This window comes from Delphinapterus leucas, chromosome 14, assembly GCF_059928025.1.
Source record: "Delphinapterus leucas isolate spDelLeu-1000000601 "Yukka" chromosome 14, BTC_Dleu_Yukka2, whole genome shotgun sequence".
Lineage (NCBI taxonomy): Eukaryota > Metazoa > Chordata > Mammalia > Artiodactyla > Monodontidae > Delphinapterus > Delphinapterus leucas.
The window spans coordinates 17,923,597-18,047,347 of record NC_143142.1 but is presented as its reverse complement, the minus strand read 5'-3'; the positions used below and the strand labels follow the sequence as shown (position 1 = coordinate 18,047,347).

The window sequence follows — 123,751 nt, the reverse complement described above, 5'->3', positions numbered from 1 at the left end:
CTGTTGTCCTGGGAGGAGGTGACCAGTATGGGGATGGAGAGAGGGACATGGAGTAAGATACTAAAAAGGTGGTACTGGCTTGACTTAGTAATAGCTTCAATTTCATTCAAATCCCCTCCCTCCCCTCTGTCGCCCCACGCAGGTTCACAAGCATCCGCAAATTTACTGGTCCAGTCCTGCTCCCATCCGTCTCACTGCCAAACCAGCAACCCAACAGCCTCCTGGATCCCTCCAGCTGCTTCCGCCAGGTCCGGGGGCTGGGACCTCCTGCATATTCCCTCAGCATCATTCATCTCAAAGGTGGTTCTCTATGGGGTTACTATAGCCCCCACTGAGTGTTGTGGGGTTTTTGTTTTTGTTGGTGGTGTTTTGTTTTTTAACTTGTGGGAATATTTTTTAATGTCTTGCAGATGGGGAGAGCTATTGGAGGTTCTGGCGTTTAGAGGGCAGGAGCCAGGAATGCTAAAAACGCTAAAAGTCGTGCAATGCACTGGACAGTGATGCTGCCCCCGCCCAAGGAGAATTGCTTCATTCCCACAAGACACCTGTGTGGTGAAAACACCGTTCATAGTTATCTGAAGCCAGAACCTAATTCCATTTTACATATCAACACAAAGTATTTTTCACTGAATTTTCAGAAATGCAACTATGTTTAAATAGAGGAAAGAATATACTTTGTTTTGTTTGAGAGCTTTGTCCGGAGTTGTTCACCATTTGGGAAAAAGAGTTTATAGAGGGAAACACCACTCCTAATATTGGAGCAGTTGACCCAACAAGCAGACATGTGTAGCTGTGCTCTTGTAGACAGACCGCCATATTTATTTAGCACTTATTTTAAAATGTCGAGTGTAAGACAAAATTATGGGCAATATTCAGTTGACTAGTGACTATCTTACTTCTCAACTCTGAACACATTCATTAAAAACAGACACACTTCAACACAATATTGTAAATTGACGCTACTTCAATAAGAAAAAAAAAGAAAAAACCAGACACACTACTGAGACTTCCCTGTGTCCTCCAGGGGAGTTGTGCCCAAGATTTTACATAATGAAATGGATGTTGTTTCGTCATGATGAATTTTCCTTTTATGTTAGGGCATTATAGATTTTGTTTTTTCACATTACATGTGGAGGTGGGCTTTATCATCTATGAATTTGTTGCCAATGAGAAAGGAATCATCACACACTAGTTGTAAAAGGGGTGTGGGATTTTAGGGTCGAGAACCTTAAGCTGGTGGTTCTCAAATGGGAAGGTTTGAGAATTCCCTGGAGTCAATACAGATTTGGAGGCCCCACCCTCCGGAGTTGGCGATTCACTCAGTTTTTAATAATGCCCTAGTGATGCTGAAGGTCCTGGTATGGGGACCTCGGTTTGAGAACCGCTCCCTGTACAAATGCCAAGGCCTCCTTACTGGTCTTCCCTCCATAACCTTCCTCTCCTACCCATCGAGAAATCCATACCAAGATCTGATCATCAAAACCGCAATGAGGTACCACCTCGCACCGGTCAGAATGGCCATTATCAAAAAGTCTACAAGGACTTCCCTGGTGGTCCAGTGAGTAAGACTCACGTTCCAAACGCAGGGAGCTGGGGTTCGATCCCTGGTCAGGGAACTAGATCCCGCATTGCATGCCGCAACTAAAAAGATCCCACATGCCGCAAAGAAGATCCCATGTGCCGCAACTAAGACCTGGCACAGCCAAAATAAATGAATGAATAAAATAAATATTAAAAAATCTACAAATAACAAATGCTGGAGAGGGTGTGGAGAAAAGGGAACCCTCCTACACTGTTGGTAGGAATGTAAGTTGGTGCAGCCACTGTGCAAAACAGTATGGAGGTTCCTCAGAAAACTAAAAATAGAATTACCATATGATCTAGCAATTCCACTTCTGGGCATATATCCAGACAAAACTCTAATTCAAAAAGATACATGCACCCTTATGTTCATAGCAGCACAATTCATAATAGCCAAGACATGGAAACAACCTAAATGTCCATCGACAGATGAGTGGATAAAGAAGATGTGGTAGACCTAGAGTCTGTCATACAGAGTGAAGTAAGTCAGAAAGAGAAAGACAAATACCGTATGCTAACACATATATATGGAATTTAAGAAAAAAAATGTCATGAAGAACCTAGGGGTAAGACAGGAATAAAGACACAGACCTACTGGAGAACGGACTTGAGGATGTGGGGAGGGGGAAGGGTGAGCTGTGACAAAGCGAGAGAGAGGCATGGACATATATACACTACCAAATGTAAGGTAGATAGCTAGTGGGAAGCAGCCGCATAGCACAGGGAGATCAGCTCCGTGCTTTGTGACCGCCTGGAGGGGTGGGATAGGGAGGGTGGGAGGGAGGGAGAGGCAAGAGGGAAGACATATGAGAACATATGTATATGTATAACTGATTCACTTTGTTATAAAGCAGAAACTAACACACCATTGTAAAGCAATTATACCCCAATAAAGATGTTTTTAAAAATGTAATTATGTAATACATGTAAATAAAAATAATATAGAATAAATTTTAAAAAACAAAGATGTGGTACATATATACACTGGAATACTACTCAGCCATGAAAAAGAATGAAATAATGCCGTTTGCAGCAACATGGATGCAACTGGAGATTATCATACTAAGTGAAGTAAGTCAGAAAGAGAAGGACAAATACCATATGGTATCACTTATGTGTGGAATCTAAAATATGACACAAATGAACCTATCTGCAAACCAGAAACAGAATCACGGACATAGAGAACAGACTGGTGGTTGCCAAGGGGGAGGGAGTTGGGGGAGGGCTGGAGTGGGAGGTTGGGGTTAGCAGATGTAAGCTTTTATATATGGAATGGATAAACAACAAGGCCCTACTGTATAGCACAGGGAACTTTATTCAATAACCTATGATAGGGACTTCCCTGGCGGTCCAGTGGTTAAAACTCTGTGCTTCCATTGCAGGGTGCATGGGTTCAATCTCTGGTTGGGGAACTAAGATCCTGCATGCCGCATGGTGTGGCCAAAAATCCCAATATCCTATGATAAACCATAATGGAAAAGAATATTTTTTTTAAAAAAGAATATATGTATAACTGAATTGCTTTGCTGTACAGCAGAAATTAATACAACATTGTAAATCAACTATACTTCAATTAAAAAAAAAAAGATCTGATCCTGCCACCAAGAAGGCACTAAACCCTAATCCTTCTACCCTGGCCCAGTTTAGCTTTCTACCCACCCCCACTGGTCCAGAGACCATCCCACCCCTTCTCACTTCCTCTTACAGCTGAGGGGCCCTCTTCCTTCCCACACTATCTCTTGCCAGACACCACCTCCAAAAATCTCTCCCTGCCCCCCCCAGACTGGACTCAGTGTCCTTCCGAGGATTTCATAGCTCTCCCCCCACCTACCCCCAGACACACAGCATGTGTCACTCAACATTGTCACAACTATCTCTCTGACTTGTCACATGGTTTCTAAGAAAAACCTCAGGAGCTGGGCTGGGACCAAGATGAGGGCACAAAATATAAGGGGGCAACGAAAACAACAATAAGAAGAAACCTCAGTAACCAAGAGAAAGACTATTTTTTAAAGAATCAAAATTTATGCAAAAAAAAATCTTCGATGAAGGAAATGTCAACATTTTAAATGGGGTTGGGTGAATTCCCTGGTGGTCCAGTGGCTGGGACTCCGTGCTTCCACTGCAGAGGGCACGGGTTCAATCCCTGATTGGGAAACTAAGATCCTGCGAGCCATGCAGCAGCGTGGCCAAAAAAAGAAAAGGGATCAGTACCATATTACTGATCTTCCTAGTGCCACAGGCTCCAGCAAGGCACAGCAAGGCATTTTTACTGATCCTGTCTTTATTTGACCCTGTCTTTATTTAAAATTTTGGTCATTCTAAACCCTTTTGTGAAAACCCTTCTGTGAAAAGGCCTGTGGGCCTGACTTGTGGCCTGTAAGGGGGTGGGGCAGGGAAAAGAGAAGTGAGAGACCCCTGGTCTAGGCTTCAGGAGTGGAGGAAGGGAACCCACTGAAAGAGGCAGCTCCAAAGTTTTCTTGCATCCAGTAGAGCCCTTTCCATTCGGTATCATAATTATTTTTTCATCATGATTTATTTAATTATCTTTGACCTTGTAGTCTCAGCTCAGTTTTGCAAGGACTAAAAACAGCAAGTTATGGAGTTATTTGCTGTCTGCTAGGCTGTAGGCAAAGTGATTTGCCAGTGTGTTGGGGACAGGGGTTTATTAACATGTGAATGTCCCCCAGTCTACCTCCAGGGCTACCTCCTCCAGGAAGCCTTCCCTGACCTGAGGCTGGAAGGTAGGTACCCCTTATCCATGCTCCTGCTGCCCCTCTGCTTGTTCCTGCCTTGAGCCTTTTTATTTATTTCTTGTCACATTGTTGTGGTTCTCATTTCATGGCTGAGGAAGTGGAGGCACAGAGTGGTTTAGTCACACACCCAAGGTCACATAGCTAGGGAGTGGTGAAGCTGGTATTGGGACAGATGTTCTTCTACTTTAGACCTCAAAGACAGAGGTTCTTCCAGGATAGCCTAGGAGGGGAGAAGGGAAGAGAACTCTCCTGATAGTTCCCTTTTTAGAGCAACTAATTTGCAGTTCAGAGGTAGCAAAGTTCTGGTAGACTGAATAATGGTTCCCCAAAGATGTCCATATTCCAATGCCTGGCATGTGTAACTTTGCAGATGTGATTAAATTAAGGGTGTTGAGGTGGGGCGATTATCCTGGGTTATTCACGTGGGCCTGATATAAACCCAAGGGTCTTTATAAGAAGGAGGCAGAAGGAGCAGTGTGAGAAGTAGGAGACGTGATGACACAAGAAAGAGGTTGGAGTGATGGGAGGAAGGCCGTGAGCCAAGGGATGCAGGAGGTCTCTAGAAGCAGAAAAAGGCAAAGGAGTGAATTCCTACCTCATTATCTCCAGAAAGAATGCAGACCTGCCATCACCTTGATTTTAGACTTCTGACCTCTAGAACGATAAGAAAATAAATTCCTATGGTTTTATGCCACTGAGTTTCTGGTAATTGGTTGCAGCAGCCATAGAAAATGAATATAAAACCAACCTACACGTATACTGTGTTAAAAAAGAAACAACAGGCTCAAAATGGAGTCACTTGTGCTAAACCCCACATCAGCAAACCAAGACTTAATACCTAACCTAATTGCAGTTACAACCTCCCCCAGGAATGTAGTCTTAACTGGTCAGTCTGGAATTTTCTGGTCAGCACTAATGAGGTAATCTTCCATGTAGCCCCCTTCTGTCCTCCATAAGTAGGTTACCTAAGCCTGAAACAATCCATTCTTTTCCCCCTTCTGCTATAAAAGCCTTCCATTTTGTACAGCTCCTTGGAGCTCCTTTCTACTTGCTAGATGGGATGCTACCAATTCTTGAATCATTCAACAAAGCCAATTAGATCTTTAAAATTTACTCAGTTAAAGTTTTGTTATTTAACAACTATAAAAAAATTATTATGATGTCATAATCCAATATGTTCCAGGCAATTCTTGGACATTGTATCATTTTCACATTCACTCAGTACATTCAACGAGAATTTATGGAGTGCCTACGCTCTGTTGAGCACCAGTCTAGGATTTGGGGTCCATCAGGGAACACCACAGAGTCACTGTCCTTGGGCGGTGTCCAATCAAGTGGGAGATATAGCCAAACAACTAATAAGTAAATAGATTTACTACAACATAGGCTAAGATATGCATAGAAACACGAATATTTAAATATAACATATTCATATACTATATGAATATTTAAATAAATATATGAATATAATTGGGTGGTGTCCAATCAGGTGGGAGATGTAGCCAAACAAAAAAGTAAATATATTTACTATAACATATGCTAATATATTCATATAATATACGAATATTTAAATGTGTCGTTTTAAAATGAATCCCTGTCAGTAAAGTTCTTAGAACATGACATGCACAGATCAGTGTCAAATAAATGAACTATGACGTCAAGTAGTAAAAATCAGTCTGGGGGAGAGGGTGGTGGAGGGAGCTCTTTAGGCAAGTGGTCAGAGAAGCCTCTGGACAAGGTGACATTTGAGCAGAGGAATCACCATGACAACCCCACCAGGGAGGTGTGGTGGTCCTGGGATCTGCCTGGTTCAAACTGGCCTCCTGACTTTGGAGCTGTCAGGTGCTTCCTTTTTCTGAGGCTCACTTTCTTGCTCTGTAAAATGGGGATAAGAATGGGACCACTTACCTCATGGGTTGGTTTTGAGGCTTGAGTACAATAATGTACATGAAAAGCACATTTTGCTATCCTGCTCATTGACGTTACCTAATGTCATGGGTTGAATTGTGTCCGCCCCAAAGACACTGACGTCCTAACCCCCAGGACCTGTGAATATGACCTTATTTCAAAATAGAGTCTGTGAAGATGATCAAGTTAAGGTGAAATCATTAGGGTGGGCCCTAATCCAAGATGACTGTGTCCTTAGGTAAAGGAGAAATTTAACACAGAGATAGAGACACAGGGAAATCTGTGGCCACAAGCCAAGGAACACCCAAGATGGTCAGTAGATCACAGGAAGCCAGGAGAGAAGCACAGAACAGATTCCCACAGCCCAGAGCGAACCAGCCCTGCCAATAGCTTGGTTTCTGACGTTCTGACCTCCAGAACTGTGAGGCAACAAGTTTCTGTTGTTTAAGCCACTGGGTTTGTGGTGCTCTGTTACAGCAGCCCTACGAAATGAATACACCTAATATTATCATTTCCTTGGTTCTAGAAACTGAGGCCCAGAGCACAGCTAGGATTTGAATCCCAGCTGACCAGCCCCCCGGGGCCCATGTGTAGGTAGTTGGCCTTTCTAGCCTGAGAGGTGAAACTTTGGATGTGCCCCCATGTGCAGGGAATGGTGTTTGGGACTCCAAGCTTTGGCCACTTGGCCCACAGTGTCCAGGGCGGGTCTGGGCAGTTGCTGGGTTCCAGGGCTCCTGATAAGGCATCTCTCTGGGTGGGTTGATAGGTACCAACAGCCAGGCAGCTGCGAGTTCCTCGCTCCTGTGTGGAGTTGGTGAAAGCCTCCTTTCCTCTACTCACCCCTTGATTTAACTTGGGTTCTCCCCAGAGAGCTGGGGAGTCTCTGCCTCCCTCCAGGCCTCCCCTCCCCTCTCCAGTGAGTGTACTCACAGGACTTGGGCTAGCCTGACTCTGCCTCTAACTTGCTGTGTGACCACAGGCAGCACACTGACCCTTGCTGGGCCTTGGAATCTCAGCCTGTAGTTTGGAGTGATTAAACGTCCCATGAGAGGTCACTGGTTAAATAAATTTGGGTACGTGCATCTGATGGCCCTCCTAGCTGGCCCTCAATGATCCCCATCTCCTGGTATTCATGCCATTTTGGAGACCTTTTCACAATGAATAGACCTGTGTAAGCACTAGGATGTTGCAGATGTGGCAGCTTCTGGCTTCTGAGGCTAGGTCATACAAGACACCGTGGCTTCTCTCTTGCTCTCTCTTGGATCACTCCCTCTGGATAATCAAGCCAGCCACTATGTCCTGAGGATGCTCAAGCAGCCCTATGGAGAGAGGTCCTCATGGTGAGGAACTGAGGCCTCCTGCCAACAGCCAGCACCAATCTACCAGCTACGTGAGTGAACCACCTTGCAAGTAAATCTTACAGCCCCGATCAAGCTTTCAGATGGCATTGCAGACACAGCCGACATCCTGATTGCAACCTTACAAGAGACCCTGAGCCAGAAGCACCCAGCAAAGCTGCCCCCAGATTCCAGACCCACAGAAAACATGTGAGATAATAAATGACTACTGTTTTAAGCTGCTAGATTTTGAGATAATGTGTTATGCAGCCATAGATAACTAATATAGCAGCCAGATAAAAATATGTTACAATATAATGCACTACTGGAGAAACAGTTTCATGAAATATTAAGTTTGGGGAAATAAAGTAGGTTACCAATCACTATATGGCAGTAGCATCCCAGTTTTGGAGGAAAACTATGAAGAGTTATAAAACTCTACCAAAGAACGAAAAGAAGACATATATGGACAGATGGAGAGGATTTTTCTTTCTTTCTTTCTTTCTTTCTTTTTTTTTTTTTGCAGGGGAAGACTTTATAGTAGATTTATCAGTCACTCTAAGTTAAATGCAATGCAATTCCCATGAAAATCCCAACCTGATGTTTTTGGGTGTAAGGGATCTTGATAAGAGATAACTGAATGAAATGACAATTGTTAAAGACAAGACAACAAGCCCCAAATGGAGTCATTTATGCTAAGCCCCACATCACCCAACTGCGTCTTAATTACAGTTTTGTTTTTCCCAGAAATGGAATCTTAAATCAGCCAGCCAGGAATCACCTGATCAGCACTAGTTAGGTTATCTGTCTGGTAGATCCCTGCCATCCCCTAAAGGAAAGTAACCTTGCAATATCCAATCTGCTTTTCTGCCCAGTATAACTTCCTTGTTCCTGCTCCCTTCTATTTATACAAGTCTTTCATTTTGTATAGCTCCTGGGAACCCCTTTCTATCTGCTAGATTGGATACTGCCCAATTCATAAATCGTTGACTAAAGCCAACTAGAGCTTTAACATTTTACTCAGTTGAATTTTGTTTTATAACACATTTATTGAACATATACTGTGCATCGTGTCATCTTAAATCACTCTTTCATCTTAATTCCACAATAGGGCAAAGTCCCTTGTTATTTAATTCTTCCAATAGCAAGAAACTGTTATTAGCTTCCCTCCCCCCACCCCCTACCACAAATTCTACATATAAAGCTTCAAGAAGAGACTTGTCTGAGATTCTGGGGACCATGAGGAATGGAGCTCAGGTTGACCTCATGTGTGTTTGACACTAACATGTGCTCTTGGACCTCCTGCCATGTGCCTTCCTGATTGTTCTCTGGTTTCCTTTAGTACCAGCCCAAGACCACACAGGTAGAGAGGGCAAGGTTGGGGTACCAGCTGAGTCTGCCTGCCTGACTCCAGAGTCCCTGGTCTTAATCACTAGTCACCAAAAAGGAAGAATAGAAAGAAGGGATCTGTCCTACCAGATATTAAAACATGTGACAAAGCTGCAGAAATTAAAACAGCATGAGCACTGGTTTAGAAAGCCACAGACAGATCAATGGAGAGTCCAGGAATAGACCCAAACACACAGGAAATTTAGTGAATAATAAAAGCAGGGAAGTATCAGTAGAGAAAATATGAGTGAGTCAACTAACAGTTTTGGTGCCATTATCTAGTAAGTCAAGCTGGATCCTTAACCCCCTTCTTTCTCCAAAATTAATTCCATATGAATCAAATATTTCAGTGTTAAAAAAAACCCTCAAAAGTTCTACAAAGTCTGCATGAGTAATTTATAAAATGGGACAGAGAGGGGAGGGGATGCAAGGTTTCTAACTATGACATTAATGGCAGAAACCATAAAAGGGAAAAACAAAAAGAGGAATAGATTTGACTCCAAAAAGGTTTTTATTTAATTGAAATATAGTTGATTTACAAGGTTGTGTAAATTTCTGCTGTACAGCAAAGTGATTCAGTTATACATATATATACATTCTTTTTTTTAATATTCTTTTCCATTATGGTTTATCACAGAATATTGAATATTGTTTCCTGTGCTAAACAGCAGGACCTTGTTATTTATCCATTCTCTATATAATACTTTGTATCTGCTAACCCCAAATTCCCAATCCTTCCCTCCCCCACCCCTCTCCCCCTTGGCAACCACAAATCTGTTCTCTATGTCTGTGAGTCTGTTTCTTAGATATATTCATTTGTGTCGTATTTTAGATTCCACATATAAGTGATAGCATATGGTATTTGTCTCTCTCTTTCTGACTTACTTCGATTAGTAAGATAATCTTAAAGATTAAGATAAGCCCATCCATGTTGCTGCCCAAAAAGTTCTAAAACCTTTGAATGTCAGACAAATTGAGGGAAATCTTTGCAACAAAAGGATAATACCCATAAATATAAAGGGAGTTCTTATAAATTAATAAGAGAAATAGCCAACACACTTCAAGAGGAAAATGGGCCAAAAAGGGGCCTTTATAAAGAAATACATCTAAAGGTCCATCAATGTATGAAAAGATTTGCAGTCTTATTAGCAGGGCTGGAACTAGGCTGAGGCAAGTGGGGATGTGTGTAAAATTTAAGGAGGCTCTCACTCTCAGGATGGTGCAAGTACAGGGTGGGCACCTGAGGGTGCGTGCCTCCTTAAACTTGTCAGTTAATAGAGTCCTCTTGGAGAGCTGTCTGGCAAAATGGATCAATATTTTAAACGTGCAAACTCTTTGGCAAAATGATTCCATTTTTAGGACCCGACCCCAGGGAAATAGACAGGTGTGCCAAGAAACGCATCTAGGATATTTGTAACATCAAAAAATGACAAGGACAGTCCCCATAGGGACCGACTTTAAAAATTGTTACATCCAAGAATTTTTTAAAAAATTGTTACATCCGCATACAATGGGAACCTGTGTGAAATGGATACCGTTGTTCTACAGTTGTATGGAAAGGTGTTCAGGACATGCCATACTGGTAACAGAACAGAACGGAAGTCAAAACAGCATGTATAACGTGAGCCCATTTTTGTCACCCAGGTGTGTTTATGTTAACGTTTGGAGACATTTGCCCAAAATGTTAACGGCCCCTGTTTCTTGGTGCGGGGGTTGGTGGCAGGTGATTAGTACTTTCTTCTCTCTACCTTCTGTATTTTATACATTTACAAAGGTCATGATGATGTTAATACTTAGAAAGGTTCTAATAAAGCTAATTTCATCTGAGAATGTATGTGTGGGTGTATGGGGTTAACTGGTTATTCTCTAATTTCACCTGGCCCTCCACAGAGTTCTGCCTCCTGCAGAGAATTCTCCCAGCCAAGGATCCTTTTGTCCTGGCCTGAGTGTATTTCAGAGCTGCTAGAAGGCCATGTCATTATCAACCAGCCAGTGGGTCAGAAGAATCTTCAATTCCAACAGCTCCAGCCAAATAAACAGAAATTCCTTCCAAAGGTCCTTTGGGGGCCTTCTGGAACCTCCTATCAGTATGATCAGTGAACTTTGGACTTCAGAGTAGTTTCTCACTGTCCCTGTGATCAACAGACTGAGTAAGCCCTACACCTCTGTGGGACTACGTGCACATCCCCGCCGCTCTTTGGGCCTCACTTTACCCAACTGTAAAATGGGCAGATTCAACCAGCTCAGTGTTTCTCAACATTTTCTTGTTTGTTTGGCCACGCTGCGTGGCATGTGGGATCTTCCCGGACCAGGGATCAAACCTGTGCTCCCTGCAGTGGAAGCACGGAGTCTTAACCACTGGACCACCAGGGAAGTCCTCCTTTTTTCAAAACAAAACGAAACTCATGCTCCCTTCTGATAAAGATAAAAATCTCACATGCCTCCTAGGGAATATCTTCTATTCATTCCAAGAGCCAAGAATATTCTGTGAAACTTTACTTTCTATAGATTGGATCATGGAAACAATGGGTGTCACTCCACTTCACTTTCCCATATTAGATACTGTACTGAATTTGCTTTTTACACACAGCACAGGACTCTGAAGCCAAGGCCCACCTCCGGCTCTGAGGTGTGGGAGTCCTGGGTGCCTGGAACCCTTCTCAACTCTCAGTAAAGCTCTCTAGGATGGTGGCTGAGTGTTCCACCTCTGGACACAGACTGCCGGGGTGAGGGTTGCCAGATATAACACAGGGTGTCCTGTATTTTTATTTGCTAGATCTGGGAACCCTAACCTGGCTTCAATTTTGGGCTTGTGAGCCATATTATTATGGACAAGTTCTCTCTTTTTCTCTTTCTCTCTCTCCTTCCCTCCCCCTCCCCCTTCCTCCCTCCCTCCCTTCCTTCCTTCCTTCCTTCCTTCCCTTCTTCTTTCTTTCCTTCTCCTTTCTCCCCCTCCCCCCCACCACTCTTTCTTTCTAATTTTGTCAATCCATTCATCTTAATCTTAAATATGCAGCTTGATGGCTTTTCACATAGGCATACACTCCTGTTACCACCACCCAGATTAAGGGACATATTTCTAACATCCCAGAAAATGTCCTTGTGCCCCAGAGGTAATCATTCTTCCCATATCCTTTATCACCATCAATTAGTTTCACCTCTCCTTGGATTTCACATCTGTAGAAGCACACAGTATGCGCTCTTCCCTGCCTGGCTTCTTCCACTCAGTGTAGTGATTGTGAGATTCACCCAGTTATTGTGTGTAGCAGTATTTAAGTTTTGCTTTGCTGTATAATATTCCATGGCATGAACTGTCTGAAAACACAGTTTGTTTATGCATTCTGATAGACATTTTGGTTATTTCCACTTTGGGACTATGAATGTTCTTGTACAAGCCTTTTGGTTGGCGGATGTCTTTACTTCTCTTGGGTACGTACATAAAAGTAGGGTTGCTGGGTTATAGGATGGACATATTTTTAGCTATAGTGGATACTGGGAGCAAGTTTTTTAATTCCAACTATGAAGAGAGAGTTAATAATAACGGCACCTACTATTACGGCTGCTGCCAGATTGAATGAGATAATCCAGGTAAGGTATTTAGAACTGGCACACTGAAATTCACAAAACACAAATCATTGCTAGAATGGGAATGGGAATAAAGTTATCTGGCTAACTTTTGTTAACTTTTAAATGCTCCCATAATGAATTAGAGGCACAAGGAATTTCCCTAAGGTTGTGGGATATAAAAGTGACACATGACTATTGTAAAAAAAAAATTCAAATGAAATGGAAGCATATAAGTAAAAGGTGGAGTTCACCCCATTTTTTTATTATTAGAGAAAAGAGTATGCACTAGTATTTTGCATGCATTTTCTTATGTCATCTGCACGTTTTTATTTGATAATGCCGAAGGTAAGGGGTTACAGGCTGGACCTTCAAAGCTGACCCAAAGGATGCTTCACCCGGGGCTGGTTGGTCCCTCTCTCTGGGCCTCAGTCTCCCCATCCATACGGTGAGAAGCCTGATGCTCTCTGAGCTCTAATAATCACTGCTCCATGTCTAGCTCTGGCAGAGGAGGGACCTGGCGTCCAGCCATTCGTGTCTCTGGGATACAGGAGCAAAGAACGACACATCTTTACAGCCCAAACAGGCATCGCCTTGAATCTCTCCTTGGCCTCATCCACCCAGGATCCCAGAATGGCATTAGGCTGGCTGGCTGGCCCTAGGAGTCCCTGTCCTATACCTCTGTCCTCACCTCAGGGGCTGCCAGGCTGACCACCCCCACTGTGCAGACTCCCCTCCCCCAGGGTGGCAGCAAGAAGAGGGAAGAAAGAGGATCGTCTCCAGCTGGCCCGGGAGACAAACCTCCTTGTGCCCATCAGCCCTCCAAGAACCCCCATCCATCCTCCCTCCCTCCCCAAAGGCCTGTCCACGGGGACTTAGGATCAGCCAGAAAAGTCAGGCAACTTTTCAGGGACCGGAGCGAGGGGAGGTGAGGTCTCCCAGCCTGGCCCAGGTCCAGCCCCTGAGAGCAGCGTGGTGCCCAGCCCCACCCCTTGCTGTGCCCTGTCTGTAACTTCAGACTTTGACCCTGAGCTCCAGTCCCAGCTGAGGACAGGACGCCCCAGCCTCGGGAGCCTCCCTTTAGGAGATAGGACCCTGCACCCGTAGCAGCTGCCTCTTTTCTCCAGAAATTTGGCACGCCAGGTGAGTGGGGGCAGGGGTGGTGGCGCAGCAGATCTGAGTGTCCTCCCAGTGTCGGCAGAGAAGGTCCATGTTAGAGCCTGACGCAAGTGACAACCTTGCAGGGACCACAGGTAAGTGCCTTCACCTCTCCAAGCCTCAGTTGCCTCATCTGGAAGATAAGGGTCATAACTCACCTCTTCCAGGGTTAATCTGAGTATGAAAAGAGGTGAGGACTATAGGGGCTTAGCACAGAACTGGCACATAGCAAGTACTCAATAAATGGTCATTGTTACTGTCTGGGGGGCTGGGAGCTGGTAGCCTGGTTTTCCATTTTAAAGATAAACTCTGAAGCTTCATAGGGGTTAGCCACACGGAGCTGATTACGTTCATTCAAATACCTCACCCGTGACTTGTTCATTTTTTTTAAAAAAGCAAGTCTTTCCTATTTTTTGCACATGTAGCCATCAAAGGCATGAGCTGCTTCAAGGTTCGCTCTCGGGACAAGGGAAGTTATAAGCAAACAAATACAAGACTGAAAAGTAAGCGGAAGGTGTCAGCCGCCAATTTCTTGCCGGCCGCCTAAAGAGCTCTATGGCGCAGCACGGAAAAGCTCAGATAGAACTGGGTCCAGATCCGAACGCTGTCCCACACTGGCTGTGTGACTTCGGGGGAGTGACTTCCTCTCCCGGAACCTCAGTCCTGCGTCCCTAGAACTTCTTAGAGCAGTTGAGAGGATAAAGTAAGAGGATGTCTGTACTGCATCTATATGTGTCGGGCAAGTGGCAGGCGGCCAAAATTCCCTTCCTACTCCACAAATACATAGACGTTACAATTACACACACACAAGCACACGTAATAACCCCAGCTGTTTGCATCTTCCTGAATGCACACTCCAAGCACGCTTGTTTGAAGTAATGGCATAAAGCAGAAAAGTGCAACACTAATAAAAACGTCAGCAACAGCAAGAAAATGGTTGAACGATAACAGAGCTGTGTGCAGACGAGTCCAGGAGTTCATTACCCACATGCATGAATGATTTTACCCGAGGCTGGGTCTGTCAGATCCTACAGTGTGACTGCCAATTCTGATAAGAACCTTATGCATTTATATTCCAGTTAAATGCATGCACACACACATGGTTGCTACAATCAGTATCAAATCTGATTCATTTATTTAACTAAGATAATTGACTTAGGACACACATTTTCCCTTTTCAATTCTATGCCTACCACCAACACAATAAAATTCCTGTGCTCGTTGTATTTCGTGTTTTTTTTCAACGCAGGACTCGGAAGCCTTGACTGTTTTTCTTCACCTGCTTGACTTGATGGTTTTTCAAATTGTGGGATTAGCACGGGGTGTAAGCACACAGCCTTGAGAGTCAGCCGGCCTGGGCTCTGCTTCTCACCAGCTGGTGCCTAAGCCTCAGATGCCTCATCTGTAAAATGGGCAGAAGGACAACCCTGAGGGTTGTTAGAAGATTAAAGTAGATAACGCACGTCAATTTCTTTTTATTTATTTATTTATTTATTCTTGGCTGCGTTGGGTCTTCATTGCTGCGCACGGGCTTTCTCTAGTTGCGGCGAGCGGGGGCTACTCTTTGTTGTGGTGCACGGGCTTCCCATTGTGGTGGCTTCTCTTGTTGTGGAGCACGGGCTGGCTCTAGGCGCGAGGGCTTCAGTAGTTGTGGCACACGGGCTCAGTACTTGTGGCTCACGGGCTTAGTTGCTCCTCGGCATGTGGGATCTTCCCGAACCAGGGCTCAAACCCACGTCCCCTGCATTGGCAGACAGATTCCTAACCACTGTGCCACCAGGGAAGTCCCACATGTCAAGTTCTTAGCACAACGAGTAACACATCATTGTGTTACTAGAAGTCGAAAAGCTAGCCGCTGCTATTGTAATCTCCCCATGGCCAGGTCTTTTCTTTCACGGAGACTTTTAAACCCCAAGACTCTACAGAGTTTTTGCAAACATGTGACTTTGACTGAGTGGCTCCCCTTCTGTGAACCTCAGTTTCCCCTTCTGCACGATGCCATCTTGCTTATCTTTAGAATTTTAGACATTGGAGAAACTGAGCCCTATGCTGTTACCCGTCCCTCTTTGTCTTGGCCAGTTGGTTCTAGAAGTTGCTCTGGGTCCCCCCGTCATGATCTTCTCTTGGGCATGTGCCACCATCTCTAACCAGAGGCTTTGCCACAGCCTTGTTATTGGAGACGTGCCATGTGATGGCTTCGGTCTGAAGTCTCTTTCTCCCTGCTCAGAAACCTCTCGCTCAGTCAAGTGAAGTGACTTACCCAGGATCACACAGCTGGTGTGTGCCAGAGCCAGGCTGTCTAACCCCCAGCCTGGGCTGTTACTGCCACCTCTCCAAGCCACACCGCCTCCTGGGTTCATTATGGGGAATTTGGAAAATACAGGAAAACCCTCTATTCCTGCCTTCTTACTGTCAATGTCAAAAGTGGTCAAGGGCTTCCCTGGTGGCGCAGTGGTTGAGAGTCCGCCTGCCGATGCAGGAGACACGGGTTCATGCCCCGGTCCGGGAAGATCCCACATGCCGCGGAGTGGCTGGGCCCGTGAGCCATGGCCGCTGAGCCTGCGCTTCCGGAGCCTGTGCTCCGCAACAGGAGAGGCCACAACAGTGAGAGGCCCGCGTACCACACACACACACACAAAAAAAAGTGGTCAAATTTCCAGAGGATAGGCAGAGACAGAAAGCCCAGAGAAGGGAAGTAACTTGGCCAAGGTCACACAGCAAGCCGGCAGTGAAGCCAGGTCTGACTCTCCCTCCTTCCTCTCCCCTCCTCCACAGCCAGTGTTTTTCCCATTGTTATTTTCAAGGTGCTAGGGGACAGAAGGAGGCCACCACAGATTGAGGCCAGGCCCTGTACCAGGAACTTTGACCAGGCTAGTCATTTAACCTTCAGGCTGACCCCATGAGATGGGGTTAACCCTATTTCACATCTGAGGAGATTGCATCTCCTGAGGCAAAGGATGGGGGAGGAGGCGAGGGGTCTCTGAGAGGGTCCCCCTGCAACTAAGCCCAGGCTCGAGTCTGGAAGCAGAATCACCCAGAGGAACGAGGCTTTTCCGCTTTTTGGTTTTATCTCCAACTTGGCTGCTGAAACCCCAACAGAGTCCAGTTCTTGTGGGCTGGAGCCATTTTCCCCTTTACAAAACTAGGACATATTGAGAATGTCCTGCCGTTCAGGGCCATGGGCCGCAGTTGCCAGGAGGCGAGGTCTGTGGGAGGAGAGCTGTGAGCAGAGAGGAGGGAAAGTTGAATTTGGCTCTTCCGGGCACAAAAAGTCCCCTTGTTCTGCCTTAGCAGGAGCCTGCACAATATTTCCCTGCTGTGCAGTCCCAAGCAGCTTCAAGGTCAAAAGCTGGTAGGTCTTCTAAACTTCTGAGGACCCAGCCAGCCAAGCACCCCAAGGCAGGCCTGGAGGGGATGTGCTGAAGATCTGAGCTCTGAGGCCAGACATTGCATCTGACTTGCTCACAGCTGCATCCACTAGCGGCCAGCTTAGCACACACTAGGTGTGCAGTGTGTATCAAGTTTACCTGAATTAAAATTAAATCCTGGCAGCACCATTTACTGGCTGTGTGACTTCAGGTAAGTTACTCCACCTCTTTGCGCCTTCGTTTCCTCATCTGTAGAATGGGGCCAATAACACCAGCACCTACTTTCTAAGAATGTGAGAGACTTAGACGAAATGACGCTTGGTAAGCGCTTAGTGCAGGGGCTGGCACACAGTAGGTGCTCCGCAAATGTCAGGAAGTCACTTCTTCTGCACTAGACACTGTGTTAAGCTTTTTACGTTTGCCATCTTGTGGAAAACTCCCATCTACTCTCCGGGGCATGAGTTATTTTTCTCATTTTCCAGAAGAAGAATTTGAGGCTTGAGAAGCATCTTGGCCAAAGTCATGGCCAGCAGGGAGCAGAGCTGAGATCTGAGATTTGAAGCCCATTGTCCTAACCATTAGACTAACCAGACTACAGCTGGCCAGGCACGCTGCTGGGCCCTTTTTTTTCCCCAGCCTGGGGACAGGGTATTCGAGGAGAGTCCCCAGAGAAAGCTGCATCACTTACTGGCTGTGTGACCTTAGGCAAGTTGCTTTGCCTCTCTGTGCCTCAATTTTCCCATGTGTAAGGGCCACTGAGGGAATCAAGTATAAAAAGGGCTGGGCGGTGTCTGGCATCTTCTAAGCCGTCAGTGGATGGTAGCGATGGTGGTGCTGGCATGCCTCAACCCTGACTTCCCCCCGCAGGCTGGCACGATGCGCGTGGTAGTGATCGGAGCGGGCGTCATCGGGCTGTCCACCGCCCTCTGCATCCATGAGCGCTACCACTCGGTCCTGCAGTCGCTGGACGTGAAGGTCTACGCAGAACGTTTCACCCCGCTCACCAACACTGATGTGGCTGCTGGCCTCTGGCAGCCCTACCTCTCCAAGCCCAGCAACCCACAGGAGGCGTGAGTGAGGGTCCCAGAGGGTGGCCTGGGGCCAGAGGGGCTGAGTCTGCAGAGAGGATGTTCCCTCTCAGGGTTCCAATCACCAATTACAACCTTTTGTGGAGGCTCTGGCCTGACATGCTACAAAGACAATACGCATAAATACTGTCCCTGCTGTGGGCCAGACAGATGCTATACTTGATCGTGGCCAAAAGGCTGAGAAGCCATGTGTGCCAGATAGATGGAGACTTTGTCTCCATCCCTCACCTAAACTGGGTGGCTGGGATGCTCAATGCATCTGTCCATCAGGAATGCCTCTAAGTGGGTGGATGGATGTTCAAGTTTAGCAAAGTGGCAGAGGTCATTGTCAGTTTAGAAACCACCAGCTGCTTCAACAAAGGAACCCTCAAATGAGTAACGGCTCAAACAGAAGTTTCATTCTCATGCCCATAAATTCCAAAACCAGTATTCCTGATCAGTAGGTGGCAATTCAGGGGCCCGGGCTCCTTCCATCTCATGGCTCTGCCATCCTCCTTGTGGCTTCCGATGTTGCCACGGGCCAGTGCCTGTAGAAGGAGCACAGCATGAGGACCACCTGGGAGGAGACGTTAGGGTCAGTTGGCAAGAACGCAGCCACATGGTCACACCTATCTTCAAGGGAGTCTAGGAAATGTTGTTGAGCTGTGTGCCCAGGGAGGGGAGAGAAAGTGTTCAGAAGAGTAAGTGATGCCTGCCACTGGCATTTACAGTGGGGGGTGCCCAGAGTGAGCCTGAACCACGGTGTTCACAGTCCCCAAAGCAGTCAAAGCTTTCATTTAAACTCGCAGCTATGTGATCCCAAGCCAGAGGTAGGCTCCAAATAGTTATGATGGAGCATCCTTTTTTTTTGTTTATTTGAAGTATAGTTGATTTACAATGTTAATTTCTGCTGTACAGCGAAGTGATTCAGTTATACATACATCTACATTCTTTTTTCATATTCTTTTCCATTATGGTTTATCATAGGGTATTGAATACAGTTCTCTGTGCTGTACAGTAGGACCTTGCTGTTTATCCATTCTCTATACAATAGCTTACATCTGCTATCCCCAACCTTCCACTCCATCCTTCCCCCAACCAACCCCCTCCCCCTTGGCAACCACAAGACTGTTCTCTATGTTGATGGAGCATTCTTTGTTACCCCTCTCCTCTATCCTATTAACGGGAAAATATTAGAAAGTTTGGGGAGGGGGAAGACCCGTAGCATTTGGGGCACTGCAGAGTGAACGTGGTGGATTTCTAGATCTGGACACATCCCACTAACCTGATCACAGCCCCATGCAAGCCAACCCTTGGAGCTTTCATTAGGTGACTGAGATCTGGGGGATCCTTCTAGGCGCTGGAACCAGCAGACCTTCAACTATCTCCTGAGCCACATTGGTTCTCCCAATGCTGCAGACATGGGCCTGGCCCCAGTCTCAGGCTACAACCTCTTCCGTGAAGCCGTTCCGGTGAGTGAGGAGTCCCTGACCATAAACCATAGGGCAGAGCCTTGATCAGAGACCAGGGGGTGGGGGGTGGTGGTACTTTGAGTCTCTTAGGCAAAGTCTCCTGTGTTCAAAACAGGTTTACTTTAATTTCTATTTTTGCTTTCAAAATCATTTTCATTTTCAACTTTGTTATTAAATTGGCAGAGACCAAAGAATCTTCTGATGAACCAGGGAAACTAGCCCTTCTTGAGTGGTATGGAGTGGGAGGCACTTGACGCTGAAGCCAAAAGGTTTCCTGCTCCCCTGGAGGTTCCAGGACTTTCCATCAAGATGGACTAAAACATTCACCCTGGCACAGACTTCTAAAGTACTTACTATGTGCCAGGCCCTGTCCTAACCACTTTATAACTAATGACTCATTAAATTTTCATCATAACCAGGAATTTAAGTGCTATCATGGTCCTCATTTTGCAGATGAGAAACTAGAGGCTCCAAGAATTGGGGTAACTTACTTGAGCTCACAAAGCTTTAAGTGGCAAAGCTCGAATTTGAACCCAGCTCGAATGAAAGGCAAAGCCATGGGGGATGTTCTCAGGTTGTTTGGAGAGGGTGGTCTGGCTGGGTGCCCAGAATCCCATGCCAGTTCTCCCAGGTTTATTCAATGTCTAGCACTGTGCTAAGGGCATTACTTTCATTAATCTGTTACCTTCCAAGAGTGATTATTAACTCCATTATACAGATAAGAAAACTGAGTCTCAGAGAATTCAAAGTGGTCAGTGGTGAGGCCAAAATCTCCCCCCAGGTTGTCTGGCCCTCCACTCTGCTACCTCCCACTCTCATCCTTTGGTGACCTTCACTGTCGCCCCTTTTTTTCTCCCCTATTTATGACCCTTACCCTATCACTCATCCTCAGCCTTATTCTTACCCTTCATATAGCATCATGGTTAAGAACATGGACTCTGAAGCCAAACTGTGTGGGTTCGAATCTCAGCTCCACCATTTATTAGCTGTGTGACCTTAGACAAGTTACTTAGCCTCTCTGAGCCTCAATGGGCCCATCTGCAAAATGGAACTAAAAATAGTATCTACCTCAATGGGTTATTGTAAAGATTATTGGATTGGTATGAGTAAAATGCTTGGAACAGCGCCTTACACACAGAAAACATTATATAAGATTTTGTTATTATCATTCTTATTGATGTTCATCCATCCCTGTGCCACCTTCTCTTCTTCTAAAGGACCCTTACTGGAAGGATGTAGTTCTGGGATTTCGGAAGCTGACTCCGAGAGAGCTGGACATGTTTCCCGATTACAGGTAAGGTTACTGCCATGGGTGAAGGAGCTGAGGCCCCACAGTTCAGATAGACTTGTCCAAAAGATGGAGGCACCAAATTTCCTGTTCCATCCCTGGTCTACAGCCCCATACTCTGGTCTCCCAGTGCTCTGTCCAGCTCTTTCAGAGAGCCCACCCACCCAAACTGCACCTTAGACTAGGGAGGTAGGGGATACGGAATCATAGATCTCAAGCCCCGAAGTTCCATAACACTATCCTATTTTGTAGATGAGGAAACTGAGCTTCAGAGAGGCCAAGTCACTTCCCCAGGTCACACAGCTAAGTGACCAGAATGGGATTCCAACCCAGTCCAAACCCCTCTATTCTTTTCACTATAGCCTGATGCCTCTCTGGTCCTCTCTTCACCTCACCCCATGTCTAAACCCTCTCTACAGATGCACATTGATCTCCACTTGCACACCCCAATGTCAGGAATGGCTTCGTCTGATAGAAAATATTCCCTTGCTTTGAGCTGAAAACCACTTCCTCCTTGAATGTCACCCAGTGGTCCTTGCTCCACCCTTTGGGGGCCCAAAGAATGTGACAGCTCCCACCTCCATATGATAGCCTTCAAATAGAGCTGTGATTCTGATCTTTTATTCCCACCTTTTGCCTCCTGTGACTCTAGCTATGGCTGGTTCAACACAAGCCTGATTCTGGAGGGAAGGAAGTATCTGCAGTGGCTGACCGAAAGGTGAGATTTTCGGCTTCACTTTGAGGAAAGCACCTCCCAGGGACCAGGGTTGTAGTAGATGATTGTTCGTGGGATTTGCCTTTATATTGACCAACGCCAAATGTTGATGAAAACCTTTAGGTTTAGTGGGAGCTATCCTTGTTCCTGACCGCCTCTGTGCACTAAGACAGTGGCCTCCACACCTTGTTGGAACCACCTGGGAAGCTTTTTACATGTGATACAGTATTTATTATCAGCCTTACTAAAATCTGTGATGGCTGTGTAATAGCTTTAAATAGATTCTCTTAAGTTTTCCAGATATATTTACATCATCTACAAAACATAAGTTGGTTTTTTTTTTTAATTTTTAACATTTTAATTAATTAATTAATTTATTGGCTGCATTGGGTCTTCGTTGCTGCGCGTGGGCTTTCTCTAGCTGCGGTGAGCAGGGACTACTCTTCATTGCATTGCACAGGCTTCTCATTGTGGCTGCTTCTCTTGTTGCAGAGCACGGGCTCTAGGCACGTAGGCTTCAGTAGCTGTGGCACGCAGGCTCAGTAGTTGTGGCTCACGGGCTTAGTTGTTCTGCAGCATGTGGGATCTTCCCAGACCAGGGCTCGAACCCGTGTCCCCTGCATTGGCAGGAGGATTCTTAACCACTGCGCCACCAGGGAAGTCCAGTTTTTATTTTTATACCTCATTTTTTTTTCTTGTCTAATTGCTGTACCTCTAGAATAACACTAACTAATACAGATGATAGAGGATGTCCCTGTCTTGTTCCTTATGTTGATAGGAATCTTGTAGTGTTCTAAGTTAGCAAACATTAGCTTGAGAGATACAATTTGTACTCATATTCACATAGATTCATATTAAGGAAGATTCCATATATTTCCTATATATTAGTATTTTATTAAGATTTTTAAAAAACTGGAATGGATGGTGGCTTTTATCAAATGACTTGGGGAGGTTTTTAAAAATATAGATTTCAGGACCTCACTTTATATCTACTGAATCAGATTCTCTGGAGTGGGGCTCAGAAATCTGTATTGTAAGAAGTTCCCTGAGTGATTGTAATTATCAGCCAGGTTTGGAAACCACTGTATTAAAACATGGTTATGTCTCCTAACCTTGGGACACTTATGACTCTTATCCAGCCCCTTCCAGGAAAGAACGCTCCCAGTTTTTCTATCTTGAGGAAACCACGTGGATAAAATAATCCTGATACTATGCGTTAGCTTGCATGTGGTTTACTTCCTATTCTTTTAATGTTTCTACTATATTTCTAAATAGGGACATACATTTTTTCTCTGTGAAATTTAGGGAGGGGTGGGTGTCCCCAGCCCACCTCCTTCCTCATGCTCTGCTTCAGATAAAGAAGCAATTGGGCTTTGTCCCAACCCTGCCCCTCCTCCACCCTGCATCTCATTCCCTTTGATAATACAAAGCAGGGTGGTGGCAGTAAGAGGCCTGGGTTTGAGTCCTAATCCCATCATAGACTCGCTGTATGACTTTCAGCAAGGCCCTTCTCCCATCTCCATCTGCCCAACGTGGGGCTTGGACCATCTCAGCTTTCCCAAGGGACATTTCGTGGCCCACTAGTCCATCAAGGTGCTCATGAACTGGACTGCACAGCCATATTCTCAAGGAGCATCCCGTGGGACTAACACCCACAAAAGGTTCTTTGGGAAATGTCCCCCACGCCATCCTCTTGCAGGGATGGGACAGAGAACTGAATACTGGATTTTCTTTTATGTGTTTGATCATCCCAGGTTAACTGAGAGAGGAGTGAAATTCCTCCTAAGGAAGGTGGAGTCTTTTGAGGAGGTGAGCTGCCGGGCTGGAAGGGGCTGGATGTGGGAGAGAGGAGAAGAGGGGAGGCCTTTGCTTCCTGTTGCAGGGTTGGGGGGCCCCTTCTCAGGCTCCTAGCATCCCTTTGAGGTCTGTCCCAGATTCTAGGTCTATTTTTAATCCCAGAAGGACTCAGGCATTCTGCCTTGATGTTGGTGTCAGAAGCAAAGGGGCAGTGGGATCATGGTGGCCATTGGGGGCTATATCTATATCTGAGCCTCAGTGAGCTTTAGGGCCAGAGAGCTGGCTGCCTCTTCTCAATAACAGCTGTACCACACCCCCAAGTTCCAGATGCTTGGTTGCTTCTTACCAACATCTGAGATGATGTTCCTACAAAGTCAAGGCCCTCCACTGACTTACCTCCAGAGTGATACCACCATCAATAATAATGGCAGTAGCAGCTGCCATCAGCAGGTACTGGCAACGCACCAGGGGCTTTGCTGTGTGACCTCACTCAACCTCAGTACCCAGAACAGTGCTTGGCACATGGAAGACTCTTGTACTTGCAGCCACTAACGTGTTCGAGCATCTGCTCTAGGTCAAGCCCTGAGGGGCACTTGGAATACATACTTGACTTAGACACAGCTCTCAATCCCAAGGGGCTCACAGCCCAGTGTGGCAAACACTGGTTCATGAAAAACAGCAGTGTGACCCAGGACTGACCTGTGAGGGGAGTCACTGGGGTTGGGCTGGGAGTTTGGGTGCCCATGATGCTACATCCTTGAGCTGTGGAGCTTCCCATACAATGCACGGAGCTGGGGCTTCCAATGTGCCTTCCTCAGATGTCTTGGCAGAGCAGAAGACAAGAGAATGAAATAAAAAGGAGTCAGAAGGAGGGAGAAGACTATCTCTGTGTCCTTTCTGACTTCTTCTAGAAGGTTCCAAGAAGGTTTCCCCGTTCCGTAGTATTCTTTTCCAAACACTTTTATAGGCAGAGTCATACAGCACACTATGAGCAGATGTTACCGGCCCCATTTTATAGTTAAGGAATCTGATCTGAAACTTGAGGAGGTGATGGGACATTTCTGAGGTCACACAGTACGTAAATGGCAGAGCGGAATTTGGAGGCAGGTCCATGGGTTCCTCACTGAGTCCCCTCCTGGCTGTTCCACAGGGAGCAGAGAGTTGCAGGCTGGGAGGATGCAAGGGATACTAAGGTCCTCATCCCCTTCCATCCCACCTGCCCTGTTGGTTGCTACCAGGTGGCAAGAGGAGACGCTGATGTGATTATCAACTGCACTGGGGTATGGGCTGGGGCTTTGCAACCAGATCCCCTGCTGCAGCCAGGCCGGGGGCAGATCATTAAGGTGAGTCTGAAGGTGAGGGATGAGCTTTTGTTGACAGAAAGATTGTTTCTGCCTCTTTATTTCATCTCCAAAGATAGAGGCTGAATCGGGGGACATCTGTTAGAGGAACCCCCCAGTGTTCAGGGAATTTGCATGTTAAAGAAACAAGAAGAACCAACACGACCCTCCCAAACATACTTCTTGGGCGGGGTTCTTCTTAATAGTAAAGTGTGTGTGTGTGTGTGTGTGTGTGTGTGTGTGTGTGTTTGTCTGTCTATATGTGGAAGCTGCATATGCCTGCCATAATAAAAAGAGCAAACATTTATGGAATGCCTACTAAGTGCCAGACACAGACCCAAGTACTTCATTGTGTTAATTAATTTGATCCTCGCTGCAACCCTTTGAGATGGGTTCTATCACATCACCATCGCCATCTTACAGATGGGGAAACTGAGGCACGGAGGAATTAAGTAACTTGCACAAGTTCACATCACAGTAAGTGATGGAACTGGGATTACAACAGGTAACCTGGTTTAAGAGCCCAGGTGTGTAAGCATTGTCCCACACCACCTCTCACTGTGTATGTGTGCATGTGTCTGAGGCATGCCTATTTGTGGGTATGTGTGCATGTGTGTGCCCATGTGAATACTGGAGTGCATTCATAGGTATGTGTGTTCCCGAGGTGGGCTAATGTATACGTGCATTTACACGTGTGTTGGGCTTTTCTGTGGATGAGAATGTGTGATGCTTCAGGGACTGGGGTGGCTCTCAATCAGGGCAGCTCTTCCCACAAAAGCAAGCAGTCTGGTGCAGACTTGGGACAGAGGGGTCATTGAGGGCTAAGGAATGACTTTGCCACTGTTGTCAGAACATCTGGTCATAGAGGGGAGCAGGCGATGGGAGCCCACTGATTTAACTCTTCTGATGAGACTTCTCTGTCTTCAATCAACAGGTGGATGCCCCATGGATGAAGCACTTCATTATCACCCATGACCCAGAGAGAGGCATCTATAAGTCCCCGTACATCATCCCAGGGTAAAAATCTGATATTGTAGGGCAGAAGAGGGAGCACCTTCCTGCTCTTTTTATGCCCCCGCTGCCTGCTCCAGGGCTCTTTCTTCTTTTCAGGTTTCTTCCTCCAATGCTTTTAAGTGAGGTTGAGCCATTAAACCTCTGGGAAGGCAGGTCTCAGCCTTAACCGCCACATCGCGCGGCTTGTGGGATCCCCGACCAGGGATCGAACCCAGCGCCTCGGTAGTGAAAGTGCAGGGTCCTAACCACTGGACCACCAGGGAGTTCCCCTGGGCTCCTGGCTTCTATCTTGAACATGATCTGGGATGACAGTAGTGGTGATGCTGGAGACAAAGGTAGTGGACGTGATGGCAGTGACACCAGCAGTGTTGTGAATGGCAATAATGGTGGTGGTGACGGGGTTGATGAGGATAATAATGTGGATAGAGGAATGGTGGTAGTGGAGATAGTATTGTTACAGCAGAGGAGATCAGTGTTGATGGTGGTGGTGAGTGGGAGTTGGGGGTGGCAGCTGGTGCTGATGAAGATGACACTTACCAATGATGACTTTTAATAATATGGCAGAGATGACAGTCTCAAAGGCCATGTTAATGTTGTGACTGTGCTGACTGCCTCAATGGCGATGTTAGTGGTGTGGCGGAGATGACGGTATCAATGGCAATGCTAATGGTGGTGGTGGAAGTAGTGAATGGGATTGATCGTGATGTATTAATGGTAGCAAAGAAGGCAGTAGTGAAGATGATGTTGTTGATGGAGATGACAATGTTTTTCCCAGATTTATTGAGATATAATTGACATAGAACATTGTGTACATTTAAAATGTACAACATGATGATTTGATATATGTATATATTGTGAAATGATTATCACAATAAGGTTAGTTAATGCATCCATCAACTCACATAACTATAGTTTTTTTGTGGGTGTGGTGAGAACATTAAAGATCTACTCTCTTAGCAACTTTCAAGTATATAATACAGTATTGTTAACTATCGTTACTATGCTGTACATTAGAAGGGATAACAATGATGACAGTGATGTTAATGGTGATGGTGGAGGTGGTGAAGTTTGATGGTAATGACAATGGCAATTGCAGTGATTTTTCTTTGAATTTTATTTTTTTTATACAGCAGGTTCTTATTAGTTATCTATTTTATACATATTAGTGTATATATGTCAATCCCAATCTCCCAATTCATCCCCCCCCCACCACCTCCGATTTCCCCCCTTGGTGTCCATAGGTTTGTTCTCTATATCTGTGTCTCTATTTCTGCCTTGCAAACCGGTTCATCTGTAGCATTTTTCTAGATTTCACATGTATGCGTTAATACATGATATTTGTTTTTCTTTCTGACTTACTTCACTCTGTATGACAGTCTCTAGGTCCATCCACGTCTCTACAAATGACCCAATTTTATTCCTTTTTATGGCTGAGTAATATTCCATTGTATATATGTGACACATCTTCTTTATCCATTCGTCTGTCGATGGGCATTTTGGTTGCTTCCATGACCTGGCTATTGTAAATAGTGCTGCAATGAACATTGGGGTGCATGTGTCTTTTTGAATTATGGTTTTCTCTGGGTATATGCCCAGCAGTGGGATTGCTGGGTCATATGGTAATTCTATGTTTAGTTTTTTAAGGAACCTCCATACTGTTCCCCATAGTGGCTGTATCAATTTACATTCCCACCAACAGTCAAGAGGGTTCCCTTTTCTACACACCCTCTCCAGCATTTGTTGTTTGTACATTTTCTGATGATGCCCATTCTAACCAGTGTGAGGTGATACCTCATTGTAGTTTGGATTTGCATTCCTCTAATAATTAGTGATGTTGAGCAGCTTTTCATGTGCCTCTTGGCCATCTGTATGTCTTCTTTGGAGAAATGTCTATTTAGGTCTTCTGCCCATTTTTGGCTTGGGTTGTTTGTTTTTTTAATATTGAGGTGCATGAGCTGTTTATATATTTTGGAGATTAATCCTTTGTCCGTTGATTTGTTTGCAAATATTTTCTCCCATTCTGAGGGTTGTCTTTTCGTCTTGTTTATAGTTTCCTTTGCGGTTTATAGTTTGCTTTTGCTTAAAAGCAAAAGCTTTTAAGTTTCATGAGGTCCCATTTGTTTATTTTTGTTTTTATTTCCATTATTCTAGGAGGTGGGTCAAAAAAGATCTTGCTGTGATTTATGTCAAAGAGTGCTCTTCCTATGTTTTCCTCTAAGAGTTTTACAGTGTCCAGTCTTACATTTAGGTCTTTAATCCATTTTGAGTTTATTTTTGTGTATGGTGTTACGGAGTGTTCTAATTTCATTCTTTTACATGTAGCTGTCCAGTTTTCCCAGCACCACTTACTGAAGAGACTGTCTTTTCTCCATTGTATATCCTTGCCTCCTTTGTCAGAGATTAGTTGACCATAGATGCATGGCTTTATCTCTGGGCTTTCTATCCTGCTCCACTGATCTATATTTCTGTTTTTGTGCCAGTACCATGTTGTCTTGACGACTGTAGCTTTGTAGTATAGTCTGAAGTCAGGGAGTCTGATTCCTCCAGCTCTGTTATTTTCCCTCAAGATTGCTTTGGCTATTCGGGGTCTTTTGTGTCTCCATACAAACTTTACGATTTTTTGTTCTAGTTCTGTAAAAAATGCCATTGTTAATTTGATAGGGATTGCATTGAATCTGTAGATTGCTTTGGGTAGTATAGTCATTTTCACAATATTGATTCTTGCAATCCAAGAACATGGTATATCTCTCCATCTGTTTGTGTCATCTTTGATTTCTTTCATCAGTGTCTTATAGTTTTCTGAATACAGGTCTTTTACCTCCTTACGTAGGTTTATTCCTAGGTATTTTATTCTTTTTGACGGTATTATGAGCAGAGATTATAATGTTTTTTAAGTTTATTTAATATTTTAATTTTTTTGGAGTATAGTTGATTTACAATATTGTGTTAGTTTCAGGTATACAGCAAAGTGATTCAGTTATACATATACATGTTCATTCTTTTTTAGATTCTTTTCTTATACAGGTTATTGCAGACTACTGAGTAGTCTGCAATAACCTATTGCTACACAATAGGTTACACATCCCTGTGCTACACAGTAGGTTCTTGTTAGTTATCTATCTTATATATAGTAGTGTGTGTGTGTTCATCCCAAGCTCCTGACTTATCACTCCCCGCTATGTTTCCCCTTTGGTAACCATAAGTTTGTTTTTGGCACCTGTGGGATGATAATGTTGAAGTTGATTTAGGCAAACATGGTGGTAAGGGTGAGCATGGCAAGGACCCTCCCCCCCCCCCCCCCCGTTATCTCAAAGGCTTTGTTTTCCTTCATCCTTGACCCTGCCCACTTTTACCAAGGATCCAGGCAGTGACTCTTGGAGGCATCTTCCAGCTGGGGAACTGGAGTGAGACAAACAATATCCAGGACCACAACACCATTTGGGAAGGCTGCTGCAGACTGGAGCCCACACTGAAGGTAAGGTGGGGAGAGATATCAGTGCCCTAGACCGGGATCCTAGCAGCTTGATGATCAAAAGGACACTTGAAGATGGGAAGATATCATGACTGGGTAACTGGGCAAAATAATTCCAACACGGGATTCTGGATTATACCAGAATTGGACAATGTACAGGGAAGTCCTGCTTGGGTTGATGAAACCTATCTGGTCATGGCTAAGAGTTGTTCTCTCTTGAGGTGACATTCCTTAAACACCTTAGTCTGTCTTCACAAGGAGCAGATGTATTTGTTGCAGAAATCTCAGTCTTCACAACTGCCTGCTAGTGGTGATAGCCATAGTGATGGCGAAAAAGACAGGATGGAAGTAGTGGCTGGTGTTGATGGCGACGAAAACACTGAGAGTGGTGATAATGATGGTGATGAGGTGATATTATGGTGGTGGCTGGTGGGGACGGTGACTGATAAAGATGGGATAGTTGATAGAACTGGTGGTGAGATGGTAGTAGTATAGTAATGATGTTGGTGGCCGATAAAGGTGGTGATGATCTTATTGGTAATTAACAAAAGTGACTATGATAGTGCTGGTGGTGGTGATGGTAATGAAGTTCCAAAAGTTAACTCTCTATCACCTAAAAATGGCATCAGAAAAAAAAAAAAAATCCAGAGATGAATTACCAACAATTTTCTTTCCAGGATGCAAAAATTGTTAGTGAATGCACTGGCTTCCGGCCAGTACGCCCCCAGGTTCGACTAGAAAGAGAACAGCTTCATGTTGGATCTTCAAACACAGAGGTATGCTCTCCCGGCAAGGAAAGCAATGCCATCCCCCAACTCCTAAGAAGTCTCTGGCATTTTCGGGGGAACAGTCATGCTGACCTGAGGTGGGGGCAGTGGTGGCTAATATCCCCTCCTCTATAAATGGGGAAACTGAGGCTCAGTGATGGTAAAGGGCCTGCTCAAGTTTACATAGAGGGCAGTGCCTCCATTTGCTAGAGCCTGTGGTCGAAGAGAAGGAAAAGGGGACTTCATTGAGCATCTACTTTGTGTCCATGACACGAATGACCTAACTGAATCTCCCCTACAGCTCTTTGGGATAGGGACTGTTCACCCCATGCTTCAGATGAGCAAACTGGGGTTCCCAGAAGTGGAAGTCAACTTGCCTACATCAGACCAGTGGTGAGGGGCAAGGCTGGGATGTGGTTTGAATCTGAGTCCAGGGCCATTTCCCAGATGTACACGTTGTGGCTGCTCCATCATCTCTCTGGGTTCCCCTCTCGTGTCCTGTCTCATGGGGTAGGAATTGGCCTAATTGAAAAGGTAGGGGTTGTCCTGGGCTGAAGGAATCTAGGTCACCCTTCCTCCTTTATTCTGATCCTTTGGAGGTGGGGTGTATAGAAGAGTTTTGTGTATGTGTCATGTGTCCATAGAGGGTTGTGTGTCTGTAGAGAGGCCATATGTGTGTGTGTGTGTGTGTGTGTGTGTGTGTGTGTGTATGGCAGTGGGGTTGGGGGGAGAGTCACAGAGAGAGTTGAACTCCCTGCTGATGGTTTTAGCTTTGAAAACCCCCCCTAGCGTCTTGCCTCTCTCCAGGGTCCATCCATACAGTGCCCCTTCTTTTCTTTGGTGGGGAGAAGAGTCTACCTATTAACATCCTGTCTGGAGCAGGATGGGAACAAGGAAAGCGATTTAGGGAACTTCAAATAATTTGATGTGGTGGGGGGAATCTCAGACCTCAAGTTCCAGGTGATTCTACTTTTTCTGTGTTGAGTGCTTAAAGCAGGTCTGCCTCCTAAACAGAAGAGGAGTCTAGGGTGTTGACCTCCAACTCCCCAAACACTCCCCCTGACTACCCTTCCAGGGGTTCCCACATCCCACCAGGGATGGTACCAAGAGGAGCTCTGGTACCACCAGGCTTACCTAGGATACTTCAGGAAGCTCCTGAATCTTCTAGGGACCTTCTCTCTTGCCTCTCCCAGGTCATCCACAACTATGGCCACGGAGGCTATGGGCTCACCATCCACTGGGGCTGTGCCCTGGAGGTGGCCAAGATCTTTGGGAAAATCCTGGAAGAAAGGAATTTGCTCAGGATGCCAACATCCCACCTCTGAAGATGGCAGTGACCTCCGCCTCCCCCACAAAAACTCCCTGCTCCCCTCAGCCAACTAATCATCGCACCCATCGTTAACCCCCCACTCCACCTGACTCCTTTTTGCAAGAAGCACAAGGTGAGAGGAGACCACGGGGTCAATTCCTGAAGGAGAGTCCTATTATCCCATGAGTCCTCAGAGGAAGGAAAACTCAGAATATCCAAGTGGCGAAGGAACTCTGAGCGAGGGAGAGTGTGAGGGAGCCCCGAGTGAGGGAGATCTGGGTGATTGAGGCTGTTGCAACCTTGGTTCCCTAAGGCCACAGAATGCACTTGACGTAACTGGTATCAGATTTCACTGCAGGAATTGATACATAGAACTGGGGTATAGAGAAGACAGACGAGGAGAGCCATTGAACTAGCAACATGGGATGCCTGTTCCACATCCAGCACTCCTAATGGCTTCAGCTGCCCACTAGCGGCCCCACGGGCACTATGTAACCCTTGAGGAGGACCCCTTGGGGGTCATCCCCAAAGGAACCCCTTTATAGATAACTAAATTCACCAAGCAGATTGAATGTGTCCCTTACCTTCTGGCTAGCACACTCTGGGATAGCAAACAGGCTTCCAGATGTTTTTGAGAGCTTTGAATGAGCCCAGATGGCACCTTAGCATCTTCATCCTTAATTATCTGCCTCAGCCTCTGAGGTGAATTTTTATCTCTCTGGGGCTTTGGTAAAAACCAGAGCCTAGTATTCCTCATGCATCTGGGACCAGTGACACCCTATGTGCTGTGAAGGGGTCTTGATTGGCCCATGCCATCTATATCCATGTCATTTCACCTGATGGGCTCTTCATGGAGCATGTGCCATGAAGATTTTGGCTGGCCCTAAGCTAAGCAGGGTATGAGAGCCAAGATCTTAGAATTCCTGCCCTAATAATAATAACAACAATTATTATTTTTATTATAGTTATAATTTTTTGCATTCTAACGAGCTACCGGTGCTCAACTCTTACAAACATTACGCATTTATTCCTTACAACCTACCCCCACCACTCCCAGGAAGTATCTATTATTCCCATTTCGTAGGTGAGAAGACCAAGGCACAGAGAGGCAATACAAGGCCAGCAGCTGGGAAGGGGTAGAATGGAGATTCAGGGCCAGAAATTATGTGGTTCCAGTGCCTCACTTTCAACCACCATGAAACACTGAATCCCAGGTTGGGGGGAAATATATAGTCACGAAGGAATCGGTTGGCCTCCTCCCCAACTACTGCAAACACACTGTAAAGGAACCAGGTCTCTCCTCCTCACAGCCACATTTGGGCCAAGATCAGGGGACTCTCACCAGATTGGAGTCAGGGACACTTCCTGGTGCTTGGAGTGGAACACCATTTTTGACTAAAGTGATTGCCTATCCTAAAATTCCCCAGGGAAAGTGACCCCTACCGCTCGAGGTTCATTGTCAGCAGGAACACTACAGGGCCCAGAACACAGTGAACTCACAAAAATACATGGCCAGGGCTTCCCTGGTGGCGCAGTGGTTGAGAGTCCACCTGCCGATGCAGGGGACACGGGTTCGTGTCCCGGTCCGGGAAGATCCCATGTGCCGCAGAGCGGCTGGGCCCATGAGCCATGGCCGCAGAGCCTGTGCGTCCGGAGCCTGTGCTCTGCAACGGGAGAGGCCCATCTATCGCAAAAAAAAAAAAAAACATGGCCAGGAAAGTCTCTATTCAGACCCAAAGTGACCCTCCTTTTTGTAAATGGTAAAGACCTCTTTGCAGTGTGGTTTCCTCTTGATTCCATTCCAAAATTCAGAATAGAAGGTGCATGGGGAAAGTCTGCAATCCACATGGCGCTGTAGGACATTTGCCTTGATGTCTTCATTCTTCTTCACTTAACATTCCTGCTCCTTCCCCAGTGGTGATCTACAACCATATTTACAATGAATGCTCGGCCGCTTGCTGAGTTTATAAAAGTTTATCTTTTCTCATTGAATTGTTTTGGAACTTTGGTGAAAAATCAATTGACCATAAATGTATGGGTTTATTTTTAGACTCTCATTTCTATTCTATTCATCTGTATATCTACCCTTATGCCAGAACCACACTGTCTTTTTTTATTTTTAATACATCTTTATTAGAGTATAATTACTTTACAATGTTGTGTTAGTTTCTGCTGTACAAGGACCACACTGTCTTGGTTACTTGTAGCTTTGTAGTTAAGTTTTAAAATCAGGAAGTGTGAGTCCTCCAACTTTAGTCTTCTTTTTCAAGATATTTTTTGGCTACTCTGGGTCCTTTTAGTTCCATATGCATTTTACGATCAGCTTGCCGATTTCTGCCCCAAAAAGCCAGCTGGGAATTCGACAGGGATGTGTTGAATTCATAAGGTTAATTTTGGGAGTACTGATTGACACCTTAACAATTTTAAGTCTTCTGATCCATGGTCATGGAATGTCTCTCCATGTATTCAGATCTCTGATTTCTTTCAGTAATGTTTTGTAGTTTGCAAAAGTCTTGCACTCCTTTTGTTAAATTCATTCCTAAGCGTTTTATCCTTTTTGATGCTATTGCGGGTGGAACTGTGTTCTTACTGATGAATCTGGGAAGCGCTCTGTTCTCTGGCATGGTGGGGGTAGGGGTACTTGAAGTGGTTCATCATCAAAATACTCTTGATTAATTTAGAATGATTATACGTGATGTATCCAGATGTTCCAATGTCAAGGAATCAGAATATAGTAAAGTACCAATGGTGACTAAATCCGGCTGTAATCACCGAATCTTTGAAGAGCTGGAAGGTGCTTCAGGATGTTCTAGAGCTTTGGGATTGGCATCCTGTGTGCCTCCCACAATACTCTGCATCCCTCCATTAGCGCCCATATCAATCTGTGTCCCACCCATCTACGCTCTCCCCACTACGCTGTGAGCACATGAAGATAAGGACCATGTCTCAATTCTTTTTCGCAACCTCTGTGTTAAATATCGTGCCGATACATGGTGGATACTCCGTGTATACTGACCACATGCCATGCCATGACCCAAAATACAGTTATAATGAACAGACTCCAAAGTTTACCTATGTGCTGCTGTGGGTTCTAGGCATACCATTAATTGTCTGTGCCACCACTAGTTGTCATGGCCAAAGCTGCCATGTTCGTGCCTCTTGATCCCACCTCTCCCTGACCCAACTGATTGGACCAGGATTGGAACCAACACTGAACTGGGCCAATCAGCTTTCCCTCCCGAGACTTTAGAAGCGGGACACTGAACAGCTGAGTCAGATGTGTTTGCAGAGCCGAGCCCTGGTGAGCCCGAGCTATATGCATAGTCAGGCAGGCATATGCAGCAGCCATGAGGGGTCAGTAGGAAGCCAGTCTGCGGAGAGGGACAGAAACCAGGGCCACGGACCCAGAGAGAGGGCTGCCTCAGGCCCTGGTGGCTCTCCAGGTCCCCGTTCCATTTATTTCAGCGATCTTTCTAACCTTCCAGAGGCCGCAGACTGGTCGCCCATCAACCAAATCTGGCCTACAGATGAATTTTATTGGAGCCACACATTTAAAAATTTAAACAATCCAACATAATAAAATTAAAAAAAAAATTGATCTAACATACTAAAATTTGGAGATTTCACATAAGAATCCAGATTCTTGTCTTGGAAACCAGGCGATTCTATGGTACAACAAAATCAACCGGAGCTGAGTAGTAACCCCCCCATGTCCCATACTCTGCCACAACCTTCCCCTCTTCCTGTTGTTCCTTACACTTCCGTTTCCCGCGTTTATAGTCCCCAGGAAATTAACCACTGTTCCCAGTCTTATATTAAAGCTGTACTGCTTGATTTGAATTAATCTGAGTACAATTTCTATTCCTTGCAACTAAAACAGCCTTGATGAGAACTCTGTCAAGGTTTCTCTCCACTATCTCCCATCCCACCACTATTGTCTTCCTTCTACCAGAATCTCAATTTTGTGTTCAAGAGGCTGTGGGTATCTCTTGATCCTGTGGGAGATAGGCCGTTCCTTCCCCAGCCCTAGGGGAGGGCTCATGCTGGGATGGGCATGCGACCCAGGTTTGACCAATGCAAAGCAATGGTAAATCTGCTGCGGGATTTCCCTTTCCAACCAAAAACAACAGGCCCTTTAGAAAGAAAACCTTCTGTGACTGCTCCTTCCCCATTCTAACATCTTGGAAAAAAACTTGATGCCTGGCACTTTGACAGCTATTTTGTGACCATGAGGTTTCACACATAGGGTCAATGGGCAAGATGCAGAGGACGGTAGAGAGGAAAGGCAAAAAGAAGCTGGGTCCTTGATGACATTGTTGAGCTGCTGAACCTTCCCTGGAACTCTCTGACTCTGGGCTTGTTGTCAAATGAACAATTAATATTCTAATGGGTTAAACTACTATTGGTAGGTTTTACTGTTGCTTGCAGCTCAAGGTTATCCCAGTCCTTTGATGTTTACTATAACCAAGGAATGATCTTATCCTTCAAGCCTCTCTGTTGCTTAACATTATTTAAAAATAATGCACATCCATATTCATTTCAAAGCCCATCTCTAAGATACTGTTTTATCTCACTGCCAACACATCCCATTTATGTATCCCTGAGCATACTTGAAGGGAAAGAAAGAAACCATATAACCCTGGCTACACTGAACATCTTTTTATCATTTTCTAAAATCTTTCCTAACACTGAGAGAAACAGATGACATTTCCAGTACTGAAAAGGGGAGCTTCTGGACAGTTCAAAATTAGATACAAAGGTCTTCAGCTAAAGGTCTCACGCATTCCAGAGGTTTGGGCAACTTTTGTGGCAGCTCTTGTATCATTCAATAATATCGATTTTATACAAGGGCAGGCAATTTAGAAGGCCAAGAGTTTTCACCTTTCATTTTCTCAACAAGAGAAAACCCACAACTACAAGCCTCTTTACTCCAGCCCCTGGAAAACATCTCTGCCCACCAAGCCCTCCTTCGCCACCGCAGCCCCCAGATCCTCCAGGTTATTTGAGGGTGAAGCAAGTGGACTTGCTCATCCGGCAGTGTCTGGCCAGCTGGAAGGCAAAAAAGACAAGCATAGGCTCTTAGTTACCCAGGAGAGCTCAGCAGACCAGAAATAATTAAAGCTTTAGCCACTCGTGGTCCAGGGAGATGTGGGTGTCAGAGAAAGGAAGCTCTGCCAAGCTGCCCCCTCTGACTGCCTGGGCTTAGAGGGCTGCAGTACATATATTCAGGGATGTGGGATGATTTGCAGTCGATCTAGGACCTGGGCCTGAAGAAGTCACCCACTGCGACCTCCACACCATTAGAAGCAAGTGTTGCTTCCAACAGACTCAAAGTTGGCCGCCAACTGTGCACCTTTTCCCCCTTGCTGGAAAGACTGTCATATTAAAGCAAATGAAAGCATTGAGCTTACCCTACATGGATAAAGTTGGCAACACCGTTAAGCTGAACCATCACTAGGACGTTGTGACAAACGAACAAACTTCAACCCTTGCAACGTCCGTCACCAACATGTTTTAATAAAGGTGAACGTACACATTTGGCTTCCTCGGAATGTTCACTTCAAGCAGATATCTCCAAGCAGACGGTCAGTCTTCTCTGGCCTTTGATGGGATCTGGCATCTTCGTCTCTCCTTCCCTAAGTTCCTGCCTTCATGGCGGGGAAAAGGCTCGTGGAAACCAAATCCTGGAGGTGGATGTTGTCTGCTGAGACACAGCATCAGCCCTTCCTCTGGAGGCCAACCCCCAAATCCAGTTGACCTCCCTTCTCTTTCTTTGAAAATGTACACGTTTCACACATCTGGGCCCGCCCGTTCCTCCCTACCCACGGTATCCATGCCGTGGGGTCCATTGCTGGAACCCCAGGAGCTGCCTCTATGGAAAGACCAAGCCACCCCTTGACAGCAGGGATGGCAGAGAATCCAGGGAGGAAGGATTCCTGGTCCCCTGGCCCGCACAGGAGCAGGTGGCTGGGGGGAGCATCTTTCTGTTTCTCGGTCCATTTGGCCACCCACCGTGCTCAAACTCCAAAGCACTGAAACCTGACTTAACTGTTTTCTTGCCCCAAGAGTCACCAATCAGCCTGACCAACGAGGGGGCCAGAAAAGAAGCCCCCTGGCGCGACTTTTGCTGCTTCCAAAGGGGAGGCCCCTGCTTTGGTCGTGGGCTTGGTTCTCACCTCCCTTTTGCCTCCATCCCCAATTCCTGGGGGTAAAAGCTTTCTGAGGCTGTCATCTAGTGCAAGCCCAGCTGTCCTCGTGGCCACATTTGGATCCCCTGGAGCCAGGGACAGCAACTCCAAGAGGGGGCCAGGTGGAGGCACGCGGCTCAAGTTCAAATGCATGTCCATTGGCCAGAGTCTCCACTACTCAGCCCTGGGAAGGCAAAGCGAGGGGCCCCTTCCCTGGGAGCATTTCTCAGACCCAAGAAAAAGCTGCTCAGGCCACACCCAGGTCACCTGCAATTTCAAAGAAGAAAGCCTGGGGCCGGGGATTGCAGGAGAAACCTAAGAACAGGTCCAGCAGGTGAGTGGCAAGTCTCACAGGGGTCCCGGCCTGGAGTGTATCTACAAAGACCTTTCGGTTGTTGTTCACCGAGGCTGGGACCGGCTGACTCTGGATGGTGTCCAGCTGGCTACCGGCGTCACCAGGCACTGCTGAGGTGGCAGTTTTCCCATGCAGATCCACAGGTTATTAACAAACCCACACACACATATACGGAGAACCCCCCAGAGCAAATGCCTCCCCAGCCCCAGATGGATCTTGATAAATATGAGAAAACAGTCAAGACACAAAACCTCATTGGTCCAGGTGGCACCCTTGGGTGAGTTCTTGATGTGGGCAGTGACGATCGGTGCCCCCGCCGGGCTCCAGCAGCTCCCCGCTCTCTACAGCCTCAAAAACCAGCTCAGCCCCCCATCGGTCACTACTCCTGAGAGCCCGAGTTCGACCTAGCGACACCTGTGCCGTGTGTCCCTCGGCCGACCATCTCCTGGCCCCACTCCCGATGGCTGGACTCCTGCAGTCCACGGCCTTTGGTCTCAATGGGCAAAAAGCAGGAGGCCAGGGCAGCCAGGAGGCAGCAGCCACTGTAAACCACCAGCGTCAGGTACACGGACGATTCCAGCATCACCTGGGGGGAGGGAGATGCATGCCGGTGAGAGCATCCCTTCTGACGCACAGGCACCACCAACCACACAGATAATATTGAGAACGCCAGGCCCTCTCGTAAGCCCTCTTTATCACTGGACTCCCATGGAGTCCTCACGACAGTTTTATCAGGTATGTCCTCCACCCCCATTTTACAGAGGGAAAAACTGAGGCTCAAAGAGGATTAAGCAGCATACCCAAGTTCATACAAAGACTAAGGATGGGGCTGAGATTTGAACCCAGACCCCATCAGGCTCAAGAGTCTATTTATTCTCTCCCAAAGCAGCATGTCTGCTGACTTCCTAGCTTTATGTCCCAGGGCACGTCACGCAGCAGAGCTAAACCTCATTTCCTCATCTGCCGAACGGGCAGAAGAGCGGTAGCCATCTCCCAATGAGAAGATGCCTCACTTGACACCATGCAGGCACATGGCAAGCTGTCAACCAGTGCTAGTTAATAGTGACGTACAATGGCCAAACACAACGGTTTGCTAAAACACGTGTTGGAATTCTATTTACACAAAATACCCAGAAGAGGTAAAATTCATCCAGACAGAATGCAGACCAGTGGTTCCCAGGGGCTGGAGGAGGGGGAGCTGGGGAGTGACTGCTGAATGGATACGGAGGTTTATTTGGGGGAGAGGAAAATGTTTTGGAACTAGATAAGAGATGGTGGTTGCCCATCATTGTGAATGTGCTACATGCCACTGAATTGTTCACTTTATTTTTAAAATTTTATTTATTTATTTGGCTGCGCTGCACAGCTTGCGGGATCTTAGTTCCCCGAGCAGCGTTTGAACCTGGGCCCCAGCATTGGAAGCGCGGAGTCCTAACCACTGGACAGCCAAGGAATTCCCCAAATCATTCACCACCAGGGAATTCCCTGAATTAAAATGGTTAATTTTATGTTAGGTGACTTTTACCTCAATTTTTAAAAAGTGATAAAAACAGGAAAAAATGAATTGGATATTAAAAAAGCAAAAAGATTCCCAAACAAGCTCCCCCCAAAAGGAGAGAAATGCTTCGAGACACAAAGAGCTGCAAAATTCTGCAACGATACCAAATCAACCAACTCAGAAACCAGGGCCTGGGACATTTGTTTCCCGCTAAGGCATGGTGGCCTGTTTATTCTCATCCAAATTGTTTTTGGCCAAATCATCGGAAAGACCTGAGTTTGATTCCCAGCTCCTCTACTTCACAGCTGTGCGACCTTGGACAAGTCCCTTGACCCTTCTGAGCCTCAGTTTTCTCATCTGCAAGCAATACTTCTTCGTAGGATGGGCTGCTAGGATGAGATCAGGTAATTCACACCAAGGGCAGGGCAGAAACTCAGAGTACAGTAACAGCCTGCCACGCAATGGCTTTTGTCACGCGCACCCCCTCTGTATTTGGGGTGACACCTACCTGAGCAATGAACGGGGTGATGAGCGCGCCCACCCTTGCCATGCCGCTGCAGGTGCCCAGGCCCAGAGCTCGGGTCGCTGTGGGGTAGACCTGAAACACAGCCGCCAAAGTGGCCGCACTGAGAAAATGCAGGCCCCCTCCCTCCTCTCCGGCTCGGGAATGATGGGAATCCCAACCGCCGCCCCACACCCTGCCCCTGGGGGCAGGTGGGCCTGAATTAGGGTCAATCCCTCAGGGGTTGGTGATACCAAGAAGGGGTGGGAGGGCAGGGTGGGGAGTCTCATCCCGAAGGGGACAGGAAACTCAACCGATGAGGGCAAGACGCCAAGCTGGGGGTGGGAACCTAGGAAGGGGGTCCTCCCTGCCCTGGGTGGTTATATCCAAATGAATAAATGAATAAATACTAAATTCCTATTTTTTCTTTCTTTCTACCATGGGGAATTTCAAGCACAGACTAAAGTAGAATGGCGTTATCAGTCGTCTAGGACCAAGCCTAGAGGGCCTGTGTTAGTTTCAATCATCCTCTCTCACCTCCTTCCCCTCCTAAATTACACTAAACCAAATCCTAGCAGTGGTATAATGTCATCCACTCGGTATTTCTGTATACGCTGCTTTGAAGAATTTTTCCTCTTAGAAGAAGACTGCAGACATTTCCCATGTCCATATTTGGTCTTCGCCAGTAGCATAATTTTTATGGGCTGTACAGGATTCTATCGCTAGGATCAATCCTCATTTATTGAACCAATTCTTCATTGTTAGGAATAGCCAGCTGGATTAGTTGAAGCCAGGAGTCAGCAAACTTTGTCTTAAAGGGCCACAGAGTAAATAATTTGGGCTCTGTGGACCATCTGGTCTCCGGCAACTACTCAGCTCTGCCCCTGTAACACAAAAGCAGCTGTAGACAACAACAGCACGTGAAGGGCTGGGGCGTGTTCCAGTAAAGCTTTATTAATGAACACTGACATTTAAATTTCATATGTCAGGAAATATCCTTTTGATTTTGCTTTCAACCGTTTAAAAACATAAAAACCATTCTTAGCTTTTGGGCTATCCAAACACAGGCAGCAGGTTGGATATGTCCCGCGGGTCATAGTTTGCTGAGCCCTGGTATTTGCCCTCGTAGACCTTGGGCCTCCCAGTCCCTGCAGGGCAGGCAGCCTTCTCCTGGTACTCTTCTGGGAGGCTCCAGCAATCAATCCACAAGCCTTTGTTGAGGGGACACTAGGCCAGATGAGAGTCACAGAGTAGGAGACCCAGGCCCTGCCCCTAGGGAGCCTTAGTAGGAGTCTCCCTGGGGGACAAGCAAGGTGGCATGACTAAAAATACCAAAGAGGCACACAGACACTGAGGGCAAAATGAAGTTGGGGGGGGGTGGATCCTGGAGGGCTTCCCGGAGCAGCAGCATTGGAGCTGGGCCTGGAAGGTGGGGTGGAGGGAGCAGGGCTCAGGATGATACTCAAAGTGAGGGCTCTGGAGTGCTGTGCAGACCTGAGGGACAATCTAGATGGCTTCTTCCCCTGGCACAGCACCTGGTACATACTATCCTCTCCCTCCCTTTGACCCTATCTAAAATAAGATGAGATAAAATAAATACAAAACAAGTAACCCATAATCCCCATGTGGGAAAATGGACACTCTGAGACGCTGTTGCATGGACTGTAAGTTCAGGCAACATTTTAGAGGTTGATTTTTTTTTTTTCAATCTTTCTCAATGTTTGTAATGTTTATTATAGGCTCTAATTCAGAAATTCCACGTCTTATTTATTCTAAAGAAACCACACATGTGCACAAGGATAGGTAAAGCTATTTACCTCCACACTATAATAGTGAAAAGTTGGAAAATGATTCAAATATCCATTGGTAGGAGAATTGTTACAAAATTATGATTTGCCCATACTATACTATATAATATAGTGTGGTATGTAATATATACAATATAGTATAATAAAGTATATTATATAATATTAAGTATACATTCTATAACAAAGTACAGTATATAATATTGATGCATAGCATATATATTATACAGTGTAGTAAAGGAATGTACCTAATAACATAGTGTGTAGATTACCATACAGTACAGGACAGTATAGTACAGCAGCTATTAAAACGAACAAAGCAGGTCCATATGTCCTGTGCTCCTTGTCTTCCATCTTCCCCTCCAGAACCTCTCTCTACCCCTCCCCACCTCATTCTCTGCCCTGGGGGCTGGCCACTGTGGACCACCAAGCGCTCCTAGGCTCTCTGCCTTACAGTTGGGTTCAGCCAATGGGAAGCCACAGTGGGAGATGGGCGGGAGGTGGGAGAGAGAGGCCAGGGTATTTATTCTCCTGCTCCTTCCGGTCTAGGTTGCCTAAGGGCACATGTGTCCCTCAACTAAAGGTCACAGCTTTTCTCCGCACAGTTCCCTCCTGGGACCCTGTAACACCCCATCGCCACACCCCACAGGCCTTGGGTGGTAGCTGTGTCCCCAGCCACCTCCACCTCATTGTGAGCTCTGGGCGCTGCTCCATCACTTTTTGGTTTCCCTAAGCCCTATCCTACACCACTGTAATCCGTCCTTTATTAAACTCATCTCAGTTGCTCAGTTACCCAATTTGATACATGCACGAACATAAATTAGGAAAAAATCTGGAAGAATATACACTGAACCATTCAAGAAGGTGGTCTCTAGGAAGGCAGAATGTGAGGCCCTTTAGTTTGGGGGTTTTATACAGTTCTGTAACATTTGGAACTTGTACACTGACCATAAGCTTTTGTAAGCAGAAAACAATGACTGAACGAAAGCCTGAAATAATGAAGGCCTTCACAGCCGCCACTCAGACTCAAGGACAAATTTCACTCAGAGGAGCCCAGGCCGGGTGTTTCCGGAGAAAACACCCGCCCCCTTCCCACCCCGGCTGCTCCCAGGCATCCCTCCTACCTCAGGTGTGTAAACATAGGCTGCTTGGAAGCCTCCAGAAATAAACGCTCTTGCAATGAAGAGTAACAGAGTGAGCATATTTCTGGGAAGAGAAAAAAAAAGCAGATGAGCAAGTATTTTTTCTGACAGTTTCTTTCAGCAAAGTTTTATCTGCCCAGGTAGAATTTACACCCTAGAAACTGGCAAAGCCCACCTCACCCAACACACCATCAGGCAGGCACGCAGCCACACGCATCCCAGCGGTCTCTTGGAAGACCTGCTTTTATAAGTTCATCATTCTCCAAAGTTCCAGGCTAAAATGGTGGTGCCCAGGGTGGGGCACGGCTGGGGTGAAGTGATGTAAATAATGCAAAGCCCAGATAGGACCTAGTGGGGGCAGGAATTGAGCCAGGAACCAGCTGAACCAGGGAAAGGAAACTTCTCTTCAGTATTTTGAGGATAATCGTGATCCCCAGCCCTCTGTTCCATTGTTCCCATAATGTCTTTGAATATCAACATTTCCAGATCTAAGCGACATCTCCAGACCTTTCACAGATCTCTCATCTGTGGTTCGGTCTGGGGCCTCTTGGAGATCAACACAGGCCAGTTCCATATTTTGAGGCTCCTGATAGATGGAAAAAATGGAGAAATGCCAGAAGGGGATTATAAAACAAGACCTTGAAATATTGCCATGGAACAAATGAACACTTTTAACCCATATATGAATTAAACAGCTATCTGTATGATCTTACTGGGAGATGATGTCAAAAGTCTACATGTAATGGTGTCAGAGCAAAATTTGGACCAAAATGCCCTCCTACCCCCCTTCCCATCAGAGGCCCCAACTTTGAGCCCAATCTGTTGTCCAGCCAAGAGCCTCAGGCTTAGTGAGGGGCTGGGGTGGGGGTTCCTTCAGGTGCCCCAGGGATGTAATCCACAGTCTGCAGGCACAAAGACCTGACCACGAGCTGAGAAGTAAGCCTGCTGGCCAGAGAGCTGAGTTCACGACCTACCTTCCAACACAGATAAACAGCAGGAGGCTGCAGAGGGAGAAGATGACGAAGCACAGGGCCATGGTCTTCTTGCGGCCCAGGCGGTCGATAATCCAGAGAGTCACAAGAACACCTGCAAGGGAGCAGGGGAGCCATGGGAGGCAGCATCTGACATGAGCCCCAATAACCCCACCTCCTGGTACCACACGCTGTGTAATCCCCTCCTCTTGCAAGTGGGCTGGACCTCATGACTCACTTCTAATGACTAGAATATGGCAGAAGTGATGGGATGTCACTTCTTTTTTTGAGTCAAAAAATTTTATATCGGGAATTCTCTGGCAGTCCAGTGGTTAGAATTCTGTGCTTTCACTGCTGAGGGTCTGGGTTCGATCCCTGGTTGGCGAAAAAAGATCCCATAAGCCATGTGGCATGGCCAAAAAAAAAAAAAAAATGTTTTTATATCAATATTTACGACAAAAAGACTTAAAACAGCGTAAAAGCAATCACTTAAAATTATACTTTCCATAAATGTCATTAATGTAACTAGATGCTAACAAACTGCTTAAAATGCCTTGAGGGGCTTCCCTGGTGGCGCAGTGGTTAAGAATCCGCCCACCAATGCAGGGGACACGGGTTCAAGCCCTGCTCCGGGAAGATCCCACATGCCGCGGAGCAACTAAGCCCGCACGCCACAACTACTGAGCCTGCGCTCTAGAGCCTGCTGGCCACAACTACTGAGCCCGTGCGCTGCAACTACTGAAGCCCGCGCACCTAGAGCCCATGCTCCACAACAAGAGAAGCCACCACAACGAGAAGCACGCACACCGCAACAAAGAGTAGCCCCCGCTCGCCACAACTAGAGAAAGCCCGCGTGCAGCAACAAAGACCCAACACAGCCAAAAATTAAATAAATAAATTTATTAAAAAAAGAAAAAATGCACTGAGTTATATGTCTACTGCAAGGTATATCTGTGAATCTTAGTCAGTGATTAGGATTACAGTTTTTTAAAATCAATTCATGCCAGTCTTAAAGACATACATCCGTATGTCACTAGGGAGGTCACTTCTGAGATAAGCTTATGCAAGACTGACGTCTGTCTTGCTGGCATTTGCCCTCTCCCTGGCTCTTCTCATGAACTTGCCTTGACGGAGAAGGTCACCTGGCAAGAAACTGAAGGTGGTCTCTGGCCAACAGGCAGTGGGGAACAACCGGGGGAGTGAGCATGAAGCAGACCCTGCCTCAGCTGAGCTTTCAGATGAGACCACAGACCCTGGGCCAACACCTCCATTGCAGCCTTGTGAAATACACTGAAGCAGAGGACCCAGGGAAGCCCAGGCTCCTGACTCACAGAAACTGTAATAAATACGTGCTGTGTTAAGCCACTAAATTTTGGAATAATTTGTTACACAGCAATGGATAACTAATACAGGCACCAAGGGGAGCCTGAATAGTGGCATTCACTGAAACCAGGCAGCAGACACCTGGGCTGGGCGTCAGAAACACGTAGGTTCTAAGGCCTCATCTTGCCTCTAACTTGTCATGTGGTCTTAGGTTAGTCCCTTGCCTTCTCTGAACCTCAATCTTCCTTTTTTTTTTTTTGGCCATGCCCGGCAGCATGTGGGATCTTAGTTCCCCAACCAGGAATCAAACCCATGACCCCTGCAGTGGAAGCATGCAGTCCTAACCACTGGACTACCAGGGAATTCCCTGAACATCAATTTCTTCATTGGAGAAGTAGGACTAAATAAAAATAACATTCTCTACCTCAGTAGAGGTGGTATAGCATATTGCTTGATAATAATAATAATAATATAATAATAAAATCTGGGCCAAGCACTTTTACATCTATTATCTTGTTCAATCATCAAAACAAACCTCTAAACTATAATGGAAGAGAATAAAGAAAAGAATATAGACATACACACATATATATATGAATAACCAAATCACTTTGCTGTATACTTGAAACTAACACAATATTGTAAATCAATTAGACTTCAGTTTAAAAAAAAAACCTCTACAAAGCATGCTAATAGCCCATTTCCCACTTTTATTCAATCAATACTTTGAGTACCTACTGTGTGTCAGGAGCTGTTCTAGGAGCTTGGGATGTGTCAGTGAACAAAACAACAAAACAATACATGTAATAATAGGGAGGAAGAATCTGAGTTTCAGACAGGTAAAATCATAGAAATGGTGAAGCCTGAAGTCCCGAAAATGGCAGCTGGCGATGCTGGGTTTAACTCCAGAGGCTTTAATGTTACCTGCTAAGCTATGTGGGAAAGATAGACAATGTAGTATAGGAGTGGACTCTGGGCTCTGGGGTGGGAACACAGGTCTTAGCTCTGCCAGCTGTAGGACACAGTGTCTTAGTTGGGTTTTCCCAGAAGCAGACCCCAGGACAAGGGTCCAAGTGCAAGGTGTTTACTTGGGAGGTCATCCAAGGAAGCACCAGTAGGAGAGTGGAGAAGTGAAACTGGGAAGGGATGCAACTAATAAGGGTGCATATCAAGCAAGTTACCACCATGGGAAATTGCTACTGGATTCTACTGGAGGGCTCTGGGAGTCAGTGTGGAACGCGCACCTTAGAATTCTACCTGATAGGTGAGGAAATTGGGGTATTTATACACTGGTTGAAGGCTGTTCCCAGGTGTTAACTCCCTGGCACCTGCAGCCACCTTTCTTGCTTCTAGACACTGAGGCTTTCAATTCCTCCTGGGATAGCCCTCAGGCACAGAGATGCAGAAATTGGCAGCTACAATTGGCAGGAACCATTTCTGCTACCCCTCTCCAATCCTCAGTTTCTTCAGACGTAAAATGGGAATGATACTACTTCACAAGATGAAATGAGACCATATCTGTAAAATATTTAGCACAGTGCCTGATACATATACAGTAAGCAATCAGTAAATACCAGATATTATTATTGTTGTCATACTACTATTTTTTTAAAGGAAAAAGATAGATCACCTTTGTTTTATGTACAGGTTTGGATTTTTAACACCCCACCGATCCTTTCCAGTGTGACTGGTGCTGGGGAACAATTCCCCACGGGTCTCTTGTATTTCTGCACAGCTTGTGAGCAGAGGCACTAGCTGCCCTTTGGTTCCAAGCTAGCATTTCAAGGTTGTTTGTAGAGCCAACAGCCTTGGAAGACAGAGATACTGCCTCCTTCTAGAGCAAGGGGAAGGTCTGCTTACTGTCCAATGTAATAAAGATGATGCCTCTCTCCAAGGCAAAGGCTGAGCAGGTTTCCGGCAGCCCATTATAAAAGATTTGGGTTCCCGAAGTGTGAGATGCCCGAGCTGTGTTGCAAATCCATTGCACGTGTAAGATTCACCTGGACCCGTCCTCATCATCCCCATGGGACTTGAGGGCAAGAGGAGCCAGCGCTAACATACTACTCAGGCTGCCTGCTGTGTCGTGAGTAATCGTCTTTTGTCTCTGACCCAGGGGTCTTGTGTCTTCTGCCGGTGTGTGTGTGTGTTGTGTGTGTGTGTGTGTGTGTGTGTGTGTGTGTGTGAAGCTGGGCAGCTTAACTTGTTAGCCTTCAAATTGAGTAAAATGTCAGCCTCTTCACAGTTCTTGCCAACTTGTAGCTAAGGGTTGAAAACAAATCCCCAGCTTCCCTTAGAAGTGGGATTTGCGGGCTTCCCTGGTGGCGCAGTGGTTGAGAGTCCGCCTGCCACTGCAGGGGACACGGGTTTGTGCCCCGGTCCGGGAAGATCCCACATGCCGCGGAGCGGCTGGGCCCGTGAGCCATGGCCGCTGAGCCTGCGCGTCCGGAGCCTGTGCTCGGCAACGGGAGAGGCCGCAACAGTGAGAGGCCCGCGTACCGTAAAAAAAAAAAAAAGAAATGGGATTTGCTTCCAGGCGGCACCAGGTAAAGCCTTATTCCCAGGAGGCCCTGCCCCAGCCCACGTGGCACAGGTCCCTCACCTGGGAACTCAGACAGGGTGGTCCACAGCAGGTCCATGTAATCCTCCTCACTCAGGTACTCACAGGCCAGGCTGCATTTTGCCTCTACTGCCTTCTTCCGGCTGGAGACTGGAAGGTGGAGAGAGAGAGAGAGAGAAAAAGAGCAAGAGGCATGCGCAGTCTTGGGGTGCAGCCTCCTGCTCTCCACACCTCCTTCCCTGGGTATGATGTGGTTGGGATGCCAGGGAAGGAGCATGGGCTCAGGACTCAGACAGACTCAGGTGTGAATCCCAACCAGCAGTGTTAGAGCTTCATCTCTTTAAGCCCCAGGTTCCTCATAATCCTGGGGCTAATAAACCCTGGGGCAAGGCGGTTGAGACACTGAAAGCAGGTTGTGCATATCAATGTGCTTAGCCCAGAACTGGCACATACTAGGTGCTTTTGTGGCAGACAGACTCTAGGGTGGCCCCAACGACCCCCACCTATATTATCTGGCCCCCATTACTTCCTCGATTGCACCTTCAATCTCCCTCGCTCTGCTCATACTACTCCAGCCACACTGGTCTCCTTGCTGTCCCTTCAATACACAAGGCATGTTCCTGCCTCAGGACCTTTGCACTGGCTGCTCTCATCCTCCATTGCACTTTATATATCCCCATGACTAATTTCCTCACCCCTTTCGAGGCTTTCTTTAAATCTCACCTTCTCACTGAAGCCATCCTGACCACCCCACTTAAAACTCTGACTTGCCCACGGCCACTTACTCTGCTCCACACTCCTGACATCCCTTACCTTGCTTTATCTTTTTTCCCCCAAATCATTTGTTAGGAAACAGAGTCAAAGACTTCGAAATGGGCAAAATGTCCTGTCTTGTGAACCCTTATAGGTTATCTCAGCTTTCATGATCTTTAAGCGCTTTCACAACTTCGCATTATAGAATACCAGTGCAAATGATTCTTGTCCATAAAAATGCAAGCGGCGTCTGGTGGTGATGTGGTTGATTATTGCCTTATGCACACTGCCAATTTTTGCCTCTAAGTGTAAATCCATTTCAGCTTTTCTGATTGCCTATATACATGTGTGTTTTGAATTCTCCTTTGAACCAACTGTAACCTCTTACTGGTGTTAGCAGACAATTCCCCATGGGTCTCTCATGTTCTCTGCCTGTTTTATAAGCGGAGGCACTGACTGCCTTTGTTCTGGACTATCTTTTCAAGGATTTTAGTTTAGCAAACAGCCTTGAAAGATAGAGAGGATCTCCCTCTGGTGCAAAGGGCAGGTTTCCTTATGGCCTTTGAAGATAGAGCATCTTTCTGCAGAACAAAGAGCTGGTAGGCTTATTATCTGGTATAAAAGATCTGGGTGCCCTAAGTTCAGAGTTCCTCTCATAACACAATCCACTGCTCCTTCCCTATCACTTTCCCACCCAGGTGTAACAGTGAGTTTTTTTTTTTTTTGTGGTACACGGGCCTCTCACTGTTGTGGCCTCTCCCGTTGCGGAGCACAGGCTCCGGACGCGCAGGCTCAGCGGCCATGGATCACGGGCCCAGCCGCTCCGCGGCACGTGGGATCTTCCCGGACCGGGGCACGAACCCGTGTCCCCTGCATTGGCAGGCGGACTCTCAACCACTGCGCCACCAGGGAAGCCCAAGAGTGAGCTTTTAACACGGGGTGGCAAACGACCGCCTGCAGGCCAAATCTGGTCTCCTGCCTGTTTCTGCCTGGCCAGCAGGCTAAGAATGGTTTTTACATTTTTTAATGATTTTTAAAATCAAAAGAAGAATAACATTTCATGACATAAAAATGACATGAAATTCAAATTTGTGGTTGTGAAAAAGATTTCCTTGGTGGGAAGTCCCTGGAGGTCCAGTGGTAAGGACTTCGCGTTCTCACTGCCGAGGGCCTGGGTTCGATCCCTGGCTGGGGAACTAAGATCCCACAAGCCGTGCTGCGTGGCCAAAATAAAAAAAAAGGTTTCCTTGGAACACAAGCAAGGCTTGCTTGTTTACATATTATCCATAGCTGCTTTTCTGCTACAATGGCAGAGCCGTTTGGCCCACAGAGCCTAAAATATTTACTATCTGGCTGTTTATAGAAAAACTCTGCCAACCCTTCCTCTATAACATCCCAGTGGATCCTCTGCTTTGCTTAAGCAGGTCCACTGTTACGGTGAAACCAAGCAGGAGGCTGTGGGGCAAATCCTGGGTATGAATCCTTTCCATGCTCCCCGTTTCTTGCTTGTAGGAATAGACTTCATTCAAGCCTCCTAGACCTTCCCTGAGTTCCAAAGGGCAGGTTCAAACAGTTGCTAATCAGGGAAGGGAGGGGATGCAGAGAAAGGGAAGGAGCTGTCAAGAAACAATAGTGCAGACTTGGGGCAGAGTCCTGGTTCCTCCTCAAGGAATATACATAACAATATCTTTGAGTTCTGCAGGAACTAAGGCCCTCACCCAGGTTGAGGATGGTAACTTCAGGCTGAGCCCAAGATTCCTGGAACATCACCCTGTTCCCTCACCACCAACCAATCAGAAGAAAGTCACATACCCTGCGGCCGTCCCCCCCACCAAATTCTGCCTCTAAAAACTTCTCCCCCCCGCCAAACCATCGGGGAGTTCAGGGTTTTTGAGCACAAGTCACCCGTCCTCCTTGCTCAGCCCTGCCATAAACCTTTCTCTGCTCCAAACTACAATGGTTTCAGTTTGTTTGGCCTCACTGTGTGTCAGGCACACGAACTTGTATTCGGCCACAGAGGCAAAGGATTTAGGCTCAATCAATACCAAACCCAGAATTTATAACTGAACTGCTTCTCAGGGCGGTTAAGGCTCTCCCACACCTCCCAGCGAGATGTGATTCCGCTGTATTATTAAATCCTTATACCAATAAACAAAACTATTAACTCAGATTATAGAGGCTTCATATGAAAAAGAAAATTGGACAAATCCCGCAAACAGGCAAGAACTTGATCCCTTTATCCCCCATCCCAGGTTCAATGCTAGGAATCTAATATTCCCTTAAAAGACAGATTGGTTTGAAGTCCAGACATCTGTGTAGAGACTTTGCTCTTTATTCATTCCTTTTGTCCAGTGCTTTCCACCTCCAGCTCTACAACAGAATCACCTAGGGAGCTTTTCAAACCTACTCATGCCTGGGCCCTCCCCCCAAAGCCACTGATTAAATTGGTTTGGGCATTGTTTAAATGGCACTGCCTTTGTGGAAAAGCTCCCCCCGCTGATTCTGTTGTGTGGCCAGGATCGAGCTCCAGCCTGATTCTCAGACTTGATGCACACGCAGAGGATGGCTACACAGGGTCACAGCCATAAAACTCAGGGCTGTACTTCACGGACCTCTTTAGGGGACATAAGATGTGATTCTGCTCTAATGTCAGGTCTACCGTGACAAGAAGGTCCAGGTTTCTACAGAGCGTCTTGGAAACCACAACCCAGCTCTTTCATGCTCAGATTTTGCAGAAACTTTCTCCCTGGAGTTTGTGCAGGGCCAGGCCCTGTGAGGGCAGAACCTGGGCTGGGGTGTGCGTGTGTGTGACCTCGTGTGTTGGAAGTGGGCAGGGGCGGGAGGGGACGGTGTTAACTGCGAAAGGGCTGTTGATACTCACTGCTGCAGACATCTCCTGCCTGGAAGAGCTCAGTGGTAAGCAGAACTAATCCATAGTAAGAGAATGCATTGGAAAACCTGCCAGGAAGGAAGCAAGAAAGGTAAGGAAATGATGGGAGAAATGCAGCTCCCCATTCCCTAACCCCTCTGGAAGGACTTGCAGCTCTACCAGCAGAGACTAGGCTTTGGGCTCAGGCCACACTGGGCCTTTGCGGGGCTTTCCTGGGCTGCTTGAGCAGGAAGATGGTGGGTACAAAGCATAATGATGCGATAAAGGGAAGTGATCCTGTGTCCTTTGAAAGATCAAGAACTGAATTCTATCACAGATAAAGCTACCTCCAAGGCTGTTCAGTCAACTGGCAAAAGGAGGGGAAAAAAATGGGGGAACCAAAATTTGGTAGAAAACAGTCATTTTGACAGATGCCAACAGATGTCAGGGCTTCTGGGTTGAGTTGAATAGGGAGGAGGAGGGAGATATATTTAATAATACAGGTAGCCCCTACTTTTTCAAAAGTTTGCTTTACTGCACTTCGCTTTTACGAAAGACCTACATTAGTACCTGGTTTTGCTCGCCAGAAGAAATCCGAAGAGGATTTTCACTTTTACGAAAAAAGGGAAAAGCGAAAACAGCATCCAGCGCTTATTTTATAGAGGCAGCACCTGCCCCAAGCAGCGAGAGTAGCGCCACCAAGCCCCTTTCCCGGGAACTACACTCAGCACCTCAGCATCAAGCTGCCATTAGCTTTTTATTTTTCAATTTATTTTACTGAAGTATAACTGATTTACAATGTTGTGTTAATTTCCGCTGTACAAAAAAAGTGATTCAGTTATACCTATATATACATTCTTTTTCAGATTCAAGCTGCCATTAGCTTTGAACTGTGTCTATGAGCATCTGTGCTTTACCTCCATTTATTTTGTTTCTTTTATTAGCAAGACATGTCCTCAGGTGATTACTTCTCTTTATGCCGCTTTGCCCCCCCCCCCGCATTCCTGAGAGCTACATCAACTCACCAAGCATTTATTAAACGCCTGCTGTGTGCCCAGTCAAATGCGGAGTCTGCAGACTTCTTGAGCATTTCAGATCAGAATGACGCAGTTAACTAATTCCCGACTGTCCTTGGAACCAGAATACTCAAGTCTGTAGGGCCGGAATATTCTCATCCCGTGGTACAGTTATGTGGGAGCTCAGTCATAATCAGAAGCCGATAATTACTTTCCTTGAGTTACAACATGTGCCCGCAAATGTGATTTCTATAGTATTCTAAAATTAGTCTCTCATTAATTACTCAGTATTTAAGTAGTGTCACCCCAACAGAGTCACATGCGCTCAAAGATAGACACCCTCAATTCTGTTTCCCCACCTTTGAAAATATCCTGCCAGCTCCATACTTGTACTGGGCACACAGCAGGTGTTTAATAAAGGCGTGGTGAGTTGATTCAGCTCTCAGGAATGCGGGGCGGGGGGTGCAGAGCTGGAGCCCCCGGCTTTGGAATTATCAAAGCTTTCCCCTCCTCTTCCCTGCAGTTGACCTCTTTGAGGACACTCCCCTGCTAATTAGCACCTCTGCTCAAAGGTAAATAGGAAAAGTGAGAACTGTTGAAAACAGGACACATAGCCTCAACAGGGGTAATTTTGTGCACTGTTAATGCTGGAGAAATTAACAGCATTCATGGTAGAAAGAATTGAAAGAAGGGCTGAAATTTGACTAGCTGTGGACTATAAGTTAATTACTCACCACAAATGCCCCCCAGCCAATGCCAAGGTTGTTATTTAAGAAAAAGTGGATCAAGAACTGGAAGTTCTAAGAATGCCCATGTTGACCAAATCAGTGGTTCCCAAGATATTGGCCCTGTGCTGCTGGTGGTACCCAAGGCAATATGAATGGAGAGGGGGATGGATACAGCAAAAGTATTAAATCTTTTTGTGAAAAGAAGAGATTCCTTTAAGTTTCCTTTCAATTCTTTAATGGTATCTCAGTCTTATTTACGGGCTAACGAGTCCCTGACACCTCCCCTCTCTGTCTTTTTTTTTTTTGTAATTTAAGGCAAATCTTAACAGATTTATAAAAGTCGTATATACAAAATACGTTTAAACTAACCCCCCTAGCTATACAATACACTTTTTACACTGCATCGTGTATCTCTTAACCTGGAACACAGCATCCGTAAACCGAGGCCTGTTCCCCACTGTCGGTGCCATTATGGGGGCGGGTGTGGAGCTGCAGCGACACCCCAGGGGCGGTGCCAGTGACCCAGCACTCAGCTGTTGCCCTTGAATTTCCTTTCTGAGTGTAGAGACCCCGGAAGAGCTCAGAGCTCCGTTTCTGCAGCCGCCGCCGCCTCCGATTGCCCCTGCCGCCCTGCACCCTCTGCGGGGTCCCCCACGTGCTACAGGGGCCACAGCACAGCACAGCGGAGGACGTGGCAGAGAGGAGGGGGCCGAGCACACAGCACTGAACTTCCTGGCTGCAGTGGTGTCAACAGAGAATAACGTGCCTGCCAATTTTAGCTGGTTCGATTGGAGTGAAGGAAAAGACACTCGGAATGTTTTGCCATTTGCATAACAGGTCAAAAGGTAATGCTTTAAGATCCTAGAGATGGGCAGACTCAATAGAGATCTATTTTAAATTTCTCGATAAACAGGCTTGTTAGAGAATCTAACAGTTAAGATGATGGGGAGAAAGTTTCACAGGCTGCCCGTGAGCCCTCCTGGGACGGGCCTCGTCCCCGGCTTCCACAGACTCCGCAGCGAGAGCTCTGGCCACCTGTTTGCAGGTGAACCTGGAAAAGGTGCCCGCGCTCATCCAGAAAGCTTGGGTGAGGAGGGAAGCCACGGAGAACTGGCTTTGTTAGCCCGACTGTCAGATCAAGGCTGGTTCCACGTGTGTGACCTGAGTTCCAGAGTCTCCTAGGTGACAGTGCTCTCTGCCCACCGTGGGCACCGACCTTTTTTGAGGGCAGCTTGACAGGCGGTGGTGGGGAGACCTCCAGCGTTACCCCGAGGCTTCGGGAGGCTTCCCCGGGGGCCCGGCCACTGAACGGAGAGGGTGGGGCCCAGGGACACGTGGCGGCTCCGTGAGATGCCTTAAAGCACCCAGGCTGCCACGGCGGCACACCGGGCCTGTCACCACTCAGGGTGGGTGCTGAGCATCACAAAATGGGGCCTCCCGGAACCCCATTCTCAGTTCCTTCCCGACTGGAGAAATTCTGAAGTCGGCTGAAAAGCTGAGCTCCTGGACCAGCTCCAGGAAGCACCAGAACCCAGAGCTGAGGGCCCGTTTCCCACGACTCACAAGGGTCATGCTCTCAGCTGCCTCTACATTGGACTTCCCTCGGCCGGACTCTGGGTCAGCCTCACCAGGTGGGATGCGCGATCCACGCCTCCCCGGTCACCAGAGCGGTCTGGCTCTGCGACCTGCCGGGAAATTCGGTCCCGTGGGAAACCTCCACCTTGGCTGTGAATAGCTGGGGTTATGTTCATTTGGGGGAATTAATCAGCTTCGGAAAGCACAAAATAAAGTGAATTCAGTGTTAATAAAAAGGCGCCTGAGTGACAAGCCTGGAACAGACTGACCAGGACGACTGTGACCCCGTGCGGCTCAGCCCTGTCTACACTCTGTTGGCCGTGCAGTCAGAGTGCCGGCCGCTCGCCCGCCCAGGAGGAAACTCGGGCTGGTCCAGGAACACCCAGTAGCTGCTCTAGTGTTTCACTGTGGTTTGTGTTACACACACACACACACACAAAAGAAAACCACCAGAATAAAAACACTACCTTCATAACCAGATCAGAAGCGGAGAACCCAATTTCCAGGGGGAGCCAGGTGTGCGCTTCTCTGTGAAGCGAGCCACAGGGCCGCGTTTACGGCAACAGATGCAAAGTCTTCGGGTCCCTGTAATAAGAACCTCACAGTGACGTGCCAAGGTCATTGCTGGATTTGAGGAGGACGAGGGAGTCACCACAGGTCAGGATGGGATACAACAGCAGTTCCCTCCTGTTCTCATCTACTCCACACCCTAATTGCTGGCTTCCGGGGAGGGCCCTGCTGCCTACGAGTACTGTGTTTTGGGGCAGGAATCTCATGGTCTATTTCTGAGTTCCACCCCATTTCCTCCCCCTTGCTGTACTCAGACGCCGATTCCCAGGAACATCCATCCTGCCAGGACGTCTGAGAACTCACTCGGGCCCGGCAACATGGCGCTCCTTCCTGCTGTGACCCGGGGTGGGAGCCTCGCGTAGGAAGTTCCCACGTTGAGCAGCGCTCCACTCTCCTAGGGGCTCACGACCACCGTCAGGCTCAGCAGAACCCCTGCAGGTGTGCGGTCCACACCGAGGAGCCGCTCTGGGTATGAAGCATCCCATGACATCCAGCGAGAGGCAGGCACTGGGGGTGCTTCGGGCAGGTAGCAACCTGCTGTGCTTTAAAGTAGTTTTCACCTGAAGAGATGCCAACATGGTGTGGAAACCAAAACCACCTATTTCGATATGCCATCTTGAGCACCAGTGGACACCCAGCCTCTAAGTTCTAGCGGGTTCTGGAGGGCAAGACCTGGCAGGAGAGCAAGGGCCCACACGAGCAGCCGGGCCTTGCGTGACCTGAAGTCCTCCTCCAGCAGAAGGTAGGAACCAGACACCGACAGCAGGACCGAGGAGGCGGAGTGGCCCTTCCACGCCCCACGGGCTCCACTCCACCCACAGCGAGTCTCGCCACTTCCCTGAACTCAGCGCGTATCACGTGCCACCTGCCGTTAAGGGACGTTAACACAGCAAGTGCCGGCCTCTGAGCCGCCTTAACCAAGCAGCTCCTTCCTCTGGGGACTCGCCACCACCCTCTTCAAGGCCCAGGAGGTGCTTCACAAATGCGGTCAGTAAAAGCAGCCCCTTCTCGGGGGAGCTGAGCTCTCAGCCCTCCCAGCTGCAGGCCCAGCACCAACCTTGGCACCAGGGCCTGCGCCCGGAACGCCGAGTCCATGAAATGCAGAATCCCACACACAAGGCCCACCTCTGCCTAGGGCTGCCAGGCAGACTTTAAAAGGGCTTGTCTTCTTCTTCAAACACAGCTCCCTAAATTTCCAGGCATCACTGAAGAATGAGGTTGCTGAGCGCATCTGATGTACCTTATGGAGAAGGTGGCGTCAAAAGGCCCGAAAGGACCACCCGACACACAGTCGAAAGCTTAGTGGGAACTTCCTGCTCTTCACTTAAACCACAACAGAAAACCCAGCATCACTTTCTTCCCGAGGCAGGTCGCAGGTCACAGCGAGGGGAGGATTCGGGGGCCAGCACATTGTGGACCGCAACTCCAGCGGCCTGGTGGGAGTCCTCCATGGTCCTCTACTTCATGGCTCCTAAGCCCGGCTGCACAGCAACCACCCAGGAAACCAAGAGTGCATCCACGTGAAGCCTGTACTGCACGGCCTCTGAGTGGCTCAGCCCAGGGCTTTGCAAAGCCCCTCAGGTGATCAGACTGCAGCGCCAGAGCTGAGCATCATGATCTAGTCCAACTTTTACAAATGGGGAAACTGGAACCCAAAGAGCTTTGCCCTCAGCCACGTGGATAATGACGAGTGCACGTTTCTCTGGGGTGAAGGTGCGCTTCTGCCTTCCCCACCGTGGGCAGTTTAGGGGCCCACACGTGGACGCACACAACGCCTACCCGGGCAGTGGCCACTGGACAATACATATGTGCCTTTTCTACATGAGAATCCTGAGCTCCATGAGCTCTGTCGACTGGGAATCGTTCACACTTTGCGTCAGTGGTTTCTTCGTTTTGTGACGGGGAAAGTCACCCCACGGGGTTGCAGAGAAAGAGTTCCCACCCCTCCCTTCCCTTGGGCTTCCTCCAGCCTCCGGTCTCTGGACATGTCCACGTCCATCACCAGGTCCTCTCCTCGGGCTCCCAGGTCTCAGGGCAGCAGGATCCCTCCCTCACACACACACACGTGTCTTTACATGTATTTGCCGCTGTTCCTTGTCCTGGAGTCGTGTTCCAGAGGCATCCACACAGCAGTGTTGGTGACAGCGCTCCTGTGTCCCATGTGGAAATAAAAACTGTGATCGACAAGTAATGAACCTTCAAGGAACATTAGGGTTTGAGTTATCCAACTGCTCTGAATTTTGGGGACTGAAAAATTAATGTTGGCTCCAAATGCTGAGTTGATATTTTCTATTAAGCAAAGGAAAACTAAGGATTTATCTTAATAAACATCCAGAAACTGAAGGTGGTCAGATCATCAAACCAGCCCCTCCTGCCAATGCTAAAATGCTGTGCAATGTGTAAGCGGTGAGCCATTCACCCCGATTGCTCTCATCCTAACGGTGCCTTTACTCACAATACCACGTTAGGGTCTGTTCCCAGGATGCCCAAGTTAGTCAGTCATAACTAGTAATCTTGTTTCAAGGTTATTTCCTGATCTTGGAGTTGAAATAAACTGACTCATTTTTTATCAAAGAAGTAAAAATATTGCAAGAATAAGGAGTCTAGAGATCTCTATAAATTACAAAGCTGCAATGCAATATCTCTGAAACAATTGCTCTACAAACTGAAGGGTTAAAAAAATATTTCAGTAAAAAACGTACACGTGTCCTTACGTGTCCTTATGTGAGGAAAATATCTTAGTTTGAGGAAGTTTATTGTTACACTTTTGTAATAATAGATGGCACAACTATCTCCTGCTTCTCTAACATCTCCATAAAAAAAAAGACAATAATCGAGGGTAACAGTGAAATTAAAATAAAATAGAAAAGCCTAAGGTTTTGGAGAGAAAAGTGACTATAATCTATGTGTAGAAAGGCTGTAAATGGTTTAGTTGACCTTGCAAAGAGCCATCTTCTTCTCGGATGCCAACCAATCACGGAATTGAGGGCTGGGAGCCGTGAAGAGAGGGGAGCCCGGCCACAGGGGGGAGAGTGGGTCAGTTCTTGGCGGGGCAGGGCCCACCGCCCTCGGGCTGTCCCCCCCTGCTTCCCAGTCCGCTCGGCTTCCCTGTCTATACCAACTCGCTTCCGCCTCTGAAAGCAAACCAGCAACCGCGTCAGAAGGTTTCAAGGACAAACGGCGCTTGCCGACTGTGCTGACTCCAACTCTCCAGCGAGCCTCAGGCACCTCCACCGGCTACGCCGACCGCGAGGGCCGCCGCCGCCGCCGCCTCCGCCAGGGCCACGGGGAGTGTTTCCAGGCTGGTAAGGAAGCGCGTGGGTCCCGACACACGTGTAAGACCTGGAACCCGGCGGGTGAGGAGCGCTCACGCCCCGGGACAGGGTCCTCTGAGCAGTGACAGCGGGGTCTCGGGCCGCCCTGACGCAGCCCATTGACAATGTTCTTTTTCCTTTAAACCTCGGTCAACGGCCCCGATCCCGGGGCACATCCTTTCAGTTCATGAAGAGCCATAGGAAGCAGTACAAAACCAGCAGCTTTTCTCCAGCCAAAAAAAAGAGCCGAACCCCCAGCCAACACCCACCGGAAGCTCTGAGCGCCCAGAGAGACGGGATTTCATGTTGTCTCCTCATTAAAACCCTGTGATAACAAGGCTGACTCAGAAGCAGTTTTTTCCTCCCTTTCCTTCTGGGTCTGCATCTGCCACAGGATCCCTGTTTATCTGCTGGGTGAAGGCGAGCGAGTCACTCACCAGGGACGCAGGACCGGGAACAGTGTGGCCTGGGGATGGGGCCCAGGGACGGTGACTAAACCACAGGAACATTCTGGTGCCACTGACAGAGGAAGCTTTTTTCTCTTTTAAATGCTAGACAGAGTCCTCAACACGCCAGGCACTCTTGAGTAGAGTAATACACAGCAGGGACCAGTTTGGAATGCAATGTAGTTTTAAACACAGTGAAAGACACCTGGACAGAGTAACCGGTCAAGTTAACTGAGTGCAAGATTGACCAGCTCGCGTCAACGTTCACAGCCTCTGCAGTTTCACTCAGAGGAGATCACGTCCGACAGTTTCCCTGCGATGTGTGTATGTTAGTAGAAGCGAGAGACCTTGATGAGAACCTCGATTCTCGGCCGGCCACCGGAAGGCAGCGCGGAGCCGGGCGGTGTTAACGAAGGCTCTGCTGGCAATGCCGCCAGCTCTTGAAAGCCCCTGAGCGGAAAGGAGCTCTCCGCTTCCTCCAAAGAAGGAAAGGCTCCCTGCAGCGGACTGCAGGTGTCTCTCGGAGACAACTCCTCTGCAAGGCCAGTTGGTTTAAGTCTTTGCTGAGGGGCGGGCGAGGGGCGGGGAGGGTGGGCACAGAAGCAGCAGGCACTGCCCTGTGCAGAGGGGAGGGGGCCATTCACGGCAGCGTCCGTGTGCACACCTTCCACCCCGTGTCCTGTCGTGTCGTGGGGTGATCTGACAGGGCGGGAAGAAAGCGCAGGTTGTGGGCACATTAAGTCAAGTCCACACCGCCAGCTCTCACTCCCACCCTCTCATCTAACAGCCGGGACCAACTGGCACAAAGACTTAAAAGGCAACGCGCTCCCCTGGGGAGGTGGCGGGGACAGCCCGCGATTCACCTCCTTTCACCTCCTACAAACCTCCACCAGGTAATGCTCCTCACGAAGCACTCACGAGTTAGAGAGAAAAGCCATCTGCAAAGACGTCGGGTTTTGTGTTTCTGTCATTAAAGACAGAGCATGCGTGCACACACACACACGCAGTCCTCAATTACATTGTGTCAGAGAAGCAATAGTTTCTGTAAAAAGAAAGAAAGCTGTGTTATTAGGCATTACACATTAATACCAAAGTGATCGCTGGGGTTTTCAGTAGTTTCACTAGTCCCCAGGATTCAGTAGCTAACATCAAAGTGTCACATCCTTTGGCCTAGAGCGCAGCGGCGTGGTGGGCCTCCCAGCATCCCTGAGCCAGGTGTTGAGGGCACGGATTCGGGAAAAACCCGCTCCGGGACACCGAGGAGATCTGGCCTGTGGCCAGCCAGGCTGCTCAAGGACCACAAGAGTGAGGGGCATCCTCTTTCATTGTAACATAATATTCTTTCAGGTTCTCTTGCAGGATGGTGTCCTTCACAGCGTGAAACACGAAGCGGATGTTCTCCGTGTGTATGGCAGTGGTGAGGTGCATTGCTGCGATTCCGTCTCTTCTGATTGAAATACTGGACCAGGTAGCACTGGACATCCTCCAGCCTGTGGGGATTGCCCTTGAAGTCTGGGAAGTGCTTCTTCTTCTTTTTCTTTCTTTTTTTAAATATAAATTTATTTATTTTATTTATTTATATTTGGCTGCATTGCGTCTTCGGTTGCTGTGCGCGGGCTTTCGCTAGTTGCAGCGAGCAGGGGCTACTCTTCGTTGCGGTGCGTGGGCTTCATCATCCCGGTGGCGTCTCTTGTTGCAGAGCACGGGCTCTAGGCGCGGGGGCTTCAGTAGTTGTGGCATGCGGGCTCAGCAGTTGTGGCTCCCGGGCTCTAGAGCGCAGGCTCACGTTGTGGCGCTCAGGCTTAGTTGCTCCACCGCATGTGGGATCTTCCTGGACCAGGGCTCGAACCCGTGTCCCTTGCATTGGCAGACGGATTCTTAACCACTGCGCCACCAGGGAGTGCTTCTTGATGCCGATGGTCTTCTCCACCAGGAGGTCCATCTTGTTGAGAGGCAGGACGATGGAGACGTTGAAGAAGAGCTTGTTGTTAACGATGGTCTCAAAGATGTTCATGGGCTCCACCAGGCGGTTGGTGCACCTGTCCTCCATGAGGACCTGGTCGTACTCACTGGATGAGACCATGAACAGGATCAAGGTGATCCCATCAAAGCACTGGAACCACTTCTGGCGCTGAGACCACTGGCCACCCACATCCACCACCCTGAAAGGGATTTTTTTTATGACAAAGTCATGCTCCATTTTGCCCTTGGTGGCCTTCCTCGCCAGCAGGATGTCCTGCTTGCTAGGGAAAGTAATTCAGCTGGCCAATCCGATCCAAGTTATCCAGGAAGTACTTCATTGATTCACCCAGCTGAAACTCCCTCCTCCGGCTGAAAGCTTCCCTGATGCCAGAATCCCTCCAGAGCGTGGTCAGAGCAGGTACATAACAGCTGAAAGGTGGCAGACTCCACGGGCAGCCCTGCTTTGTTCTCAAAGGCCATAAGGTACATCCCCTGCTTCTCATTTTCAGAATACTGCCAAGGAACACCAAGCCTGTCTCGTGCATCAACCAGAACCCTTGAGCCCTTGAGGATGTTGTTGAAGATGGTGTCGCGGAACTCCAGAAGCGCACTCTGGTCGAACTCGCGGCCGTGGATGATGCGCATCTGCTTGACGAAGGTGGACTTGCCGCTCTCGCGGGGCCCAGCAGCAGGATCCTGACGAGGCGCCGCACGGCGCGCAGCTGCAGCTCTCGGTCCAAGCCCCGCGTAGATGTACCGGTTGCGCCTGCGCTGCCGCGCCTCGCGCTCCGCATCGCCGGCGGCGTCGGCCTCGGGCGGCAGCAGGCAACGGCTGAGGGTCCGCACCGCACCGGACATGGCTGCTGAGGCCATGGACCCTGCGGCGGGCCAGGCGGCAGCCGGCTGCTCCCTCAGGCCGCGTCCGCTGCCACCGTCCCGAGGTCCCTCTGTCTGGCTCTTAAATACAGTGGTTCTGTCCCCTGGCAAACCATCAGTCTAGCTACTTTTTTTTTTTTTTGGCTGCGTTGGGTCTTCGTTGCTGTGCGTGGGCTTTCTCTAGTTGCGGCGAGCGGGAGCTACTCTTCCTTGCGTTGCGCGGGCTTCTCATTGCGGTGGCTTCTCTTGTTGCGGAGCACGGGCTCTAGGCGCGTGGGCTTCAGTAGTTGTGGCACGCGGGCTCAGTAGTTGTGGCTCACGGGCTTCGTTGCTCTGCAGCATGTGGGATCTTCCTGGACCAGGGATTGAACCCGTGTCCCCTGCACTGGCAGGCGATTCGTAACCACTGCGCCCCCAGGGAAGTCGCAATCTAGCTACTTTTTACTGTATGGTCACTTCTCGGTATCCGTGGGGGATGGGTTCCAGCACCCCCTGTGGATACCAAAATCCATGGATGCTCAAGTCCCTCATATAAAATGGCATAGTATTTGCATATAACCTACACAATCCTCCCATATAGTTTAAATCATCTCTAGATTACTTATAATACCTAACACAGTGTAAGTGCTATGTGAATAGTTGCTGGTGCACAGCAAATTCAAGTTTTGCTTTTTAGAACTTCCTGGAATTTTTTTTTTTTTTCCATCTGTGGCTTGGTTGAATCCATGAACACAGAACCCGAGGCTAGGGAGGGCCACTTTTTTATCTTTAAAGGTGAGTTCTGGGGGAGGGATGGACTGCGAGTTTGGGGTTAGTAGATGCAAATTATGACATATAGAATCAATGGACAGCCAGGTCCTACTGTGTAATACAGGGAACTATATTCAATGTCCTGGGATAAACCATAATGGAAAAGAATATGAAAAAGAATGTATATATATGTATAACTGAGTCACTTTGCTGTACAGCAGAAATTAACACAACATTGTAAATCAACTATACTTCAATAAGAATTAATTAATTAATTAAAGCGACTTCTGTCTATGGCCTGCAATTAAAATTTTTCCTTAAAGCAGGTATACAGAGTTTCCCTTTAAAAGACATTTATCTGAGAAAAAGTGAGTCAAATTTTTTAAAACGCTAAGAAAATAATAGTATAGAAAAAAATTTTTAAAAGGCTAAGAAAATAATAATAACAGGATAACACAGAAGTGAGGAAAGTGATGCTCTGTTTTGCAAATGCTGCTCAAGATGGAAGAGTTCTCTGTCCTCCAAGTTAAAACCCAAAACAGGGCGCAGAGGAGGGGGACCCGAGAATCAACAAACAGCTCTTACCATATAAACCACAGCAGCAAGGTTGTCCATCTAAAATGGGGTGTGAAGAGGTCCCTCATTTTGCCTCGGTCTTCCTGTTTCAAGACAAAGAACACCATTTACTCTCCTCCCCTGCGGATGTGTGGGCACAGGTTGGTAGCCTGAGACCAGTGGACACCCGAGGCTGGGAGGGAGGTTTCTGGTGGGCAGGACACTCAGGTTCCGAGAACCCGGTACTCAGATCCACGGCACTCAGCGCCCCCCAGCCCAGAGAGGCCTTCAGCCAGGACTCAGCGATGTCCAGAGGTGGAGACATTCCACACCCCACCCCAACCTGGAATCCTGGAGCTGGGAAGCAGGCCCCTCAGGCTTGGCCCCTCTGAGGGCTCTTGGGCGATCCCATGGACCAGGGAGCAAACAACCAGTCCAAGATGCCTCCCGCCATTTCACACCCTCCCCACCCAAAGCCAGCTCTAGGTCAAGGTGACAGAAATTAATGTGCTGAAAATCAATTCACCAAAAGCCAACTTGCCAAAAGACCAATTAGCTAAATGACTCACTTGCCAATTTTATATAATTTACTAATTTATCAAATCTTTGCTTTACAATGTTCTATTTTAAAACATATATTCTGGCAGGGGAGGAATAAATCGGGAGATTGGGATTGACATATACACACTACTATATATAGAATAGGTAATAGGTAAAGGACCTACTGTATAGCACAGGGAACTCTACTCAATACTCTGTAATGACCTATGTGGGAAAAGAATCTAAAAAAGAGTGGATAGATGTATATGTATAACTGAGTCAGTTTGCTGTACACCTGAAACTAACACAACGTTGTAAATCCATTATACTCCAATAAAAAATTTTTTTAAAAGCATCAACAAGAAAAATAATTTAAAAAATATATTCATAGAATCTATATTCTATGGATTATCTTCTTAGATTTAATTAATGAACATATTATTCTTAGCAGTTTGAGAAGTGCTCACTTATTTAAACATGCTAAAAGCTTTTTTAGAAAAGATTATGGGTTATAGGTGGTTTAATCTACCCATGAATATTGTCTTTGTGAATAAAAATATTTCGTAATATATTCTTGAGTAAAAAGACAATACTCATTAATATGCTTATTGAATATATTTGAGCATGTTTGTATTTATTGACTATATTTTAGAATAGATGCATTCATTAATATACTTAAGAATGAATTCATTAATATAGTTATTGAGGAATATATTATATGTATTAATAAAAACACAGGAAAAATATATTCCTATGTGTTAATATATGTATTAGTATATACATAGGAAAAATCTCTCCCTATTTACTAAATATATTCAAAAAGAATAATCCTTAAAACACGTTTTTGGTAAACTGATACATTGGCAAGAGAAATTGGCTTTTGGAGAATTGGTCTGCTTTCTGGAAAATCCTTCTCTTCTCTTTTTGGTGATGGGGGATTCACCACCTTCTTGGAGCCTTCCTGGACCTGAGAGAACTCTCTCTCTGGGCCTGGCTGCTCCTGGCTGCATCAGCTACGCACCTGCCCCAGTGACCTCCATAAAAAACAAAAACAAAAACAAAAACAGGCCCCGCTGCCGGGCACCCTGGAACACAGAGAGGCCCCTGCAGCAGCAGCTCCTTTCCAAAGAGAAGCCCACAACTGGAGCATCCAGCCTTGCCACTGTCACTTTGCAACACACATTTGAAATCACTGTATGCTTTCTCCACCCAGAGCATCTTCCCACAGGAGGGACGGCGGAGAATGCAGTCCCTCCCCAAAGGCAACTAAATGAGCCTCCTGCACCCCAGACTCTCTGGGATGCCCCCTACCCCAACCCTGTGCTTCCCAAAGCAAATTTGGGGTATGTCTCCTGGTTTCTATGTTGTCAGACCCTGCCTAGCACTTCCTCTCAATCTGGTGAAATTCCATTCAGTTCTTTTTGCCTAATATAGAAACAGTCAGAAAAATGATATTATTTAAAAAAAAATAGGGCTTCCCCAGTGGCGCGGTGGTTAAGAATCCTCCTGCCAATGCAGGAGACATGGGTTCAAGCCCTGGTCTGGGAAGATCCCACATGCCGCGGAGCAACTAAGCCTGTGCGTCACAGCTACTGAGCCCGTGTGCCACAACTACGGAAGCCTGCAGGCCTAGAGCCTGTGCTCCGCAGCAAGAGAAGCCACCGCAATGAGAAGCCCGCACATCACAACGAAGAGTAGCCTCCGCTCGCCACAACTAGAGAAAGCCCGCTGCAGCAACAAAGACCCAATGCAGCCAAAAGTAAATAAATAAATGTATAAATAATAATAATTTCCTTGTAGGGTCTGTTGTTTGCTTAAGGGTATTTGTGATGTTTCTCTAAGCCACATGCTTGATTCTTGAGGGCAGGGACTGCAGCCTTTAATCTGGCTCCCTTCTCCCCACTTGCACCTGCAGTAAGTGCTCATCAATTTGTAGTGTGGTGGATTCCCTGATAGTGTTGCCTGGGGAGTGATGCACCACGCATTAAGGATGTCTACACAGGGGCAGTTTGGTGTCTTGGATCTAAGTCTGTTGTGGCACTTCCTAATGTGATTTTACTGTCAAGCCTTTGCCAATCAATCACATTTGCTAATCAGACTTCATGGGTGCTGAAAGATGAAACTGAAGCAGGAGTAGTTACGGGACCCATTATGGGACATTATATTACATTTAGCTAATCACTTCTCCAGGTGGTACTTTTAGGACTTGGCAGTGAAAGTACACAGACTGAAGTTGCCAAATTCCCTTTGCAGATCCTGCCCACTGCACCCCTCACCCACTCACATACACATGCTCCCAGCACGTGCAGCAACATGCACAGTCAGTCCGCCAGGCACTGACCTGTCTGGAGATGATGAGTTTCCCCAGAGGCATGGGGGCTCCGTTTTCTGTGGCTATCCTCTTTAAGGTGGCGATGGCCTTTTCCTGGTTTCCGGACAGCACATCATACCTTGCGCTCTCTGGCAGCCACTATGAGGACAGGAGACCAAGACGTGGCCAGTTAGGGCAGAACAGAATGCTCGGTCACAGCCATACACTCTCATGTGTGTGTGGAGTCCTTAAGGCCGGAGGCTCTGGGGCCAGAAGCCTGGCTTCAAATCCTGGCACTGCCATTGATTATAATGGCTCTGTGACCTTGAGCAATAACTTGACCTCTCTGTGCCTCCATTTCCTCATCCATAAAATGGGGATAATTATAGATCCTCCCTCTTAGGGTTGTTGAGAGGATTCAATGGGATAATCCAAACAAAGTGCTTAGCACAGTGCCCGGAATGGGTTAATGTATCTGTTTGTGTTGCCGTTGCTGTTACTGTAATTTGGTGCTGCTGAGTTGCAGGTGACAGCTGAACTAAATTAAGACTGCCACCAAAAAAGAAAAACAGTCCACCACTCTCACCATCGTCATCATCATCCCTATCTCTCAAGAAACTGCACCTCACCTGTGTTTAGCATCGTCTTGCAAACTCAGTCTAAGAGACAGAAAGAAATCAGAAGGACCTTTAGGCCTACTAGAGTCCCAACCCCAAGTGACTAGATAGAGATCTCGCCATAAAACAAAGCAACAGCAATCTGTGAAATGAGAGAGTGTGAGACTTGGAATCAGAAGATTTGGTTCAAATGAGTTCTGTTGTTTATTTGCTGTGTGTCTTTTGACAAGTCAATCAACCTTTCTGGGCCTCAGTTTCCTCATCAGTAAAATGAGAATATAGCAGAGATTGCTAGCATCCAGTAAAATTCATGCTTCCCTTTCCATAGCATAGAGTTGTCCTTGGATATGGCTGCCCAGCCAGAAACCACATTTCCCAGCACCTCTTGCATCTAGGCATGGCCACGTGACATGCTTTCACCAATGGCACGAGAGCAGAATATTCCTGGCCAAGTTATTTAAGTATACATCTCTACCTGCCCTTCTTCAGTCTACATGTAGAAGATTCCAAAGCCCTAGACAGTGGCAGAGCTACAAACTGGAAGGAACTCTGGGCCCAGAATCACACCTGTCAAATGGAAGCACCCATTCTGGACTGTTCTGTGAATGAGAAATAAACTCCTATTGTGTTAAGTTACTGAATGTGTCGGCTTTATTTGTTACAGCAGCTGGTACCATCCTAACTAATATAGGGGTTCATCATAGTCCTACCTCCTGTGGTTATTGGGAGGAATAAATATGATAATGCATATAAAGAGCCTGGCACAGGGCCTGCTACACTGTTATGCTAAGTAATTATTAATACCTATTGTCATTACCAGTAATTCTTATGTTATTTATCATAGATGAGACCTACCTCCCTACAGGCTTATTTTGGGGCCCACTGGCTGTAAAGCATTTCACGGATGTGGTCTTCACATGAAATGATAAACGTGCGGTCTGATCTCGCTGTGTGTGGGGGGGAGTTTATGCAGAGGTGAGACGGTGGGATCATTTGAGCCCTTGGACCCAGCCATGCCTGAAGCCAGATATTTAATATTCTATCATATGTCTCTTTCACTCAAGCCAGTTTGAACTGGGTTTTGTCACTTGCAACTTAAGAATCGCAACTATTCCAAATACACTCACCTTAAGTGTAGCTCTTGTAGTGCAGGGAGAGGGAGCAAGGTATCCCCCATCCCCTTGATATCTCCCTCAAGAATATCCCAGCAGTGTCTGCCTGGAGGAAACCCAACACCCCATACTGGGCCCACCCCAGGCCCTGTACCTTTGTCTCATTTCCTGATTCAAAGAAATAATCTTAAAAGTGGCTTTGGTACCCTCCTCCACACCCTCCCCACCAAAATATAATGAATGGCAGGAGACCAAGTAACAAAGGCTGAGATGTCTTAAAGGATACCTACAAAACACAGAACAGCAAAGAGGAGGAGTGGGACAGCCGAGAGGATGAGCAGCCAACGCCAGCCCAGGCTGGGCATCACAAACACAGCCAGGACAACCTCGAACACTGTCCCGATGGCCCAGAACACCTGGCATGGGAGAATGGGGGTCAGTAATGGGGCAGCATTGGTCAACACAGTGAGCAATTTCAGGATCATTGTAGACAACGTTATCCATGTTGGTAAGGGGGTCCTTGGGGGTCAGGAAAGTCAGAATGGCCATCACTTTTCCTGTGGTTCATATGGTTGGGCCAGGGCCTCCATGTTGTCTATCTCCTGAGGGTACCATCCACACTGTATGATATTTGCATGGTGCCCACTGGAGTGTGCAATGTGGCAGCTCTGGTTAAGGAGATCAATATGATCAATATTGTGTGAGGCCAGTAGAGTAGTGGACACATTGGTTTTTGTCTACTCACATCCATCTCCCTTGCCCAATAGTGCCCCGGTATCCTTTATCAGAATTGTCTCTCCCCTGTGGGGCTGAATATCTTCTGTCTGTTTCTCTGAATCACATTCCATCCTTTTCCACGTTGCTCTTTGTATGGACTGCATTCACAGTCCCCCTGTCCTCTGGTTTCACATTGGGTGCAGCCAATGGGGAGCCACACAGGAGATGGGGAGGAAAGAGGGAATCGGGTGCTTATTCCTCTGGCTCCTTCTCTGCAGGGTGGTCATGCGCTGGCTGCATCCCTTAGCTGAAGGTCACAGCTCCTTTCCAAGAGCCTTTGCCATACAACTCTCTCTCTCTCTCTCTCTCTCTCTCTCTCTCTCTGGGCTGCTAATTACTCTCTCCCTTTGCCCCTTCAGGGACCTTATAAATAGTCCCTTTATGAAACCCTCTTCAGCCAAAGCAATCTTGAGGGAAAAAAATGGAGCTGGAGGAATCAGACTCCCTGACTTCAGACTATACTACAAAGCTACAGTCATCAAGACAATACGGTACCGGCACAAAAACAGAAATATAGATCAACGGAACAGTATAGAAAAACCTGAGATAAAGCCACGCACCTATGGTTAACTAATCTCTGACAAAGGAGGCAAGGATATACAATGGAGAAAAGACAGTCTCTTCAGTAAGTGGTGCTGGGAAAACTGGACAGCTACATGTAAAAGAATGAAATTAGAACACTCCCTAACACCATACACACAAGTAAACTCAAAATGGATTAAACACCTAAATGTAAGACTGGACACTGTAAAACTCTTAGAGGAAAACATAGGAAGAACACTCTGACATAAATCACAGAAATATCTTTTTTGACCCACCTCCTAGAATAATGGAAATACAAACAAAAATAAACAAACGGGACCTCATGAAACTTAAAAGCTTTTGCTTTTAAGCAAACTATAAACTGCAAAGGAAACTATAAACAAGACGAAAAGACAACCCTCAGAATGGGAGAAAATATTTGCAAACAAATCAACGGACAAAGGATTAATCTCCAAAATATATAAACAGCTCATGCACCTCAATATTATAAAAACAACCAACCCAGTCAAAAAATGGGCAGAAGACCTAAATAGACATTTCTCCAAAGAAGATATACAGATGGCCAAGAAGCACATGAAAAGCTGCTCAACATCACTAATTATTAGAGAAATGCAAATCAAAACTACAATGAGGTATCACCTCACACTGGTTAGAATGGGCATCATCAGAAAATGTACAAACAACAAATGCTGGAGAGGGTGTGGAGAAAAGGGAACCCTCTTGCACTGTTGGTGGGAATGTAAATTGATACAGCCACTATGGAGAACAGTATGGAGGTTCCTTAAAAAACTACAAATAGAATTACCATATGACCCAGCAATCCCACTGCTGGGCATATACCCAGAAAAAACCATAATTCAAAAAGACACATGCACCCCAATGTTCATTGCAGCACTATTTACAATAGCCAGGTCATGGAAGCAACCAAAATGCCCATCGACAGACGAATGGATAAAGAAGATGTGTCACATATATACAATGGAATATTACTCAGCCATAAAAAGGAATAAAATTGGGTCATTTGTAGAGACGTGGATGGACCTAGAGACTGTCACACAGAGTGAAGTAAGTCAGAAAGAGAAAAACAAATATCATATATTAACGCATACATGTGAAATCTAGAAAAATGCTACAGATGAACCGTTTGCAAGGCAGAAATAGAGACACAGATATAGAGAACAAACGTACGGACACCAAGGGGGGAAATCGGAGGTGGTGGTGGGGGGATGAATTGGGAGATTGGGATTGACATATATACACTAATATGTATAAAATAGATAACTAATAAGAACCTGCTGTATAAAAAATAAAATTAAATTTAAAAAAAAAGAAAAGAAAAGAAACCCTCTTCAAATTATCCTAATGTGAGTATTTTGTTTCCTGCTGCAACTTTGAGTCTACAACCATTGTCCATTCCAAAACATCGGCCTTCATCTTCTCCATCTGGGAGCCCCCAAGAGCCTTCCTAAATCCCCTTTTGCTTAAAGTAACCACAGTCCATTTCAATTGCTGACAACCAGAGGGACAGTCAAAATGGCTAACAATTTATAAACTGACCAATCAGAGTGCACACCATACAGTATTGGCCAATCAGAATGAACCCTGGTCACACACCTCCCCCAACCCTCACGAGACTTTAGTTGCTGCATCATGGGGAGCTCTAGGGAATCCTTAGAAAGGACAGGCTGTCAGGCAATGAGGGCCAGTCAGGGTTCAGGATCATCTGGCAGATGCATTTCAATATTAAACTGGTTCATCCATACCAGTGTGGACCAGCTGACTACCACCCTGATTGGTCAGGGGTAGACACAGTCAGGATGGTTAAGTTGGGCTGTGGATCAGTGTGATCAATATTGTCATGTAATCATGGTGATTAGGGACAGTCGTGACTGTGGACCTAAGTGTCCAGCAGGGACAAATAATACTGCCACTGCATGGAGGAGGGCTGTTGGGCAGCTATGTATTTGCCCTGAGATCTTCCAGATCATGGTTGGAAAATGGGTCACAGGACCCTGGCAGAGGGAGGGCTTGAGAGGGACTGGATGGTCCAAGAGAGTTTTAAGGCAGCCTACTGGCCACAGACGTGGCCATGAATATCGATCTCACACAAGACACGAGTCAATCTGGTGGGGGGGGCAGGAGTTTGGTCCACTCAAGCTACAATGTTCAGCACCAACTTTCAGATAAAAGTCATTTCTAGTTCAGGAAGGACATACTACCTGCCTGCTACCATTTTTTTTCAGGGGTGGTAGATTGAATTTCTGGTCAATGGAAGAATTTATCCATATTGCAAAACAACCATGTTGAAGTCAACATAAATGATCCATTTAAATCCTTGCATAATGGATCTGTTATATTTTTCTTAAACTCCTTTTCCTTGTCCTATGGCTCAAGAAACCTGGGAATCTCCTGCTCAGACACTGAGTAATATCCAGAATCCCAGACCATCCTCCTTACCTCAATCAGCAAAATACACTTAGCTCTGGCTTTCATGGGAAGGAACTCAGCATACAGCGTCACCCTGGGAATGCAAAAGACAGAAAGGGCGTTAAGGTCGGGACTGAGTGGGAAGATCGCTATGGTTTTCTGAATTTCTCGGCCAACTTTCCTCCAAGGGTGGTCTGTGGACCACTTACATCAGGATTTCTGGGGATGATGGCTAAATATGCATATCCCCAGGGTCCATACCAGACCTTTAGAAACAGACTCTCGGGGTGGGGTCCTGGCATCAGCATTTTTAACCAACTTCCCCCCGCCACCCCATATGATTCTCAAATTTAGTACCTACTATCATTGAGCATTCCCCAAAACCCAATAAATGTAGGTGAAAAGAGAGTGGTGGGATGATGGGCAACTTCAATCTAGAACCGTTCCTTAGATTTTCCCTATCACTCAAGTCCTGAATAGTCTTGGAGTAGAGGCCTTTCGTACGGCAGGATGCCCCTCATCCTGGGTCCATCTGATGTCTCCCTGTGACTAGACTCAGCCCATGTCTTCTTGGCAAGAACCTCACAGAAATGATGCTGAACTCTTCCCAGTGCCTCACACTGGGGACATGACGTCAAGTAGTCCCATCATTGGTGATATTAACTTTCATCACCAGGTCAAGTTTTCTGATAGATATTTCCATCCTAAAGTTATCAATTTTCCATTTGTGATTAAGAAGTACTTTAAGGGGGAACATTCAGAGATTATGTCAGTATCCTGCTCCCCACAGAGCCTCTACTCGCCAGCTTTAGCATTCCATCTTTTGACTATTTCTGCCTGAATCAACCACCACTATGATGACAAACTGTATTTCCATAACTCCTTCTACATTTATTGGTTGACATTCTTCTGTAAGGAAGAGCTTTCTTTTCTCCTGTCTCATCTATCTATCCATCCATTATCTATCTACCTACCCACCTATCCATTCATTTCATCAGTATGGACTTGCGGATTCCTGTTTTATTTAATGGGTTGTAATCCATTACTGCCTTTATTATTTTGATGCTCAGCCTGTCCCAGATCTGGTCAGTGGAAGCCCTTTCAAGATGATTCCTATGTCTTTTTGACATGTCTCCATCATTCCTTGAGCTCTTTCTTACTTTCTTGTACAAAAAGATGTCCAGGCTCATCTAGTACTTTCTTTGCCCCAACCATGGGGTCAGTCATTTTTCTAAGAAGTCCTGGTTCCTTTTGGCAGAAGATGGTGTTTAGAAACCAAGATCTGAGTGTTCAGTGTGCTCATTGCTATGGGGGTTCCCATTGCTTCTAGGCCCTCCCAGTGGACACAGCTAAGAGATCTATCATCCATCTATCTATCTATCTATCTATCTATCATCTATTCATCCATCCTTTCTCTGGGTGTCTCTGTCTATTTCTCGCTCTCTCTCTCTTCCCACATGCACACCATACATCTATATCTATTTCAATATCTGTGTATATGTATTTTTAAAAACAATGAGTTCATACTGATACTTTCAGTACCAGTCCAACACTTTAGGATTCTTTCTAACCTTTAAATTTCCATTTTTGTAATTTTCTTTTCCAACATTGAGAATTCTGTGTCTCATTATCCTCAAAATATTTCCCATCTGCTCAATCAATTCACTTGTTTACTCAATGTAACCAATGTCGCAACCAGATTGGCTGCCTTCTCCATCTACCTCCATATCCTCCTCCCCTCCCTTTCACTTGCTCAGCTAATGGGCATGCTGGGAAGAAAAGGAAACTTCTAAACTACTCCCCATGCTCCCCTCCATTGTGCTAGGAAGATAAGCCCTTCTCTTTCCCCTCATCTCCCACCTAAGCCAGACAACCAAGCTACTAGATGACCTCGTGTTACTTACTCTCCTGACTCCTCATAAGGGAGGAGGGGTAGAGGGAGGCTTATTTCCATTAACCCTTTTGAGGCAGATGGTGTATCTAGATCTCCTGGGATCCCTTTACTAGATCATGGGGCCCATCTATCTGATGCTGCTCCTAACAGCTCATACCTGCAACCCTCTCTTAGGATTGCTTTTGAGTAATTGGAGTGGCCTCACTGCAGAGATATCTGGGAGTTATGCCCTTTCTCTCCAGGGCAGGCTGAAGACTAGTGTTGGGTACAAAAGGCTCATTCCCTGCCTCAAGATGGGACAGACCCTATGAGACAATGAATACTCCAGCTCCCTATGGGATCAAGCTGAGTCTAGATGTCACCTGAAACCACATCCTTGCTTAATTTCTTCCCTTCACCTTTCTTGCCTCTTTCACTCTTTTACAGGATCCTCCTGAGAGCATTCCCTGAATAAATTACCTGTACAAAAATCTCTGCCTCAGTCTGTCTGCTTCTATGAAACCCAACCCATGACACCTTTCCCTGCAAAGCATCTATCTTTTTAATTGTTGGCCTCAGCAATACCATTAAGATCTAGAAATAGTTCTATCACTGGTAAAAGTCTTTCTTAGGGTTATGATAAAAGATGCCTCTGTCCAGAGGAGGAAGAATTCTCAGGAGCCTCAGAGGGATAGCTAGGGCTTTAGTAGTTCAGATATACTCTATGTAGAGAAAAGCATGGAGAAAAAGTCAATGTCATTTAGTCTTACTTCGCAGTGCGTTTTAGTAAATCCTCTCTCTCTGTTTTGGTGTTCTGTCCCTCTCTTTCTCTCTCTCCTTTCTTCATCTCTCTCTTTCTCTCTGTTTGAACCCCTATCTGAGATCATATTCAAGAATTTTGAACCCTATTTTTATTGACTTTATAAATAGTATTTCCATGCCATTTTAAATCCTCTTACACATATATTCTATCATATTCATGAACCATATTTTCCTTAATAATAGCTACCTTTTATTGAGGATCTACTATGTGCCCAAACATTCTTCTAGATATTTTACATGAATTATCTCACTCAATAAATGCTGCAAGTCAATGGGGTAGGTAATTATAATTCCCATTGTGTGTGTCTATCTTTAATCCCTATTTCCATCTTTATATCTGGGCCAGATAAGTTGTTATTTGACCAGGATCACGTAGCTAGTAAGTTGGTCAGTAGAAGAGCCAAAATTTTAACCTAGGTCTGTCTATATTATGCAGCCCATCACTCGCTTCCCTATTTAGGTGGTTTCACAATTATAAACAACACTTCAATAAGCATCCTTCATCTTAAATCTTTGCTTGCATGTGGTTTCCTTAGGGTATATTCCTGTAAAAGAATTTGAGTCAAAGGGTACACATTTTAAGGCTTTTGATATCATCAAAGGGCTTCCTAAAAAGTTGTTCCAATGTATAGTCCTACGAGTGCCTCTCTCAACAAAAACCATGAGGAATTTCATTCACTCAGCTCTGGGAATGGAGACCAGTTGCAGTGGTTGTAAAAGATTACAGTGATTACCCTGAATGACTCGGAAATTTTATTCTCTTCTCCAAACGGTGTGCTTATCGTATTTTAAAAACATCAATACTGATAATAAAATAGGAAGCATGTTTACATTTTCCCCACCAAATTAAAATCAAATTACTAACCATGAAAAAAATGTGCAGTGGCGTATTCTAAGGGCAAAGCTAATCCTGTCCTTAGATGTCAAGGATCTGTTTTATAATGAACTTACAACATGCAGTCTTCTTTTCTTTTTTAGGCACAGAATTAGTACATGAATGCATTCTCATTGTAAATAATTTAGCAATATGCAAGAAGACAGAGTGTAGGATGAATTCTCCTCTTCCTCCTTACCCCTGCTTCCATTCCCCTTCCCCAAAGCCATGACTAATAGCAGTTTGCTTTGCAACCTTCCAGCCCCTTTTCTATGTAAATGAATATATAAATCTAAAACTGAACAGACATTTTTCCAAAGAAGACGTAACAGATGGCAACAGGTGCATGAAAAGATGTTCAGCATCACAAATCATCAGGGAAATGCAAATCAAAACCACAGTGAGCTATCACCTCACACCTGTCAGAATGGCCATCATCAAAAAGACAAGGAATAAGCGTTGGCAAGGATGTGGGAAAAGAGAACCCTCGTGCACTGTTGGTAGGAATGTAAATTGGTGCAGCCACTACGGAAAACAGTATGGAGATGCCTCAAAAAATTAAAAATAGAACCACCATATGCCAGCAATTCCACTCCTGGGTATTCATCTGAAGAAAATAAAAACACTAATTCAAAAAGACATGTACACCCCTATGTTCATTGCAGCATTATTTACAGTAGCCAAGATGTGGAAGCAACCTAAGTGTCCATCAACAGATAAACGGATAAAGAAGATGTGGCATTTATATCTATCTATCTATATATATATACACAATAGAATATCAACCACAAAAAAGAATGAAATCTTGCCATTTGCGACAACATGGATGAACCTAGAGGGTGTTATGCTAAGAGAAATAAGTCAGACAGAGAAAGACAAATGCTGTATGATTCCACTCACATGTGGAATCTAAACACCAAAACAAATGAACAAACATAACAAGACAGAAACAGAGTCACAGATACAGTACAGAGAATAGACAGGTGGTTCCTGGGGCCGTGGGGAGGGGAGGCGAGCAGAGAATTAGGTGAAGGACGTGAAGAGGCACAAACTCCAGCTGCAAAATGAATGGGTCACAGGTATGAAATGTACAGTACGGGGAATATATGCTGGAATTAATTATATAATAATAACAGTAATAATAAATTTAAACAACATAGTATCTTTCTCTTTTTTTCCCTTCCCTTCCCCTCTCTCCCTCCCTCCCCCTTCCCTCCTTCCCCCCTCTCCCTCCCTCCCTCCCCTCCTCCTCCCTCCCTCCCCTCCCCCTCCTCCCCCTCCCTCCCCCCTCCCCCTTCTCTCCCTCCCCCCTCCCCCTCCCTCCCTCCCTCCCCCTTCCCTCCCCCTCCCTCCCTCCCTCTCTCCCTCCCTCTCTCCCTCTCTCCCTCCCTCTTCTCTCCCTCCCCCCTCCCCCTCCCTCCCTCCCTCCCTCCTTCCCTCCCCCTCCCTCCCTCCCTCTCTCCCTCCCTCTCTCCCTCTCTCCCTCCCTCTCTCCCTCCCCCTCCCTCCCTCCCTCCCCTCCCCCTCCCTCCCTCTCTCCCCTCCCCTCCCCCTCCCTCCCTCCCTCCCTCCCTCCCTTCCTTCCTTCCCTTCTGCTCACACATGCATTATACTGCCAGTGCTCCACCCATACAAATGCCCCGATTCTCACCACCTCTGGCTATGCCAGTCCACCTTCCCATTGCCAGCACTCGCACCTCTTCCCTGAGCACTTTCTCTGGTCATTAAAGCTTGCTTTGCCAACCCATGTGGCAGACCAGAAGTGCCAAGGAATTTAAACTTCCCAGGAGCAGCTCTTAACAAATGACAGTTGCCTCGTCCCTCGAATGGGACAATTTGGAGAATGTGTTGCAGTGTCTCCCACAGGAAACTCTTTGCTTTTGAATTTCTGTGTCAGGATTTGCTCCTGATAAGACAGTCTGGAAATCTTTCCATAGTAATCTATGTAGAACTACCAGATTATTTTTTAATAGCCGTGACCCTATTAATTAATACTTAGATCGTTTTCAACTTCTTGTTTTTGCAACCTATGCCACAAGGAACATCTTTTCCTGTAATTGTTGTGCCCCACGTTTGGCCATTATTTATAGCAGTTCATGATGGGAAAGAGTCACTTGAGCTTCACCCAAAGTATGGGGATTATTACAATCATATTGAAGAGCTGAAGAATAAGCAATGAAATTAGCAACGCCAAGAAGCAGCTGAAACGGGCACAAACAACTCCCCACTGCAAATAATCGCATTTACAGCACTTGGCAGTTAGAGATTTGCCATTTGGATCACACGCCTGGGAAGGATATGACCTGTGATCTCCATCTGGCATTTCTCCTTGGTCTTTGGGGGATAGAGCAGCGCCAAGGACAGATTTGTGAACCAGCTTATTCTAGACACCAATCTGAAGCAACTTCTGAGACAGGTCTCAAGGCAGAACAGGTGGGCAGCTACCTGGGGTATTCATCTTTAAGAGCGGCTAAAACACTCACTGGTAGGATGCCAGGTAGGGCAGGCTTCCATCTCAAAGGTAAATCGCGTTTCTGCTGAAATACACAGCACCCTCTACTGGAAATAATAAACCATCTGCCCTGGTGCCAACCTGTGTCTTGTATATTTTTTGTGAGGCAGTATGTACAATTACAGGTGATTATTATTTTTCGGTGCCTATTTGCATTTTCTAAAACAAAAATGTACTGTTTATAATGATAAAGTTACATTTAACTCTTTTGCTTGGATTAAAGTCTCTTCCTTCTTGTGGGAATGTAAATTGGTACAGCCACTATGGAGAACAGCATGGAGATTCCTTAACAAACTAAAAATAGAGGTACCCTATGATCCTTCAATCACGCTCCTGGGCATATACCCAGAGAAAACCATAATCCAAAAAGATACATGCACCCCAGTGTTCATTGCAGCTCTATTTACAATAGCCAAGACATGGAAGCAACCTAAATGTCCACTGACAGAGGAATGGATAAAGAAGATGTGATATATTTATACAATAGAATATTACTCAGTCATAAAAAAGAATGAAACAATGCTATCTACAGCAGCATAGATGGACCTAGAGATTACCATACTAAGTGAAATGAGTCAGACAAAGAAAGACAAATATCACACGATATCGCTTATATGTGGCATTTTAAAAAAAGGTGCAGGGCTTCCCTGGTGGCGCAGCGGTTGAGAGTCCGCCTGCCGACGCAGGGGACACGGGTTCGTGCCCCGATCCTGGAGGATCCCACATGCCGCGGAGCGGCTGGGCCCGTGAGCCATGGCCGCTGAGCCTGCGCGTCCAGAGCCTGTGCTCCGCAACGGGAGAGGCCACAACAGTGAGAGGCCCACATACCGCAAAAAAAAAACACAAAGAAAAAGGTGCAAATGAACTTATATACGAAACAAAAACAGACTCAGAGACATAGAAAAAAAACTTATGGTCACCAAAGGGGAAGGCAGGTGAGAGGCTTGTGGAGCAGAGGTGAGTCAGCTGTGGCGATAGTAGCCTAGCCAGTCCCCATCCAACTCACCAGCAGACAAAAGACACAAGAGTAAAAGCCCTGCAGAGACCAGAACAAGCAAATGGCCAAACTGCAGTATCATGAGTTAAATAAATTGTTACCATTTTAAGCCATAAGTGTTGGGGTGGTTTGTTACAAAGCAACAAAAGGTAACTCTACATTCCACTTAAAAACCATCTGACCTTAAGCAAATCCCTCAGGATCGCTGAGCCTTAGTTTTCTCAGCTGTAAAATGGGGATAGTAGGGTTGTCCAATGGACAAGAAGAGGTAGTGTGAAGAGAGAGCTTAGCATGGGCCCCGCACCTGGCAAGCACTCCACTGACATTATTATTATCACCATCACTACTAATGCTACTGTTATCACCAAGGACCAATGTGAACACCTACTCTGAGGGAAGAGAGAAAAGAAAGAAGAAATAAAGGGAGAGGAGGAGTTAGAAAGGCAAAAATTAGGGCAGAGGGATGGGTTCCTTATTAACAGTATAATTTCTGTATGAATTGGTGGATGTTAGCTAAACTTACTGTGTTAATAATTTGCAAGATATATGTCATTACACTGTACACCTTAAACTTACACAGTGCTGAATGTCAATTCCATCTCAATAAAACTGCAAGAAAAACAATTTTTCAATTAAAAATTTTTAATAATATAATTTGTATTTATACTAAAAATCTGAGTACATTATAAGGACTTGTGATTGTTGAGCTTTTAACAATTATATAGCAAAATCTTATTCACTTGGTTTTGTGAGGTGGCACAACTGGGTAAAGTCCTTCTGAATGAATGGAAACTCTTAGTTACATTTAATTACACAAAAAATATCTTCGACTAAATGTTTCCAAATAATGAACTTAGGGGAGCCATTTTTATAACTAGATAAGAGCTTTGCATAATTAAGACATGATTATTTTTATGTAAATAGCTGGCGTGAAAGTGCTGGGGAACCAGTGAGTCTCTTGGGTGGCTAAATATTTCTTCTGTAATTTTTTTTTGGGGGGGGCCTCGCCACCCGGCATGTGGGATCTTAACTCCCCAACCAGGGATCAAACCCGTGCCCCCTGCAATGGAAGTGCTGGGTCTTAATCACTGGACCACCAGGCAAGTCCCTCTTCTGTAATTTTGTTCGTGGTTTTTATTTGCCCTCCTTTTACTAACCGTGTGACCTTACACATGTTACTGCTTTAAAGCCTCAGTTTTCTTACCTGTAAAATGGAGGTAATCATATCTACGTCTTAAGGCTTTGTGGGTTTAAAATGGTCATGTGCCTGGAATGCAGTAATAGCTCAATAAACAGACAGAAGGGCTATAGCAGCATTAAGTAAATGAACAGCTAAATGGGGAGGCAAGACATTTGGGGTGTGGGGGAAGGGAGCAGGTAGGCAAGCTCAGAACCTTCACGACATCAGTAAGGGGGTAAAGGCCCTTCCCGCTGCTCTGTGTCCTTAATTTTATTTCCCTGGTGTCCTGTACTCTCTGCCTGAAGATCTCTTCCCTTCACAGTCTTAGGGGATGTTTTTTTTTCTCTCCTCTAGTTATTCTGCCATTGGAATCCCATCTGCTTACAGTCTTCCAGAGGTTCCTCAAAATTTCTGTTCTGCTGATAGCACCTTTTTCTTGCTTTCCAGCACTCTTCAAGATTTATTTCTTATACCTTTTATGTCACTTCCAGAAAATGTGGAAGAAGAGGACGTAGAAAAGAGTGTTTCTCATGGCACCATCTTGAAAAAGAATCACTGTGGACATTCTGAATCCCTGGTTCCTTTCCCTTTCATCATATGGAAAGAAAATCCAGGGGGCTGTTTGGAGGCTGTTCTGTTGCCATCTCCCCGAGCATCCCTGGGAAAGGAATTTAATGTGTACCTCTGTGATCTCATTCCTTCCAGCATGAGGGGAAAATGGTCCCCTAGTCAATGAATGGCTCATGAATGAATGGGACAGTGGCTATAACTACAGGAATTCGTGGAGTCAGGCCAGAAGTGGAGCACATTGGCCACAAGCCCCTGCCAGCCCAGATTAATGGGCTTGGCTTAATGGCCTCTGCTTTAAGCTCCAGTGGTTTCTAAGCTCATCCCAGATCCAGGAGTCCATGACAAATGCCTACTGAGCACAGCCCTGGAAGATCAATAATGAAAAAGGGTGGGAAGGACGGAGTTGAACTGAGAGCCTCTAAGTGGCAGACAGTCTGGATTTGTCCCTGTGTTAAGTCCATGTTCTCACATCTCCTTTCCTCCACATTTGTTGTTTCCATAATTATACACCGAGTCCATCGTCCAGCTCACTGATGCCTGAGCCTCTTACCAAAGCCTTCAGCAGACGAGCTGAGTGCTGACATTTTTTGAGTGTCTGCTAGCCACTGTCCTGGGCACTTCACATGCGTTGCCATTTAACATTCTAAGTGACCCATGGGGTAGGTATGCTATTATCCCCATTTTAGAGATGAGAAAACTGAGGTGTAGAAAGGCTTAATGACTTGCCTAAGGATGCACAGCTATTATGTGACAGGGCCAAGGTAGCCTGGTTTTGGAGCCCATGATCCAAGCACCCTGCTTCAGTATTAGCATTCTCCTTTGAGATCACCTCTCCCAGCCTCCCCAAACCGTGACACTCCGGAGGCTCAAGAAGTCAATCACTGAGCTGTTGACCCTCGGAGGGCAGGGGCTGCAGTGGTGCATCACCCCTATCTTCACCCACCAGAGCCAATCTTGCCATTTCTGCTGCCAAAAAGCCAGTCTGCCAGCAACAGAGACCAACATGGAGCCCTCAGGATGGAACCATCCCATGTCACTTGGTGGCGAGTTTTTTACATTGGACATCTTCCATTTGGGAAGAAGCAGTGATTCATCTTGACCGGAAATGGCACATATTCTGGGTACTGGTTTGCCTTTCCTGCCCACAGGGTCTCAGGCAGCATTATTATCTGAGGGCTTTCCAAGTATTTGACCCATTGACACAGGATCCCCTAGTGCATGGGACCAAGGGAGCCGATGTATAACAAAGGAGATGCAGCAGTGGGTATATGACCATGGAATCCACTGGTCCTTCAACATAACATGCCACCCTGGAGCTGCTGGCCTGAGTGACCGAGCAGCCTTTTGTAGGTGCCGTGGAGGTGTCAGCTTGGAGATGATACCCTGTGAGGACGGGGCACTAACTTCTAGGACACAATATACCCTTAAATCAATGATTATTACATGGCGCTGTGTAGAAAGAAGACATGGTTCTGGAAATCTAAGAGTCGAAGTAGAAGTGGCCTTCATTGCCATCATTCCCAGTGACCCACTTGGGGGGGTCTGTGCTTCCTCCATTCTGCATCTTCTAGGCTCTGTGGGTCTGGAGGTCCTGGTTCCCAGAGAGAATATGCTTCCACCAGGGTACGCAGCAAGAATCCAATAACTTAAACAAAAGCTATCACCTAGTGACTTTGGGTTCCTTGTGTCAAGAAATGAGTAGCCATGAAAGAGAGTCATCATTCTGTCCCAGGAATTGATCCTAAGCATCAGGAGGTGGTAGGATTACTGTTATCTACTTGGGTACCTAGGTGATACACGGGACGTCTCTTGGTAATCCCCCTGCCCAGTCTTGGTGTTAAATGGACGGGCAGCAGCAATGACCTGAGAAGGGCGTGGTAACAAGGGGCCTCATCTAGATCAGCAGAGGTACTAGCCAAAGGTGAGGAGAATCTAGAATAGGTGGCAGAGGGCAGAGAATAATACACATCGGCTGCAGTCATGAGGCCAGAAGCCATAGCAGGGACTGTAGGTTGTCTCACTAGCCATCCTTTTATAAGTCTTTTCAGGGAAAAGACCAACCAGAATCCTGGAAGAGCTGTTCCCAGACGGGGTGAACTTATTATACGATGTGAGCACATCCAAAGAGTCCAGGGAATGGACTGTAGTGGATGCTGTGATGCACCCCCTGGATTCCCCCTTCAGGGCTGAGGCATACGGTCCCTCTGGAATGACCAGGAGTACTGCCTGCTAAGAGCTCAGAATTGAGGCCCTTGCAGGAATTGCCTTGGCCAAAAATAGCTGACTTCCCCAAGGTCATGTTCCCTCCTCGCGGACAGCCCACATCCAAGGTGGCTGATGTGAGGGTACAAGGGCCCAGCCCCCATGCCTCAATTTGGAACAACCCTAAAAAGCCATCCCAGCTTCCGAACCCCTACAGGATTGGCTGAGGCCCCCATCAGCTGTTACAATCGCATTGCCACTCAGCTTCTCCCTCTGCCCGTGCCCGTTTTTCTCACTCCCTTACAGGTGTTGATCCTGGCCCCCTCTTGCACACAAATCTCTATCTCAGTCTGTTTCCCAGGACGCCAGCCTGTAACAGGAACCGTGCCTGTTTGGCTCACTGCTGTACGCCCAGGACGTAGCACTGGCCCACGTCATAGCAGGAGCTCAAGAAATATTGGTTGAATGAATGAACAAACTAGAAAGAAACCACCTGGTCCTTGTGCAAAATTTTCCTCAATTATTGCAGTAGGGTTCCTTATCTCCAACCTGTCCAACCCACCACTGCCAGATTAATACTTTTAAAGTACCTCTCCTGCTCAAGAACTTTCAGTGGCTCCCCACTGTCTATAGACAATCCCTTTGGCCTGGGATTCAAGACCTTTAAGAAGCTTGCCCCGGTCTACCTGTCCCATCTCAGTTTTCAATTCTCATGTATCTCAGCCTAACAAGCTACCTGAACTGGACCATTAGCCTTCCTCAGACTCAGCTACGGCTTCCTCTTTTCATGAAATTCCCTTCCTATGAGATATCCTACATCTTCCCCAGTCTCCTCTGGGCCTTTCCAAATCCTTTTAATCCTTCATAGCAAGGCAGTAAAATGCAATGGTTAGAGCCCAGGCTCTGGAGTTAGAGGGAGTGGGTTCAGATTCCATCTCTGCCTCTTGTAGCTGTGTCACCTGAGGCAAGTTACTTTACCTCTCTGTGCCTCAGTTTCTTTATCTGTAAAATGGGGTTAATAATATAATCTACCTCATAGGGAAATTTGGGGGATTAAATGAGACAATCTGGGCAAACTGTTTAGAACAGCACCTGCTCCTTAATAAACACTAAATATTGGCTATTAATCACCATCCTTGAGAGTGGGGTCAACACACTATTTTTTTTTTTTTTTTTTGGCCACACTGCTGCTTTCAGGATCTTAATTCCCCAACTAGGGATGGAACCCAGGCCCTCGGCAGTGAAAGCGCAGAGTCCTAACCACTGGACTGCCAGAGAATTCCTAAACACACTTTTTCTATGAAGGGCTGAATAGTAAATATGTCAGGTTTGCAGGCCATACAGTCTCTACTGAGACAACTCAACTCTGTTGCTGTAGCATGGAAACAGGTGTAGATAATACATAAATGTATGGTGCGGCTGTGTTCCAATAAAACTTTATTTAGAGACCCAGTAATCAGGTTAGATTCAGCCCACCTGCCACCACCTGCCACCCTCTGCTTCAGGATTCCCCAGTCTCCCAGGAGACAGTGACCTCTTCCTGCAAGTCTGACTACTGTCAGCATCATAACAACAGCAACAACAAAATAACACATAACTTACAGATAATTAGCCCCACCCCCTGTCTCCTGGTTAGGTTAGAAGAGGGTAAGAGGCAGCACGCGGTGTAGTTAAGGGCACAGATGTTACAGGCGGACAGACTCAGGTTCTTAGTTCCACCTGCAGCCTGTGTGACTTGGGCAAATGATTTCACCCGCTGAGACTCAGTTTTCTCAGCTGTAAAGTGGAGACTGCACTAATTCAACACGTCCCCCCAACATCTTCTGGGGCTGCTGTGCTGTGTCAAAGAGAAACGTCCAATCAGTGCTAGCTCTATTATCTTTATTATTTCACATCTACGACCTTCCAGCTACCGTGTTGCTTTTGCTGTTGGTAATCATTATAATACTGACAATGACACTATTCTCTGGCTCCATCAGAGCCCCTGGATACCAGAAGCCCTAGTGTATGTACCATCTTTGCATCCCTCTGAGGCCATGAACATAGTTGGCTGGCTGCCTGGCTGGGTGGCCAGAGCTGGGTCTTTACTTACGACTGGGGGACCCCTCCGATCCCGAAGCCCACCAGGCCCCGGAGCACCAGGATCCAGCTGTACACGGGCGCGAAAGCACTGAGGATGCCATAGTACAGGGTCCAGAGCACACTGATCTTCAGCCCCTGAGGAGAAGGAAGACACAGGGCTTCTCAGCATCTGTAGGTCACATGTCCCCTGCACATGTTCAAAGTCACCAATAGGGTCACGGTAAAGGGTGATCCACACAGCCAAGGGGATGCCCGGGGTTCTCTGCATGGGTGGCACCCACCCTGAGGGGGTGTGGGGGAAAACTGTGGGTCATTCTTGGTTGTCCCAATGATCGGCATTTAACAGATACATCCCAGAGATGTTAGATGTCTCACAGCGCGTGAGACCTAATAAAGACTTATCCTGTGTCCTGCACCAGCTCCAGTCAAACTTCCCACCCTACCGTCGTGCAGTTGAAAACTGTTTATGGTTATCAGCGCCTAGATCTTCACTCTAGTTTACATATAAACAGGATTTTGGAAGGTGGGTCACGTAATTTTTCAGGAATGCAACTTCTAGGTAAATCAAAGGAGGATACACTTTGTTTTATCCAGAATTTTACAAAATGGTCCATCATTTCAGAAAACCGTGTTGCCAATGGCAACGCTGCATGTGATAGCTGAGTGACTGAGGGAACACTTCGGCATCTGTCTGCATTCATAGGGCTTCTATGTGTATCTATGAATAGATTGATCTGAATCTTATTTCAAAACGTCAGATATAAAGAAAAAGCATTGACAAGATTCCTTTAAATCCAAACTTATTTATAATTGGGGCAAATAGTAACTACTTCCTTTTAGGATCTAGGCAGAGTTGTGTGTAAATATTTGCATATTGAAAGTAAATTTATTAATTACCTCCTTTAAAAATTTTCTCCCTTGTATCATAGTTAGAGCATTATAACTGACTTCTTTTTTATTATTTTTATTTTTTTATTTAATTTTTTTTGGCCACGCCGCGAGGCTTGCGGGATCTTAGTTCTCTGGCCAAGGATCGAACCCCGGCCTCTGGCAGTGCAAGCATGAAGTCCCAACCACTGGACCACCAAGGAAGTCCCTGACTTCTTTTTTAAAACTGTGTAAGCAACTAGGTTATTTTATCTTTGAAATTATTTCTGGATTATTAGGGGCACTATTAAAAATTTTATAATTTTTTTAAATAAAGGGGACACTGTAGGGAATTCCCTGGCGGTCCAGTGGTTAGGACTCAGTGCTTTCACTGCCATGCCCTGTGTTCGATCCCTGGTCAGGGAACTAATATCCCGCAAGCCGCATGGTGCAGCCAAAAAAAAAAAAAAAAGACATTGTATTTGATGGGGTTGAAAACCTCCTAGGAACACAATACTGCAGGACAAACCTGGTACATATTCCTGGAGTGTCAATTACCCTTAGAGACTGAGAAAACATTAAGGGTGAATGTAATTTAAAATAGAGTTTTTATAACACAACCAACACCAAATGTATTATGGAGTAGAATGCAAATTTAACATGAATTTTAGACCCGCCACATGAGGTCTGAGCAGACCTCCTTCTGCAGCACTGTTCCTAAATCTGTAGGACTGAGTTCACCCTTCTGCCAGCTCCCCATACCCCCATGCTTCAGGGAGAAAGTGTGAGACATACTAATTTTAGCTTTAAAATGAAAATGAATTAAAAGTGACTAGAGAGGGAATTTGGAGGTCTACCAGATGATTTCAGGTCTTTTGGAAAATGATTTTAGGTGGAAGAGAGAATGTTTTAAATAACTTTGCATCGCCTTGCAAGCAGGCGATCTCCTTTTCATTTTAACCTTCACTTGTCTGATTACGCCCAAGAGGAAGTATCCATGTGGTGCTGGTCTTTTTTGTCTAAATTTATTTATTTATTTATGGCTACATTGGGTCTTTGTTGCTGCCTGCCGGCTTTCTCTAGCTGCGGCGAGTGGGGGCTACTCTTCGCTGTGGTGCGCGGGCTTCTCACTGCGGTGGCTTCTCTTGTGCGGAGCAAGGGCTCTATTCGCGCGGGCTTCAGTAGTTGTGGCTCATGGGCTTAGTTGTTCTAAGACATGTGGGATCTTCCCGGACCAGAACTTGAATCCGTGTTCCCTGCATTGGCAGATGGATTCTTAACCCTGCTGGTCTGTCTTTAACACCTTTTTAAACATCTGCTAATCTCTCACTTTAACAGAGAGGGCAGTGGGGCAACCATACCAGCCAGAATTTTTTTTAATTAATTAATTTATTTATTTATTTTGGGCCGTGCTGGGTCTTCGTTGCTGCGCGCGGGCTTTCTCTAGTTGACGCGAGCAGGGGCTACTCTACGTTGCGGTGCGTGGGCTTCTTATTGCGGTGGCTTCTCTTATTGCGGTGGCTTCTCTTGTTGCGGAGCACGGGCTCTAGGCCCGCGGGTTTCAATAGTTGTGGCACAAGGGCTCAGTAGTTGTGGCTTGCGGGTTGTAGAGGGCAGGCTCAGTAGCTGTGGCTCAGGGGCTTAGTTGCTCCGCACCATGTGGGATCTTCCCGGACCAGACCTTGAACCCGTGTCCCCTGCATTGGCAGGAAGATTCTTAACCACTGCGCCACCAGGGAAGCCCCCAGCTAGAATTTTATAACATTGTTTTCTTTGTATTTATTTTTGCAGCTACTTCCTATTTACTGCAGTTGCTATTGATTTCCCACTTAAGACTCTCTATCAAGTTTCCTTTTCAAAAAACATGCATTTAAGGATTTTAAAAAATGTTGATATAAAGAAAGATATTAAGTATATAAGAGAACAGGTGGAGCAGGAATTATTCAAGGCCAGGAAAACCTGGATCTATTGTAATAATGAATAACAATAATAATCAATAAATAATAAAGCAACCTTTCTGTTCCCCTAAACCCAGGGCTATGATATTGGTACCTGCCACACATATACTTGGTTCCTTTCTTTTGGCTTAAGCTAACTTAATAGGGATTTTCTTCCTTGGAACCCAACAAGTCTTGAATCAGTAACAAGACATCATTAGCAGCAGAGAAAATAAAAGAACAGAAGGAAAACAGCAGGAGGAGAGGAGAGGGGAGAGAGGAGGGCACCCAGACTGGCACATGGCAGCCAAGCCTCTCTCACGGGGCTGCCCGGCAACTGTGCTATCCCAGTGAGGTCACCGGGTGCCCCCATACCAGGCAGCAGAGACAAGCAGGCTGATCTGTCCTATCAGGTCATAGCAGGGTACAGCTGGCTCTGCATTTGCCCGCCTATGCCAGGGCTTTCCAGCTGCCCAGAAAATGAGGACTCAGCAACCATTTGGAAGTACTGTTATAGCTATTGCAAAGGCACCAGCAGTGCCAACAAGCCCCATCTAAGCACTGCTTGGGGACTCTGCAGAAATGTCCTTTGGGCTTCTCATCACCTACAGTTGTCATTCTACCTAACATCTGTTCTGCCTTTTAGATTGTTACCCCTCCCTCCCTTCCTCCCTCCCTTCCTTTCTTCCTTCCATATCTATTAAGCATCCTCTGTATACCAGGCTCTAGAGATAGATGGATATTATACATTTATTAATTTGCTGATTCAGTTATTCATTCAACAATAAGCATGTATTGAGTGACTGCAGTATACCAGACACTTAGAGATACTGATATATATTATTCATTCATTCAATACACAGGTATCGAACACCTGTTGTGTGCCCAGCACTAGAGGTACTGAAATGTATCATTCATTCATTCACTCATTTGTTCACTATACATGTATTGAGCACCTGTTGTGTGCCTGGCAGTTGAGGTCCTAATATACATTATTCATTCATTCATCCATTCACTCTGCACACATTGACAGCCTACTGCTTGCTAAGCACTTGGCTTTGTCCTGGGCTAGGACAGGCCACATGACAGCCAGAGTCTCTGACTTCATGGAACTTTCATTTGCATTTCTTAAATCGCAGCCCCATCATTACACTGGATCCTCACAGTGGCCTGTGGAAAGACGTTATTTTCATGACCACTTTATAAATCAGCACGTTGAGGGCCGACAGAGTTGAGTGATTTGTTCAGGATCAGCAGAGTCAAAACTGGAGCCAGGATTTCTAATGCCCGAAGCTGTACTTTGAAAGAGCCACTCCCCTTCTCCAGGACCTTTGATGGCTCCCCATTACCTCTGGCAGAGAACATACGCACATGATGCAGGTGTAAATGCAGTGAGGACAGGTGGGCCTGGGTGAATGAAAGAGAACTTGCCCTGCCTTGCCAGCCTCAGCTCCAGACGAAAGCTAACATCACAGAGTGTGGATCCCAAGCTGCCGGATAACGCAGCTTTCCAAAAACCCACACCTCTTTTTACTTTTATGCAAAAATATGTGATTTTTGAAACGGAGGCAACTGATTCAAAATCCCATAAAGCATTGCATGGGATAAATCATACACATCTGGGGGCCACATTTGGCTCATGGCCCACCTGTTTGCCACCTGGAGCCTGGAAAGGCTTTCATCTTGCTGCCACTTGGATGCCAGGCCTGCAACCCCAAAGGAGCATGCTGATCTCATTGCCATGAGCATTGCTCAGTCTCCTGCAGGACTGTCTGGCTCAAGCCTCCTGGTACTCGCCAATCTTTCTCAAGCACAAGGAAAATAGTCACAGGCAAGGAAACCCGAGGATCTTCAAAATATTGAAAAGAGAGGCCCAGTGCCTGCCAGCCACCTCCTTTTCCTCCTTAGAGATAACGTGGTCCTGTAGCCTTTGAACTAGAGGATGACCTGATCACATTCTAAATCTTTTTTTTTCGAGTCCCAACCAAAAGTAGTTACCATTAATCACGGGCTAACCATGCATCTGTAAATACTGTTCTAAGTGTATTATATACATTTTCTTTTTTTTTTTATTTTTTCGGTACGCGGGCCTCTCACCATTGTGGCCTCTCCAGCTGCGGAGCACAGGCTCCGGAAGCACAGGCTCAGCGGCCATGGCCCACGGGCCCAGCCGCTCCGTGGCATGTGGGATATTCCCGGACCGGGGCATGAACCTGCGTCCCCTGCATCGGCAGGCGGACTCTCAACCACTGCGACACCAGGGAAGCCCTACATTTTCTTATTTAATCCTCCCAGCAATCCTTTGAGTTCCTACTGTTGTCAACCCTATTTTGCCGATGGGAAAACTGAGGCTCAGAGAGGTAAAACAGCTGTCTCAAGGTTACCTCGCTCGACAGGGGGCGCTACGTTATGAACCCGGATGCGTTTATCTCCATCTGCGCAAGGCCACACACGTCGCCCTTCCTTTCTGCGGCTGCCACAAGCCCCCCGGCTGTATAAACTTCTGTAGGAATCAAAGCATTCTCGGGGCTTCCCTGGTGGCGCAGTGGTTGAGAGTCCGCCTGCCAATGCAGGGGACACGGGTTCGTGCCCCGGTCCGGGAAGATCCCACATGCCGCGGAGCGGCTGGGCCCGTAAGCCATGGTCGCTGAGCCTGCGCGTCCGGAGCCTGTGCTCCGCAACGGGAGAGGCCACAACAGTGAGAGGCCCGCATACCGCAAAAAAAAAAAAAAAAAAAAAAAAAAAAGAAAGAAAGAAAAGCGTTCCACCGAGTCCTAACCCCACATGTGATCCTCCTGCAAAGTCACACAGCAGACGCCCTCACAGAAACCTCCCAGCTGAGCCAAGGAAGATCAGGGAGCTAAGAGGAGGTTCTCCAAGCTTGCCAAGGCTCGCCAGCTGTCTGGCTCTCCTGCTGGTCCTGGAGGAGTTCTGGGGAAGCTTTATAATTAGAGCCGGATCCATCCTCCATGAGGTTGGGCCAGAATTCCATGCTGGGGAGAAGGAGGCTCTTCAGTCTGGTGGCACTTTCTCTCTCTCTCTCCGGTCACGCCAGCTTTATGTTGGGTGTGGTATTTAGCAAGCTGCTCAGGAGATCTGGAGGAACCCTCTGCAGACAGCCCCCTCCAGGCTTCATCTATTTGGGGTGGATGAATGTTCAACTAATCAACTGAATTCCAGGGAATCGTTCAGTGATGTCTCCCAGCGGCCAAGGTCAAGGTGATGGATGTGAACTCTGGAGCCAGAGGCACCTGCATTTTAACACCGGCCTTGCCATTTATTGGCACCGTGAGCTTGGCAAATAGGAAGGATAATGGAAATTGAAGAAACATTTCCTCTGTGTCAAGAGCTTTCTGTCACAAGGGTCATTTACTCCCCGTAACAGCCCTATGGGGAAGACTATTATTATACCATTTACAGATGAGGAAACTGTGGCACAGACAGATTGAGCGCCAAGGGGATGGGGGTGGGCACCACCAGCATCTTCCATGTTCTGAAATGCACATCCTTGGGTCCCACTAGGGATATGTGATTTCAAGAGTCCACAGCCTCAGAGCAACGTCTTCTCTTTGCCCTTCAGTGTATCCCTGAATTAATTAGACCCCCACCAAATGCTCAGTCAGCATAAGTTTTGCTACTTTGTCAATGCCATCACAAAGATAACCCAGAGGACACGAGCTTAGGAGAAGTTGCCTTACTGTTTTCCTGCCATACTGGTCTGAGATGTTTCCCCAGAGGGTAGAACTGGACATCATGCCGACAAAGACCACCTGTGTGGGCAAAGACAGTTTCTGTTAGATAATGACATGGAGCATCGTGGAGAAAAGGAACACCAATTTGAAAGTGTCACGTCACACTCCTGTAATAAGAATGAAGCAAGCTTTACTGAGAACGTGTTGAGATGCAAATACTAGTCTACATGCTTCATATTACTGTTTAAGCCTCACAACAATCCCATGGGGCGGGTGCTATTATTATCCCCATTTCACAGATGAGGAAACAGAGACTCAGAGAGGGGAGGTCACATGGGCTGGGTCACACAAGTGTAAGTGATGCAGCCTGGGCTGGAATCAGGCTGCATGGCTGCAGAGCTAGTATTTTACCAATTTCTCACCAAACCCAAGAAATGTCTTATGGCTAAAAAAATGTTAAAGGTTGCAAGGTAGAGTTTGGAGGATATGAAAACAGGAGACAGGAGGTTAGGATGGGAGTTGTAAGCCATTAGCAAGAGACAGCAACCATGGAGTGCTCACTGTGTGCTGGGTAAAGTCCTTGTTCCGTTGTTAACCCTTGATCAGAGCAGATGAGTTATAAATGCTCATACCCATTTTATAGATGGGTAGCTTGAGGTTTAGAAGTTTTAAGAAACCTGCTCTTATCCCAGGGAGGAGAGGGTAGAGACAGGTCTTAAACCCAAACAGGCCGACTAGAGCTCTCTTCACTGTTCTATCCTTTCCGGAGCACTCACCAAGTGTCAGACACCACACTGAATGCTTTTTACATATGTCTTACCTAATTCTCACAGCAGCCCTAAGGAGTGGGTACTATTATTATCCCCAGTTTACATATAAGGCCACTGAGGCCCAGAGACGGGAATGGCACTTCTTAGTGTGGTCTGAACCCAAAAGCATTCCTCCAGGCATGACTTAGAGCAGAGGGCTCCAAACCGGCTACACAGAGGTGTTCCAAGGGAGAAGCAGATTTGGACAGTTTTAAAGGAATTCATTTCCAGGCCTTCAACTTCCATAGAGATTCTTTCCTGAGAACAGGTTAGGGGTCTCACCAGTTCCTTCCTCCCTTTCTCAACCACCCCTCCCCCACTTCTCCCTACCGCATCCTCCCAATGCACCTTTTGAGGTTAAACATTGCTTTGAGGTTAAACCCTCCAGGATGCCTCCAGAAGGAGACACCAATGACACAGTTACAAATCCTTTCGCAAGTCATCTTGATTCCAATTCCATTTTATTATTATTATTTTTTATTTTATTTATTTATTTTTTTGCGGTACGCTGGCCTCTCACTGTTGTGGCCTCTCCCGTTGCGGAGCACAGGCTCCGGACGCGCAGGCTCAGCGGCCATGGCTCACGGGCCCAGCCGCTCCGCGGCATGTGGGATCCTCCCGGACCGGGGCACGAACCCGCGTCCCCTGCATCGGCAGGCGGACTCTCAACCACTGCGCCACCAGGGAAGCCCCATTTTATTATTTTTAACCAAATTGCAGGAGAGCCTAATCAAGCTGTCAGAAAATTAGATCACTAAAAATAATTTTTCATAAACGACTGCCGTGTGCTCTTCGGCACGAAACTTGGAAGTTGTTGGAAAACATCAAGTGGCATTAGTTTATTGAGTTATTACAAAACTCCTTCAGTTTCCTCCCCCCAAAGTTTTTATATGTGAACAAAGCCTTTCATATTCGTATCCATTCAATAAATATGAAAAGTAGGAGTAGCCTAGTGGCTGAACCCTGTCTCATTTTAGCAATAAGTAATGATTCAAGAATGCATGACATAATTGGGAAACACTCCGTAGCCCTCATGAAGAGGTGTGTTCCTGATAAGGTGACTTATGTTTAGCAATTATTTATCAAAATTAATTCTATCTTGTTTTGATCTGTTGTTTATTACTAAAAATTATCATGATAACTTACTGCAGGAGAAAAATGTTAATACTCAGAGCCTTATGATCTCAGAAAATTAAAAACAATAACTTAAAATGTCACAAAAACTATGATAGGGTGACAAATGAAGTACTTTCAAGCATAATAAAACATTACATTAAGATAAAATTATATGGAGAAATGGAATGAAAATACCAGTTCAAGAAGAAAACAAGACAATGCAAAATTTCCAAATTCTTCTGAAGAGCTTATTCATGTTATTTTTACACAGGTGATGGTGGGTAGCAGATAAATATTTCAATTCCATTGGACACATTAAAAAGAGTGATATGGGACTCCCCTGGTGGCGCAGTGGTTAAGAATCTGCCTGCCAGTGCAGGGGACATGGGTTTGAGCCCTGGTCTGGGAAGATCCCACATGACGCCAAACAGCTAAGCTCATGCGCTACTGAGCCTGCACTCTACAGCCCGTGAGCCACAACTACTGAAACCCACGCACCTAGAGCCATGCTCCGCAACAAGAGAAGCCACTGCAATGAGAAGCCCACACACAACAATGAGTAGCCCCCGCTCGCCGCAACTAGAAAAAGCCCACGCGCAGCAACGGAGACCTGACGCAGCCAAAAATAAATAAATAGATAAATAAATAAATAAATTTTTAAAAAATAAAAAATGAAAAGAGTGATATGAAAGTTTTATTTGAACTTTTAATATTTCAATACTCCAGAAATTATATATGCTGCAACTATAATTTTAAAGTTTTAACGTCAATTTAAAAACTTGTGAGACTCCTGGGGGCTGCATAGTTTTTACACAATTCTTTTCTAGATTAGCGAGAGCAAAAGTGTTTGATGATTACTGTCTTGGGGTAAAGTGTGGCCTTAGTCATGTGCTAAATGATATCCTTACATCCCGAAAGAGTCAAGCATCCCTGTAAACACCCATTTTCCCCCATTCTCACTCTCCCAGGGGAGACCTAGGCACCGCAGGGTACTGGTTATATATCACAGTAATTACGGTAATCTCACACAGTATTGCCTGTGACAGCAACGACGGTCAGTCTCATCCTTCTTATGTACTTTATGCAGCTGAAGCAGCTCCTGCAGTGCCCTAACTTTTCTGCAGAAAACTTGACCATGGAACTTCACTGCTTTACTAGCCCATGAGTCCAAACCTGATACCATAGGAAAGTGATCCAGGGCAGTAAGCTGGGGGCAGGGGCTCTGAGTCTGCCTGGCCTTGATTTCAATCCTGCCTCTGCCTCTGATAGGCTGTGTGAGTTTGGGCAAGTCATCGCACCTGTCTGAGACTTAGTGTCCTTATCTGTAGAAATGGGAGGAGTAATAACAGCACCTCTTTCATAGGTTGAGAGGTTTAAAGAGGTAAAGCATGGACAACCCCTAGCACAGATGCTGGCATATAAGTGCTCATTGATAAATGGTGGCTGTTAGGAACCAATGACAAGGGATCAAAAAGGCCTCGCATCACAAAAACACAGACCTGTGATTATTCCTTAGGAGGTATTAGTGAGAATGAGGAAAGAAAGAAGCGTCATTTACCCGACCTCTACCATGTGCTGGGCACTCTAGGGCTTTTGTCGACCATCCGAAGTCAGACAGGCGTTATCACCCCCATTTTGCACCCCCATTTTGCAGAGCCGAAAGTGTCTCGTTCAAGGTCCCTCATCTCAAGGTAACTAAACCACAAAAATCCAGATGTATGCGCTTATGAAGTTCCTTATTGCCTTGTTGCCAAAGGCCAAAGGCACTCAGGCCATTCTTGAACAGCTGTCCATAGAAAAACAGCATTCTGGGAGACATTCCTAGTCAGCAATGACTCTGCCACTAGCTAGGCTGTGTGACCTTTTGTGAGTGACTTAACCTCTCTGCACTCATCTTCCTCAGCTCATAATAGTACCTACCTCATAGCATTGTGAGGATTAAAAAGCACAATGTATATTGCACATATATTGTATACAGTGTATATAAAGCCATTTGCACTGTAAATGCTCAATAAACATTAGCTTTTGTGGGTATCATTATTTTTATCCTCTTATCCAGCCTGGCCATTCCCCTCCCTTTTAGAAGATTGCCGTTGAACTATCTCTGACAAAAATTAAGCGTCTGACTCATGCTCCTCCAAGCCTTAGTTCCAGGGAGCAGCAGCTCCTATGATTTACTGAACATGTACTATGTTGTTTCCAATCCTCAAGTCACCCTCACATGGGAGGAACTGGCATCTTTTTGGAAGAGTGAGGCTTATAAGGTTTAAGTGATACGATCAGGTGCGTTCCAGCTTCCTGGCAATTGAGCAGGATATCTGGGGCCCCCAGGTAGCTGGAACCCCCAGGAGAGGTTAGAGTTGGCTGCAAAGCTGCCAGGATACGTGAGATGCAGAAGGGAGGAGGAATCTGAGGTAATGGTGTTTCCATTCAGGGTTTAAGTCTTTTCTGTTGAGTCCTTGGCAGCAGAAGGAGGAGGGGGACATCCTACAGAAACCACCCCTCCCCCCGGGGAGACCAGAAATGTGCACAAAAGGAAAGAGCTGCTGGGCTGCCTACCGAGGTCAGCAACGCCACCTGCCAGCTGGGCAGCCGCCACTCGCAGTGCAGCTGCGGCGCAAGGATGCTCAGGATCATCATCTCCATGGCGTCAGCCATCTGCAGGGAGCAAGCAAACATCATGAGGCCAGGATGCTGCCCAGGCCAGGGCCGGCTGGCCCCTCACCAAGTCCACGACCCCAAGCAAGTGTGTACAAAAATCCCTCTTCTACCTTCTGCTGAGTGCCCTATCACACATCAAAACACACTGAAAGTTGGGACTTCCCTGGAGGTCCAGTGGTTAAGACTCCACCCTCCCAATGCAGGGGGCACGGGTTTGACCAGGGCGGGGAAGTAAGATCCTGCATGCTGATCCCGCATGCCGCTGCAGAGCGGTCAAAAATACAATAGATAAATTAAATTTTAAAAACACACTGAAACAAAGCACCGCCTGGAAGGGTGGGATAGGGAGGGTGGGAGGGAGGGAGATGCAAGAGGGAAGAGATATGGGAACATATGTATATGTATAACTGATACACTTTGTTATAAAGCAGAAACTAACACACCATTGTAAAGCAATTATACCCCAATAAAGATGTTAAAAAACAAAACAAAACAAAAAAACACTGAAAGCTCCAGTAGTTAAAACAGTGCGGTGCCATGCAGGAATTGACAACTAGACATTCAACATTCTTTGTGTGTGTGTGTTCTCCCGTGTTTGGAAAAACTTAGGGGCACTCCCCGAATGAAGTGGTAAGGTATCATATTTCGAAAATCAGAAAAACATTTTTATAGAGGTAGAGAGACAATGACCTTTTTCTCTTATAGCTCAATTAAAAACTAGTTTCTCTTTGGTCATCGTTCATGTAGAATTGTCAGTATAGTTAATGAGTGACCTTTTAACATTATTAAAACATACTGGGAAGCCCTGGTGGCTAAATACAGTGGTACCTTTACTGGATTAAACAGACAAAGCAATGGCACAGAAATGAGAGTCAAGAAGCAAACCCATGTAGCCGTGGGAATGCGGTGGATGATAAAGGCGGCTCTGCAAATTAGTGGGAAAAATGATGTGGGGAAATTGATGACTGTTTGGAAAACTATGTAGTTAAATCTCAGTCTTGCACTAGTCACAAAAAATCAATTTCAATTGTATTAACGGTCTAGATGCATTATTTGCTTTAGGTAGATTAAGGGAGTTTGACGAGGGCTCATGAGCCCCTTAAAACGAAGGCACATTTTGATCTGTGCATGTTTTTCTAGGGTGAGCCTCACAGATGACATCAGAATCTTATAGAAGCCCTGAGCCTCAAAGGGTTGAGAACCACTTAATTAACCAGAAGCTTCAACTTCTCCTTGAGGGCAATTGTCAACCACACCTAACCTCCACAGCCCCCAACCCCCAGACCTTCATTATCACCCAGGGTCACTCAACCCAAACTCTGCTGATTCAAGCAAAGGCTCTATGCGGAAGGAGCTGTGTCCTTCCATGTAGACCATGGAAAGCCAGTTGAGCAGCACAGGTGTTCCTTGGAAACTGAAGGTGAGGCCACTGTCCCCAGAGATACTTGCCCAAGCCAAGCCGGTGAGAACAGAGAGCTTCCATTGAAATTTTCCAAAACCAATGGCTTCCACCGCATCTTCCACCATGAAAGTATCTGGGAAGGAGAAGGGGGAGGTGGAGGAAGGAGTCAGTGCATCTTGCAGTTGTCCTAGTGTGTGGGGCCTAGGTGGGGGCGGGGGGAGGGTCCCTGGCCAAGCTCTTTAAAGGCAGTGCATGCTGCTTCTAGAACTTATCCTAGAAAAACCTTCCAGCAAGCATGAAGGTATATCTTGCTGCAAAGTCCAACGCAACATTGTTTCTACAAAAGGAAAAACTGGACAACCCAGAATGTCTATCAACAGGGAATTGGTTAAATTATTTTATATATTATATTTAAATGTTTATATATCTACATTATGAAATACAACCCATCTGTTTAAAAACGGGCAGATATAGAAAGATGCATACAGTATATATTACTAATTTTAAGAAAACAAAGCAAGATGGACCACGGGGAGCAAGATTAAGTGTCCACAGACTGTCGACAGGGTTATCTGTCAGCATTCACTTTTTTGTACATTTCGATCATGGCTGAATGCTTCCTAAATAAACACATATTATTTGTATACTCAGAAAAACATAAGGATATAATTTAGAAGCTCATAAGTGTTTTGAGAAAGACGAAAAGACTAAATGCAATGTGGTGTGCTGGATTGGTTCCTGTAACAGCACTGCTGGGAAAACTGGTGAAATCTGAATGAAGTCTGGAGTTTCCTGGATAGTATTGCACCAGTGTTAATTTCTTAGTTTTGACAAGTGTGCCATGGTTAAGTAAGATGTTAACTTTAGGGGAAGCTGCATGAAGAGTATATGAAAAAATAACAAACAGACAAAAAAGATTTTGAGAAAGACAAAAAGAGTATACGAGAACTCTCTGTGCTATCTTTGCAACTTTTCTGTAAATTTAAAATAATCCAGGGACTTCCCTGACAGTCCAGTGGTTAAGACTCTGCGCTCCCAATGCAGGGGGCACAGGTTCAATCCCTGGTCGGGGAACTAAGGTTCACATGCTGCACAGCAAAGCCAAAAAAAAAGTCCAAAATAAAGAGCTAACTAAAAAATAAAAATACTAAAGGAGCATGCTGGGTGGCCTTCCTGTGGGGCCTCTGAGGATCTCATCAGCCTCTGCTGGGAGTTGTCATCTTATTAGAATTTCAATCATGGGCCCCTTATAGCAATCATAATTTTCTCTAGAAGTATGAGCTGGTGTTTATCACCCCAGCAGGGTCTGGTTTCCTTCAGTAAAAATACTGAGGAGAAAGCAGAGTGAGTTCTATAACATCATCGATAATAAGAACAGTAATAGTAATAATATAATGGTGTCTTTATGGAGTGCTCCCTGTGGGTCAGGCACTGCCCTAAGAGCTTGATGTACATTATCTCATTTACTCCCTGTCACAACTACTAGTTAAGGCTCAGTCTTAGCCCCATTTTACAGAGGAGGACATGAACTTGCCCACTGTTAACGTAGCTGGCACACTGAGATCTGGGAATTGAGCCCAGATCAGCCTGAACCTGAAGCCATTGCTTCTAACCTCTGCCTCCCCTTCCTCCCCAGTCATTGCCTCCTTAGATCTGCCAACAACAGGCCTTGGGCTCAAGCCATTAATCCTCTCTCTTGTTGGGAATTGCTTTCAGGAATGCATAGAACGTTTTCATCCATCAGCATCGTCAGGTGGTGAGGGGAGACCAGGTCCCCTAGCACGGCTTCAAGTCTCTTGTTTGACCATCTGTATGCAGAGGGAGCACAGGGTCATGGGTAGGAATGTGGGCTCTGAGGCCAGATTTCCTGGGTGTAAATCCAGCTTGGCTAAGTTCTAGCTGTGTGACCCTGGGCAAGGTCCTTAACCTTCTGTACTTCCGTGTCCTCTCCTGGAAAATGGGAAAGATAACCGTAGTACTTACAGCTGGAACTGTTGTGAAGATTAAATGGGTAATATGTGTAAAGTGTTTAGGACAGTGCCTGGCACAGAGGACATCCTCAGCCTGTGTCTGCTGCTCTAACCGCTACTGTCATCTTCACAATCACCATTGCCACCACCATCATCATATTATCACCGTCACCATCACCATCTCATCACCATCATCATTATCATCTCTATCACCATCACCATCATCATCATTGGGGCTGCCATCCTCAGCCAAGTGTTAGTCAATGTTGTTGACCGCCAGGGATTATGATATAACCTTGCCTGCTGAAGAAAGCCATGTAGGTCCAGCCCCACATGTCACCCCTGGCCTCCAGGTCCTCCTACCTGCCCCTTCACAAGATCCCTCTGAGCATACCACCTGGAGAGGCAACCCTGGTACCTCAGAGCCCCTGACTGTGGCCTGGGCCGATGCCCCAAATTCAGGGTCCCCTCACCGTCAGTGGGATTGGCAAACTCCTTAGGCACAGCTGCCCCATCATCCAGCTCGACGGCCTCTAGGCCTGCACGGACCCCTTCAATCTGGACCTCATGCTCTCCCGAAGCCGTGTCGTCCTCTGACCTTGCACTCTCGCCTGTGCGACGGAATTTCACCACCCTAGAGGACAGAGCAAATCTGGTCATGATGGCTAGAACTCCTCCTCAATGGCCTTGCAGTATAGCTGTTGTGTCCAAGACAGGCGACAAGCTTTTCTCTCATGGTCTAGAGAGCTGAATGGGTGGAGGAGAGGTGGGGGTGGGCATTTCTGTTGAGTTGGACTGTGGGGAGGGTGACAACTTTAAGGGCTGCCTAGTAGAGTTGGATGGGTTGGGCACTGCACAACTCCAGGGGGAGCCCTGTTCACATGGTAAGTTATGTGAATGAGGATATCCTTGCGCTAGACCTAAAAACTGGTTGGAAGTACATGTGTTTCAGAATTTACGTTCCTCTATCTATATCTAATGGAAGTAACAATTTGGTCACCTAAGGGTAACATTATGCCCACCAAAAGTTGCCCACACAGTATTTTTTTTTTTTAATTTAAAGTGGATGCCAATGTTTTAAAATTAGGAGAATTCACATAAAAATCCAGATTCCCGACATCTCTTTCAAAAGTAGACTATCTGGCCACCTGGGGCACACATTCTAATAAGGGACCAACACGGCTAGACCAGGGCTAGATGGGACACACGATGCACAAGTGACCACAGTCTTGTCCTCTCCAAATAACCTCCAGCCCTGACAGTCTCCTGCCACTTATCTTTATACCTGCTTTGTGTTCCACTCACTTGGCACTTTGTCCCCTTTGTCTGGCTCTGTAGCCATTTGAGTTTGAGACCCCGTGGACTCCACTCTCGACACAATACATTCCTTCACACTGTGCTCCTTCTTGTTACTCGGAAACGCCTTGACTTCTCTGAGCAGCAACTTCTTAACCTGGGACTCAGAGGCAAAAATACATGTCTCCTCCAACTTCCTCACCCCCAAACACAAAACTCCTGCTCTCTGCCAGCCCTGTGGTGAGTTTCAGGGTGACGGCAGCAACAGGAGAGATGAGTCCCTACCCTCCCAGGAGAGAGTCACATGGAATGAGTAATGCCCATTTCTCCCAGAGCTTTGAAAAACGGGGTCTGCGATGACATGGGCATGAAGGGCAGAGGGCTGACGAGGGACTGGAGGGCAAATCTGGGCAACGTTTTTAAAAGGTAAAAATGGAGACATTTCTAAGTAAAAAGTATTGCTATCAACATTATCATCAATTAATTATTGCGTTATTCCATACATTTCACCAAGAATAACTGGTACTCTGGCATAGAAAGGGTAAATCTTCAGATTCCAGAAGGCTGGGCAACATTCCCTGCTTGTGAATTTGGAGAAAAGACAGATGAAATCACGGCAGTTTTGTAAATACCTGAAACTCCATTTGATGGCAAGGCTGGGCTTGGAAAGCTCCAGCTGTTAATCTCATCTTGTGTTGGAAATACGCGGCAGAGCGTAGAGCACAGGGTTTGCAGGCGGATCGGCTGGGATTGAAGCTTGGAGCAAACACTCCATCCCATCCACTACCACCACTGCACTCTCCACCACACCCACCACCGTCTAGCAGCACCTGTGCCTCGTTCTAGGTGTTGCTTTCCATGCACTCGCTCTGCACGACAGCTCTATTAGGTTGGTATTATTATCACCCTTTTACAGATAAGAAAACTGAGGCCCCAGAAGTCACAGTACTTACCCCTGGTCACAGAGCTAAAAAGGCATGGAGCCAGGGTTCACCCCCAGGTCTGTCTGATCAAAACCTCGTGTTTCTGGCCAAAGACAGGATACCATTCAAACCCTTCCATTACTCCCCATTTACTCCATTCCCCCCATCCAAAATCTTTTATTTTGAAATATTTAAAGAATATAAGATTGAATAGATAACAATGAGAGAAATGTCTTTGATTCTGCTGTCCAGCTTAAAGGCTAGACACTGCTAGTAGGTTGGACCATATGAAATTGCCAACATTTGACCATAATTCAGTTGAAGCCACCATGTCTCTTTTCCAGTCTCTCTCTCACACATTTTCATCGTTAATACTCTTCCTTGATCAGTGCTCTTTACAGGCATCGTTATTGGACTTCACCCTCTCAATAACCCTGAGAGGTGGTGACCATTACCATCCCCACAGCATAAATATACCTATAGTCACTCTGAGCCTCAGTTTACCTTGCTATAAATTGGGTGTAATAGTTTTGTCATAGGTCGAATTCCTTAGAAGCAGATCCTAAAATGGAATTCTCTTTTTTTTCACCTGTGGTAAAATACACATAACATTAAATTCAATATTGTAACCCTGTTTAAGTGTAGAGTTCTGTGGCATTAAATACATTTACATATTGTGCAACCATCACCACTGTCCATTTCCAGAACTTTTTTTTATCTTCCCAAACTGAAACTCTGTACCCACTAAACACTAACTTCCAATCCCCTTTCCCCACCAGCCCCTGGCAAGAACGATTCCACTTTTTACCTCTATGAATTTGACTACTCTAGGGACCCCACATAAGTGGAATCATACAGCAGTTGTCTTTTCGTGATTGGCTTATTTCACTTAACATCTTCAAGGTTCATTCATGTTGTTACATGTGTCAGAATTTCCATCCTTTTTAAAGGCTGGATAATGTTCCATTGTATGAAATGTGATCCACAGGGAGCTCTGGAGTGTGAATTGTACCATGGAGATTGTCCCACCCAGAGGTCTGGGGGCTTGGCTCGAATCAGTCAATCACTGGTCATGCCACCCCAGGGATGGAAGGCATAACTTCCCAGGTATCCCCAGGTGAAGTGGCTCCCCTCAGTCAAGGGAAACCCTCCAGAGGTGACTGCAGCTGTGAGCTGTGAGCACCCATGATTGGCAGCAGCTGGGGGATGATCAATCTGGTAAAGGGAATCTGGGACAGGCACCAAAGGTATCTGCTACAAATAATAGCCCTCCAACCATACAGCTATTTATTGAGCCCTTACTAAATGCTAAGAGCTCTGCCTTTTACATTATCTCCTGTTAGTTACCCTGATGATCAACCTACGAATGAGTTAATGTTATTATCCCCATTGTATAGATGAGAAAACAAATGCTCAGAGAGGTTAAGACACTTGCCTGAGGTCACACAGCTTGAAAGAACTGAGGCTTCAGCCTGGATGTCTTTGGTATTAGAGCCCTGGGTCCTAATCACTAAGCATCAGTGCCTCTTGCGAGCATTCACCTGTGTCTGGGGAATGAATGTGAAGCCCGAACTCAGCTGCCCTGTGTGGGTGGGCTTGCCAGAGGGTGGATAACGACGTGACCTGGAGCAGGAATCGAAAGGCACAGCTCGATTCCAGCCTGGCTGACAGCTCTTCAGGTTGTCACATTTGTGCAGGGGCTCTTGAGCTGGATGGAGCCTCGAAATCCCTGCGGGGCTGGTCACAACACAGAAGTCGGGGCCCCACTCCAAGAGGGTGTGACTCAGAAAGTCTCGGTTGGAGACTGAGATTTTGCATTTCCAGCACGTTCCCAGGTGGTGCTGCTCTGGCTGATCCAGCGACCGAATTAGCGCATTAGAGGCAGGCAAACAATTCTGCCCACCCCACCTTCCCCACCCCTAGTGCTGAGGGGCGGAGGCTCCTACTCTGTTGGCTGAGCTGGGTGCCTGCAGCTTACGCTCCTCACCCGAGAGGCCCAGAACCCCTGTGGCACGGGACTCAGACAAATATCCCTGCAGTCCAGGGCTGGGGCTTCCTTTGCAGCTGGAAGGCAGGTGTCACCTGGGAGCAAAGGCCAGGAGACAGACTGCCTTAGGCTTAGATATCTGGCATGAAGTTGGAATCTGGGGCTTCATTTAAGCAACACTTTTACAGCAAGAGCACCATTTTATTCACAGTATGTATTGTGTTGGCCAAAAAGTTCGTTCCGGTTCTTTGCAGAATATGGGGAAATCCGAACGAAGTTTTTGGCCACCCCAAAATTTATTTGGGGGTAGCTCTGGAGGGATGCTGATGTGGATTATGGGGATGCTCTGAAGCCAGTGCCTACAAACTGAGTCTCAAAGCCCCCAAACCATACTGATGTGTAGCATTTGCCAATATCTGTGGGGTAAATACTCCCACTGTGACCAATTTTAAGCTCTCAGTGGTTAAATAACAGGCTCTGAGATGTTCTGAATATTTCACAATCTGCTCACTAGAGCTTCCGTGAGCAGCCTCCAGCATAACTACTGTAAAAAGTCCTCAAATCGCTGTCACAAGCTACAACACAGATGAACCTTGAAACACGATGCTGAGTGAAAGAAGCCAGACACAGAGAGTCACACATGTATGATTCCATTTATGTGAAGCAACTTCATAGAGACAGAAAACAGATCAGTGGTTGCCAGGGGCTGGGGAAAGAGGGATGAGGAGTGACTGCCTAATGGGTACAGAATTTCCTTTTGCGGTGATGAAAATGTTCCGGAATTAGATAGAGGTGAAGGTTGTACAACGTCCATGTTCACAGCAGCACTATTCACGACAGCCCAAAGGTGAAAACAACCCAGGTGTCCATCAGTGGATGAGTGGACAAGCGAAATACAGTCTATACATAAAATGGAATATTATTCAGTTTCCAAAAGGAAGGGAAAGGGGAATTCCCTGGTGGTCCAGTGGTTAGGTCTCCGTGCTTTCACTGTCAAGGGCCCAGGTTCAATCCCTGGTGAGGGAACTGAGATCCCACAAGCTGCACAGCCAAAAAACAAACAAAAAACAGAAACAAAAAAGGAAGGAAATTCTGACACATGCTATAATATGGATGAACCTTGAAGACATGCTAATAAGTGAAATATGCCAGTCCCCAAAAGACAAATACTGCATGATTCCACTTATATAAGATACTTAGAGGAGTCAAATTCAGAGACAGAAAGTAGAATGGTGGTTTCAGGGGTTGGGAGAGGAAGGAATGGAGACTTAGTGTTTAATAGGTACAGTTTCAGTTTGGGAAGATGAAAACTTTCCGGAGATGGACGGTAGTGACGGTTGCACAACGATGTGTAGCACTTAATGCCACAGAACTGTGCTCTTAAAAATGGTTAAAATGGTAAATTTTATCTTATGTGTATTTTGCTATTCCCCCTCCCCCCAAAAGCCCCAAACCCTCAACCCTTAGCACTGCCATGGATATTATTACTTCCTAGTGAAATAAATCTGACAGAGAAAGACAAATACTGTATGTTATCACTTATATGTGGAATCTAAAAGATGAAACAAACTAGTGAATGTAACAAAAAAGAAACAGACCTGTGGATATAGAGAACAAACAAGTGGTTACCAGTGGGGAGAGGGAAGGGGGTAGGGACAAGACAGGGGTATGGGATTGAGATATAAACTGCTATGTATAAAACAGATAAGAAACAAGGATATATTATACAGCACAGGGAATACAGCCAATATTTTATAATAATATAAATGGAGTCTAATCTTTAAAGGTTGTGAATCACTATGTTGTACACCTGAAACCAACATAATATTGTAAATCAACGATACCTCAATAAAAAATTTTATGTATCTATCCACATGTATTTTGTAATTTTTATATGTAAATAATTACATACGTATATATATTTGTATATAGTTATAAATTTATATATAATATTTATACATTATTTTATACATTTATAGATCAATATATAAATTAATGTTTGTAAATATAAATAAATATGTATTTATAATACATGTGGATGTATATATTACTACATAGATATTCCTGCACATTGTGAGAAAAGCTGCAAATAAAACGAACCTGATGCAGTGAGAGGCTAGCGGGGGCGGGGGGTGACATTTCAACTCTGCAAGCCACCAAGGAAGGGGTGGCGCGAAGTGGGTTCCAGGAGGGAACAACAAAGGAGTAGGACACCCTGTCCCCAGGAAGCAACCTCCCAAATCAAAAACATAAACAGTCCCCCAAAGTATTTGTAGAAGATAGAAATGTAGAGAATTATCAAGCGCAGTAAGGAAATGAACATTTATGTGCATTATCAATGGCTTTTCAGGGGTGAGGAGAAGGCGCATGGCTCGCCCTTGACTCTGCAGGTAACGTCACAGAAAGAGATGGCTATGTGGCCTGACACTCTCCCTCTCATCACATCCTCTCCTCCAGGACCGTCCAAGGCTCTGTGCTTCCTTCTGTGACTAATAGCGACCACTGCAACCTTTTGGGAAGGTAATCCGCGTTATCTTTCAAATTTTTCAGTGCTTTGAGCTCCCACCCAGAATGCGTTCTGCAGGCAGTTCACTGTGGGGACAGGCACAGTAGGCGACGATTTACCATACGAATAACGGCAGCTATGGATTGCTGGCTTGCGTGTGTCAAGTCTAGTGTTTGCACTGTGCATCGATTATCTTATTTATTCCCACTTTCACTGTCCCCTTTTGACAGATGAGGACACTCAAGCACAGAGGGGCTGGGAGCTTGCCCAAGGTCACACAGTAAGTGTCTAGGCTTTGGCAAAGCCATTGGATTTCAGTGTCCCTGCTCCCAGCCACTCTGCTGTAGTCTCTTCTGGTGCTAGCACACTCCTTGCAGCTTTGCTGCGGTGATACCAAACCAGAAACAATCTTCAGGAAAGGAGTAATTAGATAGATGATGGCACATCCACTAAAGAAAATGTTAAAAAAAAATTTATTTATATTGATCTGTACCACATTAGCCGAAGGTGGAAACAACTTAAGTGGTCATCAGTGGATGAATGGAGAAACAAAGTGTGGTCTATCCATACAATGGAATATTATTCAGTCTTAAAAAGGATGGAAATTCTGACCCGTGCTACAACATGGATGTACTTTGAAGACATAGTGCTAAGTGAAATAAGCCCAGCACGAAAGGACAATCATTGTACGAGTCCACCTATCTGAGAGGGCCTAGAATAGTCAAATTCACAGAGAGAGAAAGTTCAACAGTGGTCACCAGGTGATGGGGGTTGGTGCGGAGGGGAATGGGGAGTTAGCGGTTAACGGGTACAGAGTTTCAGTTGCGAAAGATAAGAAAATTCTGGAGATGGATGGTGGGAAAGGTAACACAACATTGTGAACGTCATTCATACCGCTAACTGTACAATTTAAATTGTTGAAACGGTAACTTTTTTATGTATGTTTTAACGCAATAAACACACACACAATAAACACACATACACGTTGGTTGCAAGAACCAACAGGAAAAGATTGCTGGGGCTCATTTGTTTTTTTTTTGGCTGCACCATGCAGCTTGCGGGATCTTAGTTCCTCAGCCGGGTATCAAACCTGGGCTTCCGGCAGTTGAGTGCTGAGCCCTAATCACTGGACCACCAGGGAATTCCCACTGGGGCTCCTTATGAAATGTGCTAGACTATGGTCCCGTGATCTAGGTCCTCGGTACTAAGACTTAAGTGTGGTCTCGAACCAGAGGCCCCAGCCTCCCCTAGGGACGTGGTAGAAATGCTCAGTCTCGGGCCCTGACCCAGATCTACTGAATCAGCATCTTCCTTTTAACCAGGTCCCTAGTGAATCTGTGCATGTTCAAGTGGGCTCAAGAATATTTTTGCTTCTACAGTCGAACATTCTGGAAGGATACTTAAGAAGCCTAAGACTGGTTGCTTCTGGGAAGGAGGATTGGATGGGAATGGGGAGTTTTAAGGAAAAGAAATTTTTTTTTTTTAACTTTTCATTTTGGATCCCGCTGCAATATGTAAATTTTTTAACCTGCACATCTATTAGTTAAATAATCAATATACATCACAATAGCGACTATTCACAGAGCTCTTGTTGGTCTTGTAACATCAGCTAAGCATGTTACAGACTCGTTCGGCTGTGAAATGGGATGAGGACAGGCTTGCAGGACGGCCGTGAAGATTAACTGAGATTGATGAAGGGGAAACTGAGGGGCATGGTGTCAATATTGGCTTTCCTCCAACCCAGCTTGGTTCAAGTCACCTTTCTGCCTTGAGCGTGGAGTACACTGCCCTTTGTGAAATTCGACTTTGAGAAAATGGCTTAGCTCCCTGGAGTTTTAAACCAGGATGTGTTCACCTTCCTTCTCTGGCAATTCACTAGAAGCCAGGGCCCTTTATTTATTACAACTTGTTTTAAGACGAATGTAAAGAGAGACCTCTGACATGAAATTATAGTCCGAAAGCCAGACTACATTTTGAATCGGCTGGGTTCCTGAAAGCAGTTATCAGCTACAGGAGCCAAGATTTCCCAAGGGGAAAAAAAAAGTATGACAGAAAAAGAAAATAGCAGTGGCATATGTTAAATATATGAGGGCTTCGAAACAAGCTGGCTAATTTCTTGGCATTTGTTGTGTATATATAGCATATCATTTACTAAAATAGCAGGGAACATTTGTTTTACATAATTTTGCTATTGAAAGAAGATAAGAGCTTGAGGAAATAGCTGTCAACCCAAAGATCTCGCTTGTACCATGATGTAATTCACCTCCGTACCTTAAGTTAGGGTCTGAGACTTGATTAGGGTAAAGGCTTGACTTCTTTTCATCTCAGCTTCTGGATACTTATCCCCTGAGTTCATGAATCTGTCAGACTGAAAAGGAAGCTTGTACCTAAGTGTGACTATTACAGGGTAGCATTTAATGTCTGAAGAGAGGGGGATTGTCATAGAAAGAAGAGCCCAACTCTGCAAACAGACTGATTTGGGTGTGAATCCCCTGCCCACCCCATTCAGTAGCTATGAGGTTAGGTTACTTTACTTCTCTGGGTCTCAGTTTCCTTCTGGTAGAAGGGAAATGGTAATTCCTATCTCACGGGGTTGCCATGGAGACTAAAGGAGTTAACAGAACATCTCAAAGAGCCTGGCACCATCATTCTTCAGTATTTTAATAAGCTTGTTGAGTGCTGACTATGTGCTGAAGGCTGGGATACGATAGGAGATAAAATACACCTGCCCTCCTGAAGTAGGTGCCCTAGCTGGGAAGGTGGTTAATGTACTAGGAACAAGAGATCACTATACATCTGTAAATCAATGAATCTTGAGAGGGAGACAGACAGGGAACAGAGAATGACTGGAGGGGAGAGTAGTCAGGCTAGACTTCCCTGAGGTCTGAGAGCCAGGAGAGTCCCACACAGACAGGGGAGGAGGAGAGAGAACAGCCAGTGCAAAGACCCAGAGGTAGGAAGAAGGAGTAGAGGTCAGAGAAACAGGCTGAATTATAGAGAGCTCTGGAGACCACAGGGAGGATTTTTCATGCTATCCTAAGACCAATGGGATGCCACTGAAAGGTTTCAAGTAGGGGTGACACAGTGGAAGATGAGCAGAGTTGATTTAGGGAAGATCATTCAGGCACATTTTTCTACAAGAAGAGGAATAGATTGGGGAGATTGTTTTAAAATATAGGTTTTAAAAAATTTTTTTGTGTGTCACACTTTTATTTATTTATTGGCCCCGCAGTATGTGGGACCTTAGTTCCCTGACCAGTGATCGAACCCGTGCCCCCTGAATTGGAAGGGCACAGTCTTAACCACTGCACTGCCAGGGAAGTCCCTAAAATACAGGTTTTATTATTATTTAGGTGTGGCAAGGCAAACAGATCAGGAGACAACTGCCTTTGAAAAGATTAGACTCTGTTATACTCACAGATTCCAAGAAGAGGGGGTACACCACACCTGGGAAGCCAAATGGGAAAGCACCAGGGTCAATAACGAGGCAAGAGTGAGGGGAAAATATGGGCAAGAGTCTTTATTGTGGTTTCCATAGGAAGGAAAAGGTGACGCAGGGTCACCAGGCTGAGGACTGGCTCGCCTGAGTAATTTCTCCAGGCTCTGAGCGTAGGGACTGTCTCCAGTTGTCTGGGATTTGGCTGTGGAGTGATTAGGGCAGGTGGATTAATGGGTCTAGATTGCTTGGTTTGCATACGAAAAGTACACTGGCAGGTTGAGTTATTTACTAATTAACCCTGGGAGGGGAGTGCCCTCCAGGACCTTTGAAGCCCTAAGATGTCAAAACATCAGAACATAGAAAATAAAAAGCATGATTAACACACAAAGATGGGGAGAGAAAGCAGGGAGACTGTGTGGTCAGCTGAGTGAGAAGTGATGGTGGCTCGGACCAGGGGGTACAGCAGGGTGGGTGGGCAGTGGGGTGCTGAAGCTTTTATTATTCACCTCCCCACCCTGACCCCCCAACTCTTCCAATCAGTAGAGGAAAACAGCCACACAGGGAGGCCCATCTGCAAAGCTAAACAGCAAAGGGCCGAGTTATAACAAGTGTCCTCAGGTTTGGGGAACTCAGTCAACAAAACTGATGACCAGGGCTTCCCTGGTGGCGCAGTGGTTGAGAGTCCGCCTGCCGATGCAGGGGACACGGGTTCGTGCCCTGGTCCGGGAAGATCCCACATGCCGTGGAGCTGCTGGGCCCGTGAGCCATGGCTGCTGAGCCTGCGCGTCCAGAGCCTGTGCTCCGCAACGGGAGAGGCCACAACAGTGAGAGGCCCGCGTACCGCAAAAAAAAAAAAACCCTGATGACCAGCGCCCCTTAGCTCCGTCCCAGATACTCAGCTACATCACACTGGGACTTCTTTGGAATCTGAAACCTACTGACAAATGGGGTTAGATGCTGTGGGCCTGGAGCAGAGAAACTGCCAGGGTCACTGACAAATGGACTTGCTTTGTCTCCTTCAGGATAAGACCTGGGGACTTGCTGATCTGTCTGATTTGGTTAGAGTCTTCTCAGGGGCTGAACCTCTGTCTTCCAATATTTGAACTTCTGGCATGTGAAAGAAGGTGCTTGTGCAAGTTGGACCCTGAGGATAGAGCTTGAACTGCTGGATATAAAGAGGGAAACAGATTTCAACAAAATATAAGGAGGCTTCTCAGGTAGAGAAGTCCAGAGATGAGAAAGGACTTTAGATGGTAGTGGGCTCCCCTTCATGAAAGGTCTAGGAAAGGCAGGTGTTCACGTGTATGGACTCAGGAGTAATGATGTTTAATACGTAAGCACTCAGCATGCCAAGGGCAAGCCTAAATGCTATATATAATTATATACAGTAAATATATAGATAGCATATATATCTTTTTTTTTGAGTTTTTGTGGCATTATATTTAGTCATCTTGGCTGGTTTAGTCACATTGTTGTTGTTTATTTTTTGGCTGCCGCTGCATGGCATATGGGACCTCAGTTCCCCGACCAGGGATCGAACCCACACCACCTCCATTGGAAGCATGGAGTCATAACCACTGGACCGCCAGGGAAGTCCCTAGCATATGTATATCTTATATAATCTCTTCAGCAACCCTAGGAGGGAGGGTTATTAATATCCCCAGTTTATAGACAAGTAAACTGAGGCTCTGGTCCAAGTCCCCTAGAGCGTATATAGTATCCTAGGTTCCTGGCCTGAGAAGCTCCAGAACCCATGATCTTAACCAATAGCAGATGCTTCTCTGAGGCCAAGAGTACCCCCTAGGGAACCAATTACAATGCCGATTCCTGGCCATTCTCCAGACGTAAAGCTTTTGCATCTCTGCAGAGCAGGGCCCATGAATCTGAATTTTAATAAGATGTTGATGGTGGCCACAGATGTTTAGAAGCCACCACTTGGATCCCCTCTTGCGTGGAATTGAGAATATGAGGTATAAGGGGTTGGAGTGATGACTTTTAAGGTCCTTTCCGTTCCTGAATGTCTAGAAGTCTATAATTAATGGAAAATATAGTTCTCTGTGGATTTTATTTTTTTGTATTTTCCTGCCACCCCCCATTGACCTGAATACCATTGAGCTTGTTCCCTGGATAATGGACCAACAGCTTATATTCTAGACAAAAGGCAATGAACACAAATAAATAATAGTTAAAATTTGTTAAGCCCTCACCACGTGCTGGGAGCTCCACTAAGTATTTTATGAGCCTTATGCCCTGTGAGGTGGACGCTATTAGTATCCCCACTTTACAGATGATGAAACTGAGGCCCGGAGAAGAAAAGTAACTTGCCCAAGGTTACCTTCCAAGTCAGCAGGAAAGTCGGAATTCAAATCCAGGTCTACTTGAGCAGAGAGGCCACACACTTAACCATTCTGTGATGTGGCCTCAGTGGGGGGATGGGCAACTTCTAACTGGGGGAACTGAAAGCCTGGGGGACAACTTTCCAGGCAGTTTGTCTTTGCAACTTATTTATCCACTCCTTCATTCAACAAGCAGTGGTTCTCAATGGGGCAGCCATTCAGTCTCCCAGGAGACACCGGCAATGTCTGGAGACAGTTTTGATTGTCACAACTTGGAGGGGCAGTTGGTGGTTGTGACATCCTGTGGGTAGAGGCCAGGGATGCTGCTAAACATCCTATAATGTCTAGGACAGCCCCTCATGACAAAGTGTCATCTGGTCTAAAATGTGAATAGCGTTGAGGTTAAAAACCCCATGTTTAAGAAAGAGATGTTCTTAATAATGACACCAGAATAATCACCATAAGCCAGATGGTACCAGGCACATCCGTCTAGAGAGCTTAGGATCACAGTCTTTTAAAGCCAAAAATGGGGACTTCCCTGGTGGTCCAGTGGGTAAGACTCCACGCTCCCAATGCAGGGGGCCTGGGTTTGATCCCTGGTCGGGGAACTAGATCCTGCATGCATGCCACAACTAAGAAGTCCGCATGCCTCAACGAAGGTCCCGTGTGCTGCAACTAAGACCAGGCGCAGCCAAAATAAAATAAAATAAATAAATATTTTTTTAAAAAGCCAAAAATGCCCTTGAAGGTGGCCCAGGCACCCTCTCATGTCTCAGGGAAGTTAAATGAATTGCCCAAGATCACATAATGATTCACATTCAGATCCGTTATTCTTTTATACAGCCCAAAGAGCTTGGCTGGGCTGTAAAGCCACTGTCAGGGTCAGCAGGCCCTTGAACAACCCTCTCTAAGGCCTAAGACCACCTAAGCAATGGCCTCTTTGCAAGGAGATTTTCTTTCTTTGGCCTCCAGACTGTTCCACTTGAGTCACTGAAACACATACTCCCTAGAGGTGAAGCTGGCTGGCATGTGTTTGAAATGATGGGGTGTGAGCAGCTTTGAGCCTGAGAGTTGTTTTTTTTTTTTTTAAATTGAAGTATAGTTGATTTACAATGTTGTGTTAGTTTCTGGTGTACAGCAAAGTGATTCAGTTTCTTTTTCATATTTTTTCCATTACGGTTCATTACAGGACATTGAATATAGTTCCCTGTGCTATACAGTAGGACCTTGTTTATCTATTTCATATACAGTAGTGTGTATCTGGTAATGCCAAACTCCTAATTTATGCCTCCCCCACTCCCTTTCCCCTTTGGTAACCGTAAGTTTGTTTTCTATGTCTCTGAGTCTGTTTTTGTTTTGCAAATAAGTTCATTTCTATCCTATGTTAGATTCCACATATAAGTGATGTCATATGGTATCTGTCTTTCTCCTTCTGACTTACTTCGCTTAGCATGATCATCTCTAGGTCCATCCACGTTGCTGCAAATGGCATTATTTCATTCCTTTTTAATGCCCGAGTAATATTCCACTTTGTATATATACACCACATCTTCTTTATCCATTCATCTATCAATGGACACTTAAGTTATTTCCATGTCTTGGCTATTGTAAATAGTGCTGCTATGAACATTGGGGTGCGTGTATCTTTTCGAATTATGGTTTTCTCTGGGTATATGCCCAGGAGTGGGATTGCAGGATCATATGGTAGCTCTATTTTTAGTTTTTTAAGGAACCTCCATACTGTTCTCCATAGTGGCTGTACCAATGTATAGTCCTACCAACAATGTAGGAGGCTTCCCTTTTCTCCACACCCTCTCCAGCATTTGTTATTTGTAGACTTTTTGATGATGGCCATTCTGACCGTGTGAATACCTCACTGTAGTTTTTTTGTTTTGTTTTGTTTTGCTTTAAGAAACTTAGTATTATCTTTATTTTCATTTATTTATTTATTTTGCTGCTCAGCATGTGGGATCTTAGTTCCCCGACCAGGGATCGAACCCACGCCCCCTGTATTGGAAGCTCGGAGTCTTAACCACTGGACTGCCAGGGAAGTCCCCTCATCGTAGTTTTGATTTGCATTTCTCTACTAATTAGCAATGCTGAGCATCTTTTCATGTGCCTATTGGCCATCTGTATGTCTTCTTTGGAGGAATGTCTGTTTAGGTCTTCTGCCCATTTTTGGATTGGGTTGTTTGGTTTTTTGTTACTGAGTTGTATGGAGCTTGAGTTTTTAAAAGCCTGTGGTGGGTTAACCTTGAGGATTCCTAGGCTATTACAATAACTCCCTACTTTTTGCCTGAGGTGGGTGACAATGAAACTCCCATCTCTCCTCCTTGGCCAGGAATCCTTTCCTTTTGCCCCGATGAGCCTCAGGGGGATGGGAGCCAACATGAAGTCCTGCGTGTGCCTTAGCCGCCTACTCTGGTCCTGTCTCTCTGTGCGGCAGTCTCCTCATTTAGAGGAGACAAAACCTGCTTCCAGTTCCTTCCCTAGAACCAAGAATGAATCCTTATGGGCACAAAGAACTTGCCTGGGACAATTTCAAGAACATAGTCATGTAATCAGTAAGTCAAACTGCATTCTCTCAACCTCCCTGATTTAATGGAAGGGGATGGGGAAGCAGAATGGCAAATAGGATGAAACAAGGTTATGTGTGATCTTTCCATGGGGACTCAGCGCTTTAGCTGGTAAAACTTAATAATGGTGGCCCCCACTGTTAAGGAGAATGATTAAGCTGATGGACAGATTTTTCTGATTTTTTCATTCATACAGTTTTTTTTGTTGTTGTTGTTTTGTTTTTTTGCGGTACGCGGGCCTCTCACTGTTGTGGCCTCTCCCGTTGCAGAGCACAGGCTCCGGACGCACAGGCTCAGTGGCCATGGCCCACGGGCCCAGCCGCTCCGTGGCATGTGGGATCCTCCCGGACCGGGGCACAAACCTGCGTCGCCTGCATTGGCAGGCGGACTCTCAACCACTGAGCCACCAGGAAAGCCCTCATACAGTTTTTATTTAATCCTTTGGCCTGGTCTATACTGAAATCCAGTATCAGATGGAATCTAGGCAATGCCCCACCTTCTTGGGATACATTAGACCCCCGCCGTGTGTGAAGCTTTCACACTAGTAAGTAAAGACAGACACTAAACAATAAGTAAGCAAATTACATGGTACGTTAGTAGGTGATAAATGCTATAAAAAAAGAAAAAGCTGAACACGGTCTGGAAGATGGGGGAAACGGGCTGCAATTTTTTTCAATTATGGTAAAATACACATAAGATAAAATTTATCATTTTAACCATGTTTTTAAAGAGTACAGTTCAGTGGCATTAACTATATTCACAATGTTGCATAACAATTACCACTGTCCATCCACAGAACTCTTTTCCTCTTGTAAAACTGAAACTCTGTACCCACTACGCAGATCCCCCTACTCCACTTCGCCAGCCCCTGGCAACTGCCATTCGACTTTATGTCTCTACGAATTTGATTACTTTAGGCACCTCATATAGTGGAATCACACACCAGCTGTCCTTTGGTGTCTGGCTTATTTCACTTAGCATAATGTCCTCAAGGTTTATCCATGTTGTAGCATGTGTCAGCATTTCCTTCTTTTTTAAGACTAAACAATATTCCGCTGTATGGATAGACCACATTTGTTTATCCACTCATCCATGAAGGGACACTTGGGCCGCTTCCACCTTTTGGCTATTGCAAATAATGCTGCTATGACATTGGCTGTACAAATATCTCCTCAGTACTCTGCTTTCAATTCTTTTGTGGGTATATACCCAGAAGTGGAATTGCTGGGTCATATGGTAATTCTATTTTTAATTTTTTGAGGAACCACCCTACTGCTTTCCATGGAGGCTGCACCATTTGTGACTCTCGCCAACAGTCAGTGTGTAAGAATTCCAATTTGCCCACATCCTCACCAACACCTGTTATTTTTATTTATTTTTGGTAGTTGCCATCCTAATGGCTGTGAGAGAGGGCTGCAAATTTTAAGGAGGTGGTCAGGGTAGGCTTTGGTGAGATGGTGGCATTTGAGACTTGACAAAGGTGAAGCAGATACTCTGCAGAAGAGCTTTCTAGGCAGAGAGAACAGTGGGTCCTGGGGCAGAAGCCTACCTGGTGTGTTTGAGGTAAAACAAGGAGACAGAATGGCTGCATGAGGGGGTGGGAGAGGAGAAGAGCCCTGGAGGGTTTTGAACAGAGGAGGGATGTGACCTGACTTTTAAAGAATCCCTCTGGTGCTGTGTTGAGCATGGGCTGTAGGGAGACAAGGGCAGGAACAGGAGGACCAGAAAGATGACCACTGGAATCAACCCAGGTGAGAGGTGATGGAGGCTTGAACCAAGGACTAGCAGTGGAGGTGGAGAGAAGTGGTAGGAGTTTAGATGTAGCTCAAAGCAGGACCAGTAGAATCTCCCGATGGATTGAAGTGAAATATGAGAGGGAAAGAGGGGTCAAAATTGACTCCAAATGGGATGGACAGAGTTACCATCAACTGGTTTGGGTGAGACTGAAAGAGGAGCAGAGTGCAGGAGAGATCAGGAGTTCAAGTTTGGACATGTGCTTCCATGAGCTAGCATTAGGACATTCCTTAGTATTCTGAAAAGGAGACCATGGCTTCTAGGTACTCTGCTACCTGAACAAGCTGGAGGATAAGGGAGACAAGTCCAGAGTCAGGAAGACAAATAACACCAGCACCACTGGTTGAGCCCTTACGTAGAGCCAGCCACTGTACTGGGAGCTTCCCAGTGGTGACCTCCCTCATTCTCACAACAGCCCTGCCATGCAGATATGGCCATTATCCCAACTTTACCGATGAGCACCCAACCTTGGGGAGATGAAGTCGTTAGTCCAAGGCCACCCAGATGCTAAGTGGCAGAGCCAGGGTTTGAACCCAGATCTGCCTGACTCAAGAGTCCATACTTTTACCCCTGCTGCTGCTGAAGCCCAGGAGATGTCAGGAGATTCATGGAGGTGATGGACTTAAGCTCAGTCTTGAAAGACGGGGTTGGTAAGAAAGGAGAGAGAGTGGATTGAGCAAACACAGGATGAAGCTCCAATTTCTTGTCCTCACTCCAGGGCCCTGTGTGGCCGGGTCCCTGCCATCCTCTGCATCCTTCCCTCACGCCACTTGCTCGTGAAGCTCCACTAGCCTGATTTCGAGCTTTTCCCCCACACAATTCCCTCTATTTGAAATGCTCCATCCTATCTCTTTTTCTGGCTGACTCCTACACATGTCTGGGGGTTCAGCTCCAAGGTCACTTCCTCAAGGAAGCCTTCTCTGACCCTCCCCTCCGCCATCTAGAACTACTCTTGTTGCATCATGCACTTGTCCTTTGTAGCCCTTAAAACAATTCTCATAATTATTGTGCAATTGTGTGTTCTACATCTGCTTCTCCCATCGAACCAGTGCTGTCCAATAGAACCTTCTGCAGTTCCGGAAATGTTTTGGACCCATGCTGTCACAAGGCAACTACAGCAGCCACTGGCCACATGTAGCTACTGAGCACTTGAAATGTGGCTAAGGCAACTAAGGAACGGATTTTTCAAACATCACCTACTTTACTTATAAGTCAAATTTTATATTGTGTATTATACATGAAAATTATTTCACATACTAATTACATAATTTAAATTTAAATAGCCACATGTGGCTAGTGGCTACTGTATTGGACATTGAAGCTCTAGACTGTGAGCTCCTTGAGGGCAAAGACCATGTATCTTACTTGGTTGTAGAATCCCTTGACCTAGGATGGTACCCTGGAAAAATCACTGAATGAATGAATGAATCAATCAATCAATGTAGTCTGCATAACCTGCTTTCAAGAAATCATCCTAGAAAGGAGAGACCCAGGACAATCTGACTTGCATAAGATCTCACAGTAAGGCAGAACTAGATATAAAATCTCAGCTTTCTGAATCTCCTGTACATGGTGCTGTGCCTGAGTGGACAGCAGGTGAAAAGCAGAGGTTGTTTGTGGTCTCAAATGACCCATCCTAGAGCTGTGTGAAGGTGCCTCTAACAGCAGGAAAGGACTATTTCTTAGACACCCTCATCCCTCTTCCCCCTCCCCTGACCCTGTAAACTACTTAGCAGCTTATAATCTATTAACACTTGGCCTCCTGCGGGACTGAGCCTGTTCCAAGGTCCACTCTTGCCCACCCTCTACAAGGCACTCTGATTTTTTAAAAATCCATATTGCTCTCAGGCAGTCTGTTGCCAGCAATCTGTGAATAATATATACAGGGTGTGGTTTAAAAAACACCTATGTCGTGATGTGTAACCCACTCAGATTCACATGGCTGCTCCTTTTCTTCTATTCTTTTTTATAAATGGAGGTTAACATATTTCAGGGCTAATTTTGACATCATTCAAATGTACTTTGGGGGCTTCCCTGGTGGCGCAGTGGTTGAGAGTCCACCTGCCGATGTGGGGGACACGGGTTCGTGCCCCGGTCCGGGAAGATCCCACATGCCGCGGAGCGGCTGGGCCCGTGAGCCATGGCCGCTGAGCCTGCGCGTCCGGAGCCTGTGCTCTGCAACGGGAGAGGCCACAACAGTGAGAGGCCCGCGTACAGCAAAAAAAAAAAAAAAAAAAAAAAAAAAAAAAAAAAAATGTACTTTGGGGTTTGCAGATTACATTTTGGGGAGTCCAGCATAAGGAGTCTGCAGATTTTGTTTTTATAAATTCTTTTTCAGATGTCATAATAATAATAGTTAATATGTGTGACTTCTTTGTATCTGCCAGGCATTAGCACACATTATCTCATTTGATCTTCCCCATAACCCTCTGAATCAAGTACTATTATGATTCCCATTTTATGGCTAAGGAAACTGAGTCTCAGAAAGGTTAAGTCACTTGCTCGAAGTCACACAGCCAGGAAGTGGCACAGTCAGGATTTGAAGCCAAGTCTGTCTTCTCAAGAGTCAGTGCTCTTAACCAGCACACAATTTGGCCTCTCTAATAGATATTATATGTATTTATGTGTATAAAGATCAGAAAAATAATCAAGAAACTTAACACTGGGGTTTGGGAAGAGAGAGACTTACTTTTATTTTTGTGCTTCTTTTTGAACTTTATTTTCCCTATCTATATATTATATTAGTACATTATATTATATATTAGTATAAAAACTAAATTAATTTAAAGCTGAAGTAAAAATTTCTTATTAATTTTACTTTTTTAAATTAAGGAAGGAATTGTCATTCTAGTGTCATGTCTATATATTAGATTAAATATACATGAATCTTTGAGTAATTTGCAAAGTTCACATGCTCTGACAGCATTTGAAAATTTATCCCAGTAAAACTGCAGTTCCAATATGTATTCTTATTCTGAGTACCAAATTTCATATTTTCGTTTCTGAATTATTTTTTTATTTAGAGATAATATGATAATATTATTATCATATATAATATGATAATATTAAACATGATATTTATTTTCAATGAACGTGGTATGTTTTCCTTGAGATATCTGCACTCAGATATGTACATTTTTATGTATTCATACATCAGCTTTGGATATTATAACTGAGTGTCCTTTAGCATTTGTGAAATAATGCTGTGTTCCATAAGATATGCTATTTGAGGATCAATTAATAAAAGCTTAAAAGTAAATATTTAATTAATTAAAAATATTAATGAAAATTAATTTTATACTGATTGAGAAGCAGACACTACAATACCTTCAGTACTTATAGCTTCAGAGAGCTGTATCAGTCACGCTAAAAGTCACTTGGGAGAATTCCTCAGTGGCTTAGACAGAAAAAAACATTTAAGTCAAGAAAATACACACATACTAACAACAATGTATCCTTTCCAACAATTCCAAATGGTGTCTAGTTTTACCATCCAAATGGCTAGTACTTCTAAAAATTAAAACAAAACCCCCATTAATGTTCTTTTTAATGCCCCATCTCATACTCTTGGAATTTGCTTAACAAATCACCATCAGCTTGTGGTAGGAGACATTTGGAAGCCCCTTTACAAGCTCCCTATACTTGCCACGCTTGATTGTATTCCCCCAAGATTTTCAGAGCAAATTTGGCATCCCTGAAAAATTCCAATCCTCTAAGCAGTGTATTCCTGAGGTCCCAAGGATAGCCGACAGTGAGTCTCACTCTAGCTAGCTGTTACAAAAGCCGTTCATTCAGAAGGCAAGAGGTTTCAGCAACGATGCACAGCCCTCTCATTCACACACTTCATAAACAACAAGACTTTGCAGAAGCCTCCTCTCTAGGAAGGAATCCCTGCTTTTTAGAAACCAGTTTGCAACATCAGTATCATTCCCTTCTAAAAGACCTTGCAGGAAAATTACGAATTTCACAGCATAGGAGAAGGACTGGAAAGGACCGATGTCATTGCATGGACTCATCAATTCAGTCCGCATTTCAAAACAGCAGCTAATGCTCTCTTAAAACACAGACCTCAAAATGCCTTTAGGATTGAGAGCCATTATAAGGGAAAACATAACATGGGTAGGTCCCCATAAGATTCCGACGGATCTGAAAAATGGAACTGAGTCAGAGATACAGATGCTGAGCTGATGGGGTAGGAAAATGGCTTGTCTCCTCCAGGCCTAATTCTCTCCTCTGAAACAGTTCCCTTTAAATTCAGGAAGCCACGCTGAGACGCCCCTCTGCAGGTTTTCCTTTTTTAAAGGAAAACCTGTCTGCGTCTCACTCGCCCTCAGGATACTCACGGCAGCTGCCTTAGCTGGAATAAGTCCTCCTCCATGTCCGCGCTGCGCCAGGACGAGCCCTTTTCATGGCCCTTACATGGTGGTGGTGGATGACGAGGGCTCGGGGGCTTCAGCACTAGGGCTCTGGACCGCGCGGCTTCCTCCCTCGGTGGCAGCTGTTCCGGGGAGGGAGCCGCCAGGGGCCAGCCCAAGAGACAAAGCCGCCGCCGCCAGGAGACCGCGGCGAGAGTGGGCGGAGAGGAGGAGGTGAAGGGCAGGGCTAGCTGCGCGGGGAGAGGGGGCGGGGAGAGCCCTTCTGGTTAGCGGAATTTACAGGCTGTCTGTGGCTGGTGGTGTTTTACTGAGATGCCTGTGGGGCACACCAGCCTGTGAAATGGCTGTCTAGGTACCAATGAGCACTCTTTGCTTGACGAAGCCTCCCTAAATGTTTATTTGTAGGGATTCATTAAGGTTGTTACTGGTATAATATTCTTGCAACCCAGGCTGCTATAACAAATGCAGAGAATGAAAAAATTGTATACGTACTCATGCATTGAAGCATTGTTTATTGAGCACCTACTGTGTGCCAGGCACTGTAAGACTCACCGGGCATATGACAGAGAACAAGTTAGAAATGACATTGTCATCACAGAGCTGAGGTCTTTTATTTTATTTTACATATTTATTTATTTTGGCTGCGCCAGGCCTTAGTTGCAGCATACAGGCTTCTTAGTTGTGGCATGCGGACTCTTAGTTGCGGCATGCATGCGGGATCTACTTCCCTGACCAGGGATGGAATCCAGGCCCCCAGCATTGGAAGCACAGAGCCTTACCCACTGGACCACCAGGGAAGTCCCACAGAGCTGAGGTCTTGTGAAATGAATCACACAAAAAAAAATGTACGTTGAGTAGGAGAAAGCTACTCATTCATTCATTCAACAAGCATTAGTGAGTGATTTCTACAGTTCTGGGGAATCAAAGATTAATAAAACCAAATCCCTGCCTTCAAAATCCTCTTCATCTTGTTTAATGGCTCTCCCATCCCCCTTCCACTAGAATGTCTCCCCCCCCTTTAGCATTTAAGCTCCATAAAGGTTTGTTGATGTACCCCAAGGGCCTGGAACAATAAAATTTGTTTATGGACACTGAAATTGGAATTTTATATTCCTAGCTACACTCCACCCCAGGGCTTTGCATTTTGAGCACTCAATAAATGATTGGTAAACTGAAAACAAACATCTTTCATTCAAGTGAGGAGATTCAGTATCTATTTTAAGCCCTAGAGAGTAGGGATAATAATTTATATCAGGGTTGGCAAGTTGGAGGTCTATTGGTAATGGATCCAACTCACCCTGGTTTGTTCAGGACTTGAGTTATAGCACTGAAAGTTCCATGTCCTGGAAAGTGCTGGGCTCCAAGCAAACCTTGACAGTTGGTTACTCAACTCCATACAAACCAAAAGCCAGATCTAACATAGAGATGCCTAAAAGGTTTTGAATACTTTTAAGTGCAAGATTTCAAACTATACAACTCTTAGATAAAACTCTAAGACTCATAGGAATAAGTCTTTATGACTTGGAATTAGGCAGTGGTTTCATAGACATGACATCAAAAAGCATAAGGGACACAAGAAAAAACAAAAAACAGATATATTGGACCATATCCAAGTTAATGCTTTTATATTGCAAATGATACCATGGAGTAAGTGAAAAGACAACCCACCAAATGAGAGAAATATTTGAAGATCATATAACTAATAAGAGATTTACATTCAAAATATGTAAAGAACTCTTACAACTCAGTAAAAGACAAATAACCCAATTTAAACGTGGGCAAAGGATATGAATAGACATTTCTTCAAAGAAGATGTATAAATAGCCCATATGCCCTTGCAAAGAAAAAGTGTAACAACACCACAATCAAGATACAGAATGTTTCCATCACCCCAAAATTTCATCTCTGCCTCCAGACAGCCACTAAGCTGCTTTTATTACTATAGATTAATTTGCATTTTCTAGAATTTATATAAACAGAAGCATAAAGTACATATTCTTTTGTGTCTCAACTTCTTTCACTCAGCATGGCTTTGAGATTCATAAGTGTTACTGTGTTGTTTTAGTAGTGCATTCTTATCACTGAGTAATATTCTATTGTATGGATATGCCACATTTTATTTACCTATTCATCAATTAATGACCATTTTGGATTTTCTAAATTTGGAGTTATTATGAATGAAGTAGCTGTGAACATTCATGTACAAGTCTTTGTGTAGATTTTCATTTTCATTTCTCTTGGATAAATAAATACGGAAGAGTGAAATGGCTGGGTCATTGAGGTAAGATTATGTTTATCTTTAACATTTCCAAAGTGTATGTATCATTTTACATTCCCATCAGTGATGTATGAGAATTCCAGTTGCTCCAAATCCTCACTAACACACAGCATTGATAGTTTCTTTAACTGTCACCATTCTAATAAGTGTATAGTGGTATGGCATTGTGGTGTTCATTTTTGTTTCTCTCATGACAAATTACGTTGACCATATTTTCATGTGCCTATTGGCCATTTATATCTCTTTCTTGTGCAGTGTCTGTCCAAATATCTTGACAGTTTGAGGGGAATTGTGTGTCTTCTTACTAAATTGTAAGAGTTCTTTACACGTTATGGATACAGGTCTTTGCTAGATATATGTATTATAAATTTTTCTGAAATTTGTGGCATACTTTTTCATTTTCTTAACAGTATCTTTCAAAGAGGAAAAATTTAAAGTTTGATAAAATTGAGGTTATCAGATTGTTTTCCTTTTATGATTTGTGCTTTTTGTGACATAAGAAATCTTTGTTTACCCCAAGGTTGCAAAGATTTTTCTCCTATGAAAAAACTCCTCAGAGAGTTTTATCGTTTTCGCTTTTACACTTAGGTCTATGATCGAGTTCCAGTAAATTGGTGTGTTTCGTAACATTCGTTCACAATAGTATGCCCTCTATATTTTTAGGTGTCCTTCCTTTTCTCTAGATCTCTATGGGTTATTTGGCCACGGGGGAATAGTGTATCTTGCAAAAAAGTTTGAGCAGGAAGACAGGAGACAGGGCTTGCATTCAAGCATTGTGACCTTAGACCGGCCTCTCCACCTGTATGTGGCTGTGTTCTCATCTGTAAAAGCGGCACTAATCATACATTACCCTGCCTGCTGTCCAAGAGTGTGGTGAGAATGGAAGGAGATGCTACAGATGCCAGCGCCTAGAACTGGTCCAGTTCCGGAGAACGTGTGGGGTGCTATAACTCTCATCATTTCCAAATGATCTCTGTTCCTCTGTCTCAGTGTTCTACCAAGTATAGAGTGTTTACTTTTGGGTGTAATGGAGATGACTTTAGGTGATACATGGGATAAACATTTAGCCTACTTAAATGATCAAATACAGATACTTATTTTTATGTATATTAGAAAAATATGTTTTTTTCCAAATGTGAAAACAATCTAAAAACAAAAGAAATTTTAAAATATTTATGTGATATAGATTAAAAAAAACTAAACTAAACTAATTAAACAAATCGGGAGATTAGGATGGACATATATACACTACCATGTGTAAAATAGGTAGCTGGTGGGAACCTGCTATAA

General features: G+C 45.8%; 2 protein-coding genes and 1 pseudogene across 3 annotated transcripts; 1 reads left to right on the top strand and 2 right to left on the bottom strand.

The window, feature by feature from the left end:
• Positions 1 to 17,934: 17,934 nt before the first annotated feature.
• Positions 17,935 to 32,035, top strand: DAO (D-amino acid oxidase). The gene is made up of 10 exons (XM_022551009.3): positions 17,935 to 18,131; positions 19,486 to 19,600; positions 20,818 to 20,894; positions 21,541 to 21,606; positions 23,358 to 23,412; positions 24,639 to 24,743; positions 25,675 to 25,757; positions 29,112 to 29,229; positions 29,904 to 30,002; positions 31,187 to 32,035. Exons 1-10 carry the CDS (start codon positions 17,938 to 17,940, stop codon positions 31,316 to 31,318), a joined length of 1,044 nt encoding a protein of 347 aa, XP_022406717.1. The 5' UTR covers positions 17,935 to 17,937; the 3' UTR covers positions 31,319 to 32,035.
• A 4,764-nt stretch (positions 32,036 to 36,799) lies between these two features.
• Positions 36,800 to 120,349, bottom strand: SVOP (SV2 related protein). 2 transcript variants are annotated; one of them, XM_022551007.3, is made up of 16 exons: positions 120,151 to 120,330; positions 99,424 to 99,584; positions 97,028 to 97,113; positions 95,477 to 95,575; positions 90,999 to 91,070; positions 84,507 to 84,631; positions 71,415 to 71,478; positions 67,928 to 68,053; positions 65,939 to 66,067; positions 63,088 to 63,161; positions 51,278 to 51,354; positions 47,686 to 47,793; positions 43,767 to 43,878; positions 42,775 to 42,856; positions 39,852 to 39,941; positions 36,800 to 38,431 (listed from the first exon to the last, which is right to left on the bottom strand). In XM_022551007.3, the coding sequence occupies exons 1-16, from the start codon at positions 120,183 to 120,185 to the stop codon at positions 38,225 to 38,227; spliced, it is 1,647 nt and encodes a 548-aa protein (XP_022406715.1). In that variant the 5' UTR covers positions 120,186 to 120,330; the 3' UTR covers positions 36,800 to 38,224. The 2 variants fall into 2 exon arrangements, with proteins under 2 accessions (XP_022406715.1, XP_089750730.1); XM_089894604.1 differs by lacking the exons at positions 36,800 to 38,431; positions 39,852 to 39,941; positions 42,775 to 42,856; positions 43,767 to 43,878; positions 99,424 to 99,584 and having other exon boundaries at positions 43,906 to 47,793; positions 120,151 to 120,349.
• LOC111162814 (guanine nucleotide-binding protein subunit alpha-12 pseudogene) lies at positions 60,219 to 63,073 on the bottom strand (annotated as a pseudogene).
• Positions 120,350 to 123,751: the final 3,402 nt, after the last annotated feature.

What these genes read in the sequence shown, in the direction of transcription:
- DAO (XM_022551009.3), top strand. Translation starts at nt 17,938, where the DNA reads ATGCGCGTGGTAGTGATCGGAGCGGGCGTCATCGGGCTGTCCACCGCC. An exon ending in GCCGGGGGCAGATCATTAAG is followed by an intron (nt 24,744 to 25,674) that starts GTGAGTCTGAAG and finishes TTCAATCAACAG; the next exon opens with GTGGATGCCCCATGGATGAA. An exon ending in GACTGGAGCCCACACTGAAG is followed by an intron (nt 29,230 to 29,903) that starts GTAAGGTGGGGA and finishes TTTTCTTTCCAG; the next exon opens with GATGCAAAAATTGTTAGTGA.
- SVOP (XM_022551007.3), bottom strand. Translation starts at nt 120,185, where the DNA reads ATGGAGGAGGACTTATTCCAGCTAAGGCAGCTGCC. An exon ending in AGGTGGCGTTGCTGACCTCG is followed by an intron (nt 91,071 to 95,476) that starts GTAGGCAGCCCA and finishes TTGCCCACACAG; the next exon opens with GTGGTCTTTGTCGGCATGAT. An exon ending in AACTCATCATCTCCAGACAG is followed by an intron (nt 63,162 to 65,938) that starts GTCAGTGCCTGG and finishes GTCTTGAAACAG; the next exon opens with GAAGACCGAGGCAAAATGAG.